The sequence below is a fragment of the Sciurus carolinensis genome, chromosome 2, assembly GCF_902686445.1.
Source record: "Sciurus carolinensis chromosome 2, mSciCar1.2, whole genome shotgun sequence".
Lineage (NCBI taxonomy): Eukaryota > Metazoa > Chordata > Mammalia > Rodentia > Sciuridae > Sciurus > Sciurus carolinensis.
This window is the reverse complement of record NC_062214.1, coordinates 168,511,411-168,644,000: the sequence shown is the minus strand read 5'-3', so window position 1 is coordinate 168,644,000 and position 132,590 is coordinate 168,511,411. Positions and strand designations below refer to the sequence as shown.

Here is a 132,590-nt window from a genome sequence, read left to right as displayed (position 1 = left end):
AACTTGTTAAGTACTCTTCCATCTGGGCTAAATTCCCAGCCCTTAAGAATCTTTTCTGGGCTGCATGTGGTGGTGCACACCTGTAGTCCCAGGGGCTGGGGAAGCTGAGGCGGGAGGATCAGGAGTTCCCCCAAGCCAGCCGCGGCAAAAAGTGAGGCCCTAAGCAACTCAGTGAAACCCTGTCTAAATAAAATACAAAGTAGGGTTGGGGATGTGGCTCAGTGGTCAAGTGACCCTGAGTTCAATCCCCGGTACAACCCCACCCCCCAAAAAAGAACCCTTTCTGGGGAAGCTCACCCGACTAATTGTGGTCTTGGGAGGAGCTTGAGGACCTTTAACCAGTCCTAGGAGGTTTCTGACAATCTTTAACTAGACATTCTTTTTCTGCTGCTTTTTTTCTCCTAGCCTAACAATGATTATCTAAACTAGCATTGTCCAATAGACATAAAAATGCAAACCACAAATGTGATCTACACCTATAATTTTAAACTTTCTAGTGGTCATATTTTATAAAAGGTAAAATGAACCAGTGAAATAAATTTTTAAAATATGTCTTCTTTAACTTAATATATTATCATTTCATCTTGCAGTTAATACAAAAGTCATTAAGGTGATAGTTTACATTTTTACCAATGAAGTCTTCAAAATCCAGTATATATTTTACTTTTTCCTCTAAAATGTCTCTGCCCAGAAAGAAGTATTTGTGTTAGTTTTTCTTCTTTCTTTTTGGAAAGCCTCTAGGCTTGCAGGATGTTTGAAACAAAACTTTGGCATGACTGGGCACAGTGTTGCATGTCTGTAATCCCAGCAACTCCAGAGGCTAAAGCAGGAAAATTGCAAGTTCAAGGCCAGCCTCAGCAATTTAGTGAGACCCTGTCTCAAGATGAGAAAATGAAAAATGGGGCTGGGGATGTCACTCGGGGTAGAGTACCCCTGAGTTCAGTCTCTGGTACTGCAAAGAAAAAAAAAAAAACAACTTTGACATGTAAATTTGTAATTCATATGTCTGAAAAATTCCTTTAACTGCTAGTGGGAAAGTTCTAGAAATCTGCATTTTAACAACTGCTCCAAGTGATTCTCATGCATACTTCAGATTTTGTAACATTCTTCTAAATAGCCCACGTCACACTTACATCCAAACTGGCAGTCAGTTCTTCCCCACCTGTCCATTGGTCAAATTCTTTCTCATCCACAAGCCAGTGATAGACAGATATACCAGCTAAATACATTGCTTCTCCTGGGGTCTTGACCTCAACAAAGCCATCTCACACCCCCAACTCTAGGACCAACTACATGTTCTAAACATAAAGGCTTTATGCATGTTCCTTCCATGTAGAAAAGGCTCAGTCAAGTTGCTACAAAGTGCCCGGCTCCAGAACCAGGTTCTACCATCTGCTAGCTGAGTGATGTGGACACACTGCTTGACTTCAGAGACTTTATCTTAAATATGGAGATAACAACGTTGGACTTCATAAAGTTGTAATAAGACTCTTTAGATAACATTAAGTCCCCTGGAGGTATTTAATCTTTTGTGGCACTCCCATGCATACATACGTAATTAAATACTATATTTTTTCTGTTTAAAAAGTCCACTGAAGCATGCCCCTATGGTTTGAATATGGTTTGTCCCCTTGGAAACTCATTGAAATTTAACCCCCATTATAAGATATTAAGAAATGAGACCAGATGGAAACTTGAAGAGATGATTAAGACTCCGCCCTTATGAATATATTAATCTATTCATGTAATTAATAGATTAGGGGGTTATCTGAAGGATGGGTCTGTCATAAGAGCCAATTTGGTTGTTATCTCCAACAACCACTTCGTGTCCTGTGGCACTTCAAGACTCTGCCAGCAAACAAACAAAACATCAGATGTAACCCCTTCACCTTAGACCAGAACTCTGAATCAAATAGACTTCTTTTTTTTTTTTCTTTTTAATAATTATCTCAATCTTTGGTATTATGTTGTTAGCAACAGAAAATGGATTGAGACCCAAACTGAGAGTCAAAAAAGAAAGGGCTATGAACTTGGTGATGAGGAAGTAACACATACTATGGCAAACCATGGGCATCTCACTATGAGGAAGAAAGGAGGGATTTTTATATGCTGTGGGGCTTATGGAAGTGATTCGGGATGGAAATAGGGGAATGGAAGCAGCTCTGGTTTGAGGGCCACCAAGGAGCAAGGAGAGCTTAGCAGTGGGTTTCTCAGAAGTTTCTGGTCAGGAGGCAGAAGAAACAAGAGTGTCATTGGAAAGGAGATAATAGTTCAAAAGGAAAGAGATTGTGTGGTCTTGAACACAGCCTCTTAGAAGCATTGTGGTTCTGTTAGAAATGTCAGGTCTGGTTGTCAACAGGGTTAGGACATGAACTCAGGACCATCTTTTCCTTCCAGCTACAAAATTAAGCTCAGTGTGGACTATTGGGTCCCACAGTCCCTTATCTGAAGCTCTAAATTTCATCTGGAACTCGAAGTTGCTGTTATGGCGAGATTGCAATAAACCACTGAGTTGATCTTAAAGCAGGAGACAGAACCATCTTTATTCACCCACTGGCAGGACAGAGGGGCAGGCTGCAAGTCTACACCCTTCGACTCCCTTCAAGGATTTCAGTACACCTTCTATACCATAAGTAAAGCTCGTCAGTACATTAATCACAAGTGGCTATTGCTATGATTCAAAACTACAAACAAACATCATGAGATCTAAAATCATAAGCAGAAGAGGAAGTGGGTCAAAATGACCCTAGTTGAATACAGTTAAAGAATGGCTACTAACACCTAGACAATCATTCTCTGACAGGGTACATGGTCCCAAAAAAATGGGAACCAAAAAGAGAACAATTTTACACTGTATAAGAATTGCCATTTTGCGTTGCCAAACATGCTATGCTAAGCAACTGTTGATCAATACAGAGGCGGGTGTCCCATGGGAGAAGCATTTCTTACATGACATAGAGTCTTAGGGGAAAACGGAGTCTGTTTGGTCATTGCCCATATAGCCCGACCCATAACACTAGTGACCTGTATGGCTCAGAACTTTCTGGAAAGAATGGGACATTCCATTCTCAATGAAAAAATTCATAGTCTGATTTTATAGAACGAGATTTTGCAGCACTGTGTGATGCAATTAGTTCATGGTCGTAACAAGGATTAAGAGATATATATAAAGCTCTTGGAGTCATAACAAGAGCTCAATAAATGGCAGCCACTCTTACTAGTGTTATTATTAGCATGTGTCCTATTTATCTGGGTTTCCCGTAAAACTATCCCTCCCTTTCTGCTTCCTGGTTTGTGGCTAGTTAAAGAGTGGGACCGTTTTCAGTTTCAATCTTAGCCCTGGCTGGATTGGTCACTAAGAAACATCACAGAAGATCCTATTCTGGGACTCCAATCAAATGTCTCTCTTTTTTTAATCAGTGATCATGACCTTCCTTATTTAAGAATTCTTTTTTTACTCTTCCACTTCTAGACTTTGTTGTTTTCCATGTTCAGTCTGCTTGAAGCATCCGTGAGGAAGGGAAACTTGTTCAAATTCGTTGCACCGGATTAGGGCCATTTTTTCAAGGGCCTGTTTTGCATAAGCCTGCCACAGACAGATGTGTGTGTGTGTGTGTGTGTGCGCGCGCGCATGCATGTGCACACACCTCAATGTGGAAGGACTGCCTGGGGTCTGTTAGGTATTTTGTTTCCCCGTGAAATGCCCACAACTGTGTCACCACCTCCACCCTCTTTCACACCTGAGGAAACAAAGGCATTATCAGTGTCCTCCCCAAACCTGTCAAGAGAAGACAGGTTCTTTGTCAGACAGGTTCTGCCAGCTCAGGGACCTTCCTTCTCTGACTTTAATGGCCCGGTTGCTCTTCATGCTTTCATATGCAATGACACTGGAACTGATAAAATAAACAATTATTAATTGTGAATGTTTAAATTGCTTTCATTTTTCCATATGCATCTCACTGGAAAAAAATTTTGATAATGCAGATAAACGAGAAAAATAAAAAATATCACCATAAGCGCACCCCACTAACGTCACTGCTAATGTTTTGGCATCTTTCCAGGCTTTCTTCCTGTGTTAATATTACATCAAAATCAAAATTAGGATCAGCTGGCTGACAGGATTGTAACTTTTTTTTCACTCAGCGAGAATATCCCAACGACACCTAACTTGGTGAAATATGTTTTCCATCATGACTTCAGTGACACATTGCATTTGTGAATCCAATCTGCAGCATTACTGAAGTCCTGGTAGCTTTTTGTCAGTGATATTTCAACACCAGAAGTGAGTGGGCGAATGGTGGGTGGCAGAATGTTTTGAACAAGGTGGCAGATGTGCACTTCCAACTACCACTGAGCCACCTCCCCTGCCCCCAGGACAGGCTCCTTTTGAAAATAAGCCACCATAATTGTACATTTCAAAGTAACTAGTAGAATTTTGAATGTTCCCAACACAAAGAAGTGATAAATGTTTGAGGTGATAGATACGCCAATTATTCTGACATGCCATAATGCATTGTATACCTGCATTATACATTGCCCATAAATAAATACATACAATTATTACGTGTCAATTAAAATTTTTTAAATTATTGTATTTCTCTCCCCCCTCCCCATTCTCCTCCCCTCCAGTGCTAAAAATTGAACCCAGGGCCTCACACATGCTAGGCAAGACTCTACCACTGAGCCATATCCCCAGTTCTTTGATTTTTTAAAATTTATTTATTTTTATCAGTGCATTATAATTATACAAAATGTTGGGATTCATTATGTCATGTGCATAATTTGATCAAGTTTATTTCCCGATACCATTCCTTTCTCTCTCCTTCATTTTTGTTTTTGGTACTGGGAATTGAACCCAGGGGCACTCAATCACTAAGCACCTTCATTTTCAAACAACAGAAGCTACCAGAACAAGTCACAGATATGAGGTGCACAGCACAGTTTTGTTGGACACATTTCTCTTGTGTGCTTAATCTGTTGTTCCAATGTCTAAAGCTGCATTTTACTATGATTGGGATCCTGGTGCATTGAGCGCAGATAGTTTATAAAAAGGTCCTTTTATCATAAAAGAGTAATAACTGTTTTATGAAAACATAAGTTCCCCATTTAAAAAAAAAGTCATACAAAATTTATGGACTATAACTTCCCCATTTAAAAAAAGTTATACAAAATTTATAGAATAGTGGTGACTTGCTACACAGCAATCAGTACTGAAGGTTCATTGAAGTATTCTCTACTTTTATATCTCTGAAATTTCCTATAATAATTTTTTAAATAGGATATTTAAAAATTCCATCTTTAGTGTTCTGAGAGCACACCCCAAGGTCACAGAGATTAAAGAAGAGTCAAGTTGCCCACTTGTGATGCCCACTCGTAATCCCAGCTACCGGGGAGGCTGAGAAAGGAGGATTACAGTTCAAGGCTAACCTCAGTAATTTAGCAAGGCCCTAAGCAACTTAGCAAGACCCTGTCTCAGATAAAAAATAAAAAGAGCTGAGATGTGGCTCAGTGGTTAAGTATCCTTGGGTTCAATTCCTGGTACCAAATAAATATATAAAATAAGAGTCAAGTTCAATGGAGCGACCAGCCAGGGACAGACCAGTCCCCCAGGTTTGAAGCTGGTTTTCGTTACTCTAGAAAAACTACTGTGCCACCACCAGCAGGTCACAACTAACCTCAAGACCACTGACTAGACCCTCTGGGTGATCATCTAGTCCAGAGGTTTCTGCACTGTGGGTTCAAGCCACTGGTGGTCCTTGAGATCAGTTTAATGGTCTCACCTTTATTTTTAATGAAATAGAAGAGAGGAACAGAGTAAAGGGGAGAAGAGAAGAGAAGAGGAGCAGGAGAGGAAGGGCAGGGAGGCTCAGTCTCCCAGGCCACCCCCAGGCTCCAGGCTGCCCAGACCTGTATGTCCAGAAGGGAGAGACCACCTGATCCATCACTCCCCTCCAGCCTCCCCAGTTCTCCTGCCTGACTTCAAATCCCAAGCTTTCATTTCCAGACCCAGGTGTCAGGATAACCTGGGATAACTGGTTACCTGTGCTGTGACAGCAGAGGAGGGCCACAGAGAGAAGCCAGGAGTCACCTCCTCCACCGCCCACCCCCACCCTGGCACCAACAACAAAGCCATTCTTGTGCCCCAGAATCCCACACGTGGCCTCAGCTCTGCTGTGCTGGTCAGAGGAAGGTCTCTGGTTCATGTTTCCAAAGGGGAGACCAGCTCCCCTTGACTCTCTGGCTCTCTTCATGTAATGTAGTGCATTCATGTTTGAACCAATGCCAAGTGAGCATTCCAATGAATGAGCGCAAGTCATTTGGCTTAGCCTGCACGTTACCCTGTGATTCCCGGTTGACAGAGGAGAAGGCCAGGCTGCCCAGCATATCTGTCCGCCTGCCCAAGCAGGTTGGTTTTTAACACCATCCTCCTCTGCACAACAAAAATTACCTGCAGCAATCATTACAGAAATGAAACAAATGTAAAGATGGCCAGAAAAGAAACAACATGAACTTATTCTTGCATTGAACTTTGTATGAATAACAGTTAAAATAAACAAAATATTACATTACTGAAAGACATGATGGATTAAATTCCTTTAGGGGGATTGAACTCAGGAGTGCTTAACCACTGAGCTACATCCCCCACCCTTTTAAAATTTTATTTAGAGACAGGGTCTTGCTGCGTTGCTTAGGGCCTCACTGAGTTGCTGAGGCTGGCTTTGAACTTTCGATCCTCCTGCTTCAACCTCCTGAGCTGTTGGGATCACAGGCGAGGGCCATGGTGTTGGTCTAGATTAAATACTTTTAATTTCTTTAAAATTTTACAGAAGGGGAAGATATACACAAAGAAACATTTCCCTGAAAGAAAATACCACAAGGGTCAGAGTTAGATGGGCATACAGAGCAATGGAATTAAAGTAACCCACTTTCTGTGACCTTACCTTTCCTATCCCTGGGCCCCTGCAGCAGATTTAGAAACTCCTTTTAAACATAGGGATGTGACCCATACAAGGAATGAATCATTCCAGCCCCTATGAACTTGCTCTTGATAAGACCACGTGAAGCTGAGTGTACTTGGGTGTGGCAGATGGTTAACTTCCCTATCAAGAACAACAGCTCTTCGTATATAAGTAATAAAAACGGTGGATTTGAAACTCAACTCTCTTTTATTAAAACTTCAGGAGAACCTGCAGCAACTGTGTAGAGCTTAGACCACAGAGCTCTTTCAGGGAGGCATATTTGGTCAGAATTGCCAGAGCGCTGTAACACTCCATGGCAGGGCTGGGTCTCTGTTGTTAAAGTCCCTACACGCAGTGCACTGTCTTATCGCCTGTGGAGACTCCTGTGTGAGTCAGTCAAGGTTCTGGAACTCCAAGATGGGTAGTTGCTTTGGCTTTGGAAGCCCTGCCGGGGGCTCAGGCCTGACAAGGGCCACCTGCGCTCACGGCCTCTGGCCCAGAACACTGCTGTGGCCCACTTCACCTGGGATTGCCACCCCCTGCGCTCCGCCCTCCTCTTCCGCCTCCCCACGCTTTCCCTTCTCACTGTACGCTCTGCGGAAGCAGCCTGGCTCTCCCTGCCGCATCGCCCACCTTTCCCCCACGCCCTTCCTCTCTCTGTTGCTTCCCCTTTCTGCTCAGCTTCATGAGGACTCTCCAGATTCTTTCCTCCTTACATCTGTCTGTCAAACCAGAATCGTGAGCCCCAGGCCATGGGGATTGTCGAGAGGATTTAAAAAGGACTACAGTGCGTCTGGCTGCTACACACTGGCTGCTCATGGAGTAGCTGGTCACCTCCCAAGACACAGTTACTGAGTTCTTACTGAATACCAAGCACTTCTCAGCCCTTGGTACTCCCCTTCCCACCTTCCTTGATCTCCCAAATCCAAAGGGTAAAGTGGGGTCTTTGGGGATGCATGCCTAACCCATTTTGGAGGTTTTTCTAGGCAGCTACCAGGGAGAAGGTTACCAGGACAGCTTTGGCAGGTGGCCATGGCTCTTTCCCCAGTGGACGGCTGAATAGGCTCCACAAAGGAGTCCACCAGCATAGAAGAGGGACCAACAATTAAACAAACAGAATCAGGACCAGTTATATCATCTACTGGTCAAGGACATCCATAAACGTTTTTGAATCAATTACTGATTTTGAGCCAGTGCCTATTGATTTATTGAGCATCTACTATATACAAGTCAGATATTTCCCTACATACAACCTGTCACCGCCCCTCTCATCTATCCTGTGCCCATAGGGCATGATGGGCAGATCCGGATTCTAATAGGCACAATGTGCCTCACACCTGGGCACTGAAATGGAGTCAGAGGCCACCTCTGTCTGATCTGCAGGGAGTGTCACCCCCTGTACAGACCCAGCACATGGCTCAATAGGGGCTGTAGGTCCAAATCTCCTGGAGAGCTACATGCCCCCATTCAACTTTTTTTTTTTTTAACTTGTAGATGCACGCAATATCTTTATTTTATTTTTAAATTTTTTTATGTGGTGCTGAGGATCAAATCCAGTGCCTCCTATGTGCTAGGCAAGCGCTCCACCACTGAGCCACAACCCCAGCCCCACCCTCATCCAACTTTAGCCTTGAAAAATTTCAAATATACTGAAGAGTCAAAAGAATAGTACAATAAACATCTGCGTTCCCTCCATTAACAATCACTAAAAATTTGGCACATTCACTTTAGTGTGTGTGTGTGTGTGTGTGTGTGTGTTTGGCTAAACAATTTAAAAGGAAAAAGGAAAATGTATAATCACACTTCACCCCTAAACACTTCAGCATATATTTCCCAAATATAAAGACAGTCTCCTACATAACCACAGCACCATTAGCAATGTAAAACATCAAGACAATTCCTTAGTATCACCTCATACCATATTCATATTAAAATGTTCCCAATTATTGCTAAATTTTTGTAACTGTCCACAAAATGCCTTCTGCAATTGCTCCCCTCCCCCATCCAGGAACCGATCAAGTTTCAGACATTCCATTTGTTTATGCCTCTTTGGGGACCCCTGTTAGCTGCTCTCTTCCCTTGAGAAGAGGATCTAAGGGTTTCCAGTCCCCCTCCCCCACATGCCACACTGTGTCTTCCATATTTGTTTTGACTGTTGTGTATTTCTAAAATATTAAACAAATTGATATAGAAATGAATGCCAAAATCCTTTTCCAAAAGCTAATAAAAAGAATCTGGGGGTATTTTAAGGTTTTGTCGTATCAGGAGGTCTGGTCATTAAATGAAATTCTAGTATTAACCCCTAGTGACCTTGGCAAGTCCTTGGTGATGACACTCAGCTAAACACTGGATGGGCAGAGAGATGGAACTCAAGTGCTCGCTATTTCACCACTCTGGATTGTCTGCAGTAGAAGGCAGAGCAGAGGATTCGCCCGGATCTCACATTTTGTTATGGAATTCTGGTCCTAGTTCATAGATTTTTGGACATGGACCCCTCATCTTCATCTGTCACTGTACACCCCCTCCATCCCCGTGGCTTTTATCTTCTCCCCTGCCATCCATGCTAGGCATTAAACCCAGGGGAGTGTTTACCACTGAACTACATCCCCAGCCCTTAAATTACCAAGTCTCACCATGAAATTGCAACCCTCTTGCATCAGCCTTCCTAGTAGTAGCTAGGATTACAGGCATGTGCCCTTGTGCCCAACCCTACCGATTTATTTATTTATTTGTTCATTTATTATTTATTTATTGGTACTGGGGATTGAACCCAGGAGTGCTTTACCACCAAGCTACATCCTCATTCCTTTATTTTTTAAAAAAATTTTTAGATATTGATAGACTTTTATTTTATTCATTTATTTATATGTGGTGCTGAGAATTGGACCCAGTACCTCACACATGCTAGGCAAGTGCTCTACCACTGAGCCGCAACCCCAGCCCCCTCATTCCTTTTTGTTTTTCATTTTGAAGCAGGGTCTCGCTAAGTTGCTGAGGCTGGCCTCAAACCTGAGATCCACCTACTTTCCATCTTCCTACCTCAGCCTCCTGAGTCCCTGGGATTATAGGTGTGAGCCACCGCCAGCCATTCTGGCTATTTCTTAATGGGAATCTTTTCTTGCCCAGGTAGGGTGGACTATACTCCAGCTAGTATACTTAGTGCGCCACCTGGTGGAACACTAGCATTGTACTCAGCCCCATCTTCTCTGTGGGAGGTGGCTGGCATTTGAAGCCCTGCGGTCACAGGTGTTGTAAAGCTCTTCAAAGGTTCTCCTACTTGCATATATATATATATAAATATATATATATATATAAATTAAAATAACATGCTTTTCTTTAATATGTTATTTTGCATATTTAATGTTATTTTGCATATTGATAGAGTTCATTGCTATTAAATCATCTCTTAGATTCTTGCTGAAGCCTGTTTGACTATAAGACAACTCATGTATGTGCAAGTTCTAAAATACAGCTGTATTTTAATCTATTTTAATCATATATATATGATTATCCTGTATATATATATATTTGCTTTATATATACACCTGAGGATTGAACCCAGGGCTTCACATGCTGGCCAAGTACTGTACCATTGAGTCACATTCTCATCCCTTTTTATTTTATTTTGAGACAGGGTCTTGCTAAATTATCAAGACTAACCTTGAACTTGGAATCCTCCTGCCTTAGCTGGGTAGTAGCTGCGAGTAGCTGGGATCACAAGCATGGGCCACTGCTCCCAGTACCTCAAATGTTCAGAGACAAGTGCTGTCCTTTATTGCCAGATCCATTTTCCATTTTCCTTTACCTATTTCTAACCTTCGCCAGTGTTTTTACTTTAATTTGAAAGAGGACCATGTGCCCGAGCAACAAACCACCCAAAGGAAACAAATAGAAACAGAGCTTTTCATAGAGCAAGCATCCTGGTACGTGATTATGATAGGGCAGGAGAATATCTTGATATGGGGCAGGAAACAACTGATCAAACTTCCAGGGGAAATAGATAAATCAACAATTGTGCCAAGAAACACTGCCACACTCCTCTACCGTCAAGCAGAGACTTTAACCAGTAAGCTCTATATCCTACAAACCGTTTCTGAAAACTAAAAATAAGGAGCTATCTATTTCATTTTATGAGTTAGTATTACTCTGATAGTGGACAAGGACAAGAAAAGAAAATTACAAACCATTTTTGCTCAGGAACATAGATTAAAATACAGCTATGTATTTTAGAACATGCGCACACATGAGTTGTCTTATAGTCAGACAGGCTTCAGCAAGAATCTAAGAGATGATTTAATAGCAATGAACTCTATCAATTTGCAAAGTAACATATTAAAGAAAAACATGTTATTTTAATTTATTATTATTTTTATTTTTATTTTTTTAGTACTGGGGGTTGAACCCTAGGCACTTACAACTGAGCTACATCACCGGCCCTTTTTATTTTTTCAGACTGGGCCTCACTAAGTTGCTGGGCCTTGCTAAATTGCTAAGCTGGCCAAAACTTGTGATTCTGCTGTCTCAGCCTCCCAAGCTGCTGGGATTACAGGTATGCCCATCATGCCCAGCTAACATGTTGTCTTAATAGATACAGAAAGGTCATTTGATAAAATTTAAAACTGATTCATTACTAACCACAGTTAGCAAACTATGTATTTAAAAAAAAAAAAATCTCTTTCACGGTGTTGATGATCAGGACCAAAGACAGAACATAGCTACAGGCACACCGATGGTGTTCCTAGGTACTTGTTGCCATCAGGAGATTGCATAGCTCATAAGAGGACACTACAATTATCTGATTTTAGAAGTAGAGCTGGTGTTATGAGTCTGGGGTTGTTTAAAGGCTATATGGTCTTATTTTGAAATAGTGGTGTCAGCAAGTGGGACTAGTTCTATAATTGGATGTTTTAATAATTGCTTCTCTTTCTACACTATCCAACATTTCTCATAAGTTTGTAGGTTTGCTGAGTTGTCCTGCAGTTTTGACTGAGCCTGGATGGGTCCCCACCTCCTCCCAGCATCAGCAGACAGCTGGGGACTGGGGCCTGGCTCATCTGAGTTGGCTTTTGCTGGGCAATTGGGCTCTCTTTTTTGTGGCTCATTCCCAAGCACACTAGCTGGGTGCATTCTCATGACATGGCGGGGGCTAATGTTTCCTTGTTTATTTATTTATTTATCTTTTAGGTAGTGGGGATTTAACCCAGGAGTGCTTAACCACTGAGCCACATCCACAGCCCTTTTTATTTTTTACTTTGATACAGCGTCTCACTAAGTTGCTTAGGGCTTAAATTGGTGAGGCTGGATTTGAACTTGAGATCCTCCTGCCTCAGCCTCCTGAGTCTCTGGGATTGCAGGTGTGTGCCACCATGCCCAGCTTCCTAGTTAATTTTAAAGGGTTACAGGGGCTGGGGATGTGACTCAGTGGTGGAGTGTTTGCCTGGCACGTGCGAGGCCCTGAGTTCAATCTCCAGTACCATACACACAAATAAAAGGATATTACAAAGAGTACACATGAATCAATGCATGGGGCAAGGCATTTGGGAAGGAGTACAGAGCTTCCATGCTCTCTGTGGGAGTGCCACTCTCTAGGAATCTCCACGTGTTTAGATATGGGGATGCTCAGGGTACCTAAATAATTTTCACCTGGGAGGTGGGGCCCTGATTCATAGATCTCTGTCTGCAGCATCATCTCCACCCCTAGTAATTAACATCAAAAACTTTAGGGTGCCCCTGTACCTTAATGACATCTTAAGCCACGCAATGGTCCTGAAGTTCCTCCACCACAGTCACAAGCTCCAGATCCACGCTCTTTAGCCCTCGCTCTTCTTTTCAACCCCACCTAACTCCCTCATGCTCTCCAACATCGAGGGCCCTCTCACACTTCTAGGCCTCTCTGCCCACACGATTATCCCCACCAGGGTTCCTGGAGCCCTTTCTTCTCTCCTGCCCTTTCTCCATTCTTTCTTCCTAGGTCAATGACATTCTAAGAGTCTCTGAGGTCCTTCCAGGCTCTGAAGAGCCAAGAGTAGAAGAAGTCACCAATCAGCAATGATGCTATTAAAGAACCAAATATGTGCACAGAGCAGTCCCAGGTACCCAACCCCCAGCCCTGGCCTGGCACTTTGTAGATACTTAGGGAACATCTGTTGAACCAACAGAGTCTGTGGTGGGTTGAACTGTGTCCCACCAAAAATACATTCAAGTACTACCTCATCACCAGCCCCTGTGAAGGTGGCCTTTCTGGAAATAGGATCTTTGCAGATGTAATCAAGTTGTGATGAGGTCATGATGGATTGGGTGGGCTCTAATCGGGTGATTGATGTCCTTATAGGAAGAGGAAAATTTGGGCTAAGAGATACAGGGAAGAAGCCCATGTGAAGACAGACACACGGAGATCTGAGTGACACACCTACAAAGATAAGGATCGCCAGCAGCCACTGGAAGCTAGGAAGAGGCAAGGAAAGGTTTTCCCTGGAGACTTCAGAAGCAGTGTGGCGCTGTGGACACCTTGTTTTGGACTTTTTGCTTCTAGAGCTGTGAGACTACACATTTCTGTTGCATTAGACCACCCAGTTAGTGGTCATTTGTTACAGACGTCCTAGGAAACCAATAGAGTCTCAATATCAGCCTATTTCTCCTAGATCCCAAGATCACATCCCCCCACCCGCAAGCCCCAGCTTCTCAAAACTCTGAGGCTGGGTCTCAACTTCCCTCCTGCCATCTATCCCACCAGGCCTAACCCTCCCCTTTCACCAGCAGACGGTCACCTCTTCCACCGACACTAGATGGCGCCAGCGGGCTGAGTCAACCGGGCTCCGTGCGCGCAGGAGCGGCTAAGCGGGCTCCTGGTGGGGCAGCCGGGTCCCAAATCCAAGTTGAAGATCGGACATTCGACTTCCTTAAATTCTCCCCAGCGAAAATGGCTTTTGTACTGTCAGAGAGAGGAAACCGTGTCCTCACCACTCCCCTCCCTGGATCCGCCTTGGCAGCCTCAGCGTTTGAGCTGCTGCCGAGGGCGTTTTCCCACGGGCCCTCTGCGGCAGGACCCTGCTGGCCGTCAGGCTGCCGAGAAGGAGCAGACCAGGGCGGAAGGAAGGCGCTCGGCTCTGAAACCTCTGGAGGCTCAAGAGTTCGCCGTGAGGCTTTGGGGTGATTCCAAGCAGGGCTTCCGGAATGGAGGAGCATTGGCTCGCAGGGGATGGCAGTGAGGAGGAACAGGAGGAGCATCCACTCCATTTCCTGGCCTTGGTATTTTCCACTCCCAACTTGACAGCTCCCTTTGGAAGAACCCTCTGCAGGTTGCAAGTCATGTTTGACACTTTATTCTTTCTTTCCCCTACATCGGATTCATCCCCAAGTTCTGGAGCTCTACCTCAAAAGAGTATCTGATCTTAGTCCACTTCTCCCCATCTTCCTGCCGCCCCACCATCCCGGGGTCCAGGCCATTACTATTGCTCACCAGGACAAACCCCTTTGAGCCTCTTCCAAGTGTGATCTGCAGAATAGCAGCACTGGCAGCACCTGGGAGCTTGTTAGAAATGCAGTCTCCACCCCACCCCAGACCTACTGATTCAGGACCTGCATTTTAGGAAATTCTCTGAGTAATTTGTGTGACATGAGTGTCCTCAGGGTTTGGTGCTAAGATTCTCTGCACCCACTCTTGTCCTCCTCCATCCAAGTTCAACATAGTAAAAAGAATCTTTGGAAGACACACTGATGATCTCCCTCCCCTGCAGAGAGCCTTCTGTGGCTCCCCAAGGCTCTTAGGGGATGCTCTCTATGGTGACCTACCAGGTGCCTCTTACCTCTCCAGCGCCAGCTCACTCCACTCTTCTCCTATTGGCTCCATGTCCTTCCTATTTCCGGGTGTCTGAATCCTGTGCCTTTTTTCGGAGCCCTCCTTGCCTAGCTAACACCTATGCATTTGTTCCCTCTTTGGGTCATCAAACCAATTTTTTAAAAAATTTGTTCTTTTTCCTTATACCTGACAGTAGAATGTATTTTGGCAAATTATACATACATAGAATATGACTTATTCTATTTAGGATCCCACTTTGTGGTTGTACATCATGCAGAGTTACCCTGGTTGTGTACTCAAACACAAGGCTAGGAAAGGTATGTCCTATGCATTTAAAAAATAAATTGGCAGTGGGTACTGGGGATTGGACTCAGGGGCACTCAGCCTCTGAGCTACACCCCCAGCCCTGTTTTGTATTTTATTTAGAGACAGGGTCTCACTGAATTTCTTAGTGCCTCGCTTTTGCTGAGACTGGTTTTGAACTTAAGATCCTCCTGCCTCAACCTCCGGAGCTGCTGGGATTACAGGCCTGCACCACCTCACCTGGCTTGTCCTATGTATTTTTAATCTCGATCATCACATTCACAAGGAAGCTGATCCTGATTGAGCTGACCAGTCCAATTTTCTTCTGTGGTTCTCGTGTCTGGCAGAGTTTGGCACATAATAGGTGCTTGATACTTGCTAATCACACATTTGATAATTACCAGGTGTCAGGGCAGACCTGCCTGTGAGGGTCTAAGCACATGCCCTCCATCCCAGGAATGTAAACATACGAGGCCTGGGTCAGGCCTGGCAGAGACCTGGTGGGTACTGTGCCCGTAAGATCTGGCTATGGGGAGAAATGGAGGTAGAAGCGTTCTACCTCTCTGGTTCTGCCTTCTTCACAGGTGGGCTGTCCTCTGGTCCTTCAAGTTTCCTACATCCTCCTGTGCAAGGTCCACTGACTCTTTCTGGGGAGAAGGGCAAGAAAGTGCTACTGGGGATTGAGCCCAGGATTTTTTACTACTGAGCTACATCACCAGTCCTTTTTATTTTTTATTTTGAGACAGGGTCTCACTCAACTGCTGAGTCTGGCCTGGAACTTGGTGCTAGTCTGCCTCAGCCTCCCCGGTTGCTGGGATTACAGTCATGCGCCTGGACTATTTATTGATCTTAAGTGAGTGCCTCCAGGGAGTTGTGTGTCCCCTCCCAGAAGACAGACTACTAACTTGTTACAAGAGATCAGATAAATTTTCAAAATTCTTTGGGACTAGGACTACTCCTTCTGTTCCTAGGTAGCCTGTATTTATAAAATAAATAAAAGCATGCACAGCAACACATTCCTTTTCATTTCTCTGTGTGTAAAAATGAAAGTATTCTAAGTACCCTGTTTGGCACCTGATTTTTTTTTCATACAATAATGTATTTGGCAGATTGGTCCTGGGCTATTGTATGATTTTTTTTCCTGTGTAGCCATTTTATGTTTGGATGTATTATGTATTTTACAAGCCCATGATGATGGTTATTTAGGTTATTTTCAAATTTTTGCTTTATTAAATAATTGCAGTGAATAACTTATAACATATGAGCAAAGATATCCATAGGAAAAAGTCCTGCAAGTAGAATGCTAGGATATGATTATGTGTCCCTACAAAATTCATATGTTGGAACATAAACTCAAGGCACACCCATCCAATACCTAATACCAGTGATGGTATTGGGGAGGGGTGCTTTGAGAGGTGATTAGGTCACTCATCCCTCATAAGTGGGATTAGCACCCTTACTTTAAAAGGGCCAGCGGAAACTAATTAGGTCCTGTTGGTCCTTGTATCTCTTCTGCCATGTGAGGACACAGTATTTATCTCTATTGCAACTTCCACCATATGAGGGTGCAGCAAGAGGGGCAAAGACTAGGACTTTGCCAGACACTAATGTGCCAGGGCCTTGATCTTGGACTTCTCAGCCTCCAGATTATTTTTTGATTTTTTTTTTTTTTTTTTTTTTTTTTTTTGTGGTGCTGGGGATCAAACCCAGGGCCTTGTGCTTGCAAGGCAAGCACTCTACCAACTGAGCTATCTCCCCAGCCCCCAGCCTCCAGATTATAAGAAGTCAATTTCTGTTGTTCATAAATTACCCAGCCTAGCTGGGCACGGGGTTGTACGCCTGTAATCCCAGCAGCTCAGGAGACTGAGGCAGGAAGATCTCAAGCGCAAAGCCAGCCTCAGCAATTTAGCGAGACCCTAAGCAACTTAGCAAGACCCTGTCTCAAAATAAAAAAGAAAAAGGGCTAGGTATGTGGCTCAGTGGTTAAGTGCCCCTGGGTTCAATCCCTGGTACCAAGAAGAAGAAAAAAATTATCCAGTCTGAGAGATCGAGTTGCAGCATCAGAAAAGAACCAAGACAGAATTTCCAGGTCAAGGGTGTCACATTTTTTGATCGAAGTAACTAACTGTATTTTGAAACAATCACAAACTTTAAGGAAGCTTCCTAACCATTTGTATTGCCCAATTCCCTTCAGACACTTTCACGTGTTGTTTCAGACAGATGAGGACATTCTCCTAAATCACCACAATACAGCCATCAAATCAAGAAGTTAACACTGATAATAACTACCATCTAATCCTCAAGCCCAGTTCAAGTTTTGCACCAGTAAGGTACGCCCCTTCCTGTAAAGAATCATGGGTTTCATTTCTCTTAATTCCTGTCTCTTTGGTCTCTTCGTCTAGAGCAGTTCCTCAGTCTTCCCTTGGTTTTCATGACCTTAATATTTCAGAGATGACAGGACACTTATTTTGTAAAATAACACCTACTTTGGATTTCTCAATTTTTTCCCCCAAAGTTAAGTTTAGGAATAGCATAAAAGAGATGCTGAGTCCTCTTAGTGCATCCTATCAAGTGGTACATGATTTTGATTTGTCCCCTTGATGAAAGTGATACCTGCTGGGTTTTTCCACTGTGAAGTTTGTATGGACACACAGTCTCCTTTGTGACTCAACCGATTTTCCCACTGTCGTTATTCTGATGATCGACTAGTCCCTGATTTGGCCAGAAGCCGCTCCGAGCTGGATTCCTTTGGGCACATTAACTCATTCTTTAGGCCCTTTCTTGCTTCTAGTACAAGGCACTCACGGCTCAACTTGTAGGCTTTCTGTTTCGGTTCTAGAATCCACCATTTCCCCAAGGTACGCTGGTTTCTTTCAGTGGAAAATAGTATTTAAAATTGATGATGCTTGAATGTTCAGGATATTCACTGCTGGGGGTGGGGGACACCCCTCCCACCCACCCCAAGAGCTGCTAGAGCATCTGTGTGTGCGTGTGTGGGGACATGGCTGCCCACATTACTTCTGAAGCTATTTCATGTCAATTTATGTAATTGAAAATTATGAGTTCATAGCTCCCATCCCAACCTGCCATCCCAGGGTTCATTCTGTTTTGTTTGGATGGGCATGCCTTAGAGATTTTTTCCCCTTTCTGAATTTGTAACTCTTGTCTCTGTCCCCACCTAACATCTTTAGGAATGAATCATTCAGGAGCTGGAGGTGTGGCTGGTGGTAGAATTTGCCTGGTATACACAAGGCCCTGGGTTCAATCTCCAGCACCACAAAAAATAAAATATCCCTCAGGAATGAATTGTTCAGTAAGAAGAAGGAAAGGATGAGGAGCTACATTGTAGTTTTGATGGTTATTGCCAATTGCTCTCCACAGAGAATGTTCCAATTCACACTTCCTCTAAATACTTTTTTTCTTTGGTACCAGGGATTGAACCCAGGGGTGCTTAACTCCTGAGCCACATCCCCAGCCCATTTTATATTTTATTTAGAGTCAGGGTCCAGCCAAGTTGCTTAGGGCCTTGCTAAGTTGCTGAGGCTGACTTTGAACCCGAGTTCTCCTGCCTCAGCCTCCTGAAACACTGGTATTATAGGCACGCACCTATTAATCTACAAAAGCTTTGAGGACAAAGACTGAGTCCTATTCATCACTGTGCTCTGAGAACCTAGTATGAGGCTTTGTGTAATGTCAGGTAAATAAACAGTTTGCTGAGTGACTTAACCAATGGATGAGTGAACAATGAAGCAGCAGTGGGAAATGGTCATCCTGTAGAGAAGCTGTAGTACTCAAAGTGGTACAAAGTCTTTGCAGCTTAGCTGCTCAAGAGCCTCAAGAGAGGATCCTCTGAAACCAGGCAGCCCCATGCCTGGTGTGTTTGTGTTGAACCTAAGACTTTCCTTCATGTACCCAAATCCCTCCAGATGTTCAGCCCCAGTCAGCAGAGATTATCTGCGAACAGACTATCTGTGAACAGATTATCTCCGGCAGACTTTGTTGGAACCTAAGTATTGCTTCCCTACTCAGTGCCTCTGTGGGGATGTCCACCTTGCCAAACCTTCTGTCAGATTGGCCAAGCTGAGATCCAGACTCATCGGCCACCTTAGGCTTAGAAAGTCTAAGCTGCCCCAACGGATTCTCAGGAGGTCTATATGTGAAATTTCCTTTTCTAGGACACTGGGGGGTGGTCAGGAAATCTAACATGCTAGGCAGCTATTCAACTCTGGAGTGTGTGGTGGGATACTACCTTGTTGGTCCTGTGTCACCAGGCAGCCTGGAGAAGGGACCCAGGCCCAGCTTGGGAATGTGTCGTGTCTTGCCCCAGGTCCACAGTCAAGTGAAATTTCCTGTTTGGCAGAGAAGAGCCTAGCAAGTCCCCACAATTTGGATCTTGAGGTGAGGTGGGAAGACCCAGGAACACAGATGGTCCTCCAGCCCAATCCCTCACCTGTCGCAGTGAGGCCCGAGAGCAGAAGGAACTGCCTGTATTTCATGACTCCCACGACCTTTCCAGGGGCTCTGAGCACATCTGACTGCTGAGGCAGAGCTGAGCATTCCCACTGAGGTGTTGTAAATGGGTTGATGTCCTGGCTTTGGGAATTCCGGGGAGGGATTCTTGGGCAAGATAATAGGTGGGACAGGGTCAGGTGCTGGAAGATGCTTCTAGGGAGGAAGGCTGGCCACAGAAGAGGTGAACTGGTGAGCAGCGGGGGTTGAGTTCAGGGTGGCGGGCCTGGATTGAAATCCCAGCTCAGTCCATTTTCCATCGCTTCTGTGGTCTTGGGCTGTACTTGAACCTGAGTTTTACTTTCCTTACTTGTAAAATAAGCAAAATGGTGGTAGGGGTTGTGACTGGGGATCCAACCCAGGGGCCCCTTATCACTGAGCTACATCCTCTCACTCCTTTATTTTTTTATTTAAAAATATTTTTTATTAGTTGTTGATGGAACTTTATTTTATTTACTTATTTATATGTGGTGCTGAGAATTGAACCCAGTGCCTCACACATGCTAGGCAAGCACTACCAGAGTCACAACCCCATCCCCTTATTTATTTATTTATTTATTTAGGATCTCACTGAGTTGTCCAGGTTGACCTGAAACTACAATCCTCCTATGTCACTGAGATTAAAGGTGTGCGCCACCATGCCAAGCTGATATCTGCCTTGCAAGAGTGGCTGAGTTGATTGAATAAAATAATATCTTTATGGCACCTTACCCAGTCCTGAGAACCTTACAGGTGCTCAGCAAACATCAAGAAAGGGCAGAGAAAGGGGGGTTGTGTGACAGACGCTCTAGGCTGGCTGACACCCCACACACCTCTTCCCACACACCTCTTCCCCAGATCGGTGTCTTTATTGGGGTACAACGGCATTGACCCCAGGTATCTTTCTTCCTGAAGACAGACCCGAGATCCTCTCCATGGAGACTGGGCTTCTTGGCTGTATGGGTAGGGTGGAGGGCAGGGCCCTTTCCCTAACCTGGGTCATTGCTGGGAAGGTAGGCCAGCCAGCTGTAGCCCCCTAGCACTGCCTCTGGCCAGCAGGAGCAGAAAAACCTGCCACTTCCAACACAGGATAAAGGCCGCCTGTCACCCAGTGTTCCCCCTCACCCAGGGGCCTTCTTTCCCTAGTCCAGGCTGCAGATGGGCCTCAACCTCAGGCCCAGAGATCTGGCCTTGAGAAGAAGAGTCAGAAATTAAAATAAAATTGTTGCCACAGATCTTAGATGCTCGGACGCACTCACTCCCTAGGCAGGGGCTCTCCCTTCTTGCCTCCTGTGTAAGTCCCTGACTGAAGAAACCAGGAAGGGAGGGAAGAGCTCCCCAGGCCAGAGATGGTTTGATTTTCTGCCAAGAGAGCTTCTTGGAAGACATCCTCTGATGTCCTCCAGCTACTCTGGCATGGGGTGCCCTGGAGCAATGAGCTGTGACTGCTCAGGGTGCGGAGGGAAGTTGGGTTAGAGATGACCAGGAGCTGCACTGCCAAACAGAAGAGCAGACTTGTCAAAGGTGGTGGCATGCGGACACATACTGGTCCTGGACAGGGAGCCTAGAATTTTAGCCCAGCTCAGCCGCAACAGGCAACATGGCCTTGGACAATCTGTGTAGCCATACACATCAGTATCCAGTGTTTCTAAAACTGGATGTTTTATAAATGACCACTGGGGTTTGTGGTTTCTTTTCTTTCCTGCTCTGAAGACTGAAGTGAGACTCACAGAGTTTCAGAGGAAGAAAATGTAGTCATTTGAGCTGTCTTGGTACATCTGGCCTCAGTTGGGTGTTGTGGCTTAAGCCAGTCAGATTCTGTTCTTGTGTCTTAAGGCAGACTGAATGCTGTGGGCCGTGCTCATTGAGGCATAGGGTAAGACGTGAAACTGTGAGACAGTTATGTTGAACCCACTTTCCATTGTTTCAGAGCTGGGTGACCTTCTGATAGTTTCACCTCAGGATTTTGAACCTGGTTTCTCCACCTGCTATTAGGGTTAGCCAAAGGATGGGGATGTGGCTTTGTGACGGGCTGGCATGGTTGACTCCATGGAAATGTTATGGACCAGGCTACATGGGCAATGACTAAACAGACTCCATTTTACTCTGAGACTCCATGTTATGTAGGGCACACTTCTCCCGTGGGAACACCCCGCCTCTGTACCCATCAACAGTTGCTTAGTATAGCATGTTTGGCAACACAAAATGGCAATTCTTATATAATGTAAAATTGTTCTCTTTTTGGTTCCTATTTCTCTTGGACAATGTACTCTATTAGCAATGATTGTCTAGATGTTAGTACCCGTTCTTTAACTTGTACCCAATTAAGGTCATTTTGACCCACTTCTCTTTCTGCTTATAATTTTAGGTCTCATGATGTTAGTTTGTAGTTTTGAATCATAGCAGCAGACACTTATGATTGATGTACTGACTGATGGTATAAAACCCCTGCAACCCTATGCTCAGGACTGTTCTCCCAATAGCCATTTTGAGCGTTGTGTGAGACAGTCAGCTGGCCGGTTAATAAAGACTCTCAAATTTGGACTTCTCAGTGGTGATCAGCCTGTTCTTAAGTTGTGCCCCACAACAGCTTAGTGGCAAAGGGTCTGCTTGGCATGTGCAAGGCGCTGGGTTCAATCCCCAGCACTGTTAAAAAAACAAAGTTAGGGTTGATTGTAATCCTGCAGGCCAAGAGCTGAGCAGTGTGCCTGGTGCACTGGAACATTCAGTATAAGCCATGCTGCCAGCTGCCTTTCGGCTTCCCAGATGTGTCCCTGCCATCTCCAGAGTTCCAGCGGCTCCCCTCCCGCTGTTGGGCCTGCAATGCCGACCACTGCCATGGCTTCTCCCAGGCAAGCAGAATGCTTCCCTTGACTCGGTCCCCACTGTCTTTCCCACGAAATCCCTAGTGTTTTTTGGAAGTCATACCACAGTTCTTCATCTCCTCTTTCTTGCTCCAAGATATCTGCCCATTCCAGAAAAGTCATCCAAAGTGCCACTTTTGTGAGCCCAGTTCAGGTGCCTTCTTGATGGCATGAAAGCTTTTGTGGTTTCTGCTCAGTTAGAATCTCCCTGTTGTTCCCTTCCATCCCAAGCACCCCCACCCCACTCACACACATCCCTGTAAGCTTTGGTGACCATGTCTCCTCATTTTCCAAATCCAAACCCATCTTAGCTCATTTTCCCAAGAAAATTTCTCAAGACAGTATCATGTGCTCTCTTAGCACCCAAGTCAAAGACGTGCTTTCCCTTCATCACGCTGGAATAGGAACCCATTAGGAAAACTGCTAGTAATGAGTAATTCCGTCTCCAGTTCCAGGGCAGTAACCTCCCTTCCTCTTTGCAGCTTGCAGAGTTTTTGTTTTTTGGTTTTTTTTGGTTTGGTTTTTAGTTGTCAATGAACCTTTATTTTATTTATCTTTATGTGGTGCTGGGGATGGAACCTAGTGTCTCACACATGCTAGGCAAGCGCTTCACCGCTGAGCCACAACCCCAACCCCTTGCAGGTTATTTTACATACACAGGTACTTAGAATTGAGAAAGGGAATCATTGTTTTGACTTTTTGTCATCTCAAATTTGAATTTCTTCAAAATTTCCAAGATGCCTTTATTGCAAAGATTGTATAAACATAAAAACTCAAATTCAGGAATAATAAAAAAAAGTGTATTAAAACAAAACCATTCTTTTTAAAAAAAATTATTCTTTTGTAGTTGTGTATGGACAGAATGCCTTTATTTATTTTTATGCAGTGCTGAGGATGGAACCCAGTGCCTTGCACATGCTAGGCAAGCACTCTGCCTCTGAGCTACAGTCCCAGTCCATTCTCTTTCAACTGGTATTTTTAAAATCTCAATTCCAGTATTCCAGTGTTGGTGAGGTTGTAGAAAAAGAAACTTTCTACCAATAGAGTATAACTTGGAGTAACTGTTAGGGTAGGCGATTTGTGATATATCAAAGGTCATTAAAATGTATAGCTCTTGATCTGGAAGTTTCATTTTCAGAATTTCATCCTAAGGAAAAAACTGAAATGATTTTTGACATCCTTTAAGTCCCAATTACCAATATTATATGCAGACACTAAAATAATACTGATGTTTTGTGAGTACAATAGATTGTAAAACTTTTTAAAATCCACAGAAAATATTATCAAAAAGTTTTTTTGTTATTGGTACTGGGGATTGAACCCAGGGGCATTCTTATCATTGAGCCACATCCCTGGTCCTTTTTATTTTGAGAAGGGATCTCACTAAGTTACCCAGGCTGGTCTGGAACTTATGATCCTCCTGCCTTGGTCTCCTCTATCACTGGGATTACAGGTGTGGACCACCTTACCCAGCTGAAGTGATCTTTTATAAGAGGCAAATATGTAACACATTACTAGTATGAGATGTTACCATGAGTGGTTTTAATATTTCTTCTAGGTTATCTGAAATGAATATGTATTACTTTTATGTGTTTACAGGTATTTTTCAGTTGTCTAAGACCATGAGATGGTGACCGTCTTTGTTGTCTGGGGTCTCCTCTTTCCCAGTTCAGCAGCAGGGCAGGAGATTCCTCTTCTCTCCACCCACACCATTCACACCTGAGTCAACCACTTCAGCCAGCCTTTTGCCTGGCTGCTCTGTGGGTTTTATTACCTTTGCCCCTCCTCATCTGTCATCAAGAAAAAGGCAAAGGTCCATGACTGACCGACCCTGCGTTGACAGTCTCTTCCCCTGGCTCTCTGCTTCTTTCTGTATGGGGCCAGCATTCCTTACCTGATGGGACACTTGTCTGCACCTGTTTCCAGGGAGAGAGGAGATGCACTGGTCACTAAGAGTTTTTCCTTTTGTGTTTTTTTCTTGTGGAGGAAATTTTCTTACCATGTTCTGCATGTCTTAAATGCCTCCTCCCCAACACTGCCATTCTTTAAGAGTTTATTTTCCTGGTGAAGTGTGCCATTTCCCTGTCCTGAAATTAGTTTTTCATCTCCCTGAAGCCCAGTGGTTGGAACAAAGACCCTGAAAGGCAGAAGGGAGGTGGTAACACCTGGAGGGCCTTGAGAGAGGCAGGCAATGCCTGATGAGGAAGGAATGGTAGTCCCAGAACTACCTGGGTTTTTCAAGGCTGCATGAAAAGGCCCTTTTGCTTCTCCATACCTCAGCTTCCGTTTACTTGACGAGGGGACACAGGCAAGAAGGGCACGTGCCTCTGGAGTCGCTGTGTGGTTGCCAGCAGCTTATACACACACAGCGCTTACAGCCTTGCCTGGAAGACAGGAAGTACTTAAAAAGTATCAGCTATTATCACCATTTTTATTTTTTTGGCAGTGGGGATTGAACCTTGGGGTTCTAAGCCACTGAGCCACACCCCTGGCTCTTTTTACATTTTATTGAGAGATAGGGTCTCACTAAGTTGCCTAGGATGGTTCTGAACTTGTGACCCTCCTGCCTTAGCCTTCAGAGTTGCTGGGATTACAGGTGTGTTCCACCACATCTAGTCAATCTCCATTAGTTTTTTTTTTTTTAATATTTTTTTTTAGTTGTAGATTGACACTATACCTTTGATCAAACCCAGTGCCTCACATGCTAGACAAGCACTCAACCGCTAAGCTACAACCCCAGCTCCATCACCATTAGTTTTAAAAGCTGGTGAAGTGCTCAGTAAATGGCAGCCCTCTTCTCTCCACCCTCCTCTCAACTGCCAACAGTGATGTTGTGCAGAATCTAGATGCTTTTTTTTTCTTCCCACATCAAGTTCAGTCACCAAATTGCCAACTGAACCTTCAGAATAATCTCTCTTCAACTTAGCAACTTCTCTCCATCCCTACTGCCAACACCCTAGTGGAAACCATTATCTTCTCTCAGACAAGACCAACAACTTCTTCCTTGATCTCCCACTTGGTACAGCATGCTTCTCTGCCCCCCAAATCCCTCTCTTCCCTCCCCAAACTGCAGATCTTACGAAGCTACTCTGTCACTGAAAACTGCTAAGGTGCTGCTTCCTACTGCTCTTGGTGCAAACTCCCTGCCTGGTTGGTGAGAGGGCCCTCACGCTAGGCCCTGCCTCCCCTCCCTTAGCTTGGGTTGTGTGGGGAGGGGACTGGGGACTGAACCCAGGGACCTCGCCCACTGACCTTCATCCCCATCTCTTTTATTTCTTATTTTGAACCAGGTTCTCACTAAGTTGCCCAGACTGGCTGCAAACTTGTGATCCTCCTGACCCAGCACATCGAGTTGCTGAGATCAGATATTCGCCACTGTGCCCGGCTCCCACAGCTCTTTCTGAGCCACCGTCTTCCCAGTCCTGCAGCGCAGCTCCATAGGGCTCCTTCTGGTTTCCTGAACAGAATGTGCTGTCCACTCCACTTGCACCTACGCACGGGGAGCGTCCTGCTGTTTAACCCCACTGTACCGGCCCTTCGCATCTCAGCTTCAATGCCATTCCATCCGAAAGGAGTTCTCTGTCCACCCCGCCACACTCCCTGCGCCTCTGTGGTGCTCTGCCCTCCCAGTACAGCTGACGTTCCACAAAGGCCCAAAACACAATGTCTAGTGTTCTGCTGAATCCCAGCTTGAACACAGGTTGGCATCCTGAGAGCACCTGAACAAGGAATAAGGCAATGACGCCGGTGGCCACGCTCCCTTGTGCCACAGCCCACCTCCCCACTGCATCTCTTGCCAGGCACCCTGCCCCAGAGTCAGTGCTTCAACCCTTCATGAGCTCATGCACACATCTGTTCTTTTCAATGCAGGGATTCTGCAAAAATCCTCTGGAAGGATCACATCTCCCACAACTGCCTCCATAAGAATTTTTTATTATTATTTAGAAATGCAGTTATATACATAGAACAATTAAAATTAAATTAAACTTTGTACAAATATTAAAATACTATCTTCACACCCACTGCAATGTACAGGATACCAAAAAATATATATATAAAATAAAATAAAGCAAACCCAAACTGATTGAGTGACATCCTGCACAGTCAATTATGCATGTGTTGTCTGAAACCATTACATGAGTACCATTCTGCAAAGGATCCCAGAGTGGCGCAACAATCTTAAGAAGCCGGGGCAGGGGTGGGCACTGCCATACAACCCACAACCATCTCACCTCCCTGCTTGGCAATCCAAGTGCTTTGCCCTGCATCCCCTCTGGCTAACTCTGCTCTTGGCAGAGGGCTCAACACTGGGGTTTTTGTTCAAAATTCTACTAGGGTTTCAACTGGAAATTAAAGAGTCACTTCCCAGCAAAGCTGGGCCTGCCACCTTTCCCTCTCTAGGAAACCAGCTACCATACCACTCAGTCCAAACATCTGCCGAGAGAAATATTCTGCAAGCCCTGCAGGAGGCCCAGCAGGCTCCACAAGCCCACAAGAAGTTCTTAGCCTTGCTGTCCTTGGCATGTGCACCTGGAATTCACCTGTGAAACCTGTGTCACTTCCCTTCCAGCCCCTTTTTGCTCTTTGAGAAGGGGAGAGGGGAGGGGGGAAAAAGTCTAGAAATGTCTGCAGCATATTCCATTCTCTATGAAAGGATGTTCCCCAGAAATGGAAGCAACATTGTTATGTAGGAAGCAAGTGGTTCCAGCACTCCGTGGGCATTAGGAGGAAAAGGCCAAGTGCCATCTATCCCCATGCCACCACTCATGAAGCAGGAAAGGTATACCTTTGTCCATCTTGCTGCCTGGTTTCTCCACAGAACTTTAAAGCTGGGGGTGGGAGGAGGAGGGCAAGTTGAATGGGGAAGACAATCTTAGTTTAAGTTCTGTTTGCAAATGGAGTGCTTGTAGAATGTACATTGAAATGCCTCATAAAACCAAACTCACAAAGTGGCCAGGACTTGGCCCATTTCACAGTTCACATCCAGTGAAACAGGAGCACAGCACACAAAATACAGAAATGGCAAAAGACAGAGCCTACCTGCTAAACTAAGGCATGGAAGGGACGGAAATTTTAAGTGATTTTCACCATATTCTGGCTCTTAAAATTGCTAAAATGTGACTGCAAGTCACCAGGATATAAAACCTGCACTGAGTCAGCTCAAGTGTGCAAACAAAACGAAACAAAACGTCTTTCTGTAAGTCCTTTGGTGCTGACCATTTCTCCTGGACAAGTCTGCAGGGCTCCCCTAGAGATGAGCTCAGGAGAGCACGGCTGTGGCTACTGTTCCTTCCCATCTGCTCCAGGCTTCAGGCGGCCTCCTTACAGTCTGCCCGTGACACTGGCCCTGTCTCTAGCCAGGCCCCACCTCAAGGCAGCTGTGGAGTCCACAATCCCTTGACAAGGGACAAAGCCCAAAAGGCCCAGGAACAGTAGCACATGGCTGATGGTTAAGAAATTGCTTTGGGGGAAAGAGAAGTAACTGTAGGAAGAAACTGACCCAGACATCAGGAGCAAAGCAGGCAGAGCCGCAGCGCCTGCACAAGCCCGGGAGCCTCGGGAGGGCAGCCTCCTCAAACCTGAGGAGGGGGTGGCCCACTTGTTCAGGCTTCTTACGTTCCTACCAGGCAGGCAAGCCCGGGCTTGTGATCCCCAGAGTGGTGTCAATGCACGGCAAGAGAGAAGGAGGCACCAGAAGGAAGGCTGTTCATTTTACCAAGGGCCATGCCAGTCACCTATGTGGCTGAATAAACCCCACACAAAAAGTGCAATCTTTCAGGGGGCAAAACCCCAGAGTAACCAGACAGAAAAGGGTAGGATCTTCCATTTAAAAAATATTCTAGAATAGAAGCCAGGTTTTGAAAGAGTGGAAAATAAAAGCTAAAGGCTCCAAAGTGAGACTTCAGCTCTCTCCTACCCACTTCCCCCTGCTCTGTCCTGAAAGAAGACAAGGACAGCACCAGGGTGCAGGAGAGCCCAGGGTCTGTAAGGCAGCGGAGGGCCTCAGGACCCCTGGGGAGAGGGGCAAGCCAGCGACTGCTAGGAGGTGCGTCTCGCCTCCCTCAGGCGTCAGCCTTCTAGTTCTAGCACCTTCTCACCTCGTTCCCAGCTGACCACACTTGCCTGGACTCTAGGCACAGCAGCTGGTGCTCCTGGGTAGGGGACATGTGGGAGTGTCCAGCAGGCACTGCCCTCACCCTGAGAGGAAGGAAGACGAGGGGTGGCAGGAGGCCGGGAGTGACCACGACCAGGGAGTAAAGTGCGTTGTGAGATTGGAGGCAGAGGAGGAGTGGGCTGGGAGGTGGCTGTTCCCCTATCTTCAAGGCCACCCACACCTGGAGCTAACCCTATTAAGTCAGGTACTGAAAATGCACTGGGCCTTTTATTATTTTTACCACCCCAGAGGCTCAGGGGAGGAGCAGAGGTACAGCACAGGGTCAGCTTAGAAGTTTCCCAGCCCCAGTGCTTCAGGGGAAAAAAAGCAAAAGCAAAAGCAAACATTCCTTAATGCCACATCTATCTTCTGAAGATGGGAGCAGCCAGTCGGAGCTCATCCGCCCAGCCTTGTTAGCATTCAACACAGGGCCAGGGGAGGCCCTGGCAGAAGTGGCTGGAACACCCCCTCATTACCAAGGGCCCACACCCAGGCTTCAGTCTAAAGGGGCCTTGGCAGTCAGGCTGCTGGGCACTTACTGGCCCACCTTAGCCAGTTAGGCCAGGTTTGCTATGAACCATTTTTCAGCTCTTCCCTAGGGTGCAGGGAAGACAAGGAGTGGCTTGCCAGCCAGGATTTCTGTAGGGGTGCAGGGAAGGGCAGAAGTAGGAAAAGCAGTGGTGCAGCAGGGCACAGGCCACTTCCTGGGCACAGTTACTAAGGCACGTGACCGTGGTGAGGAGGATCCTCAGGACCGGGCTGGAGCTGCCTGCAGCTACCAGGGGACTTGGTCTGTGCCTCTTGGCCTCCCCTCCATCACCACAAACTCAAAAAGGGGCAACCTGCCCAGACTGCCAGTGACCAGATGAGCATTGGATGGCATCTCAGCAACTCTCCTGCCCTAGGCATGATGTGCCTCAGGTCCCTGTGGGCAGCCAGGAAGCCAGAGCTGCCTGAAAGAAAGCCCAGGAGGCAGCATGCAACTTCCCCTTATCCAGGGAGACAGAAAAGTGGTGGCCCAAGCAGCTGATCTGGAAGCAGGAAGTGAGAACTTGCATATTAGGAAGCGAACTGTTATCAGTCACCTTCCTTCTCTCCCTCAGGATCTTCTGGATGTTTCTGGAAACTCTCAACTTGACAGAGCGAGAAGGCTGCACCTGAGCTGGACAACTGGGTGCCAGGACGGCTTTGGCATAATTTTCCCAAATCCTCCATTTTCAGCCAAGGAAATGTGCCACCAGTATCAGCCAAGGGCAAGCCCAGGGACCCACACTTCTGCCCCAACAAGGGCCACTCCTCCCTTGGGAGCTCTCACTCTTGGACCTGTTCCTGCAAGGGGCAGCAATTCCAGCCCCAGGCCCAGGCCCTGTGTGCAGGGGCAGCAGCCACCAAGGCCTGTGGACAGCAACATGCCTGCATGACAGGGAAATTGGAGGGGTGAGGGAAGGCACAAGTAAACACGGTGGCGCTCAGGCCCACAGGGACTGTGGGGGCTGCCACCAGAGAGCTGGCTGGAAAGGACCCAGAAGCTCAGGAAAAGGGAGAGTTCGATCCAACACATTCAAATATGTCCCTGACAGATGGGAAGGCTGAGCCAGGCGCAAAGCCAGCTCCTCCAGCTGTCCAGGCAGATGGCGAGAATCTTCCTTGAGTTTCCAGCAAGGTGGTCTGCAGGCCTTCAGAGACACACAGATGTACAGGTGGCAGCTCAGGTGTCCAGGTGGGGTGGCTGGAAAGTACAGGGTGCTCAGACCCAATGGGAGAGGGAGGAAGGGCAGAGAGGACCCTTGCAGAAAAGGAGAGAGGCTGGAGGCAGCCCTCATGCTTCTTTCAACAGCGGGATATCTGCAGGAAGACAGGGAGGGAAGGACAGTGGTTATCCCAGGGGGTCCCTCCACTGCACTCGTGATTCCATCTTCATAGTCCCTTACAGCACCTGGTTTAAAGAAAATGTCCTACTCATACACTTCGAGGTAGTCAAAAATTCCCAGCCTCTTTCATAGGCTTTTCTGGTTCATCCCTCCTACTGCCTGTGTGATAAAATCTGAACATTTGGCCTGGTATTCAAATCCTTTCTAGTCCCAACAATACGAACCTCCTCTTTGCCTTTGCTCCACTGGTCCAGTCATTTCCATTTTCTCTCCTAAACCCTCTCTCCACAAGGTCCTGCTTAATTCTCATCTCCTCCTTAAAGCCATCTGCCAGCTGTGTGACCTTGGACAATCGCACCCTCTGGGTTTGGTCTTCTCATCTGTCAGTGGGAGGCGGTGTTAGACAGTGCCTCAAGCTCCTGGCATCCTATGACGCCATCAGTCCTGGACAGCTCAGGCCTGGCCTGCCACAAACTCCCTAACCTTCATGTTGTGTTTACTGAGCTCTGCGTTTTGATGAGAACCCTAAAATTCCTTGTTCCATTGGTTCCCTAACAGAGGCCCCACCATCTTTCTGACTGACTAACACTCCATATAGCAGAATGTGTTTCCTATTTCTTTGTGTCAGTTTGGAAATCTCATCCAGCACCAAGTGTAAGATGGGCTCTCAAAAATGCTTGTTCAATACTAAACAAAGCAAGGTTGTGAGCAAGGGCAGAGCAGGGTACCTCCTTGGCTGCTTAGGGAGGACAAGGGCTGCAATTTGCTCTTAGACATATCTCCTAATACATGTGGTTGGGAGTCACTGGCCCCCATATCCAAACCTGGGTCAACTTTTGAGGTCCTTTGCCATCTCTCTAGTCAATCAAGAAAAAAGAGGGCAAGCTATTGATAGTTGGGAAACTGCAAACATGATCTATGTTCAAAAACTTCCAACTTTTAGACACTCTTAGTGTGAGACAATCTTAGTGTCTAAAAGTATGAAATTTCCTCTCAGGCTCTCTGAGGGAGGCTTTATGAGTATAGAGGGTATTGTCATTGAAAGGGAAACTTTTAGGCTTAGTCTACATCCTGAACTATAATGGAATTTCCCTCTAAGTTATTTTATAAAGTGAAAGGCTCAAGTCCAAGGTTGAACCTCTAGACTCCATCAAATGCAGAAATGTAATGGGTAGTTTGCTACAAAGGAGCAAAAGGAGCTAGAGTTACCTGGGAGCAGCATGGCATAGTAGGGTTAGAAACATAAGTTCTGGAGCCAGAGTCATCGGGTTTATCTCAGCTGTCATTTACCAATGGGCAAGTGACTTACCTTTCTTGAACCTGTTTCCCCATTTGTAAACTTGGGATGGTAATAAATATCTACTCAGGATCATTGTAGGTTTAACTGAGATAGCACAAGAAAACTAATGAGCACAGAACCAGGCATGCAGGCATACTCCTTTTTTTCTTTTTCTTTTCTTTTTTGGAACTGGGGATCAAACCCAAGGCTATGTAAATAAATGGGAGGCAAGCACTTTGCCCCTGAGCTGCATCTCAGTGGAACTGGGCATGCTCTTTATTATTCAGAATGAAGCTACAATCTGCACTGGAAGAGACAGACTCCTGTTTTCCTTGCAATAGAATCCCAGGTCTCCTTGTCATTCCTGACCTCTTGGGAACATAAAATTTACAATAGGATACCCGCCCCCACCCCACCATCCATCTTTTCATTTAGCCCAGCCTGTGGTCATCGACAGCAACAGAGACTCCAGACCATCAACATTCACAGGCAACAGTGACCTCTCTCCCTACAGAAAGCCCAAAGTCCTACCTGGTGTTCTGAGGGTGAAATCCTATTTTGTAGGCTAAAGCCCTTGGTATTTTCTTTCATTGCTGAAAATATACCAATGATTAGAGGCCCACAGTCCTTCCTCACTCCCAGCAAGGACTCCAAACAGCTAATAATTCCTATTCAGCATACACCACCTACCATCTGTGTACTCCTCCGATGTGAGGGATAAAAGGCTTTGTATGTCGCTATTCTCGGAATCTGCCACTTCTTTGTGCGCCAGTCGGCTGCTCCCTGAGCCCGCTGCCCAGGAAGAGGTGGTTGCCTGATGTACCATCACAGTCTCTGAGCCCCGGGAGCCCCAGGCTTCACATAGTCCAGACTGGCCTGGGGTCTCATCCTCTCCACTGGCAGAAGAGCAGGCCCCCTGGCCTTGCTGCTGCGGATCCCTCGGCACATTTCTTCCACTAGGCCCAGACCCTTCTGACAGCACAATCTGCACTCTGTGGTCAGCCGGTGGCATGCAGTGACCGGAACTGCCATACACAGCCTCCTCATATGAAGGTAGTGCAACCTGGACTCCATCTACCATAATGGAGACCTGGTCCCCAGATACTCCCTGGTCACGCCTGGATTGGAAGAGAAAAAACAAAGAAAGAATCAGAATAAACACCCAGATAAGTAAAAAAATACCATAATGCCAACCAAAGCCTTGAATTCTAAGCATTTATTATGTACCAGACATAGCACTAGATGCTTTAAACATTTGACAAGACTGAGGTGTGGTTCAGTGGCAGAGTACTTGACTAGCATGTGTGAGGCCCTAAGTTACAGCCCCACTTCTGCAAAAACAAAGAACACTAAAAAAAACCCCACTTTACCACACCAGATCCTCACCAAGAATGCAGAGGAGGGCTGGGGATGTGGCTCAGTAGTAAAGTGCTTATTTAGTGTGCACAAGGCCCTGAGTTCAATCCCCAGGACTGGGGGCAGTGGGGTGGTACAGATGAGGTTCAGAAGTTCAGTAACTTGCTCAACAGTCAGAGCTGGTAAGAGAGGGACACAGGACTTGAATCCAGTTCCACCCAATTTCAGAGACTGTGTCCCTAACCTATGGGTACATAGGCATCCAGACTTCTGTGCAAAAGCTAAGAGCCTAAAAGAACTAGAAACAAAGCCAGCACAGCTAGGTGAGAAAATAAGAGAGTGATGGTGGCACATATCATGAAATACTAAAAATCATTTCCCCATAACACTTTAAATAGGTACATTGTATGGTATATGAATTATATCTTCGTAAAGCTGTTAGAGAGAAAGAGGAATGGGAAGTGGGAAAAAGGGACAGGGAGAGAGGAGGAGAAAAGGGAAGAAGGGAAGCACTGTGATCTTGAAATGGAAAATTGGCCTGGAAATCAAAAGAATTTTGTTCTTTTGACTCAACCACTCCCCACCTCCATCCTTTTTCTTTTTCTTTTTTAACTTTATAAACTTCACACAACTTACCAGTTTGCTCCAAGGTGCACATTCCTATCTTGTTTGGGAAAGGGAGCCCTGTCATACCCTAGACAAGTCATGCCTGTCCCAGCTGCTTCTGCTCCGCACCACCCCAATAACCACTATCCTGACTAGTATGGAAATCACTCCTTTGCTTTCTATTTTAATTGCGTTATTATCTAAATATGAATCTTTTATTGTGAATCTTTCAACACTAGTTCTGCACATTTTTGATCTTTTACGAATGGGATACAGGGTAACTTTAGGTGTTAGGTATGTGTCTTTGGCTTCTTCAGCTCAACATTATATGTGTAAGATTTATCCACAGACAGTTGTGTTACACACATACATACACCCTTTTTTGGGAACCATCTGAAAGTAAGGTTTGTAGCATGTACTTCCTCAGCACCATTTCTCCTATGTGCTTGCAGCAACAGCATATGCCGGAAATTCACCATCAGTATAACACTGTAATAAGGATTCCCCAGACTAGCCAAAAATAGATCCACTTCAGCTGCAGTCCCTTTTGTTTTCATCCAGGATCCAATTAAGGATCATGCACTCCATTTAGTTGCCCTGTTCTTTCATCTCCATTAATTTAGAATAGTCCATTTAGTTTTTCTTTTATGACATTGACATCTTTTGAAGAATCCAGGCCAGCTATCCTGTGGGATGTCCAATAATCTGGATGTGCTTAACCATTTCTTCAGGACTAGGATTCAAGCTAGTTTTTGCCAAGTTTTGCCACACAGGCAATGCTGTATCCCCTCAGCTCAGCACACTATGATCTGATCTTCTGAGAGACCACACTAGTTTTGCTGCACTGTTAGTAGCTCTCAATTTTCTTACATGAAATTGCAGATAAAATCCATGTTAATTTAAATAACGTACACCCTTCGGATGAGAGAAGTGGCACCCTCAGAGGTTTCTAGAAGGAAGAGAAACCGTGATGGCGAGGTGGCATAGAAAGCATGTGCGTGCGTGCTGGCGTGTGCTTATCTTTTGCTATTCAAAAGAAATTTTTGTGGTTTAAAAAGTAATACATGTACACAGTACAAAGTTTAAATAGGGTCCATAATGAAAACCCAATCTCCCTTCTACTCAAGTCAGGCAAAAAAAAAAAAAAAAAAAAAAAAAAAAAGCAGGTGGTCATTTAACAGACTTACTAGTTAAATACACAGAAAATAAGACTACTTAACCACTTAACCTAAATGAAATGCACGAAATAGTTGATTCTTTCAAGTAAACAGTTCAAGTAAAAATAACTGCTACTCTTCCCTCCAAAGCAAAATAAAAGGAAGAAAGAAAAATCACAGTTAAATTTAGCCAGGTAATTATCTGTAAGTTCTAAACCTAGAGTATTTTATAGAATGTGGTTTAGTTTGGCCCTCCTTGTATGACAGTGACTGATGTGGAACTGTGAATGAACATAAAAGATGTATTCAAGGGGCATTGAGGTACCCACTGGGGATGACAAGCAACCTGGAAGAGCTGTGAGAGCCCAGGGGGGAAAGTCTGCCATCAGGGACACACTCAGGGTCACCGCCATCAGGGTCCCACCACTGGTTGCCCCCAACCCCTGCCACCTCTCCCAATACAGCCTGGCATGGATAATGCACTATATTAGAAAAAGGAGAGTGACAAATGCAGACAAGAAAACCTACTTCCTTGGTTTCTTAAATAGTGTAGTGCAATGGTTCTCAAACCACAATAAACTACCTGAGAAGTTTTCTGTACATCAGGGTTCCACTCCAAACCAAAGATCTATCCAGGAGTAGAAGCCAAGAGTTCAGGGCAGTGGCTGGTAACATGGGTGAGTATCACCATCATCTGGAGTAGGGCCTGGAAATATGCATTCCTAACAAGCTCCCAGTGATGCTGCTGCTAGAACCACACTCTGAGAGCTACTGATGAAACAGAAATGACATGGCTTTGGAGTTGAACAGGTTTAGGACCAACCTCAGCTTTGCGTCATTTAAAGGTAAGATCTTGAATGAATGGCTCAATCTCCCTGAGCCTCAGTTTCCTCCGTCAAATGCAATGTTCCTAGAGAACTGAAGTAATGTATGCAAAGCATCAAGCACAGTGCCAGGCACACCAGGGCCCTCCCTGTCCACTTTCCTAGAACACACAGACCTGGTAGGCCACCAGCCTCCCTAGGCCAGTCAAAGGCTGGTACCCATAGTGATGCTTGCTGCCTGTTCCAAAGCAGCACCAGAGGTGCTGGGCTCACCTGCTGTGATGGAAAGACTTCAGCTTTGGCTGCAGCAGCACAAACAGCACCACGAGGAGGAGAATGAGCGCCACGGAGCTGGCAGTGGAAGCCACTATGGACAGTGTGGGAACCCCAAGTGATGTGTGGGTTTCTTTGTCTATGAAAACAAGCCATTGTCAGAATCATTTTGTACACAGACACATAAAACATGAGCTTTAAAGCTGATACAGTTAAATGCCACCTGAAGAGAGTCATACATAGATATCTAGAGGCTGCACCTTTTCAAGAGGACACTGGAGATGGCCTATGTTCACATGGTACCCCTGGAAAGGGAACATTTCCTTCTGTTTCCTGAATACTAAATTTTCCTCACTTCTAGACTTTTCAATACATCTGATGCTAAGCTTACTTAACCTTGGAGAGCTTACTTTTATAAACTACTCTGATCTTGCCTTCCACAGTAGGTTGATGAATATCAACCATTAAAATGGGTTCCACCACATCAAGTCACCCATGTTTTCTCCCCATGGCAGGATAATTTAGAAGAACTGAGCTTCAATAAGCCTCTGCAGTAAGGTCCTACAGCTTTGGCTGTAAATCAGGCTGGTGCCCACCCTTCTCTGGGTCTTCACAGGCTCAATGTGATCTGGTCCAGAAGCCCACATATAAAACACAAAGATGGTCGTATGACACACACTTCTCTTCAGGTGGCTGAATTTTCCTGTCATGTAAGATAGAAGGAGGCAGGAGGGAAGAAGGGGCCTCTAGAGTCTAGCTGGACAATAGCTCCATAACAAAACAGTCCATTTTCATCCAAGGAAAAATGAAAGAGACCCTGGAGGTGTTAGCATCACACTCACTGTGCTAGAACATGTTCAAAGGTCACCAGGACTTGGCTAGGCAAACGAGATCCTGAACATCAAAGGGGTTTTACATAGCAGGGCAGATGCCTCAGTAAAGAGAGGGAGCCCCTTGGTGGCTCAGTGGAATCTAATGGGGCATGCACCAGCAACCCTAGTGTTTTCCATGAAGACATGAAATCCCAAAGGAAGGGAAGCCACAGGGCATCAAGTACACAGCTGTGCTGCAGTACAGCCATGTGCACTCTGAAGGCAGGAGGCGCCACTTTCCCAGGAGCTGAAAGAAAACAGAAGCCCAGATCACCCTCTTCTCCTCTGCAGACTGACCCTCGTTGAGATGGCAGCTAATCTCCATGGCCGGCTTCCACTCGCCATTCTTACACGTCAGGTATTTGTAGTCACCCTTCAACATGTAGCCTTCTGCACACAGGTATTCGATGACACTGCCTGCTGTCAGGGGGTCTCTGCAGGGCCGTGGGTGGCAGATGTAGCCACCATTCTCTGGCTGCGGGGGCAGGGGACACACTGCAAAGACAGAGAGAGCAGTGAGGCTTTTGGTGGGTATCTCCTCTCGATGACATGATGACATGGCTCTGAGGGCCTCAACAGGAGCCCTGGAATTTAGGGTGCCACTGACAGGGAAGTCCGTTTGAAACATTTCCTCTCCCTCCCCACTGTCTTCAGAGAACCGTATCCACAACTCAACAGGAGATATGGCTCTTTTTCTCTTTTGGTACAGGGGATTGAACCCAGGGGTGCTTTACCACTGAGTTACACCCCCAGTCCTTGTAATTTTTTTATTTTGAGACAAGGTCTCAGAAAGTTTCTGAGGCTGACCTCAAACTTACCATCTTCCTGCCTTGGCCTCCTAGGTGGCTGGAGTTACAGGTGTGTACCACCTCATCTGGCTCCAACTCTTTTTATTTTTTATTTTGAGACAGGGTCTCTCTATACTGCCCAGACTAGTCTCAAAATTGAGGCCCTCCTGCCTCATTCTCCCAAGATGCTGGGATTACAGGCTTGCGCCACAACTCTCAGTTTGAGACATGGTTCTGAGTCAGAGTGAGAGGAGATGACAATACTGTTAGCTCATGAGGAGCATCAATGCCAGAAAGAACTCTGAGGAACAGGAAGAATGTTCTGACCTCAGAGGGATTTCTTTTTCTTTTTCTTTTTCTTTTTTTTTTTTTCTTGGGTACTGGAGATTGAACTCCAGGGCATTCAAGCACTGAGCCACATCCCCAGACTTACTTTGTATTTTATTTAGAGACAGGGTCTCACTGAGTTGCTTAGAGCTTTGCTTTTGCTGAGACTGGCTTTGAACTTGAGATCCTCCTGCCTCAGCCTCCTGAGCTGCTGGAATTACAGGCAAGCACCACCATACCCAGCCTCAGAAAGAATTTCTGATGAATTTCTTAGGAGGCTTCCCTAGCTCTGTGCACCATTCTCTGGTATCACTTGTCTCTATCCCATAGTATGTCCCGTATTTTTCTGTCCACATATAACGGTCTAGTTTTAAAAACACCTTTACCTCCTGTCTTATTTGGTTATCCTTACAACTCTATGAGATAGTTATCATTTCTCTGCTCTGAAGATGAGAACAACAAGGCCCACAAAAGTGAAGTGATTTTTAGCCAAACTCAAGGCAGAGTGAAGGCAGACGTGGGACCAGAGTCAGGCCCTCTGATTCTGAACTTGGGCTCTTTCCACCAGCATATCCTACTCTTGACCCAGGAGCAGAGTAGCTTGTAAGGGGTGCATGTGTCAAGTCACCTCCCCTTCATTCCTTCAAACTGATCAGTTAAGAAGATGGCAAGTGGAGTCTACGTGTGGTGGTACCCTGGGCTACATAAGCTGTAGTAATAATTTAAGAGGATCTGGAAGGTCTGAGTAGCCTGCAGGAGGAGGCAGGTGACCTCTTATTCTCCTGGGGACAGAAAGCAAAACTGAAGCTCCACACAGTGCACTGCAGGCTGCAGCCAGCCAAAATGAGAGGGGCCCAATGAGGACACTAAGGGATCAATGTTTGGAAGATTGGGCTGGAGGAAAGCAGGATGGCCAGGCACCCAAGAACTTCAACTTTTCAAACATCTTAAAATGCAAGATAGATTAAACGTCTTCCAAAGGAAATTCAATTTTATTGACTATAACCCACCCCAATCCTGAATATCACAGACATCTATCTGTATGAGAACTGGAATGGTCATTTTCTTTTTCTCATTTCCTCTAACAGGCTTGGAGTGGCTGGGAGTCACATGGCAGTGTCTGACTATCCAAGATAAGGTGCTGGCTTGCTCGGACCCCCTAACCCCTTACAGCCTCTCCCAGCACCACCTCTCGCTAATCTAGAATGTTATTAGCAGGCTGACTGCCAGATGGGTTGGAGGTTAGAGACCAGGTAGAAAGAGAGGTGACAGTTTTCTGCTTCAAGCTGCATATCATTGGTCTGTTTTGTTTTTGTTTTTGGTACGGAGGATTGAACCCAGGGGTGCTTAAACACATCCCCGGCCCTTTTAAATATTTTACTTAGAGACAGGTTCTCCGTGAGTTGCACAAACTGGCTTTGAACTTGTGATCCTGCTGCCTCAGCCTCCCAAGCCACTGGACAGGTGTGTGCCACTGTACCTGGCTAAAGTTGCATATCAGTGGAGATGCCCCATTTTCTCTCTTCTTTCATTTATTATTCATTTTTTGTAGTGCAGGGGAATTGAATCCAGGGCCTTGTACATGCTAGGCACACACTTTGCTACTAAGCTATACCCCAGACCTAACATTTTTAAAAAGCTGTTAACAAAAAGAGCTAGAGTAGGTGCCAAGGGATCCAGAAGTCTGGCAGTTTCTCTGAAATAAGAGATGAGCCCAAATAAGCCCCTCAGCTCCCTCAAAGGACATACCTCTGACCTCCCCACCATATACCTGGGCCAGAGTCTTGACAGGAGAGCCAAGTTGTTCTGAGAGCTTGACCCCTTCCCTTGCCCTCTTTTGTTCAGGGCGGCAAGCCTGCCACAGGCCTCCCTAACTTACTCCCTGGTTCTCCTCAAACTGTGTCTAATTAGCTCATTTCCTGAGAGCAGCAAGGACTCAAAGACAGGGCCAGTATGCTGGGAAAGAGGTTCTCAGGGGAAGGGCTGCAGATTCTCAGGCTGCTTCTGCTCTGCTATGTATTTCTGCCTATAAAACCCACGTATCAGGGCTGGGGTTGTGGCTCAGTGGTAGAGCGCCTACCTAGCACACAGGAGGCCCTGGGTTCGATCCTCGGCACCACATAAAAATAAAATAAAGGTATTGTGTGTCCACCTACAACTAAAAAAAAATGTACACACCCACGTATCCACAGAAACTTGAGTAGAACCCTGGAGGTCATCTAGCACTCATTTTATAAGTGAAAAAAAGTAAGGTCTACAAAGAAGTGACTTGCAATTCAATTTTGTTTTAATTCAACTAACATTTATTGATTACTGCATAGGGATCAGTATGCTATGGTTCTCCCAATAAGGATAATAAGATAAGCACTTCTGGCACTTGCAGCCAAATAGGGATATAACATACACTCTCATAGACATTTAAAAAATTATTTTCTTCATGGTTTCTGGGTTTCCGTTTGGTTTAAGGACATTGCTACTCAGAGGTTATAAACATACCCTCCAAAGTTTTCTTGTAATGTTTTATGGATTGGGTTTTTGTTATTTAAATAATACTTTTACCGAAAACAACTTATGGAGAAAAAATATAAACACATACATACACACACACACACACATACACACACACACACACATATATATATATATAAACACACATATATATAGACACACATATATATGTAAATATATACTATATAAATATAAAATATTTAATATATTTAAATGTATACATACTTCATGGGAAATATGTATAACATATACATGTGTATGCATATATATGTACACATACATGGTATAAAGTTCAAAAGAAAGGCTGTATGGCAAAAAGCAAGCCCCTCTTCTGTGCCCTAGCTGTTCAGTTCCTCTCTAAACACATCACACCGACTTCTACTGTGTCCTTCCAAAGATACTCTGCATACACACTTATTCTAATATGAGTCAAAGAATGTGATTCATGTGCCAAAGAGGAAAAGATGAGAGGAGAGATCGCATCTCGTGTGGGGAAACTCACGGTGGCTCTGGGAGGAAGTGGCACCTCAGATGGCATTTCATTTCATCAGGAAGGGAGGTGGCAGTTTGAAGTGGGAAAATGTAGGCTGAACCCAGAGAACAAGTAGCTGAGTTTAGCTAAACTGATTAATAAAAAAAAAAAAATTTGTCCCAAAAAAGCTAATAATGTGAAGAGTGATAAATTTGACAAAAGGTGGACCAAGAGACTGCTTAGAATATAGCAACCCTAGTATACTAAAATAAATTCAGTATACAAATTCTTTTATGTTTATCCATGAAGTTCACACAAAAGAAATAAGCATGTCAGGGCCAGTGTCACAAGATGTTCCCTACCCCAAGTTCAAGAAAGAAAAAAGAGGACTCAGAAGCAAGTAGAGCAGGTAAGAGCATTTAAGGCACCGCGAGCACACACAGCACAGCTCTTTGGCCCAAAGAGCAGAGTGGGAGAGTCTGGCCAAGGGCAGACATTGGAGTGGACCCCTTCAGGGACACCTGGCGTTAATAGGAAAGGGAAAGACATCAAAGAAGAGCAAAACCTGTGTAGCAAATAAATCACCCAGCTGCTTCAAGAAGCCATCACTGTCCTGGGTAGGAGGCTAACAAATCTGTAACACTGGGTTCTCTCTCTGACAACTCCGATTCCACAGACGGAATTCAAGTTCCTTGACCCCAAGAGGATGAAGAACTCATCTGATATGGCAATGACACAAAGTTTTTTTTGTTTTTTTTTGATTCACTGTACACAAATGGGGTACAACTTTTCATTTTTCTGGTTGTACATGAAGTAGAGTCACACTGTTTGTGTATCATACATGTACACAGGGTATTGTTTGTTCCATTATCTTTCCTTCCCCCCACCCCCTCCACACCCCTCATTTCCCTCAACAGGAGAGGGAGAAAGTCAGATATTAGAGAAAAGAAAGGGGGGGGGGGGGCAGAAACAACAACAACAAAAACTTCTGGCTTCCTCTTTGCATTCCATTGTTCCCACAGGCACTCAGGCCCCCAGGGTGCACAAGGAGAGGGATACAATCCCTCAGGGTGCCTGGTGCACAACAGGCATTCAGTGAAAGTGCATCCAGTCAGCTGAAGGATGCAGATGGGAGAGAAGATAGCCTGGCCAGACTTCCACCTCAGTCACCTCAGCCCAATGCCCCTCTCCCAAACCACCAAGAACCTTCCTCTGCCCTGGGTATTGTGCTTTTGTTGTTTCAGGGCCCAGTCTTTCAGGAGGAAGAGGCAAAGCAAAACAAACACTTAATAGCATTCCATAACAAGCACAGTAAAACAAGCTCCAGGAAAGGCCCTGGGGTCAAAGGGTTAAGTTTAACAAAGGAATAAATACTGGGGTCCCTTCAAAACAAGGTGTGGGGAGTGGGAAGTATGCACTCCCGGGGCCTCTGAAGAATCTGATATTTAGTGCACTTTCAGAAGACTCAACAAAAGAGGTTTCTGGCTGCCAGGCAATCATCAAGGAAACACCAGAGTACCAAACAGGAACAGAGGACTTCAGAAAATGTGTTGGGTCAAGTATTCACTCAGGTCTGAGATATGTAGCTTTAGACAAAAGCTTAGGTTTATTAACACTTAGGACAAAGGGGAGCACACAGAAATAGGTGTTTAATGAAGATACTGAAAGAAAGGAGGGTCAGAGAGAAGCTTTCCTAAGAATTCAAGGGAGAAGAAGTTCCTCCACACCCTACTCCCCAAACTGTAGTTGTAATCATCAGGAGCACAACTGAGGTGGTCCCCATGGTCCCTGCTGGGTTGTAAATCCAATAAGAAAGAGTGGGCCTTCTCTATCCCACCCTCCAGGAAGGCTGTACAGTTAAGTGTGGCAGAACCACACCCTTCAAGAGCTTAAGATCTAAAGACGCAGACACACGCTACTGCCAACTCTAAAGTAAACCAATGATATGACACAAGTGCTCAACTGTGAGCTTTTCTATTAGCCCAGGTATCCTTCCTGGTAGAGACGATCCTACTATCTGGCAAGAGGGAGAGGTGACAGGCTGGGGCAAAGAAGACAGACAGGAGCACAAACTAAGAGGGGTGGGAAAGAAAGGAATGGAGGGAAATCATCCTAGCACAGGCCACAGAGGTTGTCTTAAATTTCCTAGTAGGCATATTAAAAAGGTGAAAGGAAACAAGTGAAATCTATTTTAATAATATAGTCTCTTTAACCCGATATAGGGTTATGTTCTGTTAAACCCACTGTAAATTGAAAATATAACTCAAAAAATTAAAAACAGAACTACCATATAATCCAGCAATCCTACAACTATGTCCAAATGAAATGAAATCAGTATGTTGAGAGACATTTGCACTCCCAAGTTTGCTGTAGCACTATTTACAACTGCCAAGAATGGGCAACAACCCGAGTGTCCATCAGCTGATCACTGAATAAAGAAAATGTGGTACATATGTACAACCTAATACTATTTAGCCATAAAAATGATGAAATCCTGTCATCTGGAACAACATGGATGGAACTGGAAGCATTATGTTAAGTGAAATAAGCCAGGCACAGAAAGACAAATACCATATGATCTCACTCGTATGCAGAATCTTGAAGAGCTGATCTCATAAAAATTGAGAGCAGAGCAGAACAGTGGCTACCAGGCGCTGGTGAGAGCAGGAGGGAGGGGAAAAGGGTGAAGGCTGGTCATAGCTGCTCTTCTGCAAGCTGTCCTTTTGCAAGGTTACTTGCCCTCCCCTTTGCTATTCTAGAGAAGCTGCCCTTAAGTGATTAAGATGTTAACTGCTAAATAACTTTTCTTGAGATTTATAGAATGTAGAACATCTGGGGACCTTCAGATTACATCAGAATATGTATGTAAGTTCCTTCCTTACTCTTCAGTTCTGTACATCAGTTAACACAGAGAATGTAAACTGCTGTAAAGTTTAACTTGCAGAGAAGTAATGTCTTCCTAAAGAACTACAGGGACTAGGACCAGGAGGTCAAGATCCATTGCAATGTGCACAACAGAGAAGAGTGGGGAAAAGGAGATACATGCCTGCTCAGTGGCCCCTGCCCCTCCTCTTTTCCTCTCTGTGATACCCCTTTTCATAGATCTGAGGTTCCCAAGGTATTAATTTTTGCCTGGGGGAGGGGCAATAAGGGAGGTGAATGCTTCTTCCCATCTTCTAGGGTGCCAGTCCTTATATAAACCTGATTTTCTTCCCACCAACACTTGTCTCTGAGTATTGGATTTCCAAAGATGAGCAGTCAGACCAGGGTCCAAGTACTTACAGACAGATAGTAGAAATAAGTTCTGATGTTCTTTGCCTTTGAGGGGATATTTGGGCACTGGCTCTTTCTCTCTCTTTGCTTTCCAACCACCATAAGGTAAAAAGCCGTGCTTACCACATGCCATGATGTTCTGGCAAAGGCCGAAAGCAAAGGGTCAAGTGACCATGAACTGAAACCTGAGACACCTCTGAAATCATGTGTCAGAATAAATCTTTTCTCCTTTTAAGTTGAATTTCTCAGGTATTTTGTCCAGTATCAGAAAGTTGCCTAACACAGGGCTAGTAAAGGTTAGTGTAGTGGTTAGCAGAATCTTAATGAAGGAGTTCCTGACTAGAACTCAGAGAATGGGTCCGGGGATCTGAAAATAGCCGAAAGAGTCTAGAACTACACTATAAGGAATGAAATATGCAGTTAAAAAGCAGATGTGGGGGTTGGGACTGTAGCTCGGTGGCACAGCACTTGCCTGGCATGTGTGAGGCACTGGGTTCAATTCTTAGCACCATGTAAAAATAAATAAAATAAGGCATTCTATCCATTTACAAATATAATTTAAAAAAAAAAGCAGATGTGGAACTACAATACATCCATAAAAAAAGGGGAGGTAGGGGAAAACAGATATGATAAGAAGGTAGTATTTGGCACTGAGGACCCCGAGCTTAGGACTGTTTAGAAAAGCCCTATATTTATGTGTTTGCTCTCAAAATCCTTTCTTGGTATAATAAGTTCCAATTTTTGTTTCGACCTCAATAGATTATTAGAAGAGAGCCAGAGAAAAGGTGAAGAGATTACAGAGAACAAAGGCACTCAAATGTGCAATTTATGAGACAAGGAAAATAGTGGTTACTGTCAACAGAGTGTGCCACCCATGCCAAGCACTCTTATAAGTTTTGTCTGCATGAAGCAGGTACTCCAGCCTCTCCATCCTACCGCTAAGGACAAGGAGGCTTGGTGGAGTTGAGGGATTTGCCCGAAGATGCACATGTAAAGGGTGGGCAGTGGTGGATTCAGCAGCCACACTGGCTCAGCCACCAAGTTAGGCTGGGAGGTCAGGACACCAGGAAAATCTCCAAGGGTTCTCTGGCTAACCCCTATCCCGTCCCCTGCACTCAGCCTGTGCCTTGGCAACACCTAGCTGCTTTGCAAGTGAGAGGAGAGTTAGACTTCAGTGTGAGCTGCCTGGTTCAAATGGGAGGTTTCTCCTCAGTCAAGTGGGGTGGGGGTGGGATCTTCCCAGGCAAGTTAGAATTTGAACATTCCAGACAAATACAAGGGGGAGAAGGAAGGGTGACCATCTGATTTAGTCAAAAGGTTTCTTCTGAGGCCTCCTTTAGAAAGCTTGGTAGTAACAGTCCCTGCTTATTGACCACAGGGCAGGCACTGATCTAAGCACCTGACATGTGCAACTCCTTTAAGCTTTACAAAAGCCCTGTAAGAAATCTGCCGTTACACTGTTACACAGATGAACAAATACAGCAAGGTCAAGGTCATCCAGCAGATAAATGGCACAGTGAGGATTTGAACCCAGAAGGCTGGTTTCCCACTCCATGGCACTGGGTACAACAGAAGGTTTTGGAACCTGACTTCTCACACATCCAAAACCTGCCAAGGGAGCCTTAGCAAGGAGAGTCCAGTGACAAGGACAATCTGGGGACTGGCTATGATCACTTATCTTCTTGGGCTTCAGTCTCAACACATGAAGTCAATGAACCAGACCACATCTGAGATCTCTTCTGATATTTGCAATCTGTCTACAGTTGGCTGGGTGGCTGGCCTCACCACCTCTCTGGGGTTCATCCATAAATGCACTGCAGTCATATGGTTTCAAACTGAGCACAGGGCATGAGGGGCCAGAGACAACTCTGTCCACGCAGAAGCTCCTTCATTGAGGAAGATTCTTGCCATGGGTTTTCAGTGGGTGCGGGAAAGCAGGCATGAATGAGTCCAGTTACTTCAAGAGATACCAAGGCTGCTTCTGTTCACGGTTTTCCCAGGCTTCTGCCTTCCTAACCTCTCACTCCAACAGTCAAAAGTCTAATACAGGCTGCAGTGAAAGGGAAGTAAGATGACTGCTCATGCCATTTGCAACCTTCCCCTTACATGAGACAAACCTTCCCAGCAGTCAGACAGGAAGCCCATTGTCCAGCCAGGACCCCTTTTTTCATGAGAACTTCCCACACACCCGAGAGCGGGGACAGGGAGTAGGGAAGCATAGACCTTGTAGCTCAAAACTTTCAGGGCGTGGCATTGGTGCTAGGGGTGGGAGAACACAGGGACAAACCACCAAGGCTTAGGCCATCCTCTGTGGCTCCTCTCAGTCCCCACTGCCATTTTCCTAAGAGAGGCCCAATCCAAGCCCTGCTCTAGGACATCAGCAGTTGACAGGTAGGACTGAACCAGAGTCCATCCATCTTATTTTAGGAGTAGGTTCCCTACTCTCTCTAGCTCACAGCCAGTAGTCTCAGAGCCAGCAAGGAGAAGGAACCATTTTTTTATTGCCACTAACATGGAAGCTCTTGTCACCTGGAGAGAGTCACAAAAGTCCTTGGTTATTCAGAGAAAAGTGCTTTTCCTCTTGGTTCCAAGGTTCCAAGGCACCTGGCTCCAGGATACCTCCCAGAGGTTATCACCAGAGAGGATTAATGAGCAGCACAGGGTAGAGCCTACCACCACGGGCCATGCACCAGCTGCGTGCTGCTCTCATGGTTATCCACTGTGCAGTCTCAGGAGATCTTCTATTCCTCAGTTTCTTCATTTGTACGTAACAAGAGGGACACAAAAGGTATCTACCTCATTTGGTTGCTACGCAGATTAACTACAATTACACAGGTCAAGTACCTGGAAATGGGTCTGTCGCACACTAAGTGTTCAATAAATAGTAGCTCTATTATTCTTCCTCTGTGTTCCCATAACATCTTCATTCCTCTCTATAAACTACCAATGTATTAATGTCTCTGCAATTTCTCACAGGTGGCCCTTCTGCCATCTCCCCACTTCCCTACCCACCTACCCATCCATGCTGTGTGTAGGGCAGGACTTTGTTCTGTTCATTTTTGTATGCCCAGTGCTTGGCACATAATGTGGCAGATAATAGATGCTTAATAGAAAAGTGCTATGATTTGCAAAATTTTGCCTACTTGAAAATTGTGTTGTTTGTAACTACAATGGGACACAATAGTTTCTAATTTGAGATGAGTCAATAGTAGCCAATGGCAAAGAGAATCCCTCTCCAGGGTATTTCTTGTATTCTCTAAATTGGTATCTAACCATAAAATTACACTTCTTATAGTCAGACGCAGAGATGCATGTACTTGAAAGGCTGAGGCAGGAGGATCCTAAGGTTAACGCTAGCCTCAGCAACTTAACAAGACCCTTCTCAAAATAAAAAATAAAAAGGGCAGGGGATGTAGTTAAGTGGTAAAATGCTTCTGGGTTCAATCCAAGAAAGAAAGAATGAAAGCTAGAAGAAAGCAAGCAAGGAAGGAAGGGAGGGAGGGGAAAGGAAAGGAAGTTAATACAGTTCCTAACAGGATTGGGATGCACAGTCAGACAGATGAATATGGTTTGACCCAGAGCCAGTTCTGTAGCCTATATCTTCTCTGTCTTCTCTGAGCCTTACTCTTCAACAGCAATTCCTAGATTCATGAGTATGCTCTCCAGCATGAAGCTAGAAATTCAAAATAATAAAACTACATGTGAAACTGTCTTGTATCATTCCTAGCATGTACAGGTACTGATAAATTTTTATATTTATTTTCACATAGCAAACTAAACCCTTGTCTCTGATTTTTGGAATGGTGTAGGGCAAAAGCTTTTGGCAAAAACAAAGAAAAAGGACTGTTTCAGGAATATCTGGGTATCTGGAAAGGAGGCAGGCAGAAAACCGAGCAAGATGTGCACTTAGGAAGATCTTTCTTTCCTCTCCCCTTACTCCAGCTCAGCAAGAAACAGTCCCTTCCCGTTTCCCTTCTTGGCTATACAGTCCAGGCTGCTCTCGGCTGACAAATGGCCTCCATATGGCGTGTCAACCTTTCACCTCTCCTTGTTTTTGCAGCTCAGGGACCCCAGGGGAACAGGCTGTGACTGATTGCCCCTCCCCTCCCACTATCATGACTGCTAAAAGGAGGGGCAGGAAGGAGGATAACCTCTTGATCCTGCTGCTCCAAGTCCAGGCCTGGGCCACTCAGTGCTAAAGCCACCCCCATCCTAGTACACTGACCTAAAAAGTATAGCCTATAGCTATTCCCTACCTCTACCCACCAGGAGGGTGGGATGACCACAAAACCAGGGAGCTAGGCTATTACGTGTATGTTAACAAATGTTACCATGCTTCCCTTAAGGGTGCAAGAAGGGTTAAGAGAAGGCAGAGGAAGTTCAGTTTTTCCTTACCAGCAATGGCTACCTGGTCTCATCTCCTTCACCCTATCATCTACAGAGAATGCTCAGCTGTGTGCTCTGTGCCCTCTGAATGCCCCACCTGAAGGAGGACCCCAGTTAGCTGTTCAGACACCATTCAACCTCAGAGGGTAACTATAAACTGATGACAATTAACTGAAGGTTTAGAGTTTAAACAAGGATTGGATTTCTGGGTACAAAGGTCAAAGTTGTGGTTTAATTTCCAATTCTTCCATCTAACATTAATTCCTCATGCCAAGGCCAGTGCCAAGCATACACAGCAGGCCTTTAAGAAGGAAACATTTAAGTTTCCAATGGGTGGTAGTGAGGAAGAGAATTAATATATATCACCAGGTACTACAATGGTTCCTCAAAATCATCCTCATGTTCAGTTCTCCCACACTACAAGGAAAATGGTATAAGACTCAATTTGTTCAGATGAAGAAACCAAGGCTCTGAAAACTTTACTGATGATTTCCAGTCTCATGGCTACTGAGTAACAGTGTCTGGATTTGAATTTGGCCTTGCTTTTCTCCCTGCCACAGGGGAGCTCCTTGATCACAGACGTTACTGGGCATTTATCCCCAAACCTGCAAATTATGAGGGCAGGGGACATGGACAAAAGCTGCTATAACTCCTGTCTAGAGAAGAATACAGACTAAGGAGTTCACCTGTGCACACAGGACTTGGTCCATGTCTCAGTGGACTACATTTTCCCAGAGAAGTGGAGGGAAAAGGACCACTTCTTTCACTAATCTCTGCTCACTACAAAAAAATGGAGATATTTAAGGATCACAGATACCAAAGATGCAATTAGAAGACATGGAGTAATTTTCAGCTGAGAACACAATTTTTCTAAGATGAGTATGTGAAAAGAAGGCTGACACTAAATGCAGAACTGGGATGTGACCTGGAATCAGGGGGTGAGCCACTCAGCCACATACAGGATCATTGAGCTTCTCTGCCCAAGATCCAAATAAACAGCCGCTGCCAGGTAGTATCTGTGAGCCAGGCACTGTTTGCTTCTCGCAGGTGCTCAAGAGGCCACTGCTACTCACAGAGGCCTGGGCTGTTGTAAAGAATGAAACACTGCTAAACACAGGTTATGGCTGGACCACAGATCCGCTGAGGCAGTGACCTAACCCTGTAAAAACCACATTTTTGAAAAGCACTCACCAGTAGTAGAGGCACAGAGGTCCAACTGTTCTTTTTTGAACAAAGAGACGAGACTGGGTTTAGAGAAGGGCACACAGTGATCCCCTACATTCTATGGGTTTAGAGAAGGGCACACAGTGATCCCCTACATTCTATGGCCCGGCCATAAGACAGGGACAATGAATAAAAGGGACAATAAAAGGTTATGGGTACTTTAGTGGTTGGGAGGCGGTGGCTGAAGCTGCCAGGACTACAGGTCTTGCCTGTATCACTGGTATTATAGGTGTACGCCGCTATACCCGGCACTCTAATTTCTTACCCTCTAAAAACTGGATATAACTTTCACCCAAAAGACAGTAAAATACATTTACAAGTGTTAATCTAGTTGTCTTTGGGTTTTGTTCACTTTCTTAACAGTAATTCCTCCATTAAACTGTCAAGTATCTATTGAGCATCTATTATGTGCCAGCGTGGAGCTAGAAATTCTAAAGCAAATTATACAGGGTCTGTCCTTGTGGAGACTTCAGTATCTCTGGGGGTATTGTTAAGGAGCCCAAACCAAGTTATAATGATATAAATATATAATCATATAATATCTACTTTGTCAATCTTCTAGAGTAAGGAGTACATTTATTCTTCCATTTTTTTGACAAGAGTTTACTCAGTACCAAAGCACTACAGTAGACAATAGGAAGATGAAGGAAAATGATGAAAAACAGTCCCCGGTCCTATTCTCTAAGAGCCTCCTGTCTAGTAAGTGAATATAACAAGAATCAATATGGGTCACTAGAGGTTCTGAAGAAGGATCAACACAATGGGGAGGAGGCCAGAGGAGATGGAAGACATGGTAACAGAACTCCAACTTGAGGGGAAGTAGGACTGTGACCACAGGATAAAGGAGAAAGGGAAGAACAAATCAGTAGGAGATAAAAGGCACAAAGAAAGCAGAGAAGCAAGAGATGGTTTGTGGTGGGAAGTAGCATGTTTCCAGGATTAGCAGGAAATAAATGGCAATTTAGAAAATCAATCCGGCGCCAGGGAAGGTCCTGAATACAAGGCTAAAGAATGTGAAATCTTGGGTTTCTTCTCCATGAGATGGGATTGTTAAGGACCTTTCCAGTACTAAATTGCAAAGCCATGTTATTCATAAACAATAAAATGAAATTCTGCTCTATAGAACTAATTCTGCCAAAGAAGTCAGCCATAGAAGTCTGCCTGCCTACCTTGGAAACCAGTATTTTTCAATGAAGATATGTGCTGGTGGGGTAGAGTGGAGAAAGTAAAACGGGGAAATCATGTGTCTTGCAGTACAGATTCATCTTGCTTCTCACGTTTTCCTAGGTGAGAGGGGACTGAAAAAAACAGGAGGAGCTGGTGCAAAGAAAAGGAACACAAAGAGGTCTTGTGATCATTTTCTTTCCCAGGATTCTCTCACATGGCAGCAGATGGTCTATCCCTGGAGAACTGGATCCCAGAAAGCAGCTGCTCCCAGGTCCTGGTTCTAACAGCTGGGGTCACAGGTCCTCTATGCACAAGTTGAATGCCAGAAATCAATGGGTCGCATTGTGCCTGCACGCAGAGCTCTCAAATCCAGCCTCACGCTCTATGCCTGCCTGGAACAGAGGACTGGGAAAAGTAACACTACACACTTTGAAAGACTGCATTTGCAAATTAGTGGAAAGACAGACTATTATAAATCCAATCGTTTATAAATTACCTTGACTTTGCTAAGAAAGTACTGAGATGCTATTGTTCATGAAATAAGGAAGGGGGAGACAAGAAGGGCAGAACATAATCAGAGGAAAAGTCACTAAACACTTCTGGTTCTCTTTTTCCTGCGCAATGCACAGAGGAGTCTGGCTCCAGCCAAAAAGCAGGCTAAATGTTTCATGTATTAGAAGAGGGTAAGAATCCATAAAATGACGTGTATGTACACAGAGGAGTATAACTGTATGATTACATAATTAGGCACATTAAAGTATTTATACTGCTGAGACTAAAAGCCCCTACTCAAAGGCATTCCACCAAAGTTGAAAGGGGAAAAAGAAAATAGAAAATAAAGCATCTAATTGCAATCTTCCACAAAGCCAGACATCCCCAGCTGGTGCCACAGCTGAATTCTCTTAATTAACATGTTGTAACAGCAATATGAAAGACTCTGTATGCTTATCAACTCCATGCAGTGGCCAGCCAGGCATGGAAGAGGCCTGCTATAATTAGAGATTTTTTTCCCTCTTTTCTATTATAATGGTAACCCAGTGTGGGATGTCAGTTCATTTTCCTAAAATGTGTGTTGTTTAAAGTACATACATAATAATGCTATACCCACAAAGTAAGGGACTGAGACTAGAGAATATGGAAAAGTTCACAGTCTTCAGAGCTGGTTTACTTTTTGGTGGTTATTTTCTCTCAACTCCCCAAACTTGAGGCTTTACCTGGTAGAGAAGGCTAGCAATGTTTGAGCAGGCCAGCCTTTCATTTTATTTTTATTTATTTCAAAGAGGGGCGAGGTGTTGTGTATTGGGAATTAAACCCAGGAGCACTTTAACATTGAGTTAGATTGCCAGTCCTTTATATTTTGAGACAGGGGTCTCACACTAAGTTACAGAGCTGGCTCCAAAGTTGTGGTCCTCTTGCCTCAGTCTGGGATTACAGGCATGTGCCATTATGCTCAGCTCAGGCCTGGCTTTTAAATAAAAGTCTGTCTCACAGCTTAAAATCACTTAGACATATAAATGTATCTAAGTGGAACAAAGATGACAGACATAATGGAGGGGGACATCAATATATGGAGATACTAGGTCAACATGTAATGTGTCCCAGGAAACAGACTCACAGTTATGGAAGGGTCTTTTACATTTATAAAGAAGGTTTGTTTTTACACAACTTTTAGCCAGAGTAGAACGTGTTCCAGGAAGTCTCTCCCCTATCCTGAAAAGATCCCTCAAAGTCAAACCGTAGATTTACATACTATATGAAGCTTGTATACTCAGAAAGAAAAAAAAAAAAAAAATCACAAAATGCCCAATATACCTTGCCTCTGGTGTGTGTGCATGTGCGTGTTGCTGTTAACTGAACCCAGGAATACTTTACCACTTAGCTACATTCCCAGCCCTTTAAAAATCTTATTTTGAGGGGGTGGGGATATAGCTCAGTTGGTAAAGTGCTTGCCTTGCAAGCACAAGGCCCTGGGTTCAATCCCCAGCACCGCAAAAAAAAAAAAAATCTTATTTTGAAATAGGGTCTTGGTAAGTTGCTGAGGCTGACCTTAAACTTGTGATCTTCCTGCTTCTGCCTCCTGTGTCTCTGAGATTACTAAGTGTGCACCACTAGGTCCAGCTTATATCCTGCCTCTTAAAACACTGTAATCTGGGCATGTCTGACATTTTCCTTTCATTGTTTTTTTCCTTCTTCCTAGCTAAGTAGGGCTAGTGACTTGGTCAATGAGTATTCTATACACACTGCCTCCCCATGCTCAATGAATTCCAAAATCTCTCAATTATGTCAACTTTAAAAGACCTACCCTTCTCATAACTACCATCAGAAATTTCATTTTTCTATTTCAATTCAGCCAAATGATTCAAGTCACACAGATGGAGCAGGTGGCATTGTTCAGAGTGTACCACTGGCTGGTAGGCAGCCATAACTCACAACCCCTTAAAAAGTTTTTTTCTCCGCTGCCACTCCAAAGTCCAAATTCATTACAAAGATGACTGTCAATTTACAATGCACCATAGTACAGGTTGTTCCTAAGACAAATGTTTAGAAGTAGACTGTTCTGTTCTAGGTTCCTTCAGAACTCCCTCATAGGTTATTAAATTTAGGGTCCTTAACCCCTTACTTTCCTATCCCCAAAAGGATCAGAATCATTTTGGAGAACCTAGAGGAAATATATTCTTAGGTAGGCCCACAAGCAAATGAGGATCATGTCCAAGACCAAGAATCTTTGGCACTCAGTACACAACACCTGTGTTTCAGAGGCCAGGCCTGCATCCAGAGTCCAGAAGTTTGCAGCACTGCACTGAGGGAAGTCAAGCTAGGCAGCACCTGCACCAGCCTGTTACTCAGGGTGACAGCTCATCCCTATTTCCCTAGCCCCTATGCCGTGTTGATGGAAAACAGCTGTCAAACTTGCAATCAGGGTCCTAAAAACTCTTGACAGATGTCTCCAGTCAGACCATGCAGCAGACTAACATCAGTAGCAGAACAGTTCCTTCCCCAACCAGAATCAACTTGGCCTGTGGTAAACAGAATCAAGGTGCCTCCCCATACTACTCTCGGGCCAATTCATTTGTACTTGCAGTCAAACCCCTGCAAAGCCGAAGGAAACCGTCCACCAAGGGCACGAATGCTACAGAGCAACGGAATCTGAACTCTGGCAGCGGCTTCCTCCCTCAACACTTCCCAAGAACCCTCAATCTTCCGAGCTCAGAAAGAGAAAACTAAAAAGTTCCACTGTGACTTCTGCACAATGTGGACAGAGTCACTAAAAGTCAGGCATGTTTTAAGGGGACACCCTGTTACTAGATGGTAACGAATACCTCGGAATGGTCTATCAACGATCTAAAACAGCAGCTTTTAAAACAAGGGGACGAAAGCTCTGGTCTTCATTAAAGGCAGTAAATAAAGTGAATGTTAACTCAATGCTACTCCTTAGCACCTCTTCTACCATAAGGGCCCCAAACTCCTGGGCAGAGAATAGCTAGCAGTGAAGACCTGGCCCGTCCTGCACCCCAGCCCAGCAATGGGCTGGGCCGATCCCCAAAGAGGAACCACTCACTTTCCAGGGCTTCAGGCCACGCATGGGTCTGTGCCAGGCACCCGGGATGGGTCTATTGGGATTGATAGCCCTGCCCAGGCCCAAGAGCCAGAACTGAAATTGTCATTTATTTTCTGTGGGCAGTACCTTCTGCTGGCATCATTTACTTTCAACACTTCTATGCTAAATTAATAGATCTTGGGATAAGAATAACATGTTTATGCTTGTTTGTTCCCACTGAAAAAATCTCTCTCAATAAAAATTTATTTTCCTAATATTGTTTTTCACCAATACCAACTGTGAGATACTGTTATGAAGGATACTTTTGACTGATTCTCTTTTATTTTATTTATAATGCAAAGTTATCAGAATTTCTTATTTGAAATTTCAAGAAGGTACAGGGCTCAAAGGGAAGGTAATGCCCCCAAACACTGGCAAGGGTTTAAGGAAACAGCACTCTTTTACTGATCACTAGGTAGGAGGTGACTGGTTATCACCAGCATCTAGGCAGCAATCCCTGGCCAATCTCATTTGACAATGACAAAATCAGGCCAGACCCCACTGGGTCCACCAGGAGACATCACTTCCACTTGAAACGGGACCTGGTCACAGCTTTCATCAGGGTGGCCCAACAGCTCATCGTACTCAGCCAGTTACAACCTCTGGCCTCAGAGGAAGTTAGGTCCTGTCAGAGAAGCTGGCACAGCCACTGAGACCAGGCTTACCCAAGACAAAAGACAAACGCAGCAGCCTTCCACAGGCCATACCTTTCCAGTGCCTTCCTTCCGAGTTATCGACAGAGCTGGGGCTCCCTCCTGCTGCCCGCATGAAGGCATACTCCAATTTACCTGCCTAGGCTAACCTTCCCTCGGAACACATCTTCCTCATGATGCTTTCTTCTTGGAATCTTCTAAAGGTTGTCGGTTTCCTTCTATTGCTCTCAGTGTTTCTGCTGAATATGTCTCTCTGCACTTTGGCTTTTTCAACTTTTCCTATATCCAGTTCCACAAAGCCACCACCATTGGTCTTAGCTCAGTCTTCTGGCTCTTCTCAGCTCTTCCTTTTTTCTTCTCCTTCAATATCCTCCCACTTTTTCTTCCATCAACTCAAACACAATCCAAATGCAAGGAGGAATACAGTGACCTCTTTTATAGGAATTTCCTTCCTTTCTGAAATAAAACATCCATTTCTACACAATTGAGCATGACACTATGTTCACTGTTTCTAGTGTGAATGGGTCTTACCTCTTCAGAGTACCATAAGTTTCTCAATTCACCATTCTGGGCACGTTTAAGGCTCTGGACAAATACCTGATGGAGACTGTATCCAAAAGGGCTGGATCTTTTCATAATGTGGAGAATCCAAAGGCTTAAAAAGTCCTTAGCTCTTGTTTCTCAGGGAGTCCCTTCTCCCGCTCTCCACTCATGATCCATTCCTGGCAAACTCTGAGACTTCTGCCTACAGAGCCTGCATTCCAGCTTGCATCAAAGCGTTGAACAAAGGATTTCACAACACCCCACCCCTGCTGCAGGCTCCAGAGCTCTTGAAGGACACCCTGTTTAAACAAGAGGTACAGTATATTTTTGGGAAATGATGAAGCAACTTCCCATAAGAGGAAAGAAAAAATCCCCCAAGTACAAAAAAGTCTTCTTGGAAAACCAACAGAACAGCTTTCCTGCCAGGGTAGAGAGAAAGGAATTCATATCCAGGCCCTTAGTCCCTGGCAAAGACTGTAGTGTAGGGAAGGAGAGATGAGGCTGCAGGGGATGGAGGCGGCTCCCTACTGCAGATGTGAAACTCTAGCTGCCAGAGTTCCAGCCCCATCAAATGCTGCATTTGATACTGTCTAAGGTGTTCCTGGGAGGTTAGCCCCCTACTTCCTTTTTCATGACAGATGTGATCTAGAAGTTGGGTGCAAAGGCAATCGTATTTTAGATATCTCAGAGCACTTGCTATTTAAAAACTACTTACAGGGTTGGGGATGTAGCTCAGTGGCAGAGTGCTTGCCTAGCATGCATGAGGCACCAGACTCAACCCCTAACACCACAAAATAAGTAAGTTAATAAATAAATACAATTGCACAGTGACTCCATTGGAGAATGGTAAAATCCTTTTGCAATAATCACTCTCATTTAAAAAAAAAAACTGGGGGGAGCGTTAATTTTAAAGTGTTTCATACATTTGGTTTGATTATGAGGTTTGTTTTCTCACATACATCTTGCCTGCATTCCCTCCCTGCAGGCAAGATATGCTGAGAGGCAGTTTATTAGGATGTTTACATCCACAAAAAAAGAAATCCCTTTCTCTTGCAACTACTAAAGAAATGGGTTACAAAATGACAGGGGTCAATCATTTAAAAAGAATTTATGGGGAAGAAACTTGTGGGAGGAGAAGGAGTAGAAATGTACCAGCTTTTTGAGTTTCAGAGTAGGGGACAAATGCTAACTAGGGTAGAAGGATAAAATTCATATCATTCCACTCAAAATTCAAGGCATAGCTAACTATTCCTTACATTTCACTTTTAAAGCCACTACTAATCAAATATTACAGCAACAGTGGCAGTACTCTTCAAGTGGAAAGCAAGAAAAGCAACAGCCACAAAGGAGTTTTTCAGGAAGACCTATGTTTCAGTAACAGTCAACACCGAATTGAACCTGGTAACATAGCACTTGTGAAGGTTCAGACCCCACTTCTGAGGCATATACCTGTCTCTTGAATAGAGAATTCATATCCATCAAGACTGTGTGGACTAAAAGGCGAAGTGCAACAGATCAAATCCTTGCTTTTCCCTAATCACAGAGACAGGAGAGGTTAATTTTCCCCTCCTTTCATTGTCCTACTTTCCCCAACTATATTACAATGACCATTCTCAAGAACTAACAAAAGATGACAAAGAACACTAATTCTTTCTTTGATAGAAAGGTCAGTCTCCAACAAACTCCCCTTAAGGGCCCTCCCCTTCTCCAGCCCACCTTCTTACAGAAGCCACTTAGCCTGTGACCACTCAAACAGAAGCCTTCTTTCTTCAATTTCATGTGAATATCTGCTATAAATCTCTTTCAAAAAATTTAAGTTAACCGGCCTAATTTGCATGTCTAACAGATTTCCAGGGCTAACGAAATTTTGCTTTTTAAGGCTACAGGAGAAAAACAGAGCACCATCCAGAGTTCTTTCCCTGAGCAGGATCTTTCTGCAGGCAACATTAACATATATGCAACTCATATGCCACTTTTGAAATATGCCAGATGCCCAATTTATTATTTTTCTAAATGAGTAATAAGTGAATTGGTGGTGGAAAAGGGAAAGGACTAGGTGTTTCCCTCAGCCTGTTCAGTGCATTCTCTTCCGGCAGGCAAGATATGCTGGGAGACATTTATTACCATGCATACATCAGCTCCTTGACCACTAAAAGAAATCCCCTTCTCTTGTAGCTACCAAAGAATTGTGTTGCATATGACAGGGACCAGTCCTTTAAATAGAATTTATGGGGAAGGAACTTGTGGGAAGGGGTAGAGATGTATAAGCTTTCTTCCGCTAACAAAGCCACAAATGAAACAAAGACAGAAATTAACTCTAAGGCTTCATTTTAATTGGAAAGGCTGAGTCAGAGAATAGACTAAGGGAATTATCCTTTCAGAGTTCATTTTTGTAGAGTTCTGTGGGATCTGAGAGACAAAAAGGAGATCCACAGTAGACAACTGGGGAGCAACAATGGAGTTAAAGGGAACAACATAAGCAAAGCACTGGGGGCACATGCCATGGTAGAGAAAGGGAACGACGAGGTGCCTGGGTAGAAAACTGAAAGCACAGCTAAGGTCATGTTCCTACGCTGTACAGACCATACCCTAAGTCTCACAGTGAGAACTGAGGTTGTTTTCTTTTGTTCGTATCATGACAAGTCTGAGATTTTGAGTTATTCTGGCAGCATGGCAGAAAGCAGATTTGTGGAGAGAGGGATGGAGAAGATGCTGGAGACAGAAAAACCAACAAGAGAGATGAGACATCTTGGATATTAGCAATGTTATTTTTATTTGGAGGGGGGCATCGCTTTATACCTCTGACTGTAGTTAACAGCTGATGTCTGCCTCCCCTCCCAACACTTCTGCATAAACACCACCAAGAATAAGAGTACTAAGGCCTCTACAGAAATCAGAGCATGGCCTAAAGAGATGGTTCATATTATTTATTCCTTTTTAGAGCCAAGAAAGGAAAAAACACAAGAAAACAAGAGTTACAACCATGAACACACAGAAAGACAGACAACCCCAGGGACTACAGGCCCTAAGGTCTCTGTGTAGTTACTGCTCTACTGGAATCTCACCTCTGCATTTCCACCCAGGCCCAGAGGAAGTACTAGGAACATACTCAGTACTAGGATAGTGTCAGGCAAACCCTGGATGATCTAAAAATGTTGGGAATAAATGTAGGTGATGAAGCTTGCATAGCGACATATATCTGCAATTTCAGATACTTGGGAGGCTAAGGTTGGAAGATCACAGTTCTTGCAATTTAGCAAAACATTGTCTCAATATAAAAAATAAAAAATAAAAAAGGGCTGGGTTTGTAACTCAGTGGTAGAGCAACCCTAGTTTTCATTACTAGTAACCCCTTCCCCACCAGAATAGGGTGATGCAAAGCCTGCACATATACTACTTGGGACAAGAAAGAGTTCTCATGGGATCCCCCCACTGCTGCCACCTCAAGCACACCAAGAACCAAGTAACCTTGTAGGAAGGAGCAAGGTAAGCGAGACTAAGGACCCAAGTGGGTATGAACTTAAGTACAGCAATAGTCTCAGCTACTGGAAACACTACTCAAGCCAGACATTAAAATCAGCTTCAAACCATTCTGCAGTAAATGAAGAAACAGTGCAGTATCCAGCTGGGTCAGATTAAAGCAGAGTGGTGGGGGAAATGAGGAACAGTTAGGATTTCAAATTACTGCTAACAGGAGGGTGTTCAGAAGAGAGGAAATTAATGGAATCATCAAAAGGCCTGTGCTTTTACTTAAAATGAATTAAATCAATCTCAGTCTTTCCCTGTTTCAACAAAGACCTCAGGCTAGTCAGTGCTTGAGCTGCCTCAAAGCTGCCCAGTCTGGATCAGAGAGGCTAAGTGACAATTAACGATGGCTGGGAAATTTTCCTTCTGCCCCTTCAGACGCAGGCAGGAAAGACAAGGCCAGACAATGGTTCTGAGGCATAGCCTGCTAATTCTTCCAAGTCAGGAGTCCTTTAGCTTGCCAATACAAACACTGTCAGGTTCCAGCGGGAAATAAACGCAAAATATGGGATCAAACTTGACCTGCAGAACAGGAAACTCCCCCAGGACAAAACATTCTGTAACTCACAGCTATCCTGGATGAAGTGGGCAGGAAAGAGAAGGGAAAGAAGACTGAGAGCCCCAGAGGGACCCTTCACACAGGTGGCTTATGCAGGGGTCTTTGGTCATCACCTTGTGCGTGCCTCAATCCCTAACACACTCAACACACATGGACAGCTCTGCCAGAGTGCCAAGGAGTTAAGATGAGTGCAGAGGAAGGAGAAGGGGGGAAGGATGAACAGGAGGAGGCAAACAAACGGACCATGTTAAGAAGAGAGAAACTGCAGGAAAGAAAAGGAGATGCTCGGATACAAGCCCCTATTCTGTCAAGGCATACCAAAAAGAACCAAGCACTATCCCAGGCAGCAGAGAATGTCAAATAACAATCCTGGGCATCCTGCACGGCGTGTGTGGTCTTGCAGTGGAGTGTGATGATCCTGAGTAAAGAAAGGGACAGGGAGGTCTGACAGAGGCAGGTATTAGGGAAGCAGCAAGCTAGTCTTGGGATAGAATTCTGATATGGTACTGCCTACCAACAGTTCTCACCCAGAGAAACAATTAAAAGCAAGTCACAAGCAACCAGAAGTTTCTGGCCCTATGGGGGAGGAAGCTGTCTTAGAATTAAAGAGCCCAGGGCATCATCACCCTTGAGCAAAGTAAGGTACTCACTGGGGTGGTGCTGAGGCTGATGCCCAGGAGCCCAGCTCAAGCTCCTGTTCTTCATACCACAGAGACAATGCTGAGGAAAGGCTCCCTAAAAGAGTCTTTTAGAGCTCACTGCTGCCTAACAGGTAAGTGGAGGGAGGGGACACCCAAGGTGACCTAGCCCAGAAGCTGACCACATCTGGCTCCTCTCTATAGGATAGTTTGTAAGTACCAAATCACCTTGAAAAGATAAGGGATGGACCTGCCAGATTCACACTAAATCATCAGCCTTTTTCCAGGTTTAAAATTAGGTTGGTAACTTGTAGCTTCCTATTCTGAACCACCTCTCTCTTCACTGAGTATAAGATGCCATCCCTCTGTCCCCACCTTATCAAAATTTGCTCTAAAATGGTCAGAGAGGTTTGTGTAAATTATGAATTGTGTAAACTGGTAATTACTAAAGTGTGGTCCTCAGACTGCAACAGTCATTGCTGCATTTCTATTGAATTCTCTACCAAGTTCTTCTAATAAGAACCCAGTAGAAATGTAAATTTTCAAACCTCATCCAGATCTCTAGAATTTTAAGCCTGGGAGCCCACATAGCTGCCACTGGAGAAAGGAATAGCTTCTTGACTCAGCATATCCTTCGCCTGCTCCCAGGCTTTAAGATCTTGTGCAAGAAAGCAAGCAAGGTAAATGGAAGTGCCCTTTAACCTTGGCCAGAGGCTAGAAAGCATGGGTTGGAGGAAAGTCCTGACGACCCCAAAGTTATATGAACAAAACAGGACTCTCCACGCTAACTCCAGGCCAGTGAGACCAGCCTCCAGAAGAATCACAGGTAGGCTGATGGGCCTAGGAAGGCTGGCATGAGGTCCATCTGCCTAAATCCCATCCTGCCAAACTGGGCTATGTACTTGTTCTGCAGCAAGACTGGCTGGACCAGACCCTCAAGGAGGTTACTGCACACATTCCCATGGGATTTCACCACTGAATCTGCTATGGGTCCCCTGACTTGTCCAGCCTAACAGCAGAGTTAAGAAATACACCAGGGTCCCATTTGCCCCTCTGTTCTATGTCACATATTGACTTTTCTTGGCCTTTCTCTGCTTTTCCAGCTCATTTCCAAAAGGATTTCTGTGGTTTCTTAGAGGAGAATGAACATCAGTCTTCCAGGTCACTAAAAACTCTGGCTATGACACCCTTGCCTGACATGACCAATTGTTCATGGAGAAAATTCCTTTTTAATGATCCCTCCCTTTCTCCTCTTATCATCTTTACTCCCAGAAATAAGGAAATCATTACATTTCGAAATCTACACTCCAGATATAGACTCCATATATTTGGGATGCAAACTCAGTCGAGATTTGGGGCTCTGTTGAAAATTTGGTCTAATCTTGTATACAAAGGGGACAACTGAATGCCAGCATCCCACCCAAGAATGGATGGTGGATTAATCAGTTAGTGTTAACCAAGTGCTTTGAGTAACTCAGAAAAGAGATACTGATGTTAAAAAAAAAATTATAACAATCGCTTCCACTGGAATATACTTTCATTGATTATTAAATCAGTACTTATATATTATATATTGTCTCACTTAATCCCATTATTCACAATCTTAAACATTCCTGCAAAGCCAAGGTCTGCCATTACTTGCAACCAATTTTCTGAATGCCAGAGAGAGTGGCCAGACTGCAATGCCTCTACACTGCCTAACAACAAAGTACAGAGAACAATAGAGCAAAGATTGGGTTCCTTTGTTGAAAGCCATGCTAAAGAAATCTGAGACCCATCTCTGCTGGAAGTCACAACTGTTCTCTTCACCCTAGCCCACAAACACATCAAATCACAGACAATCCTCACCCCAGCTTCTCCAATCACCCCAGCCTTCTCCAATTACCCCAGCAGATCCAAGATGATGAACCCTGGAATCTGGCCACAGAGCCCCCATGCCAGCTGCTCCTTCTTCTCCGTTCCCCAATCAATTAAGAACCTCCCACCCTGCTCCAGCCTCCCCATGGAATTCATGACGCCAACTAAGACCCACAGGGGACACAGTGGGTCAGGGAAATAAGAAGCCCTTGTCACACATGCCTTCCACAGGCTGGCTGGGGTGAGGCAGCCAAGGGCAAAAGACATGGGCTCTGACTGCCTGTTCGACACTTCCCCTAAGCACACTGGAACAGCCTCACCAGCCTGTCACTTCCTGTCCCATAAGCAAATAGGAGACTGACTGCTATTCTCATCCCCATCTTCTCCCACAACTTATACTTAAAATTAACATCCTCCCCTAACACTTTTGGCTTTCCTGTTTAGACACACTCAACCCCTTGATTCATTAACTAGTGTTTGTTTTGCTTTCATCTTTTGATCCTTAGGTACTCCAGCAGAGCTTGTTCTTCCTCCTCCTCCTCAACTCTGACAACTCAGCTACGAAGGGGACCTGCCTCCATCAGGGGAATCCTGCCCTTCTAGATGCTTCCCCAAACTGTATTTGGTGATGTTCACCCTAAATCCCTGAATTCCCAGACTAAGGCTAGACTTCATTTTTCTTTGTGGAAGTCCCAGCTTCTGAACATACTCCCCCAAAGTGGAGGAGACCACACATTTATTCACTCACAGAGCAAGGGGAAAACCAGTTGGGGATATAGTATACTGGATTCCAGAATCCAGTATATACTGGTATATACATCCAGTGTACACTGGACACACTTCAACGGAAGTATACGGCAAGTTCAAGGGAAGGAGAGGAGACTCTGAACTAACTCTCCTCTCTCTGCTCTAAGCCCACCAGAGGAGGGCACCACACAAGAACACTAATGAGTACTGCAACGCCTGACCTTCACCACAACCCTGTGTGGTATGTATGTTACTGTCCCACTGTTACAGATAAGATTGAGGACACACAGTTTGAGGGACTTGCTTAAAATTATACAAGATGCTCATGGCAGAACTAGGACTCAGACCAGCCAGTCTCCCCCAAGAGACTACATTCCTTTTTTTTTTTTAGTTGTAGATGGACATCATGCCTTTATTTTATTTTATTTTTATGTAGTGCTAAGGATTGAACCTAGTGCCTCACATGTGCTAGGAAAGCACTCTGCCACTGAACTACAGCCCTAGCCCAACAGACTGCATTCTTAACCTTCCTGTGCCATCTTGTGGCCCCTGACCACTCACTCCTACTAACTCCTGCTTGCCTTCAAATCTTGGTGTTGACTTCTCTCCCTTGAAAGGCCTTCCATTACCATTTCAATCTCAGTCAAGAGCCCCTCTTACCTGTATTCCAGAACAGGGCAATGACTTCCTTGACCACAGCAGGTAGCACATGGAACTGCCACAGTTTCAGCAATGGCACAGCCTTGGTACTCAGCAGGAGCTCACCAAGTACGTGCAGAATAAACCACAGTGTTAAACCATGAGCTCTGCCTTCCTTCCATGGCAGACAGAGCATGGCTCCTGGCTTCCACTGCCCTCCTCCCACAGGCTGATGGAGGAGGGATGCTCGGGCAAATACATGTGATCATTTCTGTCAAGAGCCAGTCCAGTACTTTGTTCCCAGAAAGACCTCCTTGTCATTACAAACCTTCTGCTGCCCTCCCTACTCACCTTATGTCACCACATGCTTACTTACGGACTTAATGCTAACTCTGAAAATACCAAACCCAATTTGCCTCACAGTGACCCTGGCAACTCTGGATCATTAGGGTTTGCCTCAAGTCTATAAGGTTTGTATTCCACGATCCACAGAACAAAGGACTCAGGATTCCCAATGCTCCAATTCCCCAAAGTTTAGCAAGTTGCCCAATCCCCTCAAATCAAAAACAGTCAAGGCATCAAATTCTGCCTCTCTGACATCCTCCCAAGAGAAAGGATCAGGACTAGGACCTCCTGTTAATTCCATTCAAGAAGTACAATCAAAGCCTACTCTCCTTTCTTCAATCTTATTAACCACAGTGTTAAAGATGGGGTAGTGTCTCACAGAGAAGGTGACTCAGGCTGAAGAACACAGTATGAAAGGAAGGGGGAGGGGTGGGGTTCTAGTTATAGGAAGACCAGGGGAAGAACAGGCTTGAAGGTGCTAATGGGGAATAAGGAGTCCCCTTAGCCTTGACCTTTAAGGGTCAGAGGAGAAGGGCAGCTCTGAAATGCTGAGACAATCTCTCAAAAGAGAATGGCTTACTGTGAGACCACTTAGTGGCATCAAAGCACCAACATCTAAAAGGCACATTACACACTCTTTTCTACTTGTGGTCATGTGCAGAATGTCTGAAGTAGCATTTGAGAATTCAGAGAATCAGAGAAACCACACAAATACCAGTTTACTCTACTTAGTACTGTTGTGAACTGAATCAGACAGAATTCAAGAGATACAAAAGGAACAAGGCACATCTTCATCTGCATCTGTCTGAATCACTTAGCCGTGGCATCATCAAAGCAAGTAAAGAATGGTATCAGCTGATGCTAGAATCTGATCTTCCAATATGAAATTACTTCTCTGTACACCAGGCAATGTTCCAAGTGTCTTAGAAATGCTATCTTATTTAATTTTCAAAACAACCTTATCAAGTAGGCACTATTACATTCCCATTCTGGGGAAATAGAATGTGATCAGGAAAGCTAACCAAGGTAACAGAGGTAGCAAAAAATAGAGGCAGTAGTCAAACCCAGACAACCTGGCCCTGGAGTTCATGCTTTTTTTTTTTTTTTTTTTTTTGGTACTGGGTATTGAACCCAGGGGTGTTTTACCACTGGGCTAATCCCTAGCCCTTTTTATTTTTTTATTGTGAGACAGGGTCTCACTGAGTTGCTAGCGCTCCCTAAGTTGCTGAGGCTGGTCTCAAACTTGCAATCCTTCTGCCTCAGCCTCCAGAGTCACTGGATTATAGGCATGTGCCAGTATGTCCAGCTGGAGCCCATGTTTTTAATCACACTATGATGCCTCTCTAAAAGTCAAGGCAGGGAGTAAAGCATAATAACAGCTATACTGAGCTACACTTAGTGATCTCAGAGGCTCAATGGGAGTTACAGGTGACATTTACTTATTTTAAGGTATATATGAATTGGATCCCATTCTACTAAGAAAGAGACAGCTATGGGAAGAAATTCTAGATACAATCCTTTAAAAAAAAAAAGTTATAATCTCACCTTCATCTTCCAATGATTTCAGATTTCCATACGTTAAACTGCCTTAGGGTGAGGTCAACAGCCAGAGCACCCCTCATTCACACTGTCCCACAAAAAAAGGTTGTCTTTTAAAGGTGCCAAAACCATACCTTGGAGAAAAGACTGGCTTTTTAACAAATGGTGCTGGGAAAACTGGATAGCTATATACAGAAAAATGAAATTAGACCCCTCTCTCTTTCTCCCTGCACAAAACTCAAATCAGAATGGACCAAAGACTAAAGAATTAGACCAGAAACTTTACAACTACTACAAGAAAACATAGGGTCAACAGTCTATCATATAAGTGCTGGTACTGACTTCCTTAACAAGATCCCCAAAGTGCAAGAAATAAAACCAAGAATCAGTAAGTGGGATGCCATCAAACTAAAAAGCTTCAGCATAGCAAAGGAAATGAGTAAGAGTGTGAAGAGAGAGTCTAGAGAATGGGAGAAAATCTTGGCCAGTTACTCCCATTAGGGGATTAATATCCAGAATAGGGGCTGGGGAGATAGCTCAGTCGGTAGAGTGCTTGCCTTGTAAGCACAAGGCCCTGGGTTCGATCCCCAGCACCCAAAAAAAAAAAAAAAAAAAAAAAAAAAAAAAATCCAGAATATACAAAGAACTCAAAAAACACAAATGAAAATTACTCATCCAATCAATGAATGGGCAAAACAACTAAACAAACTTCTCAAAAGAAGGAACACAAATGGTTAACAGATACATGAAAAAATGTTCAACATCTCTAGCAATCAGAGAATGCAGATCAAAACTTAGATTTCATCTCACTCCAGTCAGAACAGTAATGATCAAGAATAGGAACAGCAATAAATCCTGGCAAGGTTGTGGGGGAAAAAGGTACACTTGTACCTTTTGTTGGTGGGATTATAGACTAGTACAACCAGTCTGGAAAGCAGTATGAGAATTCCTCAAAATACCAGGGATGGAACCACCATATTACCCAGCTATCCCACTCCTTGGTATTTTCCCCAAAGATCTAAAAGCAGCTAACCACAGTGACACAGTCACATCAATGTTTATAGCAGCACAATCCACAATAGCTAAATTATGGAAATTAACCCAGATGCCGGTCAATAAGTGAATGGGTTATACACACACACACACACACACACACACACACACAATGCAGTTCTACTCAGGCATAAAAAAGAATGAAATTATGGCATTTGCTGGTAAATGGATAGAAATAGAGAATGTCATGCTAAGTGAAATAAGTTAAACTCAGAAACTAAAAAGATTGAATGTTTTCTCTCATAGGCAGAAGCTAGGGTTAAAAAAAGGAAAGGAGGAGGGATGGACAGGATAATAATCAAATATAATTTAGTAGGCGAGCAAAAGGAAGTAAAGCAGAGTAGAGGAAGAAGAATGGGAAAAGGGAGGGAGGACCAAAGGGAAAAGGGGGGATTATGAGCTGAAATTGATTTTTATGCATGCATGAGTTTGTCAGGATGAACACAACTACTATGTATAACTATGGAGCTCTAATAGAAAAAAAGAAAAAAGAAAAGGTTGTCTTTAAAATGCTGCTGTCTCTCTGGGCCCCAAAGCTAAACATAAGGCTGGCCAAGGTCACTCCTGATCTGGCCGTAGTCCTGGCAGCCAGCCATAGCAGCACAGGCCACCTGGAAAGGGAGAGTTGTCCAGGATCACACTTCTGAGTGACACTGTGGAATGGAATCTTCTACAGGTAAGAGGTAATGAAAAGAGTTCATCTGGAAACCTACCTAGAATCATCAGGCTCTGAATACCAATCCTAATTTTTTATTAGCACCTGGTGACTTCCTTTTGCTGAAAGAGTTAGGTAAGAAGAATCATCTCCAAGTCGGCAAATTAGACTAGGGTAATGAAACACCACTTCAAATTTGTGTTTGATGAGGGGTTTAACCCAAATGATACCCAAGTAGGTGTGGAGTTTGGTGGACTCTGAGTCTCTTGTTAGAAAGTTACTGTCAAGGGCAGTACCATGTACTTGTACTGCAATTAGCCTACAGAAGGTAACTTCTCAATGTCTTTTCATGGCACCAGGGTTCAACAAGTCCTATAATGACCCAACCAGTCTCCTACCACAATCCCCAAGTCTTTTTATAGTCACAGGTAATTACCCCATGGAGAGATTACATCACTTTGGTCAGCTGGGTTTGCAGCTGACAGGAAGATGCTCTGTGGATGTTTTGGGAACTACATCCTCATTTAGCAAACACTTTACTATGGTCCCTATTGTTCCTTTCCAAGAATAGAAGTGCCCTGGCAAACCTTGTGCCTGAAGTGGAACCAAACAACCAAGGGCTATTGTAGATGAGAACAGACTCCTATGTCCTTTTTTAACCATGAGGAGAGAATGCAGGGTTTTTTGTTGGTGGTGGTTGTTTGTTTGTTTTGTTTTGTTTTGTTTGTTTGGCAGTACTGTGGACTGAACCCAGGGGTGCTCTACCACTGAGCTACATCCCTAGCCCTTTCTGGTTTTAATTTTGAGACAGGGTTTCACAAACTTGCTGATAATCTCACTAAGTTGCCCAAGCTGGCCTTGAACTTGTGATCCTCCTGCCCCAGTCTCCCAAGTAACTGGAATTACAGGCATGTGCTACCACATCCAGCTCAGTCAGGGTCTTTCTTCCTCTGTCAAAATAATCCTCTGAAGGCTGGGCTGAGCACTTCTATCAGGAAACAGATGGCTTCCAATCAGCACATATAGTGTGGTTCCAGCAAAGATCATGGGCAGCAGAGTAAGAGACAGGGGATAAATCCCAGCCAGTTCTACCACTTACAATCATATCTCCAAATAAGCAGTCTAACATCTTTGCCTCAGTTTCCCTTCTGTAAAATGGTCTTATGACCACCTAGGCCTATGTGTTCTAAGAGTTTACATGGGGTAAAAGCACAGAGACTAACACAAAAATGATGGCTACACATATGAGTTTCTTATCTGTCCTCTCCCCACAGTGCAGTGTATATCATATGACTTCAGGTCCCTTCAAAGACAGTGGTGAGCCAGGATGCCCACCAACATTTCTCTGCCATGGTACTGCTGAGGGCAAAAGCCATGTCATCCCCCAAAGAACCTGGTTCTCATGATTTTCCACCTTCAAAGAGAACTAACGCCTGGCTTTCTCATTGTGTTGTGTAGAAATGAACATGCTTCCCCTGCTATTTAAAAAGTTGCTTTATGTGACTGTGATGTTTAACATGGCTCAATGTGAAATGGAAACATTTTAAGGGGGAGAAAATCAGAAACAAGGAAAATACTGAGTTTGTTCAGTAAATATGTTTAGGAAGGAGAGAATGCAAAGCAAAAGCTTTTTATGTGAGTCAGCAGGCCAGCTGGGTTGAGATCATATCAAGTTATGCAAACATGAGCTTTCTCGAAGGCAAGGGGGATTCCTGAAATAATCACTTTCTTCATTGGTCAAATTTGACACCTGCTCCTAAATTCCTTACCCTCAAACCAAATAATGACTCTGCATATTCAGTTGTGTGAGAGTGTGTGTGTGTGTGTGTGTGTGTGTGCTTTCGTACTGGGGAGTGAACTCAGGGGCACTCAACCACTGAGCCACCGAGTTCAATTCCCAACCCTCTTTTGTATTTTATTTAGAGACAGGGTCTCACTGAGTTACTTAGGGCCTCGCTAAGTTGCTGAGGCTGGCTTTGAATTCACAATCCTCCTTCCTCAGTCTCCTGAGCTACTGGGATTATAGGTGGGAACCACCACCAACAGCTCAGTTGTGTTTTTATGACAGCAAAGGATGTCATCTGCACGAAGTCTCCTGCACAATGTGACTCAACAGTAGGTCACATACCAACTCTGTTATTGTTATTATTTGGGAATTACAATGCATGTTTTACATGCCAAGTGCCCTCCAATTATTTTTATTAGTCTACCCAACACCATCACCTAACATTCTTAAGGATGGATCATTGTTTCTGTTTTATAAGAGATATGAAAAGGTCAAGTGATTCACCTAAGGTTACAGCAGGTAAAGAGCTGTGAGACATGGGAGATGCTGCTACACAGCCAGGATCCTAGTCCCTCCCCAGTCCAAGAAAGGCAAGTTGGGTAGTATGTGCACACATCTATTTTTAATTCTTGTTTCTTCCCACTCACTGCATGGTATGACTGTATGTGAAGAATAAGACATACTTCCTTTTGCCACTCCTAAAAAGGAGTCTTCAACAATTCTTCCCCATTTAAAGGAAAGACCAAGAGAAAACTGGACCCCTGGTTAATGCCTCTCTTTAACACCTTCTCTGCTACAACTCTCAATCTCAAATTGTAGATAAGGCAAACCATTATGGAACTTGATCCTGAAATATGAGCTAATTCTACCCCAGAACTCTCAAATGCCTCTTAACACAAGGTTCTTTTCTATTCAACCTGAGATTATCACCAAGCATAGAGCATGACTGTGGTATTTATGATCAGAGACTTGTGGGCAAGTTGCCACCCCAAGGAAGTCCATTTATTTACCCAGGTTCTTTCAGGATTCTCAGTTATAAAGGAGCATGGCACATGAACACATTTAGGGTCTATCAGAGCCCACTGGGGAAGAAGGCTGTGTATTTTAAAAGCACCTCCATGTAAAATGTTTCTGGAATTGTGCATACTCATGTAGCTACTCAGGAGACTGGGGCAGCAGGATCACAAATTCAAGGTCAGCCTAGCCAACTTGGCAAGACCCTGTCTCAAAATAAAATTTAAAATATAAAAAGGGCTGGGGGATATAGTTCAGTGACCAAAAACCACTGGATTCAATCTCCAGTACTGAGAAGGAAAAAAAAAAAAAAAAAAAAAAGGGTTCCCAGAATGGGCATTTAAGAGTAACTACAGGAACAGGTAAGAAATGCAGGAAGGGGAAGAAGGGACTTTTCCTGAATGGAACTGCCTTTCCTTGACTTTCCAGTATCTGAGAGTCTTGCTTTCCTGGCAAGCTTGCTTGGCATGCTGCTAGTGGCAGACCCAGTCATACAGCTGTGCTCTGAGTTTCAGGCCAAGGAGTGGGTACCTCTCTCCCCCAGAAGCCACTTCAGAGTGAGGGGAAAACATTGGCAGCAACTTCAAGCACTAGATCTAAGTAATGGTGAAACTCCTCTCCCTGCCTATACCTTGCTTTGAGGAGCAGAAAAAACTTGGGGCTTGGGGTATAAGAGCAGGGGGGATTCTTTTCAATGGGGGAGGGGTAAGAAAACAACAGAGCCAAGTTCCCAATCCTGGTCTGAGCCCACACTACAAACACACATTTTTCCACACTGGAGAATAATAATCCCTTTATCCAGCCAGTCTGGAACCTGATAATTGATTGCAGACCTTGGGTGGAAAGCGGGAAGGTGTGGGTAGATGGAAAATGGGGTGGGAAATGGAAGAAGTGAAGCACGGAGCCAATAAAAAGGAGGGTAGGGGAAGGTGGGATGGCTTAATGAAGTTAAAGAGGCTCAAGACTTCTTACATTCTGCCACTAATACTGCTGCCTAACATGCCAGGGCAGTTTTCCCAGAGGAGCTCTGGAGGAGGAAGATCACAGTAGTATGACAGGCACTAAGTCAGGTTCTGGTCCTGGCCCTACCAAGAGCTATAAGAATCTAGACAAGTACATAACCTCTGAAGTACAAACTGGCTTTGTCAAGTCCTTCCTGCTCCGACAGTTATTCCATTCATGCACGTATCTATTGAGCATCATTTGTTTGGGGTTAGCTAGGGGTGGGGAGAACCTTTTTTATAAAGAGCCAAATATCTTAAAGCCTGAATATTTAAGGTTTTGTATGCCACATGGTCTTTGTCATACCTAGTCTATTCTGTCCCTATAGCACAAAAGCAGACACAATGTATTCATGAATGAGCATTACTAGATTCCACACTTTATTTACAGATACTGAAATTTGAATTTCATATAATTTCTACATGTCATGAAATATTATTATTCTTATTTTTTCCCACCAGTTAAAAGCAGATGGAGGGCAAGATTTGGCCATGGTTTACTAACTTCTGCTCCACAGGTACAAAGGTGAGCAAGATACTTTGTGGTTCCATAACTACCACATCTAGAGGCTTCCTCTGGCTTTGGAGTGGACTAATGAATGTAGGCCCTACTTCATTTTGTTACACACTAGTGTAGTCTGGTCTTATTTTCCTTTGAAACCTCATACAACCATGATGCCCATACCATGGAGTCCCAACCATCATGGCCCTGGGGGTTGTGCCAGGGTTCCTCATGGTTAGGGATTAAAGGTTTGGGTTTGGTGTCAGAATGGGGTGGACGCATGAGGTAATAGAAAAGGAACTGTGTATATATGTGGTGGGGAAGACTATGATAGTAGAATAACAACAACAAATATTGTTTCTTCAAATAATTTGGAAGGAAAGAAAAAAGATAGATGAGTTTACCCCATTATCTGTTGTGTGTTGGGTAAATAGATGACAGAAGTTGACAGAAAGGTAAGAAAAGAGCAGTAAGCTACAGGGACTCTATAGCCACAACATGCTGCTCCCCTGCCATCAATTCCAGAACCTAAGCTCCAAAATCCCTTTCTCAGGGAAACACTATCCAAGGAAGTCTTTCTAAGGAAGTCTGGTAGGGGCACCATTACTATTGAGCTCAATGATGACACCAGGACTCACAGATACAGAGGCAGGTTCTGGCACATTCCCTAGAAGCCTTCTGGACACACTGGAAAATGTCCTTTCTGAAAAGGATGCCAGGTCTAGAGGACCACACAAAGAGAAGCTAGAAGGATCATCCAACCATAGTCAAAAGCAGCAAGGACCATAAAAACTCAAAAGAATGCACTGCTGTATTTCCAGTCTCTATTAGGGACCCATCAGCTCACCATCTTCAAACAGAAAGCCCTTAGAATCATGAAATATAGACTGTGAGAGCTAGAAGAGAACTTAAAAGTTATCCAGATCAACACCTTCATGTAACAGATGGAGAAACTGAGGCCACAGAATGGTTAAGTGGCTTGTCCAAGATTACAATGTTTATAGTCAGTTACCAGGTCCTACTCTGACTAAATCACAATACCTCAATTATGCACTCACTCCAAGAAAAAGCAAAAACAGACAACAAACTAAAAGAGTAAACCGTTGCTACATGCTTATTGTGTTATCTCAGCAAGCTTTATAACCACACTATAAAGTAGGTACTATTATTATCCCCTTCTACAGCTGAGGAGGTTTGAGGCTCACAGAAGCAAAGCAACTTGCTCAGCATCACAGAGCAAGCTGGGTTCTGAAGATAGCCAGTCTGATTTGAAAGCCTGTCCACTTCCCTGGACATCAGGCCCTGGGTACTACACCTCCGTCCTGCCCAATGATAATGACAGCTGGGGGAAAGGGAGATAACATTATCACCAGTAAGCTCCCCACACCACCTCCTGCTGCTGGTTCACTAGTCCCTAAGAAGGACTGGTTCCTTGCTATATATCACAGCACAAAAGCCCCAAACCCCCTACTCTCCCTGAAACTGCCTGCCAAGAGAGTCACCTTATCCCAGGTGCCAGGAGAAGCAATGGTATGAAGTCTTTTCCCTCCCACACGCGGAAGGCAGGTTGGAACTTACCGGAGGCAAGTCCGTCTCCAAGCAGGGTGCTAAGGATCACCAGTGGAAGGAACACTCCATGTCCCACGAAGGCCACGGCAAATGCTGAGGTGCTCTTTGGTGCTATCCTGCCATGGCACATCTTTTATCCGTCCAAGTTTTTTTAAAAGAAAAAATTTAAAATTCCAGAAGAATCCTACAACCAGTCAGAAGGTAGAGTCACCTATAGCAAATAAACAAAAAACAAGGATTCTTAAATAAAGTGAAATTTTCTGCCATAAGTTAGAAAAGCAAGCTCACACAAATCACACACAAATAATCATATATAAATCTGAAAGAATTCTAGTCACTGAATCCCTGCTGTCTGAAGAGACTAGCACAAAACAGGCTTTTCAACTCCTGGGAAACACTAAGGCCTGCATAGTAGCTGCTGTCAAGGTCCCATCCTGGAGCCAGATCCTTGTGATAGGACCAGGAGACAGGTCTGGCTCACCTGGACATCCTTAGGGCACAGCGTGGCTTTCAGACTGCTGGGCCCTGCCTCCCTACCAGCCTCTGAGACTCCAGCAGAGAGGCAGCTGTTGACACAGTGCAGCTACACCCGTCAGGTTCTGTCTTTGCCACCTGGACTCAGAACAAGTTCAACTAACCAAAAGGAAAAAAAAAAAAGAGAGAGAGAGAGAACACGTGTCTTAAAGGGAGAAATATACGGCCTAGAGAAGGAATGCAGCAGCAGGAGCCAAGGCCCCGCCTGCCTGCTAACCTGCCAGAAGCTGGAGGAGCCCCAAAGGATCTGACTAGACAGCCATGAATCTCAAAAATGGCTAATTAATCAAGGCTCACCCAACATACCACTGACCAGAGAGGCCACGGTCTGTTGGCTGTCCTTGACAGCGATGTGGGGTGGAAAACAGGCTGTAGTTGCTAATTAGCCCTACCACCCACTTTGATTCAGACAGACTTCAGAAGAGGAGAAACCAATATCTTTAAAAAACTAATACAAGTCAGGGGTCAAGACTTTTAATGGTTATTTTCTACATCCCTTCAAGGGTTGATGATACAATACAATGTGGGCCTACTATATTTTCGTTAACTTACTTGACTTCATTTGCCAGCTACTCATATATTCTAGTTTATAACAGGTACTCCATTATACTTCCTTTTTAAAAAAAATTCCACAGATTTCCTTCTCTAGTAATAAGGCTGTATGTGCATAGATAAGGGAGCCTGCCATTCAGAGCCCTAATGAAGGATGCAACTGAGATAATGTTTGAGCTATGAAGCAGACCTGATCTTAATCCACACCTGAAGCCTTGACTCAGGTCTATGACCCTTGTAGGGTGAGCAACTGCAAACAGCAACATGAGTTCTCTTAGTTCAGGGGAGAAGAGATCCAGGGGAATCAGCATATTCAAAATAAGCATTAGCCAGGGATTAAGAACAGAGCTCGTCAGGTGAAGTGACACACACCTGTAATCCCAGTGGCTTGGGAGGGTGAGACGGGAGGTTCATGAGTTCAAAGCCAGCCTCAGCAACTTAGCAAGGCCCTAGGCAACTTAGGCAGACCCTGTCTCAAAACAAAATATAAAAAAGAGCTGGGGATGTGACTAGTTGAGTGCCCCTGGGTTCAATCCCTGGTATCAAAACAACAGAAAAACAACAAAACAGAACTAGCCACTAGTCTTCATTTCATTCCAGGTGAAAACTGAACCACAGCATGTTTGTCCTCGGCTTTTACCCAGACTCCAACTTGATGAGCCTTTAAAGTTATAGACAGGTGGTTGGTGAAGAGATCTGTGGTACAGGCTGCGAGTGACCCAAACAGTACACAAAGCAGTCCATGTGTGAATGTGTGTACATTAATGTGGCTGAGAATGGCAGAATCACAATGCTTCGATTCAAATCTGTTTCCTCTATTGTGACCTTGTCTCCAAGTCACAGAACCTCTATTAGTCTCAGTTTCCTTAGCTGGGAATGGGGACTGAAATCATAGTGAGGTCATAGGGTTGATGTAAGAATTAGGTTCAAAGTGCTTGGCAAAGTTCCTATCCCGTTCTGAGTCCTCAGTAACCCCTGGTTGCTGCTGTATTAAATCACCAATAGTATCTGAGTGGTAAGGACATTTGAGCTCATTAAGTACCACCTTTTTATTGACAGATGTCCAAACCAAATCCAAAGATGTTAAAGGATGTGCCTGTGCCTGGGGCCCCAACTGGCTAGTGACAGGTTGGCAATGGGCCCTGATGTGTTGCCTTTTCAGAAGCAGTCACACCAGGTAAGCCTAAGGGGCAGTCATCATCTCCTCAAGGTAACAATCTATGGATCATCAAGAATGCCATCTGTACGTGCCATGTCACACCAGGGCACCTGCACAGCACATATTTAAGTGCTGAGTGGGTGAGCATGTATGAGGCCATGCTTGGGTGTTGGGCGCACAAGTGCACGCAGTCAGCAAAGGCTACTCATGTGTAGGATGTGTCTGGCCGAAAAAAGAGGCGGGGAAGGAGGTATGAAAACAAGTGGATCAGGAGGGGGCGTGGCTCCACGTGACCTCCTGGCGTGGGTTTCTCCTCAGTACCAACTCCCAGGCGACAGACGCTGCATTCCCACCACATTTCTAAGTTTCATTTCTATCAATCATTTCAAGTTCCTCCTCCCGTGGCCTTCTCTGCCCCACCCCCACCCCGCCCCCAAGTCAACTCTTCTTTCCGGCAAAAGAGAGCATCAGCCATGGAGCCTGAATGCAGAAAAGCGACTCGGAGAGCTTCGAAAGTCGGAGCTGCCACCCCCAATGTTTCAGAGCAAGGTACGGGGGTCACTCTGACAGAGCCCTGCGAGTCTCCAGCTGCTCCCCGGGCCGCGCAGCCCAACGCGGGAAAGTGCGGCCCAGTTGGGGAGTTGTGATGCTTGCAGACCAAGAGCGCCAGGCACCCTCAGAAGAAGCTGCAGGAACCTGCGCCCAGAGCCCGCTCCAAAAAGGCATCTCTGCATGCGAAGGGTGCACCGCAGGAGCTGAGGCGCAGACGGTTCCCGCTGAGGCACTGAAGCCTCCAGCGGCCTGGGCCACTCCCTTCCGAGGCAGGGTCTCACCACGAGGGGAGAACGCGCGCTCGGCTTGGGAACAGACATCCCCTGAAATGCCTTGCTCAAGCACACCCGTCTGCGCCCCAAGTCTGGGCAGGAGGGAGGCGGCGCCGCGCGGCTGGAAGCCTGGTAAAGTGCTGGAGAAGTTGAAGCGCAGGAGTAAGGAAATCTCAGCCTCAGTCCGAGAACAAGGTCACAGACCTCCTCCTGCTTTGGAGATTGGAGATCACAGAACTGCGATTCCGAGTTCAAAGGTGTCAAGCTGCTGAACACCAGGAGCTACCATGAGCACGTGAAGATTTCTGCACCTAATGAATTAGATGTCATGTTTAAACTGAAAGTCCCCAGAATTCAGCTAGAAGAATATTGTAATACTGGTGCTCATTACTTTGTGAAGTTCAAAAGAAATTCCAAAGGAAATCCTCTGAAGCAGTTTGTAGAAGAGGAAATATCAGCTTCTAAGATGTTGTTAAAGTTTAGGAAAATCATTAAAGAAGAAATTAAAAACACTGAAGATATAGACATCATTATGGAGAGGGAAAGAGGAGAGAGCCCTGCTGTAAAACCGGAAAAAATATCTGTGGATATAATTCTGACTTTGGAATCAAAAAGTAGCTGGCTTGTTAGCACCCAGAAAGGTCTGCCCACCAATAAATGGCTTGGACCAAGAGTTAGAAGCAAACTAAGACAAAAGTCATTTTACCTCATATCCCAAGCATGCAAAAAAAAGGAAATGGTTTTCAAGAAAAGACATAGTGGCTATCTTTCTCTTACACTGAAAAACTGTGGACAAACTAACATATGTTGTGAAACTAATAGAGTGAAATGTTACAGGATGGATGGTTTAAAAATAATGAAATAGCTTTTGGAACAGCTGGGGAAAAAAAAGTTTGCAAACCGAAAAGAACTGGATAAATTCTTTTCTTATCACGTGAAAACTGCCTTCCTGCACGTATATACCCAGGACCACAAGATAGTCAGTGGCACCTCAAAGACCGAGTACTCTGCTTTGATAATTGTGTGACATTCTCTCTTGAGTATCTCAGGGCAGAACAAGTGGAGCATTATTTTATTCCTGTTGTCAGTCTATTCTCTCAAAACCATATTGACAAAAGAAGTAAAGAATTTCTATCAAAGCAAATCAAATATGAAAGCAACAATTGATTTCTAATTTTTAATGAATTTTGAAATTTTATTTTAAGAAAAAAAAAACAAGAATTAAAGTGACTGCAGTAATTGGGGATTGTCACAGCAATGATTGACTAAAATGAATGTAAGTACTCAGTTCTCAGTTTGTCATAAACAATCCTAATATAAAGGATTGTAGATAAAGTGTGAAGGATTGACAATCCTAGAAAAGAGATTAGTTAAGAGATAAAAAGCAGGGGGCTGGGGAGATAGCTCAGTTGATAGAGTGCTTGCCTGGGTTCGATCCCCAGCACCCAAAAAAAAAAGAAGAAAGAAAGAAAAAGCAAAACAAGTATTTAAAGTGTAAAAACTTTACCAGGCCAGGCACTGTGGTACGTACTTATAATTCTAGCTACTTGGGAGACCGAGGCAGGAGGAGCCCAGGAGTTCAAAGCCAGCCTGGGCAACCCTGGGAGACCCTGGGAGACCTTGGGAGACCCTGTCTCAAATTTTAAGAATAAAAAATAATAAAATTAAATTAACAAATAAAAAAACTTTACCAGATTGGAAAGTGGAAAAAGGATAAATACATATCCTCCACGATTAAGTTTATCAAACACTTATTAAATTCCAGTTCTCACCTAGCACAGGTATGTGGAAGATTGTGAGAGTCAGCAGTAAAAATCATCATTGCTTCCCATAAAGTAGTAAGCTTTGTTCACCTTAAAAATATATTTGGGGCTGGGCGCCATGGCGCATGCAGTAATCCCAGTAGCTCGGGAGGCTGAGGCAGGAGGACTGCAAGTTCAAAGCCAGCTTCAGCAACAGTTAGGTGTTAAGCAACTCAGTGAGACCCTGTTTCCAAATACAAAAAAGGACTGGGGATGTGGTTCAGTGGTTGAGTGCCTCTGAGTTCAATACCTGGTACCAAAAAAAATAAAATAAAATAAATTTTATGTGTATATGTGTGTGTGTGTGTGTGTGTATTTGGGGCTTTGGGGATGTGGTTCTTGCCTAGTGTGCAGGAGGCCCTGAGTTCAATCCCCATCACCACATACAAAAATGTGTGTGTATGTGTGTGTGTGTGTGTGTGTGTGTACATACTATATTTGAAGCAATGTCTGGTCCTATGCACTAGGATAGGAAAGAAGGAAATGAAAAAATAAACATTATATTGTCTCTACATGTCTCAGGAAATACATAATAATATAGGAAAATATAGGATATTTTACTACATGTGGCTAAATATAAAACTTTCTTTTTTTATTTTTATTTTCAGTAATACTTTTCTATGTGTTTCTGGAAGGGTAATACACGTTACCATACTCAGAGGAAGGGGTGTGAGGTAAAATGTGACTCTCCTCTGTATTCAGGCAGCACTCAACCTAGAGGCACTGATGTTCATTAAATTTTTCTTTTGGTGCATTTTGCATGTTATCTTGTGGGCTGGTTTATCTTTTTCTCATTGCTTTGTATTTCTTTATGTGTTTTAGGTACCTATTTTTTGTTACCACATGTAATATGGAACTTCTACCATGTGGAATGTCTTCTAGTAAACAAGGTTTAAAAGAAAAAAAAGTGGATCAGAATACTGTGAGAACCAGTACTCCTGGCAGAAAGCACAGGAGCAGAATAGAGCTCAACTGAGGAGTCTTAATGCTACCCGCCCCCCCCCCCCGCCCCCGCCCACAACCAGATGGTGCTAACAAGGATGATAAGCAGAGAAGTCACAAGATAAAATTCATTTAAGGCCATTCTGGCCGGGATTTTAGAGAACTGGTAGGGGTGGGGGGAAAAGAGGTCAGTGACAAAATGATAAAGAATCTTAAATTTCCTATGTTCTAATCAAAAAGTTGACATCTGTTTGGAGGACAAATTGAAAATATCTGTCAAAAAATACACACATTCTCTGACCTATCAATTCTTCTAGACTCTGTTCTTAGAAATCAATTATGTGCCCAGGCATGAAGGTCGGGGGTAGGACAAACCTGTAATCTCAGTTACCCAGGAGGCTGATGCAGGATAGTAAGTTTGAAGTCAGCCTGGACAACTTAGAGACCATGTCTCAAAATAAAAAATAAAAAGAGTTGGGGAAGTAGCTTAGTGGTAGAGAGTTTGCTTAGCATGCATGAGGCCCTGAGTTTTGATTTCTAGCACTGCAGAAAATAAAGACAGACTGAGTATTTTTTATCCCTACTCCTGAGGCTCAAACTCTGTTCAAAAAGGAGGAAGGAACCACTCCACTTCAGTATTCTTTTGGTACATTAGTAACCACATCCTCTAACTTTAAAAAATTATCATTGAAAAGGAAACTTAAACAAAGTCTCATTTTCAAAGCTAACACTCTTCACTGGAATATAACATCTAAACTTACCAATGTGCAAAGAGAAGGGCTGAGGGCTGCCACAAGCCAGCTGACTGGTCTTAAAGGCTCTCTAACCTCTCAGCCACAAAATTCTCCACTGCTTCTTCACTTCTTTATGTAACCCAGGTCTTCCTACAGCAGCTGGCTTTCTCCTCCAAAACACAGGTGAGGAGGAGACAAGGAAAACCTGCATTCACCCTTACAGTTCTCTTTCTTGGACATGAGTGCCACTGACCCAACAACAAGGCGAGAGTCAGCCTTTCCTACCAGTGAACCCAGAATATCGAAACCCGGGTGACTGAGCCCTGCTAAAGCGATGGATACATGTGGACAGTCGAATCCAGTCCAAGACTGCCCTTGAGCCATGGATCTGACCTTTAGGAAGCCACTCACCTCATCTCTACCTCTGTTCCCTTGTTTGTAAAGTGGGGATATTGCTTGCTTTAACTATCTCACTAGACTCCGGTGAGGCTCAGAAGGGACAAAAGACAAGGAAATGCTCTGTAAATTATAAAGACCCAGAGCATCTATTTATAGTCTTAGGCACAAGCCAAGACAGCAGAGGGCTATCTGAGAAATGATGCCAAACATGGCAGGCTTCTGGTGCTAAGGAGAATCTGCAACTCAAGCCCAAAGTTCACATGGTTTACTGCTTGTTATTGCCACAGATGCCTCCAGGTTAACCCAAGAGTCTGCTAAGATTAAAGGTACCCTGGAGTCATCTTCGAAACTGGCTCTTGGCCTAGGGAGGCAGCAGCAGGTATAGCACAAGACAAGAAACAACCATGGCACCCTGTTTCCTAAGCAGCCAAGGTTCAGAGGTTCTTAGCCCTTGTGCCTGGCTACCTTGGAGTCTATCCCTTGCACAGAATACCACAGTCATGCTGGAGGTACAGGTCTTGACACAATGAGCTCTCCTCTGTGAAGGCAAGTGAAGCCTGCTTTAGTCAAGCTTGGCTCCCACATGCTGGGTGGGCAAAGTCAACCTCAGTTCCCATTTATTTATTCTGAACCCAGGAGCACTTAATCACTGAGCCACATCCCCAGCCCTTTTTATTTTTCATTATAAGACAGGGTCTCACTAAGTTGCCTAGGGCCTTGCTAAATTGCTGGGACTGGTTTTGAACTTGCAATCCTCCTGCCTCAGTCTCCCAAGCTGCTGGGATTACAGGCCTGTACCCCACATCAGGCTTACATTTTAGGACAAATCTTCCTAATCTATGGCTCATCTGTTCATTAACTAGGAAAGGGAACTAGGAAGAGGAAGTCAACTTATATCCTTTTCATGCGTCAGACTAATGCAGAAACTGGGTGGTGGTAGTCATGGTGAGAGTCTAAACAGAGTTTATTCCTTTGCTCAACCATCTTCACCAATCCCCATGCTACCACGTGATGAGAGAAAACAAAGATCAGTTCATGAAATATGAAAAGTTTAACCAGCTAATTACATCTCTCAGAGTATAAGGGCAAGAAGTCCAAAGTTCCCCAGAGGGGAATGAGAAAAAGTAACTAGAAAGGTCAAACTGTACACAGGCCCTCCCTTACCTCTCCATTTCTTCCCTTTAATATCTTCTCTCTCTACTCTCACTTTCCCTAAAATGATCAGGCTACTGTTAAAACAAAAACAAAAAAAATCTCCTGCTGTCTCCTGACAAAAAATAAAGACCAAAGTTAAGTTTGTAGATGCCTTCTTTTCCTTTCCTTCTAGATCTATGGTTCTTTCCAAACTTGGGGCAGGGAATACTAGGGATTGCCCAGAGGCTCTCCACCATTGAACTACATCCTCAGTCCTATTTTTAATTTTGAGACAGGGTCTAAGTTGCTAAGGCTGGCAGCAAATTTGTGATCTTCCTCGGCCTCCCAAGTCACTTGGGATTACAGATGTGTGCCAACTTCCTTCCAGTCTTACTAAGCTCTATTTCCATTGTGCCACTAATACCTCAGAGTTTAAATAGCCACAAATTTTTCTACTGGAATTTGAGATCCTTTGGCAGAATACTACCTTTATGTCTTTCCTTTCAATCTTTAGGTCAGTTCCAAAGTGATAAATTTTTGTTGAAACTTCACACCCTCCAAATCATAAAAAAAAAAAAAAACTACCCTCAACTACCCTTGGCTTTCTTCTTAAGTCACCTAAACTGTAAGGTGCCAGAAGCTTTCTTGAATTGCTAAGTTTCTACCAGTGCTGGGGATGGAACCCAGGGCCTCATACACACTAGGCAAGCACTCTACCACTGAGCTATACTCCTGGCTTGATAGTCCTTGCACCCTTGTCTTACTTTCCCATAATCACTCACCGCACCCTCTGGGCATCACCACACTTTCCCCCCACATTATTCCCCACAGTCCAGATGGCAGCAACACCAGGCAGACACCACTACCATGCCCTCCCTAAGCTGACTCTCCCACAATAGCTAACACCTCTTTTTTAGAGCCTAACAGCAGGATGACTGCAACAGGGAGCTGAATGTAGGAGGCAGAACTAGGTCCCAGATCCACAACTAAGCTATAGTTTGGCCTCAGGCAAGTCAGCCAGTCTAATAGGTCCTTAGGGGTAAACCTGGATGATCCCCAGAGGCCCTTTCTGTTCTAAGGAATATGGAATGTCTTCTAGGGAATAGGAGGGGCCCAAAAGTATTTCCTCTGAAAATAAGTCAACAAAAGTTCTGACTAGAAGAAAGAAATGTTAAATATATTCTCATTGTTTGGCATGAGTGTCCCTTTCCCCTTTCATTTTGCAAAACCAATCCCTAGCATCTATCTCCCTCTGCAATGCAGCAAACCCAGGAAGAGTCCACTTTCCCGCTTAGAGCTTAATCAATCCATCAGCACATTTGTATGGGCCATCCGTACACAGTGTCCTAAAGTGCTTTCCAAAAATAACAAGCGTCTAACAAAAAAATCCAGCCTCCACACACACAAGGATCACAGCAAAGCTGTAGGAGCCCAGGGAGGAAGAAAAAAAGAGGCAAAAGAAAGACAGAAGAGGAGAATAAAACAACATAGGCTCAAGACAGGAAAGGAACAAGAAGAAAGGAGGTTGTGCACCTGTGAGCAGAACTTGGCTTGCCATCCATTTCATACCTGAAAGCAGGAAACCACTTTCCTAAGCACAACTTCACATGGACTGATAGGTTGACCCATATCGAACACTTCATTTCCCATGCCTCTGCTTCCTCATCTGTAAAAGGAAACAGTTCGACTAAACAGCTCTCAGGGAGGCTGGGATCATGGAAAGAGTCTGAAAGACCAGGCCAGAATCTCTGGTCTGATGAATACTATTAACCAGGTAGTTTAGGCAAGTAATTTCATCTCCCTTCTATAAACTGGATAAATAATATCCATCTCATTGGATTTTGTGAGGTGGAAAAGAGACAGATATGAGATGAAGGATGGTGTCTGAAAATACGGGCACTCACGTAGTGCTGGTGAAGGTCCCTTTCCAATCTAACATGCTGGAACTGACCCCCCACTAAGCCCCCAAAGGGCACTCTTTCAGTTGGTCTGGAAACTTAACCGTGAGATTAGGCTCAAAACACAAGTTCACTTTGGACAAAAGAACAGTCAACAGCTTAAATAAGTGAAACTTCCAGATTCTTTTCCAACAAATTCCAAAAATGTTTTTAAGGTTCGTAGCACTATCCCTCTCCCAAAAATTAAATACCTATTTGTGACTCTACCACAGTTGTATTACTGTATGGGGGACATAGGGAATATACCTATACACACATACTTCCGCCCTCATTACACAAATAGATGATATTACCCCCATGTTATGGATAAATGGAATCTAAGGGATCTGTAAGATTTTCCTCCTCCTGCTTTCCCACAGAAAAGGATTCCCTGCTCTTTTGTTTTCCAAATAAAAGGTCAACTTTGGTTCTCTTCAGGGAAAATCCATCACTTTAGCCCACAGGTCTAGGAGACTCTTCTGAAACCATACATGAGCACCCAGGCCATGAACAGGATGACTAAGTACATACCTCCCTGAAGCCCACTCAGAGCTACTGAGTTTTGGGGCACTACATACCCACAGGAAAAAATGCCTGCAGAGACCATCAATTTTGTTTCTCTCCAAGACCCATGCCCCAGAGTGCTCAATAAACACTTGCTACATGAAGATATATCTACATAGAAAACACAAGATGGCAAAGCAGCAGCAGGTAATAAAACTAGAGGGAAAAGGGTATAAATCCTCAAGTTTTGGCTAGGTAGCACAATAGATGCTTGGTACATGTGGCTGTAATAGATTTCTAGGCCCCAGAGATAGATCTTATGTGTCATCACACCTCACTGCTTGGTTCCCAGCAGAGCCAAGTTCAACAGGCTTCAATACTGACTTTGCAAATAAAGACCATGAAGCTAACTTGCTCAAACTGACTTCTTAGTGCTCTGTGTCTCCAGAAACTACAGGCAATTCAGCAAATATTTACTGTCTTCTGTGCAAGGTTTGGGTGATCTCAGAGATGAAGTGGGACATAGTCCTTATTCTCAAAGAATTCACAGTATACTGGAGAGAAATTACATATTTATCTGTATAGTACTCAGATTGTTACTAAGGCCCAAAATAAAGTCTTTAATGAATACTATGAGAACACAAAGGCGATAGAAACAAAGACTTCAGAGGGCAAGGGGAGAAAGGAAATGGAAAACTTTAAGCTTGATCCTTACCTCAACTCACACTTTAGAGTGGGCTACCAGACAGTGTTTTGGATGTAGAGAGCTACCTGAAAGATAAATAAACAGAAGAGCAATTCACCAAAACATTTGGGGTGAGGGAGCCAATCATTCTGTCTGCCTAGAACCAACCGCTGAATGTTGCTGTCCAATAATTAGAAATAAGAATTTGCCGGGTGTGGTGGTACATGCTTGTAATCCCAGAGAATTTGGAGGCTGAGGCAGGAGGATCACAAGTTTGAGGCCAGCCTAGGCAATCTAGTAAAACTCTGTCTCAAAATAAAAAATAAGCTTCCGTAATCCCAGCAGCTCGGGAGGCTGAGACAGGAGGATCACAAGTTCAAAACCTGCCTCAGAAACTTAGGAAGGCCCCAAGCAATTTAGCAAGACCTTGTCTCTAAATAAAATATAAAAAAAGGACTGGGGATGTGGTTCAGTGGTCAAGCAACACTGGGTTCAAGCCCTGGTACCAAAAAATAATGTAATAATAAAAAAATAAAAAAGGGCTGGGAATGTAGCTTGGTGGTAGAGCATCCCTGGGTTCAATTCCCACCAAAAAAAAAAAAAAAACAAGACAGAAAAGAAAGATCTGTCTATATACTTTCACTCAAGTGTATATTTAGAAGCTAGATTTTGGTTTTCAAAGTACTTACAGTTGTGTAGGAAACACCTCCTCTGGGTCAAAAATAGCAAACCCAAGGGAACTGTCTGCTGCAGTTATGTTTACCTTTTACCATCTCTGTGGATGGCTTTCATAAGCCCCCCAAGTGGGATGGTATAAACAGGTCTGTGTCACTTCCTGGTTCTCAGGCCTTCTGCTACATTCCCAGTCAGTCTGGGAAGGCTGCCTATTTAAAAATAAACTTAAAAAACTCAACAAAAACCCCAACTTAAACCACCCTTCCCTCTATTTCATTCAATTTCACTGAAATTAAAAGGAGCAGAGCAAGAAATGAGACAAAATGACCAGAGAGAATGACTGCCCAGGTCAAAACAAAAAAACATATGTGCTCAACTAAGTTCAAGGACAAGAGACTTGGAACCTACTTGTGTTTTGCTTCTAACTAGAAAAACTGACCTTAAGTAGGGAAGATACTTCATCTCTGCACAATAGCTGCTTGTGCATATGTGTATGTATGTATGCACATATATCTGTTGGTGGGGTTGGGGGTTGGACCCAGGACTGCTCTACCACTGAGTCACATCCCCAGTCCTTTGAATTTTTTATTTAAGACAGGGTCCCACTAAGTTGCTGAGGCTGGCCTCAAACTTGTGATCCTCCTGCCTCATTCTCCAGAAGTCACCACACCTGGCTACTTGTGAGTTATCTTAATCCCAATATAGTTATCCAACCTTTCTGGATTTCAGCTGCCTCGTCTATAAAATGGCACCAATAAAACCTATTTCAGGGTTTTTGTAAGTATTATAAGGGGAAATGTACACAAAACACTTAGCATAATGCCTGGCACACTGTGAGTCATCACAAATGGTAGTGACCATTACAGTCATCACATCCATCATTATTACTGTCGTTGTTACTGAAAACACAGGGTGGGAGTCGGACGTAATGATACACACCTGTAATCCCAGCTACCAAAGAGGCTGAGACAGGAGGATCGCAAACTTGAAGTCAGCCTCAGCTACTTAGTGAGATGCTATTGTCCAAAATAAATAAAAAGTGTCAGAAGTATAGTTCAGTGGTAGAGTACCTCTGAGTTCAATTCCCAGTATTATAAATAAAAAACAAAGATACAGGAAAAAAGTGGTTGGGGGGCAGCATTCAGTGGTAGCTTGCCTAGCATGTAAAAGGCCCTGGATCCCATATTCAGGGCTTGAAAAAGAAAACACAGGGTTGCAACAGATAATCTCTACTTGAAGAGCTTCTCTGGCTCCAAATCCTATGATTCTTTAAGCTACTTTCTCATCTTTTTTTTTTTTTAAAGGGGGCTAGACAAGATAAGGGAGATAAACTAGCATGATATTCAAACACATATCCTCAGCCTTTATGTTAGAATTAGTGGGACAGGATTAGGAAATCTATCAGTAGCTGAAATGGGTCACATCACTCTCCCCAATGGAAAAGACTTGCCTATTTCTTGCATTAAACCCACAGCATTATGGCAAGTTCACCCACAATGAACTGTTGGTACTCCCATGAACACTAAGGACAATAACCCTCTGGGCCACCACAATCTGACCTTAGCCACCTCACCTTCAACCATATAAAGGATTTTCCAAGCAGCTCCTTAGGGCAGCCCTAAAATACAACTCACCCACTTCAAATAATGACTGTTCTCCACCAACTATTTCAGTTTAAAAGAGTGTTCGTAGGGTTGGAGTTGGGGCTTAGTGGTACAGTGCTTGCCTGGCATATGCGAGGCCCTGGGTTTGATACTCAGCACTACAAATAAATAAAGGAGCCACTGACAACTTAAAAAAAAAAAAAGTCTTCTTGAGCTTGCTGGACGCGGTGGCACACACCTGTAATCCCAGTGGTGGCTTGGAGGCTGAGGCAGGAGGATCACAAGTTCAAAGCCAGCCTCAGCAACTTAGCAAGGCCCTGTCTCAAAACAAAAAATAAAAAGGGTTGAGGATGTGCTAGTGGTAAAGCACCCTAGGTTCGATCCCCAGTACCAAAAAACAAAACAAAAAACAAGTCTTTTTCTTCATGTAACTTTAATGTGGTCAAAGATCAAATTCACTTCTCAAAAGTTCAAAGTATAACCAGGAGCATTCAGTTTTACCAAGGGCAAGGTTCTAAACTGTAATTAAATTCAGGCAAAATAATAAATGTTTTCTTTCATTCATTCAATTATTCATTGATTCAGTGTCTATGATGTGCCATGTTATAGAAGATGCCAAAAATTAATAGGATGGAGGTTGGCAAGATAGCTCAGTGGTAGAATGGCTGCCTAGAAGCATGAGGCCCTTGGTTTGATCACCAGTACCAAAAAAAAAAAAAAAGAAAGAAAGAAACCCACAACACACACAATAGGATGGGGTGAGTGAAACAATAAAAGATAGTGCTGTTTTATTCTATTCTCTATTGCCAAACTGAACACCACAAACTGAGTAATTTATAAAGAATAAAGGTTTAAGAGGGGTGTGGTGGTATATGCATGTAATCCCAGCAATTTGGGAGATGGAGGCAAGAGGATCACTAAATTCAAGGCCAGCCTCCAGCAATTTAGCAGGATACTGTCTCAAAATTAAAAAATAAATAAATAAATAAATATAAGGTTTGGAGATGTATCAGTGGTAAAGTGTGCCTGGGTTCAATCCCCAGTATGAAAAGAAAGGTTCATTTATTTAGCTCCTGGTTCTGAAGGCTGAGAACTTCAAGGTCAGGTGGCCACATCTGGTGACTACTTGCTGGTGAGAACTCTACAGCTATAGAGTCCTAAGGCAGCCCAGGGCATCACATTAACACACATCCTAGCTCACTCAGGTCCTTCCTGTTCTTAGAAAACCACCAATGCAGTCGTGGGCTCTCACCCTCAATGATTTCATCTAATTCTGATTATCTCCCAAAGGTCCTTTCCAAATACCATTAACATATGACTTTGGGGATTAAAATTCTAAAACATGAATTCTAGAGGACACACTCAAACCAGAGCAGATATTGAGGCTTCTGGTCGAAGTCAAAGAATTTATGGTAGAAGCTACCACAGAAGAAAAAGAACACAGGTAGACAAGCAGATATGGGCAGGGAATGTAATGAACTCAGTTCAGATTATTCTTGAGCATGATAAGTTAGAGGTATTTGAAGGATAATCAGTAGAAAGTTCTAGCAGATAAATTAGGAATGAGTATGAAACCCTCAGAGCACTCAGCTTGGGGAAGGGCTCTGGATGAACCAAACAAAATAGATGAGCTCACCTAGGAAAGAGAAGTGAGAGGAAAAGAGAGTCAAGGACAGAATCTTGGGGAGAACATTAATTTGGAAGAGGAATATAAAGGAAGAAGAGTCCATGAAGGACCCTCCAAAATATACAGGGAAACCCAGAGCTTGTGCATCATAGATGCTAAGAGACAGAAACATTCAAAGGAAGATGTAGGAATGAGTGGTGAATGCAGCAAAGATTCTGTAAGATGAAAACTTTAAAAAGGCCCATTGGAAGGCTGGGGTTGTAACTCAGTGATAGAGCACCTGCCTAGTATGTGTGAGACACTGGGTTCAATCCTCAGCACCACATGAAGATAGATAAATAAAATAAAGGTATTGTGTCCATCTACAACTAAAAATATTGGAAGAAAAAAAGGCCCATTTGATTTGGCCACTAGGAGATAACTGGTGAGCATATCAAGAGCAGTTAATTTCATTAGAGTGGCGAGGGCAGATCATATTGACTTGAACATGAATTCAAAATGACAAAGTGGACACAAAAAGAACAAAACTATTTGGGAGGGTTCAGAAATAAAGGGAGAAGATAGACTGGATAGTGGCTAGAGAGGATTTGTGTCTTACAACTATGCCTTCTCAGTTAACCTACTGATTTTAGTTAAGGCTTCCTGAATCATCCAGACAGCTCAGAGAAACTCCATAGACTAATGTGAACTAAGGTTTTTTCATACACTCTGAGGAGCAAATGCTAGCAAGAGGCTGAATGCTTTCTTGGTGCCTATCAGATGCATATCAGAGAGGTGAATGCTTCCTGGGTGTTCAAAAACAAAAACAAAAACAAAAAAAGGTCTTTCTATCCCAGTATCCCCTCTCCTGAAATCACAACATCTTCTGCAGGAATCGTTAGTCGGGTAAAAAAGACTTAACTCTAGTGGCAGAGTCAAAGAAGTGACTAGTGACTAGTGAGTGACTCCACTAGGGTTTCTCAGATAAGGTTCTCCACAAATATGGTTCCAGTTTATGCCATTTCCCTCCTTCCTACTCAAACATCTGAGTATTTTCTCCTAAGGTTCATGTTTAGGAGTCTAGAAGCATGTTCTTTACCTTCATCTATTGAAGCTTAACAGCCTCAAAGAGGTGTACACTCAAGCCAAACAAGACTCTATCTTCTGCCTCCAGATGTTCTCCAACATATGAGTTCCAGTAAGTCTCCTAATTTAAAACCAAACCATGATTCTTCCTGTCCTCTTCCTTACAAATCACCCAAACTTCCTATGGGTAAACTGTGAAGCCCAAGCAAAAACCAGAAGTAGTAAGTTGTCAATTATTCCTTCCCTTTGATTAGTCCCATGCCCCGGCCCCTTCCTATGTCCTATATAACCCCTTATTGTACAAAGTCCCTCCCACAAAGCCTACATGTTCTAGTTCTAGGCCCAAGCATACTTCCAGTTCCTTCCAATTAGGCCCTAACTCAGGAACCAGAAAGAATGAAACTAATTCATATCAAGGGATATTCCTTTAAATCTTCAAATAGAGATGATCAAAAAAAATCTCCAATATGTCAAAATTCAGGCAGAGGCACCAAAAGAACTTCATAAAGTCCAGTTAATATCCTAAAGATGTTAAGAGGGATTGTGGTAAACACAGAACCAATGAGGAAGAAACATCATAAATTAGTGAAAAAATTTTGTTATTTATCTCCAGATAGGGTTTCTGAACTCATTTCGATAGAAATGAGACTTTCTCAAGAAACTCACCGCCTTTATTCAGCACATATATTGACCACCTAAAAATACTAGATTCATGAGAATGCAAAGCCCTTAAAGAGTTAACAAACTTCTATATATATCCACATACATGATATAACTACAATATGAAACAGAAAGTGAAAAGATAGAAGAAGATACATAACCAATGTGTCAAAGACAAAACATGAGGTAAGTTGGAGTCTAGAAAAGGGAAGTAAAACAGATAATTATAGGGTCAATCAACATGGTCAAATGAACAGAGCACAGGTTTTAGAGTCACACAAAGGACAGTTCAAATCCTGATTCTGCTGCTTGTTTCTCATAGGGCCTATACATGATGTTTTAGTGGTGAACCTCTGCTTTATCACATATAAAATCAAAGTAACAGTACCAATTTGATAGAATTTTTTAAAAAATGTTTTACTTGATGGACCTTTATTTTATTCATTTATTTATATGTGGTGCTCAGAATCAAACCCAGTGCCTCACACATGCCAGGCAAGCGCTCTACCATTGAGCCACAAACCCCAGCCCTTAGCTAGATTCCATGAGAATGCAAAGCCCTTAAAGAGTTGAGTCAGGAATTCACACATACCTGAAAGTTCAATATAGTATCTGGAAAACAGTAAGGTCAGGAAAGTAAGACCCACCATACATAGACATAATGTTCTCTCCCCTGCCCCTCACAGGGCTGTCTGGACCTGACTCAGGGATAGGCAGTCAGCCAAGTACCTGATGTTTGCTCATTGATTGGGACCAGATAGTTCAGTTGGTTCCCCAAGATTAATGGGACCTCAGTAAGGAGGTACAGGAAGTGCATATATGTTACATGCTTGCCAGGATAACACCTGGAAACACAAGCCCAGTCTCCTGCTAAGAAAGTACAGCATTAGGATACAGGTATAGTTACAGATTACACTACATACAGCAAGACACTGGGTCATGCCATTTTTTTTTTTTATATAGCAAGTATTCAATGACTGCTGGACAAACTGACATGATCTGAATTCTCAATAAAATCTGTCTAAATGGATCCATGTTTAAACAAGTACACACAAGAGGAAAATAACATCCAAGGTCTGAAGTGACAACCTAAGGAACTTCTATCTCCACTCATGATGAAATAACAGGGACTAAATTTACTTTCCTTTCTTGAACAACTGAAAACCAGATAAAGATATGAAATGATGGTTTTTTAAATATTTTGGCAACGGGCAACACAGGGCATTGATCCCTTGAAAAAAGGGGAAAGTAGTAATCCCTCCTAGGACCCCAGCTAATGACCCAGAGTTCCCAGGTCATAGGCAGGGAGGAGACCTGATAGTTCAAAATCTCAATGTGTTAAGAATTTGGAGAGGCCAAAGTGGCTAGAATCTGCAGGCACAGTAACTGAGAGCAGGAAGTTACAAAGAGAAAAAGCTCCAGATTGGCAGAGGGATCCCTTTAGGCTTTTGGCCTACTATTAACCTGGATATGCCTGTGAGGAAATTCATGCAAGGATGAGGAAATAACCATCAAAGGAAGTAGATGCACAACTACCAGAGTTCACTCAGAGAGAGATGTATTTCATATTCCCACCAGGCAGAATGGACAAATCCCCTGAAACAAACGGAATTGGGTGGAATATTCAAGAAGGGTTTTGGCTTAATAGTGAGACCATTTTATCTTTAGACCAAAGGCTATCCTGGACCAGCCACAACAAAGCATAAATATAAAGATTCAAGCCAGGGCTGGGGCTGGGGCTCAGTGGCAGAGCACTTGTCTAGCATGTGTGAGGCACTGGATTTGATCCTTAGCACCACATAAAAATAAACAAATAAAATAAAGGCAAGCTGTCCATCTATGACTACAAAAAAATTAAAAAAAAAAAAAAAAAGTTCATGCCTATTCCAAGTAACTGAATTGCTCCTGAGAACAAAGCTCCAAAGTATATATTTATAGGAAAACAAAAAGTTTTAGCACATAGCAAGGTAAAACTCACTCTGTATGGACTCCAATTAAAAAAAAAAATTAAGCATGTGAAGAAAGAAAAATATGACCCAAAATTAGGAGAATAATAAAATAATTGAAATAAGTCAATAAATTATACAGATGATAGAACTAGTAGACAAGGATATCAAAATATTGTAAACACACTCCATCTGTTCAAGAGAGAAGAGGAGGGCATGAAAGAAATGGAAGAAAAGAAAATTCAAACTGAACTTCTATAGAGAAAAACACAAATTCCTAAAATGAAAACTATACAGGATCAAATTGACTACAAATTAGCCAATGCAGAAGAAAAAGTTAGTGAATATGAAAATATAGCATTAGAAACTGCCCAAAATGGTATACAGAGAGAAAAAAAGAAGACTGAAAAAACAAAAGAAAGAAAAAAGAATGCAATGAACCTTGGGACTATATCAAGCAACCTAATCTAAATGGAGTGGGGAGTAGAAGAGAGGTAGCAAGGCTCAGAAATAGTATTTTGAGAGAAAATGTCCACATATTTTAAAAATTTGATTAAAACTATAAAGTCACAGATCTAAGAAGTTAATCAAACCCCAAGAAACACAAAAGGAAAACACAAGGCACATCACCATCAAAATGTTGAAACCAGTAATGAAATGAAAACCTTAAAAGCATGGTGGGAGGGGAGACAGACGCATAGCACAGAGGAATGAAGAACTAACAGTATACTTAACATCAGAAGTCGTGTGAGACAGGAGACAATGGAGGTTCCATTCTATCCCTAATGCTTTCTGTGGGCCAAAATATTTTTAGGGAGACCTAGTGTTAAGCACAAGGTAGGGACTCAGTGGCTTTAAAAAAGCAAGTCTGGTATCTACAGAAGAGTAAAAAGGGGAAAAAAAAAAAAACTTATTAGGCTCACATAAAAGGGATCTACCTATGTTCTCACAATATTACAGACCCCCACAGACCTTTGCAGTCTTATGGCAATAATAACACACTGAAAAAGAGACAGGAAAGGTCTACCAAAATATTTACCCCATCATAGAATAAAATCAACTTAAAAATAAAAAATAAGAAATGAAATCAGGAGTGGTAGCACATATCTATAATTCTAGCTACTTGGGAGGCTGAGGATCCCAAGTTCAAGGCCAGTCTGTCTCAAAATTTAAAAAATTTAAGGAAAGGGCTGGAGATGTAATTAGGTGACACAGCACTTGCCTAGCATGTGCAAGGCCCTGGGTTCAATCATCATCATGCACACACACACACACACACACACACACACGTATTTAATAAGAAATGAGGTAGCCTTCCCACATCCGGTATAAGTAGGTCTCCTTTCCTTCAAGTACAGACATTTGTTGGTCAATGTATCTGGTCTCAACAAGTTCAGATAAAAGCTTTCTGTCAAAATGGAAGAATGCTCCTTGACAGTCACAGATAAGAATAACTCAAGATGTGAATGAGAGATATTCAGTTCTTGCTATGCAATCCAGCCCAGGGTTGCAAAATCTCTTCCTCATTAAATGCCCAAGTTCAAAGTTCAGCCTGAAGCTCTACATTCTGGAGGGGCCATGAAGGTGGCAATTCATTTTTTCCATGAGTTTTGGTCTGGTTTCTTCATATGGCAGCATATGGAGGTAATTCGGGTTGTCACAACATGGTGGGGGTTGGAAGTGACTACTAGGATCTAAGGATAGGGCCAGGGATGCTTCTAAACATTGTACTGTGCATAGGATAGGCCCCGCCACACACACCCACACACACCACCAACACCAAAGAATTACTAGTCCCAACATGTCATCAGTGCTGCACCAGACCTCAGTGAATAAATGCTAAGCTACAGGATGTCAGGGGCTCTATCCTGGTGATACATATAGGGTGCAATTCCCTCACACCACTGGAAAGCCTTCTGTCCTACCACCAGGTTCCCAAACCAGTATTTTGATCCCTCATCTTTAACTCAAACTTACAGTCTCTCAGAGAGAGGAACTTGGGAATGAAGACATCTGGTCTTATAGCCCATCTCTGCTACTGACTGAGACTATGGACATGTCACATAACTTTTTTGGTACCATTTCCTAAAGACCATTTTCCTCCTAACTGGAGGAGTTAGAAAAGATGATCTAAGAGTACTTCCACCTATAAAATTCTAAAATTTCAATGCTAGGACTGGTCTTATCTACTTAAAATGAACCACAGGAATGGGGCCAGGATCCAGCCTTATGCATAAGAACATCCATCTTCTGAAGGACGGAGATTCTTATTCTTACATCATAGAAATCAAACTGAACAAAAAGAACTATAGAGAAGTCAGGAACTCAAGTAAGAGGAGCCGACAAAAAGGTTCTACAGACAAAGGTCAGCCCAGGCCCTCAGGTTTAAAATATGAAAGTTAGAAATCAGTCTCTCCTTCATTCCTCAAGTCAAGCTCTTTGATCAAGTATTAAGAGGTGAAAGAGTAAGGACAGGGCCTTGCTAGTCACACTGCAGTTCATCAAAGGCAGCACTAGCATCACCTAGGAGCTTATAGAAACCTGAACCTCACCTTGATCCCAGATCCACAGAAGCAGACTCTACATTTCAGTAAGATTACCTCGGTGATTCAAACATACCTTAAAGTTTAGGAAGCCCTGCTTTAGGATATGGTGACTTTATAGTTCCTGCTTTGTCACTTTTTCACTTAGTTAAATATGGCTTTTGTTTCTATGTACATTCTCCCCTAATCCTACCTCTCTGCGCAAGTGTGTGTGCACGCACACCAATATACACACATTAAAGAGAGACTGAGAATTTCCAAATCCAGAATTACTGAGAGCAATGAGAGCGGGCAACTTGCCCTCTGTATCTTTCCTATATTCACAAAAGGTCAGAGAAGCACTAGTTAAATTATACCTCTTCTAAGGGAGTCAATCAGTCACCCCTGCCATTCAGATTCCTCAGGAGGAACAGAAAACAGGATGGTGCACCCAAAGGTACAAACTCAGATGGCAAGAGATTCACCATCTGCATCTGAACAAAGATCAATGGGGATCCAGAGTTTCATTTTTGAAGTTAACCCCCACCCCCATGGGCGCTGGTGGGGGAGGGGGTCATCTTATGTAAAGATTCTTAGGGGCAAGAGCAAAAGGGCAAAGAACACACACCAAGTAAAGAACATCGCTGCAAGGGTTCTCCTAGCAGAGTGGGGGTTGGGTGGGTGGGCAGTATTTGGAACAAAACCAAGACTTGGAGGAAGTGAGCATAACAGAGCACTGGAACAGGAGGCGGAAGGTGGAGAGAAGGGAAGTGGACCCTGCCACACGGTGGGTTCTGGAAGAGGTGAGGTTACAATACACCCCACACTTCCTCCCCTGCTAAGGTCACTCACCACAAGCAACAGATGGCCCAGCCCCAGGCAGCTGGCAAGGGATAGCAGTCTGCACATGCCTGCAGGTCCCTCCCCCAGGGCTGAATAGGGAAAGGAGTGGGATAAAGTCAAGGCCCGCTGAGTGCCCTGGGGGTGGGGGTGGCAACTTCCCCCAGTGCTTTGCACCAGCAAGGCACAACCTCAAAAACAATGCTCAGCATTATCTAAGGTTCTCCAAGCACCCACACAACTCAGAAAGAGAGATTGAGTGCAGTGAAGAAGTTGGGGTTGAGAGAGGAGGAGCCAACAGAGTTCCCAGAATGGGAACTGAGATGTGCTGGCCCAGGAGGGGTTGCGCACTCATTCAACATTTACTGTGTTTATACCACATTCCAGGCACAGTACCAGCTACTAGGGAACCTGGTGACAGCAGACAATTTGCCCTCAGGATGCTCATGCTAAGGTCAAAAATGAACAAGGAAACAGATGGTAATGTCATCAGAGGAATTCCTGGAGATGGGGACCTAACTCAGGTCAAGTGAGATGCTGGGCATATATGAAGGAAAAGAATTTCAGCATGTGCCAATCCAAGACACAAACAGATTTATTTAGGAAAGCAGATATACATTCAAGGGAGAATACGGGCCATCTCCAGAGGGAGAGACAGCAAACCCTTGGTCTGGGGTGTTAATATTTACAGAGGGACAAAAACTGAGGTCTGGACTTAAACGAGTGGAGTTATACAATTTAGTGCCAGTTTCTAAGTGTTGCTCTTGGATCATGTTACTTCTGTGGACAGGGACAAGCAAGGACATGGGTCAAGGACAAGGGCCAAAGACTTTGGTTAAGGACACTGGCTGGGTTGCTCACTAGTTGCTTGTTTTGTATTCCAAAGGTTCATGGATGTTTTGTGCTTTCCACCAGTGCCTGGGTTCTTGTTTTTCAGAGTTAGTATATCTTTCTTTTTCTCTATCCCCAAATTCCCATCTCAGTAATATAGTTGGGAAGTGCTGAGCACAGGGCAATGTGTCAGCGCTCACACCTGTAGGGGGGCACGCAGCAGTCAAAACTAACTCTGGTTTTAAGGAGGTTATTAGTCAGGTAAAGAAGAGGTGAGTAAAGAAAGGGACTGGAAGCCAGTGCAATGGCACATATCTATAATCCCAGCAACGCAGGCAGCTGAGGCAGCAGGATTCCAAGTTGAAGGCCGGCCTCCGCAACTTAACAAGGGCCTAAGCAATTTAGCAAGACCCTGTCTCAAATTAAAAAATAAAAATTAAAAGCATGGGGATGTAGCTCAGTGGTGAAGTGCTCCTGAGTTCAATTCCAGTACAAAAAAAAAAAAGAGGAGGAGGAAAGAAGGAAGGAAGAGAGGGAAGAATGGAGGGATAGATGGATTGGGAATGGGGGACACTGCAAGAATAAACAACATATGCCAAAGCTGGGAGGCAAAAAAAACTGGAAAATGTCCAGCCTTCGCTGCCTCTGGTCACCTTCACCAGTAGCAGACACCTGCTTTGCCATGGGATCCTAATTATTTTTGCCTAAAGGAACTGTAGGGTCGTCTTGTAAAGTCCAATCTATCCATTTTAATAAGGAAAAACTGTCCTGGAGAGGGACAAAAACTTGCCCCAGGATATAGGGCTTGTGAATGGCTAAATCAGAACCCTGTTCCCCTAACTCTTAACCAAGTTCCCAAGGCTATCTCCCAATCAGAATCTGACTGCTGACAGAGCCCTCTGGGACATATAGGAGGCACCAGACTGTTAGTCTGTTCTGAGCCAAGGAATGGTTCCCATCCAGTCCTCTGTCAGAAGAGAAGGTCAGCAGCACAGGCCTAAAGGAATTCCAGTGTGGCAGAAATGGCTCATAAGAAATAAGTGGTTATTGGCTCTTCTGGAAAGAAGGCAGAAGGCGCATACAATGGTACCTAAGGTAGACTCTGTATACATATAGTATTAGCAGAAATGGGTCTCCCTCAGAAATGAAGGATGATTGTTCTGAGAGCCGAGGGAAACTATCTGCCAATACAGAGGGGACGGCAAGGCTGGGGTGTGCCAAATAAGGCAGGCTTACTTAAGACTCCCGACCTTCTTCCCCAGGAGCCCACCCCCTCCTCTGACTGGTCACACTAACCTCGCTGTGAAAAGCAGTCACTTCAGGGAAGCTGCCAGTCTCCCTCTTGGCCTACCCTTGGGGGATGGACCAGAAGCCCCTGGAGCATGAGGACCGGTTGCCCTTATTGTCACTTCAATCCCCACAGTCCTCAGCCTGCTGCCACCCTGGATCAGGCCACGGGTAGAGTGATGGAGAACACTCATTAGCTTTGGGTATAACCCCCTACACAATTTAAATAGAAGATGCAGTTATTCAACTGCCCAAGTAGAATTTCTCCTTTGCCCATAAGAAAGCAAAGATCCATGTCACCACCCAGCTAGCTCATTAAAACCGAACAGAGGGCTGGGGAGATAGCTCAGCTGGTAGAGTGCTTGCCTCGCAAGCACAAGGCCGTGAGTTCGATCCCCAGCACCACTAAAAAAAAAAAAAAAAAAAAAAAAAACGAACAGAAAGAGGTTAAGGGGCACAAGGGTTAAAACCATTTACTAACCCATTACTACCTGGTGATCCTCAGCTTCAAGACCTTGAAGCAAGGGTGCTCAGAAATCTTTGTTGTGCAAAACGTCCTCAGATGCTGTCTCTGCACACTCCTGGGCAATCACCAAAGGCAGGCCTTGGCTCAGTGCTGGAGCGCTTGCCTAGCATACACCATGCCCTGGGTGAGGGACTCCCACCACTGAAAAAAGAAAAAAAGACATTTTGTAAAGATTGGTACTGGCCCTCAGGGTCAATACCAGACAGTGATATTCAGGGCAAGAGAGTGGCCTATCAAAAGGACTGACTTTCTCAGGGGCTAAAAAGCCATGTTTTGTCTAGGACAACAAAGGGGTCATAAGGGGTACCTTGTGTCCCAAACTCCTTCATATCTTCCAAAAAGAAGCATCTGATTGGAGTTGACTGAGAAAGTATGTGAGTGTGTGTGTCTGTGTGTGTGTAAGATGACATTATAACCACACTTCCTCCTCTCCAAAACACCATTCTGAACTTGCCCTCCTGAAAGGCAAATGCAGCTCTGATTTTCAGAGAACTTCTTGTCTTCTCTCCCAGCTTTTTACAACAGATGAATGCTCCCCTGGGGGAAAAGCAGCTGTAAACACAGGAGAGGGTGGAAAAAGAAGCCAGCTATGAGCTCCACAGGAACCATTGTACTATTGTAAAGGCCTTCTTAAAAGAAGCAACACCCTATTTCAAATAGAAAACACACAACTTCATTCAAAGTACTTCTTTAAAGTGCAACATTTGGGCACTCTCTACCCTGCAGGGCTGCTTTCTCCCCTATTTGACTTTAAGACCCTTACTTAAAAAGTGAGCTGGCAAATTTCTTCCTGGGTCCCTTAGAAAGCATTTGTTCACAGTTCGAACAAAGTACTTGTTACTGAGTGTCTATCATTGCCATCACCACCAAAGGACTGAATTTTATTACCAAACTGCCCTAGACATTCAGACAAATTTAAGTCATTTTCTTTTTAGGCAGACTGAAGCCACAGAATTTACTAGTTTAGAACAGAATGGGAAGAGGGTATAAATCTGAGACAGGCGGCCCTTTTGCACTCATTACTTTCCAAAAGCAACAGTAATTTTTCAAAAGCTCAGGATTCAATCACTCACTGATTTCTTCTATCCCTCCATCACAATAGTAATAGGGCTGCCACCTAAAACCCATTTGCCAAAAACAAAAAATCTAAAGAGGGGTCTTAGAGAAAGTTTGTGAGAAGAAAATTTAACCTGGTAGCTGGTTTTATTTTTACACAAATTCGAATTAAATAGGTTTTGCCTTTGCAACCATACTTGTTATCTAGAATTCCAGTAAATTTAGACCTGACCACTGGTTAAACTGGATATCAAGAATTAAGCTGGCTGAAACTGCTCCCAGCTCACAGATGTTTCTACCATGTTCTACAGTTCTAGGTGGATCTGAGAAATGAAAGGAAAACTTGGTGAGAAGTCAGCATAATACTTAACTCTGTCCCCAAGTCAGTAGTGGAGAGCACTGCTTTTAATTTTGTGCAAGATTCTATTATTGAAAGAAAAAAAATGCAACATAAGCAAAGTGACAAAGGCAAAGAAAGATGTTTGGATTTGCAGAATACATTCAAATCTCCAAACTTCCCAGAAATCAGTACAAATAAATCAAATCCTCAGTTCTACAAGTCTACCAACTCTTGCCCCTAACTGTCCATTCCCTTAAATTATAAGTTTCCCTGTGCAGCTTTTACACCCCCTTTTGGGGTGATTCATCACACAAAGAACCTGGATCAAACAGGTTTGATTCCCAACACCATGCCCCAAGAATTCCACTCAACTTTTAGGAGAATCTCAAGGTGGGATGACCTCTTGGGGCACAAGTCTGATCCTGCCTACTTTCTATTTTTTCTCAGGTCTTGGTTCCCAGGGTCCTAAAACTCTTGGATGGTCTCCAGGCCCCTGCTCTGCTCCAGGCCAGTCAAAGCCCTGAGAGGAATTTCCCTTTCACCTCTGATAGTTCACCTATCAGAGGTCTGTCCATGTTTTGTCATTTCTTAACAGTCTTCAATACACAGTATGCAAAATGTACAGAAAAACGTTTCCAACACTCCAGGAACTTTTTCTTTTTTTGGTACTGGGGTACTGAGTCATATCCCCAGTCCTTTTTATTTTGAGACAGGGTCTCGCTAAGTTGCTTAGGGCCTTGCTGAAGGGCTGAGGCTGGTTTGAACTTGTGATCCTCCTGCCTCAGCGTCCTGAGTTTCTGGGATTATAAGTATGGGCGACTGAGCCTGTCACCCTCTAGGAACTTTCAGCAGTTTAGGAAGGATACATACCCAGATAGCAAAAAACCAACACGGCCAAGAACACAAGAATATCTATTTTGGTATTTTGTTTTGTTTTTGTTGTTTTTGTTTTTGTTTTTGTGGTGTGGAGGTTACCAGGATTGAACTCAGGGCACTAAGCCACATCCCCAGCCCTATTTTGTATTTTATTTAGAGACAGGGTCTCACTGCGTTGCTTAGCACCTCACTTTTGCTGAGGCTGGCTTTGAACTCTCAATCTTCCTGCCTCAGTCTACCAAGTTGCTGGTATTACAGGCATGCGCCACAGTGCCTATTTTCAGTATTCTATGTTAAGTGTAACAAACGCTAAATTTTGAGGTATGAATAATTAGAAAATAAGGACAAGCAGCAGCTACTTGTGAGTTCTGGACAAAATAATGGAAAAAAACAGAGAACAGCAAAACTGACCTAAACCAAGATGATGAAAGAGTGCCTTAAAACAAAGGAGGGAGATGGAACCTGAAAGCTTTGAAAGCTGAAAAAGAGGGAGAAGGTAAGAAGGAATATATTATGAAAGAACATTTCAAAATGGGCACAGTGGTGCACAAGTATAATCCTCAGTGAGAATGAGGTAGGAGGATTAACTGTTTAATGCCAGCCTCACCAACTCATTGGGACCCTGTTTAAAAATAAAAAATAAAAAGGGTTGGAGATATGGCTCAGTGGTAAAGCACCCCTGGGTTCAATTCCCAGTACAAAAAATAAGGAAAGGAACATTCCTTCTGGGGCAGAAACACTGAAGTAAGCTTGCCAGATCGTGGGGTGGATTGGGGATGGGGGTTACAGAAAATAAATTCCATTCTAAAATTCTCCAGAGCAAGGAACAATTCTTACTGGTTTCCCTAGTTTCTGCCACCTACCAGACTCTGGTTATTTCACAAAGTATTTAGTATTCGGTTGACTCCTTAAGATAAGGCCAGTTTGCACAGCTATGGAAAATAGGCAGAGAAATTCAACCTTGGGTCAGTAGGTTATAGGCACCAATAATGTTCTTAGGCAGGATACCTAACCTAATCCAATTCTGCAGCATCTTCTAAGGTCCTCAAGGAGCACCTCACCATGGCAAGGAACAGCAGTGCCAACCCTCACACACTGAGGGCTTTATTCTCTTACCTAGTCCCCAGAGATAAGCACTAACTGAAAGGTATATAAACCTGGCAAGAGAGACTAAAGCAACTGGAAAGCCAGGCAGGATAGCAAGCTTCAGTCAGGAACGATGTAAAAGGAATCTGCAGAAGGTGGCAGGGACTGGTAACAAACTAGAATGGAAGGGCTCAGAGGCGTGCAGGGTGGAGCAGGAAGACTCAGGTTTCCATTCCCAGATGGTACCATTATATTCAGGCAATGCTTTGGCTCAGTGACCACCAAATGCTAAGGTCAGTTAGCATGGCCATTCTGCCTATTTCTGGGAATGGCAGAAACATATTCCATCCTTCCCATCTGCCTGTGGTTTTTTAATGCTAGCTGTGATTTCCTGTAATTCCTGGTTGTCAGAGGGTGAAGGGAGTCGATGGGAAGATAAGGAATGGAGGCACTGACAATTCCTGTCCATCACACTGTGATAAACACATCTCAAGAGTCCTGCATTACCATTTTACTGGCAGCTCTTATTCTAGGAAGAAGAGAAAAAGGGAAGGAAGCATTACGTTTTGAAAACCAAGAGGGAAGTGCTGTCTTTATGCAATGAGTTTCCCATCCTAGTTGGAGTCTCCCCAGCTGCGTTCAGTGAAGGAGGAAAGAAGAGACTCAGTACCCACCCTGAAAGCCGGAACCAATCCCTACAGAAAAGAAGAGCCCCAGATCGCTTGCTGCCTGGTTGTGTCAAAAATGATCACGAAATCAGGAGACCACCGTCAATGTGCAGCAGGCCAAAACACTTCCAAGTACACAGCATCACTGCAAACAGGGAGATGGATTTCCACAGGGAGATGAGTACACACAGGGGCATCAATGTTCCCAAGTGCTTGGCTCAAATAGGGCTGTGGTGGCAAAAAGCTATGAGCCCTAGGACGGTGAGCCTGGCTTAAGCAATTAAGCCTTAGCAATTAAGTCCACCCATGGAGAAGCCCAACACCCTGAGAGCCACTTTGCTATCCATTACCATCCTAGACCAGAGAAAGAAACAGTGTAAGAACAGGGTGGACAGGGACCCTCTATGAAACAGCTGTGATTAACCTGAATTTCCTAATCTTTTTCAAGCAAGACTTCTAAAAAACAAGTCAGTTCCTGGAGAAAACAGTTTAAAATGTGCTTCTTTACAAAAGAAAAGTGCAATCTGGCCCTTTCCTAACTATACACAGGCATAAGGGGAAAAGAGCCCAGAATGAATGAAGAACAAATTGTTGGTTGTAAAAACTTGGTGGATTCTCTGACATTTTCTAAGCAAGTACTTCCTCCCACCTATGACAGAATTTGGCTACCCCATAACAGTCGTGCTGTATTCTTCCACACAGGAGCCTTGGAAAATTAAAACTGAGAATATCTGTTATGGCAACCATTTTCCCCATGTTAGGCTTCCCTAGGGTTAAGGTTAAAATTTCAAACTGAGTAGTCTGACCCCAAAGAATACAATCTGGTAGAAGTTCAAATTTACTCTATGTCATATAATGTAATTCATTTTAAATGTTAACATTATTCTGGATATACTGTGAACTAGGAAGCACCGTCACAAAAACAAAACAGGAAGTTTTGAAAATTGTTCACACTGACACCTGAAGCTATCCACTCCCCTCCAGCTCTACTTCAGAACTCAGGCAGAAGAGATCTTGTTGAATACATGCAGCCAGGATCCCACCCTCAAGAGAACATATTTTTGAAGGTCTAAGATAGGTCATATGATTCTAAAGCACACTTGGGAGAGAAACTGCTTCAGAGCATTCTAGGAGACTTCAGAAACCACTCTAAGATTTGAGAATATAGATCACTAGATGATGGATCACTGCCCACCAACCCTGAACTGCTAAAAGCTGGATAATCACTTTTCACTCAAAGGCACTGCATGTTAAAGCCACTGGCAGAATGGAGTGGAATGAAAAAGGAAGTCAAAGATATTAACCCAAGAGCTGTCTTTACATGCATGATTTGAGATTGTTTTTTCCATGATCTACATATGTTTGCTCCCAGTCTTTCACATCTGAAATAACCTAGCTAGAGTTGCCTCAAAAATATAAGCTTGATTTCTCTGGAAAATAACTGTCAAAAATGGATGCACTGCATATTGATGGTCAACTTCAGACATTCTTAAGAAAATTTTCAATAGAAAAGGGCTGAGAGAAGTTTGTTGTTTGGTTTTTAAAATGTGCTTTTTAAGAGTTCAAACACAAAAACATGTTGCTGGAGTCTCTGTACTCATTTGTGAAATGATTAAAGAGGGCAGGCACTCTAAGGTAGTGCCTCTCGGCGCTTCAGTTAGCATCAGTAAATGTCCATCCTTCTACACGAGCTCACCAATTTTGTCCTTCCTTCTTGACTTAATTTATCTATTTAAACTGTATTACTCTCCAAGAAAGATGGCTCCAAGCTCAGAAACAGTTTCAGTAATTTAATTAAGTTGTGCAGAAATGTCAGTTTCTTGGGCACCAGCCTGACCTTCCTCTGCTCCTTTCTGGTTTCTGAGGGAAAGCTGTGGCTGCTACTTCCCCTTGGGGTGGGTCTACCTCAATTCTTTTTCCACAAGGTCATGACTTCCACAAGGTCATTACAGAGGCTGCAGCCTGTGGTCAAGAGTTCAGAAGGACTGGCTCTGCTACTTACCAGCTGTGCTAGGCTAGGCAAACTTTTAAAATCCTCTCAACTGTCAAATGGGTACAAATAAATGACCTACTTCAAAGGTGCTGTGAAGATTAAATAAGCTAATATATACAAAGCACAAAGAACAGTGCCTGGCTCATAGAAACAATTCAATATGTGTTCACATTTATTATCCACCTACCTGGATTGAGAGTTTTGTATGAACCTAGGGCTTTATAATTCCCAAAGCAGTCTCAGTTCCTTATGGCTACATTCAATTCTCAAAAAAACCACGTAAATTAGATAAGACTGAACATTATCGACATTTCCCTCTACAAGGAAAAGGAAGCAGCTGAGCTGTAGAGGCTGATCACACATCGGTCTCCCTCTTTGTTAGAGACCTGTCTCTGTCTTCTCTGTATACAACCAACATACACACACACTACCAGGCACTCAGGTACTGCAGGACTGACTGCAGGGTTGATAATACTGTAAACACACCAGAATCATCATTCCCGGACACTGCTGGCCAACTTGAACAGGGACAAAAAGGCTAGCTTTCCCAAGCCTAACTCTAACTCATCCCTGAAAGGAAAGGAAGGAGTCAGAGGTCACTTAGAGGAAAATGTCAGAACAGGACAGGCATAACCTCTGATGTAACAGGGAACTGGTATAACTGAACAGGGCATTGCCAGACCCTCCCATTGGGTCAAATGGGGATCCACAAAGGCACATTTCAAAGGCAGATAATGGTGCCTTGGTAACTGCAATGGTTACCAATGCCTTTCAGCAGAGCATAGACCAGTTTATAAAAACTAGGGATTAAAGGGTTTCCTGTGGGGCTCAATTGCCACCTGGCTAAATATGGAAGCTATCTAGTTCTCTGGGTCCCAAGCAAATCCCAGGGTGCCCCTCAGGGAAGAACTTCCATCATCCAACTGCACACCCTCAGACAGACCCCTTACACCTCACTCTCTCTTTTTCCATTTAGCTGGTCTTTGTTGATTTCTCCTTTCCATACCCTTCAGCGAGGCAATTCACTCCCACGCACTCCTACACTGCAGCTTCCCCGCCCCACCCACCTTTCTCCAGGCATTTGTTCTCCTGATTCCCTCATCACCTCATCCCCCATCCCAAATTTCTAACCTACAAAAACTTTATCTGCCATAAAAGAAACACCTTGGAATTACTCCAACTCTGTCCATGCTCCAACACAGTAAATTACAGCACTTAATGTTGCAAGCCTGGTGTCCTGATCTAGCAAAGCCCACCTAGGGAAAGCACCGAGCACAGTGCCTGGCACTCAACACCTTCCTGTCTTGTCCCACTCCCCAGGGGATTTTTTTTCTTCCTTTTCTGGGCTACTCAGACACAGTTACTTTTTCTAAATATCATACCTGCTAAATCCAAAAGTCTTGACCAAGTGATGGCCCCTTTGGTCATCAAAGGTATCTCTGTAGCCAGGACATGGTCCCATCAGCAATCTTCAGCTTACACTAAGGGAAGATTCGTCACTTTGTACCTCTCCCTAACAAATTACCCATTTGGAGAGAAAAAGTAATCAGAAGGGATAGAAAAGCAGAGTTAAGAATTACTATGTCTCCGAAAGGTAAGGGCAGCCCCCCCACACATGACCAAAACCCCAAAAGTAAGAGTTCCATAAATCTACATTGACATGTAAAATTTTTAAATTAATTCTGACAGCAAGAACATCTGCCAGTTTTACTAGAAATACCATCTGGTTCATTTCTGATAAGACACAGGCACAACTTTACATAGGCCAGGGACTGTCTACAATATGGTTCCCAAAAGGTGACATCCTTGATGACAGCTCCAAGGCAGTGTGCCATGCCTCCCTCCCTGGTGTCCTGAAGCTGCTCCTGCAAACTCAGGATTAGCTCTATAATAAATACAAAACTTGGTTCTTTTATAAAATCACCTCTTCCAAAATTTTCAGTCATCACCCTTAAAACCAGAATTAGTTCAAACAAGACTAACTTCAAAACCCAGATGAATACCAGAAAACATGATAAAGGTCCTGAACAACTTGTATTTTTGAGGAGCTTTCACCTTTGGTGGGTGGTTTCTTATTTTTATTTTGCAATTAGCTAAGAGAAAGGAAGTCCCTTCCAGGAAGTCTTCAAGATTCAAGCCAAAAGAAGTGAGAACAGACTCCTCTAAAGAGGTACAGTCACCTGGTTAGCAGTGAGTATAAAAAGGTGGGTGACTCGGGACTGGGGTCGTAGCTCAGTTAGAGCACTTGCCTAGCATGTGTGAGGTTATGGGTTCGATTCTCAGCACCACATATAAATAAATGAATAAAAATAAAGGCCTATCAACATCTAAAAAAATATTTAAAAAACAAAAAGGTGGGTGACTCAAGGGTAGATTCCCTCATACTTTTCAGATCCTGCTGGGAAATAATGAACCCAATACCCACAAAAAAGAAGATAATCCAAAGAAAAATGGACTACAGAGTTTGCTAACCACCACTGAATGCAATGTGGCAAAGGGTGTATTTGAAACACAGGTGAATAATACAAAAAAAAAAAAATGAAGAGCAGGAATCTGTACAAATTTGCACCAGCCTTCTTACAGTGAGTTCACTACACAGACTGGTAAAACTTTTGGCATTGCATTGTCTGTATTTTCCCTACCTGGTTAGTATTTCGGGACCTCTGTGAAGAAGGAAGGGAACAGGGCAAATGTGGAAATGCCTGATATGGAGAAAACAGAAAGGTCAAGGATGAGAAGTATGCCTTAAAACCCAAGTGCGAAGCTGGGGGCTTAATCAGCTCTGACTCCAGGGCTGCGTTTGGGGATGAGAATCTCTTCTCTGGAAACAGCCCTGGGTAGAAACCACCCAAGGATTTCTCTTCTTCAAATGTGAATATATAGAAGTCCCCAGTGAAGTTCAGAACCTATTTCCTACCAAGAATGGCTTCAGTGCCACCATTCAGTCTCCCGAAACAGGCAGATAGTTACTGTGGTGGGTCAGACATTATGGTAGCACCAAGGAGGATCGAGAGGGAGGCCTTCTCCTAGAGAAGCTGTACTTGTCCTCTGCAGGTCTGCCAGGATAAAGGAAGAAGAAAATGCACAGGTTCCTGAGGTGGGTGTCAGGGTGTCCTCCAGCAGCAGGGACAGTCTCACAGAGAAGACCAGACTTGAATGTTCTGAATGTGAATCTGAATTCAGAGAACTGAACCACAACAAGAGCTGTGGCAGGGAGTCTGTCACCTACCAACAAGGAGGATGTGGAAGAAAAAGGAGAGGAAACAAGTCCCTCCCTTTAGTCACTCAGGATGTGGTCCATCTGCCCGGGAATGCAGGGAAAGGATGTGGTCCAAGGCTGGTCTCCACCCCACCAAACAAAATGACCCTTGCTAACCCCTCTGTGCAGACCAGCAGTGCTCTGCTGCATTGCAAGTCTGTAGCCCTGGCCAGACTCCTCTTTGCACATCTGAAAGACCTCTGGGTTTGCCACTTTCCACTCTGACAAAGCAAGCACTGACTGAGACCATGCAGATGCCAAGCACCACTTCTGCTGTAACCCAATATCAGGCCTTTAAAACATCACCTAATTATGCTATGCTCACTTTCAGTAACTTTAAAGTGGGTACAACTCATGCCACATTTTAAGCATAGTCATGAAGGTAACAATATTAATATATACTGAGCACTTACTATGTGCCAAATCCCAGGTAAAAAATTCAAATGATAGAAAAAGGAAGTTTTAGAAGTCATAGTTCCCCTTATCTTCACAACAAAGAATTCCTTACCCAGATAATTAATATTTGGTAGCTACCCTTCTAGAAATAGTGTTAACACCATTTTCATTTTACAAATGATAAAACTCAGCCTCAAAGAGGTTAAAGTTGCTCAAGGTTATAAAATTGGTAAGTGGCAGTGACGAGGCTGAAAGCAGGATCACTCTAATTTTAAAGTCCACTACCCTCCACTGGCTCCACATAAGTACCCACTTCTGTTCATTTTCACTGGACATAGGAAGGGGTAAACTGCAAGGCCAATAGCCAGGCTTACTCCTCCACTCTCCCAACTAAATGGGAAAAACAGACTAAAAAGCACATCCCTGCCCAAGAACATTAGTACTGCTTTATATTCCTTCAACTCTAAGCTGCCAGGGATAAGGCAATCCCTCCACTGCTAACCGCCTTACTACCCACACAGGCTCATCTTGGGGCTCTGCAAACAAGGGCAGTACAGTGGGGAAGAGGAGCCTGGCCTATAGGAGATACTGCACTCCTGGTGACAAAAGCAAAAGCAAGGAAGTGTCTTCAGGAGACCTCATAGTTCCTGAGGCAAAGACAGTTTCCCTTTGGAAGTAGCACAGGGGCATTTCAGGGGCAGGCCCTAGACTCACTTTGATGCCCAGAGTCAAAACACACATGCAGAAGAATGATTAGGACAAAGATTCCAACAATGCCTGATTCAGAGTAAGCTTCCAAAGCTGCTCAAAATCTTCATGGCACAGTCCTTGGGTCCCAAAGAATTCAGAATTTCTGCTGTTTTACTTTCATCTGAACCTTCTAATAACCTGCCAACTACATAGATTTCTAAATAAGAGGGTTTTGTCCCTATGGTCTTTCCCTCCTCCTCCGAAAGAATAAAAATAAAAACCTCTTACATTGTAACAGAACACACTTCCTTAGTTAGGATAAGAAGACCGCCATTTAAGTTAGTACACATATGCTAAAATGGTGGCTCACACCTGTAATCCCAGAAACTTTTGAGGCTGAGAGAAAAGGATCCCAAATTCAAGGCCAGTCTCAGAAACTTTGCAAGACCCTGTCTCAAAATAAAAAATAACCTGGGCATGGTGCCTGTAATCCCAGCGGCTTGGGAGGCTGAGACAGGAGGATCATGAGTTCAAAGACAACCTCAGCAATGGCAAGACACTAGGCAACTCAGTGAGACCATCTCTAAATAAAAATATGAAATAAGGATGGGGATGTGGCTCAGGAGTCAAGTGCCCATGAGTTCAATCCCCAGTACCCCAAAAAATTTTTTAAAAATAAAATAAATTAAAAAGACTTGGGGATATAGCTCAGTGGTAAAGCACCCCAGGGTTCAATGCTCAGTACCAAAAAAAAAAAAAAGTAGACATTCACAGTTTTGTCCCATAAGTACACAAGAGCTGACCTTGTATTGAGATAGTGGTGAGGGAACAGGAAAGGAACTACTGCTATTATATTGCTGTTTCTCAGCAAGTAAGTTTATCAATTGTGCAATCCCTAGAGGTTCCTCATTTCCCAGCATGAGCTACAAATATTTGATTTAGTGTTTGAGCCCCAGATGACTCAGCATCCCTACTATACAAGTACAGTAGCTGCTGAATACCTACTGTTTGCCAAATTTGGGTTTTCCTTTTCCCATATGAAAAATGGGACTAAAATTGTCCTTGATGTATAGTCCTCTCTTACTACCCACAGGGACTGGTTTATTTCCATGAATAACAAAATCTGTAGATGTTCAAGTTCCTTATATAAAATGGTGTAGTATTTGCACATAATCTACACTAATCTTCCTATCTATATTAAATCATCTTTAGATTACTTATAAGACCTAATACAATGTAAATGCTATGCAAATAGTTTTTATACCAAATTGCTTAATGACCCCCTCAAAAAAAGGCTGTACATATTGTTTGCACAAACACAACCTTTTTTCCCCAAGTGTTCAATTCAAGGTTGCTTGAATATGCACAGTAAGAACCCAAAGGTATAGAAGATCACCTGTTTTTCACGAGATGTCTTAAGTGAAAGCATTCTGTAAAATGAAAAAAGCTTTGCTGATATTAATATGGAAGTCCAGCCTCCAAATTAAACACAGAAGAAACTTAAATCATCCTCAAGGGGTTTGAAGTTTATGAACAGAAAAGACTAACCAAAACATTGGAGAACAAATCAAAATGCATAATTAAGTATTAAATTGTCTACTGCAAAGAATCCCAGTGGGGAGATAACTAAATAGTAGACGGCATTCAATAAATACTTGCTCAATTAATGAACAAGTCAGATACACTGCTTGAAAAATATTCACCTTGTCACCTACCAATATCTTCCCTATTGATAGATAGTGACACTAACACCAAAGGCTCTGAAATCTCTTCATTTTACTACTGCTCACATGAATTCCTAGAAAAGCATGTCAGCATTTGTACAGAATAGCTCCTGTTTCAAAAATGTGCTTTTAAAAAAGCACACACAGGCCATCAAAGGAGATGACCCACATAACTATATTTTATAATTCCATAAGTAACAGAAGTGCCACCAAAAGAATTCAATGCCAGAGAACAAAGAAACAAGCCATCTCATATTATTCATTCATGCTGGACACAAAATATATTTATTTCTCCAAACTGCAGGGGCAAATGTGTAACTTGGCTTCAGTGAGTGACTGAGGCCTCCTTTTACAAGAACTACAGAATCTAGAAATAAAGATCTGCACATGAAAATCAGCAGAAATGGCTCTTTGGTATATTCCAACCATAACACTTAAGAGGCACTAGAGTTTGTGTCTGATCTTGTTAAAACATTCTGGACAACATCTCCTCTTTCCTTCACTTCCCAACACCATGGTTCCTAAACAGTCTTCTTTTCCTGCCACCAGAGTAAACTTGGCAAATTTCCAACAGCTTTTACCACCTTGTTTGTATTTGTCACTCAAACCAAGTCCCCTTCCAAATATCTTCAATTTCAGAATTAATCAACAATAACACTGTTTCATTCCTTATCATCAAGACTCAGTGCCTCAATATCACCTTGCCCTCCCACACTTTTAATTTTAATCCTTTATTCCTGGTCAATCACTTATTAATCAACCTATTAATTGAGCAGTGGGTAAAAAGAAGTGAATGAGGTAGTCCCTGACTTCAGGGAACTTACAGTGTCAGCCTGGGCCTGCACAGACAAAGCTACCTAGAGAGGTAAAAATACAGGGGAACCTATGTCTATTGGGAGCCTAAGTCCTTAGCTGCCCCTAAGGGGTTATTAAGTCACAGAAACAAAGAAACAGGAAAAAAAGATTTCACAAATCAATATTCATATCTAAAACTGAGGGTTGGGGAGATAAGAGAAGGAAGATGATTCCCTTAGGAATCTGAGCTATTCTGAGTAGTCTACTGACTACTTTCCAAATTCCTTTTTTTATAAATATTAGTTGTCAATGGACCTTATTTTATTTATTCATATGCAGTGCTGAGAATCAAACCCAATGCCTCGCACATGCTAGGCAGGCACTGTACTACTGAGCCACAACCCCAGACCATACTTTCCAAATTTCTTACTGTAAAATTCTCACCTGCATTTTCTCCCTTAATTAAAAAAAGAAAAAAGCATATTCAGGTCCCCAAAACACTTATGGATTAAAATCTGATTGGTTAAGTAAACCTGGACAGCAGGAATCCTCAGGACAGATCAAACTCCTAGATTACCTTACTCCAGAGAATGGAAAGCTGCTTGCTAGGGAGGCAAGGGGGACTCTCCAGGGATAGTTCTCCAGTCATTCTGTCCCTTCCAGGGTGACTACAGGCTTAGAGGACAGAAGTCACAGACAAGCGAGAGCAGTCAGGATGAGAGTCTACTGCACACATAGCAGGCATGTACCACCACATACCCAGCAGAATCCTCCAGTACTGTCTCATATTAACCCCTGGGTATTCTCCAGACTGCTAACTCCATGCAGGCAAGTACTGTGCCCATTTTGTTCTTTGTCACACCTGAATACGTAGTACAGTATACCTAATGCCCAGAACAGGAATTCACTAAATACATGCCAAACAAATGACTAGTTACTTCCTTTTCGTTTCTGCAGCAACTATCTACTCACCTCCCACCAGACCAGCATCAGAGCCCAACTAGATAATCAGCTCACAAATTATCATGACTTGAGGGTGCATGTAAAGGGGAAAAAAAGATGGACCGATGAACTCTTATGAAACCCAGAGCCTGTTTTTCTTGCTATCATCCTGGGTAACAAGCAAAATCCCCACAGGACTGAAACAAGGAGGGAGATGGCCTTCCCACAGCAGAGTTTCTATCTGGAGGCGGGATGGAAAATTAAGGATTGATAAAGAAGTGGACCAGCCAACATTCCATTCATTAATTCTCTAGTAATGTCTTAAGCATGCCAAATGAAGCAGCAGCACCCAGTCAACATAAAACTGTGCTAACTGGCTTTCTGGGATGAGGAAAGCCAGCATATATGACCTGTTTCCTTCCTGACTAGTTAGAAACATACAGTTAGAGATGTGCATTCACACTGCATCTGAGTGGGTGGCTGATTCCACATAAAACAAGCCTGAGGAAGTAAGAACTGCAACTGAGAGGGTTTTGGTCTATTAAAAGGGTTAGGTGGGGTTGGGTGGGGTGAAATGGAAGCAAGGATGGGGGTAGAGGATGGAATCAGCTCTCCCAGATTGCTTCATGTTGTCTCTCGGACAATCCGAAAGAATACTACTCAGTCTAGGATGTTAATTAGAAATTGCCACTGTCCCACCTGGGCTAGAGGGCCCCAAAGGGAAAACTGGCAGAGAACACACCTCACTGGCCTAAAGTCAGGTGGTGTTTTGAATTGCAAACAAGCACAGCATAGAGATAAAATAGTTAAGAGGCCTGTCTAGGTACAACTGCACCCATTTTAAGAATAGTTTTCAGAGAGCCAGACGTGGTGGCACATTCCATAATCCCAGCAACTGGGGAGGCTGAGGCACAAGGATCCCAAGTCTGAGACCATCTCAGCAATTTAGCAAGACTCTGTCTCGAAATAAAAATCAGAAAAGACCCAGGCATGGTGGCCTATCCCAGCTCAGGGGGCTGAGGCAAGAGGATTGAAAGTTGGAAGATAGCCTCAGCAACTTAGTGAGGCCCTGTCTCAATATAAAAAATAAAACGGACTGATACAATAAAGTAAGAGTTGAGGATGTGGCTCAGTGGTAAAGCACTTGCCTAGCATATTCAAAAGTTTGAAGTGCTAAGTTTAATCCTCCAGTACCACCCAAAATAAAGACAGAATGGTTCTCCAGGAGACAAACTGACCTTAAAGACTCATTCCCTTTGTAATCTCAATATTCAACTCAAAACCACAATCATAACAAAAACAGAAGAGACATGAATTTTGTTCAAAACAATATGAACCACAAACTCTGTTCGGTTTCCAGTTCCCTTTCATGGGAAGGACCCAGAGGAGAAACAAGGTGATCACACTGGGGTAGAAAAAGCACTAGACTAGGAATATGGAGCCCGGATTTTCCATTGGTCCTGTCAACACTCAGTTAAGTCAGCTCTGAGGATCCATATCCCATTTTTACTTTCTAAAAAAATGAGAAGATAGAATAAGACAATTCCCTAAGTCTCATTCTGTTAATTCTTAACATCTCATGGGTCTATTGTGTCTCTTTTCCCACACTTGGTTTGTTGTACAAGGAATTTTGGTAGCAACTAGATACCTACTGTCAAGAATCTGAACCTTCAGGGGCTGTGGCTGCAGCTCAGTGGTAGAGCACTTGCCTAGCCATGTGTGAGGCACTGGGTTTGATCCTCAGCACCACATAAAAATAAATATTATTGTGTTCATCTACAACTAAAAAACTTTTAAGAAATAATAATTTGAACCTTCATATAAGACTGTCATGTCACCTCACTCAGCCTTTTGAAACTTCTAGGACTTGGGAACAGAAGTTGTATTAACAGTCAGGGTCTGCTCCAAATCCCAAAATTTTGGCAAGAAAGTTATGACTACATTCACACACACACACACACACATGACAGAGAACTTTCTGGAGGTTCCTTGGACTTGGTTACAGAGAAAATAATTCAAGTTCCTTGTTTTTATCTGTCTTGTTGGACAAAGGGCATGTGCCCTATGCCACATCTGTCCAAGAGTAGAACTATCTTTACCCCCTGATAAAACAATTAGGTGACCTACATGTGTACACTTTCAAGAGCATTTAGTAGGGATCTAGAGGCAGGGGAAAGGAAGACCAGTGTTTGGTCATGAACACTAGTTACAATTAGGACAAGGGCAAAAGAAGACACACTGTTGCATTATTCTAGTAAGACGGTTGGTATGATATAAAATCACTCAGGGGTAGATCCTGTAGAGGAAATGACAGCTCAGCGGCACCATCTGCTCCTTTTGGTATCCAGCCTGATCTGCATTTTTTAACCTCAGGTGTAACTGAGGTCCACCTGTGAGAGCCCATGAAAGCTGTGCTAGAGCATTTTCCATCAGCCCTTCATTTTCGCTGCAATTAGTCCCTCCCTCTCCTCCCTACCTTGCTGGTTCGCTTCCCAGCCTAGCAGAAGCAGGTGCACAGAACCCTGGCATGAAATTTTTCACAAGGAAAGGAAAAACTTCTGAGAACTATAAATTTCACTTGATAAGGAAGGCTCTCATGGGGTACGGTAAAGTTCCCTGTAAAACACGACATGATTTAGAAGTGAGGTTTCAGAATGAAAATTCTTTTTTTTTTTTAAAGCAGTAGTACATGTACATGAAATTTAAGCACTTTTAGATCTGTCAATTCTCACCTATGTGTAAAGTTCTGCATCAAAGATTTGAAAACAAGGTCACTGGAGAGTTCAAACTTCAAAACTACAGTAAAAATTTTTTCCTGGCAGCATCTTTTCTTGATTCAATATAAAATACTCCAAACCACAGAACCAAAAGATTTTGCTATAACACTGTTCTCCCTAAAATAAACTGTATAACTAAATAGAATGTCAACTTCAAAGTGTAAATATAGAGTGGAAATATAGGTATAGCTTTTAAAATCTCTCCCTGAGCCTAGCATAGTGATGCACACCTATAATCCCAGCAACTCAGGAGGTTAAGGCAGAAGAATTAAAAGTTCAAGGTCAGCCTGGACAACTTAGACCCTGTCTCAAAATAAAAAATAAGCCAGGCATGGTGGTGCACAAATGTAATACCAGTGACTCAGGAGGCTGAAGCAGAAGGATTGCAAGTCTGAGGCCGGTCTCAGTCTCTTAGTGAGGCCCTAGGCAACATAGCGAGACGCTGTCTCAAAATAAAAAATAAAAAGGGCTGGGAATGTAGCTCACTGGTAAAATATTCCTGGGTTCAAGCCCTAGCACTAAAATAAAATAAAAATAATGATAAAGGGTGCATCACAGGAAACTGTTTTTGGTATAAAGCTAATGAGGGGAAAAAAACACAATACAAAATTGAATTACCAATAAAGATAGAAAAAAACAGGATACACAGAAAGGATGTTTGTTAGGATGGTCAAATCATGGTGAGTTCCCCTCCTTCCCCAGCTCCCCACTGCCCCACCCCACCCCCTCTATCTTCCAAACTCTATAATCTCATTCCAGTGTATTGGCAATTAAAAAACAAAATTTCCCTCAATCAGTTTGCTCAGACTATTATGATTTAAAATGCAAAGTAAGCAAAGCCATCTTATTCTTTTTCAAACTTCCACCCACTTTACTGAGATCAACAGAAAACAACCCAAAGAAGGAAGAGTTGGATAAACAGCCTTCTATCCATTCTCAGAAGCCAGTTTCACTTTTACTGACCTTGTTAGAAGCTGAATCCTTATAGCTGAAATGAAAAATTAAGCAAGATAGTGTACACAAAGAACAGCTCCACACTCTAATCTTAAACTTCTATGAGTGAAGGCAAGTCACTGCTGGCAACTAAGTTGGATTTGGAAAGATGAGATAGATGCTTCTCCTCCTTAAGAAAAGGTATTAAGAGGAGGCTGGGAAAGAGTCCCTATTCATGTCTCTTTGAGATTTTGTTTCCAATCTCCAACAGTAAGAGAAAAAAGAATCCTGTTTAACTTTTCACCATAGAAGATCCTCTTCTGAGCAAAAAGAATTGTCAGTCACCACCTCTGCAGCCTACAGACTCACTGAGAATCTATTGCTGTTATCCGGAATCCCAAGCTAACTTCCCCAAATCAAGAAATGGGGTTCTATTTTTAAAAATTTTAAATGAAATACTGCTCTGTGTGAGAGGGTACACATTAGGACACACACTATCAGGTAATTCTAAGGATCTACTAACAATGGCCATAGTAACAGGGAACTACATCTGTTTCTGCTTGAGAAAATGCTTCAGTAATATCCTGTTTTGGGAGTACAGCATGAATTCTTGGCATGCGGCCTTCAGATGTTTCAAGGATGGCTGTTTTCCTTTTTTGAGATGTAAAAGCCAGGGAGGGAGAGTACATCACAAGCAACACTAGAGTCTGTGAAGTCTGGTTCAGTTCTTGCTGCAGTTGTTGCACTTCCTGCTGTGCTATACCCAGTATCTTCAGAGATACTGCTCAACCCCACCTTGACAGTAGTACAGCTGGCCTTTCACAGGTGCAGCAATCCAGCTCAGTGCCACTGCTGAGGACTACCACATAAAGACTTCCACACTCAGCTGAGAACCAGAGGATGAGAGAGCCTCTGGTTTCTAGGCCAAAACAAAACTAAAGGGCACCTTATAGATAGTCATGAGCACAAGAAGGAAGAACACAGAGGGCCTATCACGACCTCTACCTTCTCACATAAAAGGTTTATACACAATAGTACTCACAGAATGTTTGCCTAGCTCGTGTGAGGCACTGGGTTCGATCCTTAGCATCACATAAAGGCATTGTAGCTATATACAACTAAAAAATATATTTTTAAAAAAATGAACTTACGATCATCCAAGGAAACTGATTACACTGAATCTGAGCCAGGGTCCAGTGAACAGATCTTGATGTTTGAAAGCAGTCACCCCAACGCTTGCCTGACAGCTTCCTGGGTCTCAGATCCAAAGCCATAAACAGCTTCACATGCCCATCACAAAGCCTCCAGCTCTAAACTCAAGCTACAGTCTTTGCTCCCATCAATAGAGAAACAGCCCTCCCACATTACAGGCAATATTTCTCATTGCTCTGGTTTCCAAGTATTCCATGATGTAGCAACATAACTTAAGAACATGAATTTTTAAAAGATTACTCCACTAAATGAAACTTCACTATAGTGAGGTATATAAGTGCTCTGGTTAAAACGTGTCCCCTAAAAATTCAAGTGTTGGAATTTTAAATCTCAAATGTATATGTTAATGCTATTTGGAGGTAGGACAGGAAGGTGGAGGTATTGACAGGTAATTAGGTCTGGATGAGGTCATGAGGGTGGGGCCTCCATGATGGCATTAGTGGCTTAAGAGGAGGAAGAGACCCAAGCTACCAAGAATGCTGCTTCACTCTGTGATGCCCTATGATGTAGAATGCCAGCACCAAGCTCTTGAACTTCCCAGTCTACAAAACTGTGAGTCAAATAAACTTCTACCCTTAAATTACCTGATTCTCAGAAATTTTGTTATAGCAACAGAAAATGGACTATGTAGGTAACCCCACATAGATTTGGAGAGAAACCAGGGGAGCCTCTCATCACACATGCATTTGTGTAAGTGCTTCCCTTAATCCAAATGTCCTAATCGTCAATACTCATGTCTGCAAAAGAGCAATGTTTGCTTTCACGGCTTAAAAAAAAAAAAAAAAAAAAAAAAGCCAAAGAATTCCTTTCTCTGTTCCTTCTCATCGTTTTCTTACTGCTTGAGGAAATCCCAAAACAAGTATTCCCTAGAGTCTAAGCAGACAGAAAAGGGAAAATGAATCCTGCTTTCAGCTTCAGCCTAGAGATCGCATGTCAACTTAGGAGTTCAGTAAAATGCCCTATGTATGGCAGTTATGCAACCTGGCACAGTGGATCTGCAAATGGCCCTGCCACTGTCTCTCATGACTTGTCCCTTGGTAAATGGGGAAGAAGGGAAAGACAAGCGCCTGTGCTCTCAGTCTTTTCCTCTCTACAAGCAAGTGTTTTATTCTCCCAGTTCACCTGCTACTGCAATGAAGGAATATCATGTTCCTCGCTGACTTTTTGTTTGTTTTGTAAAGCTGCTGTATTTCCCTGAACCCACAGAGGATACTAGCAGTAAACTGGTTGTCAGGAGAGCTAAGGATATGGAGCAAGAACACAAGGAAAGTTTCGAAACAAAAGGCAAGTTTTTATCTAGGGAATGGACAAGCTTGCAGCAAGTGAAACAATGCTTAGTAACAATAAACTTGAAAGAAGTCTTACTTTTAGAAGCCAGGTGAATTACTACCTTTGGAGGGTGAATGCATATGTATGTGTGGAGGGGGTAGGGAGCAGCAGGAACTGCTGCCCCAGCAACAGCCAAGGAGGAAATCCCCTGCCAGGAGATGCACCATTACATAAGAGCACAAGTTCAATCACGGCACCATGGAGACCTGCCAGGAAACCAAGCAAAGTGCTGAGGCCTCCTCACCTGCCAGCCTCTGCATGTAGCACCTTATTCTACCTGTCTTTCTCTTCTTTCAGTGGGCTAAATTCTGGGTTTTGAGAAGGCGAGCCTCTGCAATTCAGTAAAACTGTGCCATCTGATAGTGGCTTTGTTATCAGGTTTAAACACTGACCACCTAGAGTTCTAAGCCCTTCCAGTAATAGGTGAGGATTTGTTTCATATACCATTTCTACTACAGTATCCAAGAACTCGCTCTGTACACAAGAATCCCATCTCCAGGCTTCATACTGATACTGTCCCTTATTTAACTTACTAGGCAGAAGTTTCTTAAACAGCAAATGGACCCTAAGGAAAGCAAACAACACAAACCAAAACAAGGTGACTTAGTGAACTCTATGAGGACTTATTCTATCTTATTCATTGCAGTATCCCAACACCTAGTATAGAATGTGTCTGGCAAACATTCTGTATCACATAAATACTTGTGAAACTGAATGAACAAATAAGTGTTGTGCAAGTACACCATAAATGTGTATCTTGGAGAGTTAAGGATACTCATAATCTCAGAAACAGGCTGAAGTAATAGTGCAAGAAAGCTCTAGAAAGACTCCAGAATCTATCTTTGTGATCTTTGGCAAGTTATTTAACTTGTCTAGATTTGGTCTCAATTGAAAAATGGGAAGACAATAACCACCTCAAAAATCTGTTATTAAATGAAATGCAAAAGTGAAACTCTCAGCAAAAAGCTTGGCACACAGGAAGTCCTCAGGAACTTTTCCACATTATTGCTATTATTGTTGTTTTATTAAAATACTCCTTTACTGAGGGGTAGAAATATCCAACTCGGAGAAAAATTTTCATTTCTGGTTGAATATGCATCTAACTAAAAAATGCAAAGCTCAGAAAACTCAGAAGTCAGCGCCAAGGGCATGTCTCTACTAGCCTCCACTAGATGGTGACAATTTGGGTGTGGAATTCCCAAGACAGAAAAAGTTCATACACATTTTTTAACCCAAAGGGATTCAAATAGTAAAAAAAAAACTGTACCAATCACTGAGAAGGATGGAAACACATACTCCCCATTCTGCAGATCTAGAAAGGAAGTAAAAAACTGTGGTTAAACTGAACGGGGTAATCCTCTTCAACTCTGTACAGAGCACACACAACCCCAGTTAGCAAGAGCAACAAAGCCCTGCAATGCCGCCTGCCACAGAGAAAAAAAATTCGGTGGCAACAGCAGCTGCATTAGGCCTCTTTGTTGAGAGGTGAATTTCCCTTTACCCACGCAAACACTTGATTCTGATGCCTCTTTTCTCCTGAGTCTTACAGTCCCCATAACCATCTGCCCGTCCCAATCCCGTTACAGGTAACTTTTTCCACTGTGGCAGCTGCACAGCCACCACCGTGCTGGAGAGTCAGACTCACGCTAATATTTGGGTCTCCAAAAGTCAGGCGTAAAAAAGGAAGTCTGTATGTATAGCCAAAAAAAAAAAAAGAAAGAAAGAAAGAAAGAAAAACCAGACAGGAAGTGGCTTTGGTGAGTTTCAGTCCAGATAATTAGAAAAGTTTTTGAGATTAAAAGCGCAGACGAGGCACAGGGGCTCCAGAAGGCTCACGCATACGCACAGGCGACTCCACGATTTCCTCAGGAAATCCACCTCCGCTAAGCCTGCCCTGCCCAGCGCAAGACCCGCAGCTTTATTCGGTTGGAGGGAAATAGTAACAGTAATAAAGACGGCCTCCGCCTACCCCTGCGCTAGGACCCGGTAAACAGTGCTGGCCCCACTGGCTCTGCCCAGAGTGCGGGTCCCCAAGTGCTCGACCTCCAGTCAGCCGTCCGGTCCTCCCCAGCCCGATACAGCCCACACCGCCACCCCGCAGTCCCGCCGGGCCGGGCCGGGCCAAGCCGGCGCGGGGCTAAGGCCGGTGCCGCTCGCAGCCGGGTGACAGCAGGCCGGCGCGGGGAGCAGACGGCCGGAGCTCCAACCAGAGCCAATCCCGGCGGTGCGCGCCCACCCGCGCCCCTGACAGCCGGCCAGGCGCGCTAGTGACACAATGCCGGCCACGGTGACAACTCACCCAGGAGCGGCGCGGAGACCTCCGGGAGGGCAGCACTCGCAGCTTCCGCGCCACGGGATCCGCTCCGTCGCTGCGCGAGCCCGCAACCCTTTCGGGTCTCGGCGAGGCCCCGCGTGCCCTTGTCTAGCTGGCGCTGGCCGGCGCTGCGGGAGGAGGAGGCAGGCGAGAGAGAGAGGGAGGCGGCGAGGCGGTCGCCGGCTTCGGAGAATGGAACGCGGCGGCGGCGGCGGCGCCAGCGTCACTGACCCAGCTGTACTGCGCGGGCGGGGGAGGCCCCGCAGAGGGAGGAGGGGAAGGGGCGGGGGAAGGGGCGGGGCCAGGCGCGCACGCAACAAGCGCCGGCGTCGCGCCGCCGCGACCGACCCTGGAAGAGGCTCTGCACGCACGCGCCGCCAGCCGGCCTGAGGTCCAGCGAGAGGCGAAATGGCGATGCGGGGGGGGGGGGGGGGGGGGGGTGCTTAAAGGGACAGTCGCTCTGACTGAGGTGGTGTGGGACCAGCTGTGGTAACTACTGGGACTGCGAAGTTTGTAGTGCACTCTCCAGTTCTTGTACGGTTGTTATCATTTAGGTGTTATTTTGGAGTATTGAGTTACTATCATTTGCAAAGAAAAGCTCTAGGTTTACAAGACTTTCACGCATGTTGCCTTGTTAGCTCGCCTCACCAATCTCTGAAGCAGGTTATTATCCCTCTATTAAGCAGTACTCCTTAAACTCTAGTGAGCAGCCTACCAACCTCAAAATTGCCTCGAGGTTTGGGTGGGTGTGGAAATAAGATCTGGGGCCCCACCTCCAGTTATTCGGATTCAGTAAAGCTGGGGTCAGCCTCACGTATCTGTTTTAACGAGCATTCCCAAGTGATCTCTCAGGCATATTAAAATAAAATCACACGAAGGATCTCAAGGTTAAGAAATCTGAAGTTTAGAGCGAAGACTGGCAGAGCCATGCTCCTAGCTTTTCTTTCCCCTCCCGAGCCTTGCCTCCTGGGGCTACTTTCCAGCAAATCCTATGTGAGCAGTTTGTGCACTGTATGGTTACATCATTTGGTGGTGACCTCTCACTATAGATGCTTCTTGGGCTTATGTGTTTACAATGCTCGTGGCCCCTTGATGTTTGGCAATATGACCTTTTATCTTGTGCCCTGGCCCTTGTACCTTGCCTCTCAGAGGTACTTCATAAATGTTGAGGTGGCACTCCAACTTGAAAAGCAGTAGCAGAAGCCGCATTAAAATCCACACATTTATGCCTCCACTGCAGCTTGGATCAGGCAGGCCTATCCTCCCAGATGTGTTCTTGTTTTTCCCTCCTGCCCTTGCAGTACTGGGGATGGAACCCAAGGCTTATGCATGCTCTACCACTGAGCTACACCCCAGGCCCGTAATTTTTTTTTTTTTTTTTCTTTTGCCAGATGCCCTTTGGTAAGAGTACAACACCTCAAGGCCTCTCAACGGACCTAGTTCTAGAAGGCTTTCAGACTGAATTAAAAGGGTAGGTCCTTGAAGAAACTCAAACAAGGCCAGCAGGGTGTTCCCCCCCTCCCCCGCCCACACACACATCCCCAAGAGAGCCCTCACCTGGGCCCCACAGCAACCTGTGACATGTTGCTACCTTTAACTATCCTTGCTCTGCCTTCTTTCTTCCTTGCCTTCTTTGGGGAATATGGACACCCTCCCTTCCTGCTCATTCCCCTCCTCTAGTGGAGCTGCACTACCCAGACCATCACGGGGTTGAAAAGCAAGTATCAGAATTGCTTAGCAGCAGAGCTTAGCAAAACCTGTGCCCAGACAGGGACAGCCTGGAGCCAGGGCCGATGGGATAAAGAGAAAGGAAACAAGGGCAAAGGGTGGAAGAATAACTGAAGGAGACAAATGGAGAGGAAAAGGGGAAAAGTAGGCATTGACATGCAGGTCAGATCATCTATGAAAACAGCTAACTAATTCCCTGACTGTGCACCAGAGTTTGGCCACTAACAGGTGACCTCATGAAAAACCTGCCACCTCAGACATCGTAAAATGGCTTCTGAGACCCTACACAGCTGTTAATCACTACTTAAAATCCTTCCCTGAAACCCAGGCCCACAGGATGAAATCAAACTCCCCAGCAAGTACTCAGGAGGCTGTGGAAGGAGGATTACAAGTTCAAGGCCAGCCTGGACATCTTAGTGAGACCCTGTCTCAAAAATAAAAGGGGCTCAGGATGTAGCTCATTGGTAGAGTGCCCTTGGGTTCAGTCCCCAGTACCACAAACAAACTCCCCAGCTAGCACCAAGAGTCCAGCGCTACCTACGATCTGGCCCAAATCCTTCCTTCCCTCTATACTCCCCAGACTCCAGCCTCCCCATACTACTTGCTGGTCTCTAACAAGCCACTGTTGTTACATCTCAGAGCCTGTGCCCTAGCTGTTCCCTCTACTTGGAATGCCCTCCCCACTTACTAACAGGAGTGGCACTTTGGTTGAGCCTCACAGTTCAGTGTTCATTTCCTTCTGTTCTCCCTTGACAGCATAAGGGTGAGTCTCTTCTCCCTCAGTATATGCTGGCACACCAGCCTCTTCCCTGCCCTTTGCCCCTCCTGCCTGAGATTCCACTTGCCCCCTTATAGACCTGAGCCGTAGCCCCTTCTGTTTATGGGGCCTTGCTCTTCTCATCTGCAAAATGGGGGCGGTACTCCCTGGCCTAAAATAAATATTATTTTTATCCCATTGAAGAGATATCCCAAGGTGAGAGTTAAGAATAATCTGATTTAGAGGGCTGAGGCTCAGTTGGTAGAGTGCTTGCCTCACATGCACAAGGCCCTGGGTTCCATCCCCAGCACCACAAAAAAAAAAAGAATAATCTGATCTGATTTAGAGATACTGAAGTGAAAGGAAACATTGTTCTGTTGTTTTTTTTTTTTTTTTTTTCTTTTTACAGTGCTGGGGATGGAACCCAGGGCCTCCTGCATGCTAGGCAAGTGCTCTACCACCTAGCTAAGAAGGACTTCACTATTGAGTTACATCCCCAGCCCTGATTTTTTTTTTTATTAAAAAAATTGTTTAAAATTTTAAAAAAATATTTTTAAAACATAACAAGTGTGGGCTGGGGATATAACTCAGTGGGTAGAGTGCTTGCCTTGCAAGCACAAGGCACTGGGTTCAATCCCCAGCACCGCGAAAAAAAAAAAAAAATCGTCCTGAAATATAACCAAAACGCCACTAATCCACAATTTAAATGTACAATTATATATTTACAGTGTCCAATTTGCCACCACAGTGGCATATGCCTATAATCCCAGCAATTCAGGAGACTGAGGCATAAAGATCACAAGTTCGAGGCCAGCCTTGGCAACTTAACAGGACCTATCTCAAAATAAAGATAGAAAGAGCTGGAGATGTAACTCAGTGGTATAAAGCACTTGCCTAGCATGTGTGAGATCCTGGGTTCAATTCCCCTCCAAAAAAAGTAAAAAGTACAATTTAATGGTTTATAGTATATTTACAGTGTTGTACAATCATTGCAAAAAGAAACTGTAGGAGATTCTTCCTTCTTCTCTACCTTCCTCCCTAGGCAATCAATAATCTACTTTCTGTCTCTATAGATTTACCTATTCTGAACACTGTATAAATAAAACTATACAATTTGTAGTCTACATAATTGATTTTTTGGTTGTTTGTTGGGGGGTACCAGGGATTGAACTCAGGGGTGTTTAACCACTGAGTCACACCTCTAACCCTTTTTATTTTTTATTTTGAGACAGAGTACTGCCAAAATATTTAGTGTCTCCATAAGTTGCTGAGGCTGGCTTTGAATTTATGATCCTCCTGCCTCAGCCTCCCCGCTGGGATTATAGGCATATGCCACCATGCCCTAGTTGATTTTTTTGTTTGTTTTATTTTGTTTTTTGTTTCTTATACCTAACAATGAATTTTAAGACCAGAGATAATTTTTTATTTTTACTTATTTGAACTTCGATACAATTTTTTTTTTCTTTGACAGTACTGGGGATTACCCTGGGCCTAGGAGGAGTGAGCAAGAGTGCTGGGCGAGCCTTCTACCACTGAGCCACACCCACAGCCCCCAGTGCAAACCTGAAGCCTTGCCATCTAAGCACAGAGAACACCAGGGGAGTTAGCCTAGCCCTGACTAGGAGAAAGTAGAGGAACCAACCATCCAGGGATATGGGACTTCTAGTGGTATAGGAGAGTCTCAGCAAACGAAGATGAGTTGGTACCTCCTGCGGGAAGTCAGGAGGCAGGGTGTTGCTTCTTCCTCCCCTGAGAATCTAATAAGGAGCATGCGTGCTTTACCACCTACAGACAGGACCGAGGAGCTTGACTCCTTGAGAATGAGGGAGAGAAAAGACTCAGAATAAGTATGTGGTACCTCTGTTGTTATGCTTATTACATATAATAATCTATAGAGTACCTACTGTGTGCCAGGTACTTGGTAGGAACTTAATCTCTGTAACCTCTATTTTGGCAAAAATCCTCCAAATTTAATATCATCAACACTATTTTACATGGGAGGCTCAGAGAGATGCGTGCGACTTATCAAAAACCACATAGCAGGTATGTTGCAAAACCAGAACTGATTCTTGTTTGTCTGTACCAAAGGTCACACTTACCCAAATAAACCACGGAGCCCCTCCTATTTCCAACAAAAATGGCAAAAATAACCTAAATTGTCCTTATGTTTCTCTTGATCTCTCTAAAAGTGCTTTTTTGTACTTTTCCCCACAATAGTCCCATAAAATGAGGACACATTTTGACCCCTCAATTTTACCTGTAAGGAAGTCAAGGCACTGAGCAGGTGACTGTCTTGCTGATCTCACCAGAAATTATCATGAGTTTCCTCTTTCAGTTCAAGATTTCTTGGGCAGCCCTCAAAGTAAACTTACTTGACCCCAGGGGAGGTAGAAGTATTCCGTCTGCCCGATCACCGCAAGTCATAGTCCAACATGGATGGGCCGGGCAGCGCTTAGTCAGCCTCAGCTGAGGGGCAGCTCCTACTCCAGAGCAGGAAGATCCCCAGCTCAGGCAGTTTTCTGAATCTGGGAGCCAGCATCACCAACAAGGCACCTCTCCTTAGAGTTTGTCAAGAACCTGTGAGACCCAGTGACTCAGGAGGCTGAGGCAGGAGGATTGTAAGTTCAAAGCCAGCCTCAGCAATTTAGTAAGGCCCTCAACAACTTAGCAAGACCCTGTCTCCAGAAAACAAAAATTGGGGGACTGGGGATATGACTCAGTGGTTAAGTGCCCCTGGGTTCAATCCCCAGTATCAAACAAAGAAACAACAAAAAAAGAATCTGTGAGAACTGGCTTGGTTGCCCAATCCCTATAGACCTGGGTCAGAAGAGGTTTTTCAGAGGTCAGAGGTCAGAGGTCAGATTGGGACCACCCAGAGCAGCAACTGTGATTCCCTGCTCATCCCAATCCTGAGCCCAGCCCTGGAAAACATGCCCGGGAGGCCACCCAGTCTGCAGGTGTGCGTAAGAGGGCGACCCAGCCCCTCCTGCTTTTCTGAAGCACTGAAACATCTTTGACAACATGTTTATCCCACACACAGACCAGCGAAGCTGGGTAAGAGTGTTGGCCCCATTTTTTATATGAAGAAAAGCCAAGATAGAAAGGGAACATCCATCTGCTCTGTCCCCAGGTGGTGACCCAGTAGAAGAAGAACGCCAGGTGCTCCCGCTACATGCACACATGCACACACACACCTCAGGGCCAGCAAACTGATCACCTTCGCACAAGGGCTGGGCTGGGACTCTGGGAGACAGCCTGGGTGAGGCTGGGTAAGGGCAGCCAATAGCCTGAGTCCTTTCTTGATCCAGTCACAAACCCACCACACAGCTCCGGATCACGGGACACCACATTCCCTGTGACTGTCTTCCTTGGTGACTGTTTTCCTCAGGGTTGCCCTGATGGCTCACTTTCCTGAGATGTAGTGGTGAGAAGAGAGGATTGCATGATTGGTTCTGCTAGTTCTGAGCAGCTGGTGAATGGAGGAATGGGGTGGCTTCCTCCTTCAGACTATCAGGGGGAGCAGGGTTGCCAGGCCTCAGAAGAGCTCTTGGCTCCAGGACCTGCTGGCTGGCCCAGGAGGGTCAGATTCCTTTTTGACTGTTAGGGTATTTTGAAGGTGTGATGATAGAACCTAAATGCAGCTTTATCCCCAGCCATGTTACTCAGCTCCCCAACAAAGAAATGCCAATGTATTAAGTATACTTTGTCTACCAGGCACTGGGCTAATGACTTTATATACATGATCTCATGTAATTCTTTTTTTTTGGGGGGAGGGGGGCTGGGGATTGAACCCAGGGCCTTGTGCATGCTAGGTAAGCACTCTACCAACTGAGCTATATCTCCAGCCCTATCTCATGTAATTCTTGCAATAATCTATGAAATAGGTCATACAGGTGTAGTGGCACATGCTTGTAATCCCAGCAACTCCAAAGTCTGAGGCAGGAGGACCACAAGTTCAAGGCCAGACTCAGCAACTTAGTGAGGACTTAAGAAACTTAGTGAGACCCTGTCTCCAAATAAAAATTTTTTTTAAAAAAAAGAAGGGCTCCATGGTTAAGTGCCTCTGGGTTCGATCCCTGGTACCAAAAAACAAACAACACACTATGAAAGAGGCATTGATGATATTACCTCCATCTTGCCACTTTGTAGATGGGGAAACTGAGGTACAAAAGACTGAAGCCACAGTTACTGAGAAGCAAGGCCTGTCCTGCCTATAATTTGCACTGCAAAAAACAAACATGATTTGTTTTATGGTACCAGGGATTGATCCTAGGACCTTATGCATGCTACACAAATGCTCTACCACTGAGCTACATCCCCAGCTTACAAACGTGATTTTTTAAAAGGAGACCACAGAAGTTTACCTGCCGTAGCATTTTGGAAGCTGCTTCTACCATCTCTCAAGAACCAATTGTTGGGCTAGGGTCATAGCTGAGGAGCACAGCACTTGTCTAGCAAGTGCAAGGCACTTGGTTTGATCTCCAACACCACCAAAAATAAAAAAAGGAACCAGTCGTAAAACTCCCAAGATCTTTGTGAGCTGGTTGTTAAACATGGTCTTTATTAAAAAATTAAATTGTTCTCAATGTGGTGGTTCATGCCTGCAATTCCAGCTTCTTGAGAGACTGAGGCAGGAGAATCTCAAATTTGAGGGCAGTCTCAGCAACTTAGTAAGACCCTGTCTCCAAATTTTAAAAAAATTGTCTAAAAAATTATATACATACAAAATTAAATACATTTTAATTTTAAAATAATAAATACTCAAAATGTATCACTTCCTAATTATTTTACTACATTGCATGTGTGTGTGTGTGTGTGTGTGTGTGTGTGTGTGTGTGTTTTACTGGGGACTAAACCCAGGGACTCTACCACTCAGCTACATCTCTAGCCCTTTGAATTTTTTTTTATTTATTGTGTGTGTGTGTGTGTGTGTGTGTGTGTGTGTGTGGTGCTGGGGATAGAACCCATGGCCTTGCACATACAAGGCAAATACTCTACCACTAAGCTATATATCTATCCCTTATTTTTTATTTTGAAACAGGGTCTCATTAAGTTACCAAAGCTGGCCTTGAACTTGCCTCAGCCTCTAGAATAGCTGGAATTACAAGTGTGCTCCACCACCTGGCTCTTTTTTAAAATTTTGAGACAGGGTCTCACTGAATTGTGCAGACTGGCCTTGAATTTGTGATCCTCCTACTTCATCCTCCCATGTGTCTGGAATTATAGATGGCTATGTTGTACTCTTATACATGCTTTCAAGTTTACCCACATCTATTTTTCATTTTGTTTTGTTTTAGTGGCAGGGGTTGAACCCAGGGGTGCTTAACCACTGAGCCATGTCCCCAGTCCTTTTCATTTTTTATATTGGGACAGGGTCTCACTAAATTACTTAGGGTCTTGTTGAGTTGCTGAGGATGAACTCAAACTTGGAATCCTCCTTACTCAGCCTCTCAAGTCTTTGGAATTACAGGCTTATGCCACCACACTCAGCTCTCCATCTATTTTATTTGTATGCTAGGAATATTATAGATATTAATATTATGGTTCTTAGAATCTCTTCCCAACTCCACATTCAGTAACCTCAGGTTGATAACTTGAAATCAGACAGCCTAGAAGTATTTACACCACAGAAACTACCAAATGCTATAAATCAGCCTCCACCCTAGAACAAGTAGTTAAACATATGAAACATTTACAACTAGAAACCCAAAGCTTCCTGGGGTGTGTCTGCCGAAATCCACGTGCAGGAATAGTGGAAGAGATGAACCCAGCACAAGTGGCCCAGGGCTAACTGAACTCACCAGTAAGATCAGGATGAGTAACATTAGGGGTCTGGTGAATTACCCACTGGGGGCATCCAGTCCCAAGTCTGTCCACAGAACGGGAAAGGTGGGTCCACAGACTCCATAGGAAATCTCTGATGCTCTCAGACCTGGAAGTTCAAGAGGAAAAAGGAAAATAAGCAGGGGGTGGGGATGTCTCATGAAAAACAAAAGAAGATTAATAGAATAAAAGAAGGGCAGGGTGGGGGGTGAGTACTAGGGAGTGATATTGGCCAAATTATATTGTTCTATTGTGTACATGTACTAATATGTAGCAACAAATCCCACCATTCTGTACAACTATATTGCACCAATAAAAAAATGTGGAGAGAAAAATAGCTAAAATAATAGATTTAAAAATTTTCAGCAAAAAAAAAAAATGAGTATGTGAGGTGACAGATTCATTGAATGACCTAACTTAATCATTGTACATTGTAAAAACATAGTATTTTATCCCATAAAATATGTAATTATTAATTTTCAATTAAACCTAAAAATAATTTTTCTAAGTATTTATTAATTGCTTTCTATACCTAGTTTATTTTTATAAAGAATCCAATCAATGATCATATTGCAAAAACATTGCTGAAAGGAGAGAAATGAAGATTTAGCGATCAATGGGTTGACTTTCAGTGTGGAAAGATTAAAAAGTTTTGGAGATGAGTGGTGTTGATAGTTGCATAATAAGGTGAAAACTTAAAGCCACTGAACTGCACACTTAGAATGGTTAAATGTTAAAATTTATGTTATACACATTTTACCACAATAAAGGGGAAAACACACACATGAAATACAAAGAGAAAGAAAAATAAATGTTTGATGCCGGTACCGTTGAAATGCACTACGTAGCCTTTCCCCCCACCCCCGACAGTGCTGGGGATTGAACCCAAGAGCACACCACCAGTGAGCTACATCCCCAGCCCTTTTTATTTTTATTTCTTTAAATTTTGAGATAAGGGCTCACTAAATCGCCGAGGCTGGCCTCAAACTTTTGATCTTCCTGCCTCTGCTCCGGGTACTGCAGGCCTGCGCCACCAAGCGCGGCTTTTGTTATTATATTTTCCTTTCCCCCCCAATAGAGTTGGATCCTGAGTTAACAGGGGAGATGAAGGTGCACTAGCCTGAGAGGAAGCCTGCCCGGAAGGGGCGGCTTGTCCCGGCCCCTTGTGAATGCCTGACCTCTAGTGGTGAGCTTGAGAATGCAGGCCGCTGCCCTCAGGCTCATGGCAAGATTCTCTTAAACCTTTCCCTCCACAGTGCATAGCCACAGTGCACCCAGTCATGGAGTGTAGGGCCACAGGGACAACTCTCGTGGGATAGACAAATGGGCCATGGACAGAAGCACCTTCTTCAAATCAGAGGGTTTCAACCATTGCCTTGGAATCTGTGCTTCCTTCAGACAGCAAATTCCTGATGACACCCTCTTGCTACCATAAAATGAAGATCATAGGTAAAATAAAAACTGCTTACACAAATAATTTTAAAAAATCAATAAGTGAATGCATATGCTCACCAAAAGACATGTACAAGAATGTTCATAGCACTGTTATTCATAACAACTAAAACCTAGAGACCCCAAAATGTCCAACTACAGTAGAGTGGATAAATAGGTCTACACATACAAGGAAGTTGTGGTATATCCATACAATGAAGTAGTATTCAGCAGATAAAAATGAACAAACTTCCAATTTGCACAACAATATGAATGAATCTCATATATAGAATTTTGAAAGAAGCCAGACACACAAAAAATATGTACTACATGTTTCCATTGTAAGCCAAGAAATTATATATGAGGCTAAAATAAAAGCAAAGAGTTTTATTTGGGTGCAGATTAGATTTGCACATTGGGAACACAGGCAGGTGCTCCATAGAGGATATATAGGGCTGAGGTTTCTTTAACAAAAACAAGCATTCTTTGGGGAAGATAAGCAGGACTGAGGTTAAGTTCACCTTGGAAACCCGGGTGGTTATAAGTTTTGTTATTCCCTTGAAATGTACCAATCAAGAAACAAACTGGTTAATCTAATATTGTTTAGGTTTTAAGCATTAGATTCCAGAAAATTGTTCCCTCTGGCGGATTCAGGTTCTAATAATAGGTCTGTGTGGCAACTCCTGCCAGAAAAAAACTTTAACTCTTAGAAAAGAATATTTTTCTCTCTTTTTGACCATTCTGCAGCCATTTTGATTTTGATTTTGTGTTATGGCTTGGATGTGAGGTATCCCCCAAAAGCTCACATGTGAGACAATACAGGAAGGTTGAGATTCAGGAGGAGAAATGATTGGATTGTAAGAGTCATAACCCAATCAGTGAATTAATCCCTGATGGAGTCATTGAAGTGGTAGGGTGTGGCTGGAGAAGGTGGGAATTGGGGGGTGGCTGTGGGGTCTATATTTTGGGTCTGGAAAGTAGACTCTCTTTCTCTCTGTACTTCCTGATCACCATGATGTGAGCTGCTTCCCTCCACCACCCTCTCCCGCCAGGAGGTTCAGCCTCACCTTGAACCCTGAGGAATGGAGCCGGCCTTCTATGGACTAAGACCTCAGAAAACGTCAGTCCTCAAATAAATCTTTGCTCCTTTACAGTTGTGCTGGTTGGTCATTCAGTCACAGCAGTGAAATAACTGACTAAAACATGTTGTCATCATTTTTCTCAAATGTCAAGATAGTTCAGATAGTCACAGGAACTGTGTCTGTGAAATGGAATTCCAGGGTGCTAAGAATGTTTTCTTCTTCTTTTTGGTGTGGGGCATCAAAACCTGGGCCTTGTACTTGCTATAGCTAACCACGTACATTACCTTTGAGCTATACTTCTAGTCCTATTTTGCTTCTTTTTTTTAACCCCCCAGTACTGGGAATTGAACCTGGGGGGCATGTCACTACTGAGCTACATCCTCAGCCCTTTTTTTCTTTATTTTGAGATCAAGTCTTGCTAAGTTGCCCAGACTGGCCTCCAACTTGAGATCCTCCTGTCTCAGCCTCCTGCATAGCCAAGATTATAGGTGTGTGCCCCTGCACACACCCAGAATGTTCTGCTTCTTGTTCTGAGTGCTAGTTATGAGGTGTGTGTGTTTTGGAAAAAGTTTGTAGAGCTGTACACTTATGACTTGTGTACTTTTTTAAAGTATGTAATTATTCAACAAAAATTTGACTAAAAAGATCAATCAACACAATGCTCTAACTGCATTATGAAAGAGAAAGAATCGTAGCATCAGCAATTACAAGTACAGACAGATGAAGTTGTGTGGTTTGAGTGGTACAAAACTTTGGGCAATGTCCTTGCAGGATTGATCATCTTCTGAAATGGTGAGTTCTCAGTAAAATGCTCAAAGTATAGCACACTTTCTGTAGTTTACATGAGTTAAAAAAATTAAAATGACAGGGAGAGGCCAGGTGTAATGATGCTCACCTGTAATCTCAGCGACTAGGGAGGTTGAGGAGGCTAAAACTGAAGGACTACAAGTTTGAGGCCTGTCTCAGTCACATAGTGAGACCTTCAGCAACTTAGATCTCCCCTCAAAATAAAAAAAAATTAATAAAATAAAAGGGACTGGGGATATAGCCCAGGGGTAAAGTGCCCCTGGGTTCAATCCCTGTTTCCAAAAAAAGAAAAGAAAAGATAATTACAGGGGGCTACTGTTTTAGACTAAGCTCCTACACTGGGCCTCAATAGACCAGACTAAAAAAATGGAGTCACTCAAGCTAATGCTTTATATCTTGGGGCTTAATCCTCAATGGGTGGTGTGGGGGGATCAATTGGCATGATAATTAAGTCCTTTCTGCTTTAATCCTTAGACACACACACATAGGTAACCTGATGTTACCCCACCAGTTATATTTCTCTTCTTCTGTCTCCCTGCCTTACCAGAAAAGCAGCTTCGAAATGATGGATTCACTTTTGTTTTAGTTCTTTCCTTCTCAAAACCTAACAT

At 43.8% G+C, this 132,590-nt stretch overlaps 1 protein-coding gene and 1 pseudogene across 9 annotated transcripts; one reads left to right on the top strand and one right to left on the bottom strand.

The window, feature by feature from the left end:
• Positions 1-26,329: 26,329 nt before the first annotated feature.
• Susd6 (sushi domain containing 6) lies at positions 26,330-120,578 on the bottom strand. 9 transcript variants are annotated; one of them, XM_047539558.1, is made up of 8 exons: positions 120,337-120,578; positions 97,917-98,102; positions 84,409-84,464; positions 73,182-73,383; positions 37,102-37,299; positions 35,933-36,071; positions 32,407-32,834; positions 26,330-30,411 (listed from the first exon to the last, which is right to left on the bottom strand). In XM_047539558.1, exons 4-8 carry the CDS (start codon positions 73,300-73,302, stop codon positions 30,386-30,388), a joined length of 912 nt encoding a protein of 303 aa, XP_047395514.1. In that variant the 5' UTR covers positions 73,303-73,383; positions 84,409-84,464; positions 97,917-98,102; positions 120,337-120,578; the 3' UTR covers positions 26,330-30,385. The 9 variants fall into 9 exon arrangements, with proteins under 9 accessions (XP_047395514.1, XP_047395512.1, XP_047395517.1 ...); XM_047539556.1 differs by having other exon boundaries at positions 97,927-98,102; XM_047539561.1 differs by lacking the exon at positions 84,409-84,464.
• On the top strand, positions 75,891-77,432 carry LOC124976619 (cyclic GMP-AMP synthase-like; annotated as a pseudogene).
• Positions 120,579-132,590: the final 12,012 nt, after the last annotated feature.

Bases quoted from the DNA above. Each gene is read 5' to 3' on its own strand.
- Susd6 (XM_047539558.1), bottom strand. From the start codon at position 73,302: ATGTGCCATGGCAGGATAGCACCAAAGAGCACCTCAGCATTTGCCGTG. The intron at 37,300-73,181 runs GTAAGTTCCAAC...CTGTCTTTGCAG, and splicing joins TGGAGACGGACTTGCCTCCG to TGTGTCCCCTGCCCCCGCAG. The intron at 32,835-35,932 runs GTGAGCCCAGCA...CTTCCAATCCAG, and splicing joins AAGTCTTTCCATCACAGCAG to GCGTGACCAGGGAGTATCTG.